At 39.6% G+C, this 140,431-nt stretch overlaps 14 protein-coding genes across 27 annotated transcripts in view; 6 read left to right on the forward strand and 8 right to left on the reverse strand.

Moving 5' to 3' along the window:
- Positions 1-1,105, forward strand: part of LOC103432998 (phosphatidylglycerophosphate phosphatase PTPMT1) — a 3,443-nt gene extending 2,338 nt beyond the window's left edge. Inside the window, exons 4-6 of the mRNA XM_008371215.4 lie at positions 1-72; positions 148-237; positions 502-1,105. The exon at positions 1-72 is cut by the window's left edge and continues 11 nt beyond it. Of these exons, the coding sequence (XP_008369437.2) occupies positions 1-72; positions 148-237; positions 502-891 (552 nt within the window). The 3' untranslated portion in view covers positions 892-1,105. The remainder of the gene's footprint in view (positions 73-147; positions 238-501) is intronic.
- A 693-nt stretch (positions 1,106-1,798) lies between these two features.
- On the reverse strand, positions 1,799-7,149 carry LOC103432996 (uncharacterized). The gene is made up of 12 exons (XM_008371214.4): positions 6,778-7,149; positions 5,582-5,666; positions 5,181-5,232; positions 5,072-5,092; positions 4,929-4,982; positions 4,198-4,248; positions 3,728-3,790; positions 3,034-3,099; positions 2,877-2,915; positions 2,624-2,746; positions 2,418-2,510; positions 1,799-2,338 (listed from the first exon to the last, which is right to left on the reverse strand). Exons 1-12 carry the CDS (start codon positions 6,857-6,859, stop codon positions 2,006-2,008), a joined length of 1,062 nt encoding a protein of 353 aa, XP_008369436.2. The 5' UTR covers positions 6,860-7,149; the 3' UTR covers positions 1,799-2,005.
- A 6,581-nt stretch (positions 7,150-13,730) lies between these two features.
- Positions 13,731-15,740, forward strand: LOC139194967 (uncharacterized). The gene is made up of 2 exons (XM_070820129.1): positions 13,731-13,745; positions 15,351-15,740. The coding sequence occupies exons 1-2, from the start codon at positions 13,731-13,733 to the stop codon at positions 15,738-15,740; spliced, it is 405 nt and encodes a 134-aa protein (XP_070676230.1).
- Positions 15,741-17,607: 1,867 nt separating this feature from the next.
- On the reverse strand, positions 17,608-18,813 carry LOC103427524 (cyclin-dependent kinase F-4-like). Its single transcript, XM_017330159.3, has one exon. It carries the CDS (start codon positions 18,708-18,710, stop codon positions 17,745-17,747), a length of 966 nt encoding a protein of 321 aa, XP_017185648.2. The 5' UTR covers positions 18,711-18,813; the 3' UTR covers positions 17,608-17,744.
- Positions 18,814-31,624: 12,811 nt separating this feature from the next.
- Positions 31,625-32,778, reverse strand: LOC103433000 (cyclin-dependent kinase F-4-like). Its single transcript, XM_029100996.2, has one exon. It carries the CDS (start codon positions 32,562-32,564, stop codon positions 31,626-31,628), a length of 939 nt encoding a protein of 312 aa, XP_028956829.1. The 5' UTR covers positions 32,565-32,778; the 3' UTR covers position 31,625.
- A 443-nt stretch (positions 32,779-33,221) lies between these two features.
- On the forward strand, positions 33,222-40,674 carry LOC103433001 (E3 ubiquitin ligase PARAQUAT TOLERANCE 3). 4 transcript variants are annotated; one of them, XM_008371218.4, is made up of 15 exons: positions 33,222-34,200; positions 34,688-34,784; positions 35,030-35,111; positions 35,216-35,382; positions 35,473-35,546; positions 35,667-35,738; positions 35,841-35,997; positions 36,087-36,235; positions 36,456-36,623; positions 36,705-37,004; positions 37,226-37,267; positions 37,405-37,651; positions 37,908-38,132; positions 38,725-38,800; positions 39,644-40,674. In XM_008371218.4, the coding sequence occupies exons 1-15, from the start codon at positions 34,035-34,037 to the stop codon at positions 40,412-40,414; spliced, it is 2,793 nt and encodes a 930-aa protein (XP_008369440.3). In that variant the 5' UTR covers positions 33,222-34,034; the 3' UTR covers positions 40,415-40,674. The 4 variants fall into 4 exon arrangements, with proteins under 4 accessions (XP_008369440.3, XP_008369442.3, XP_008369441.3 ...); XM_008371220.4 differs by having other exon boundaries at positions 39,647-40,674; XM_008371219.4 differs by having other exon boundaries at positions 38,728-38,800.
- A 942-nt stretch (positions 40,675-41,616) lies between these two features.
- Positions 41,617-43,875, forward strand: LOC103427516 (large ribosomal subunit protein eL15z). The gene is made up of 4 exons (XM_008365572.4): positions 41,617-41,842; positions 42,248-42,414; positions 43,161-43,358; positions 43,464-43,875. Exons 1-4 carry the CDS (start codon positions 41,632-41,634, stop codon positions 43,707-43,709), a joined length of 822 nt encoding a protein of 273 aa, XP_008363794.2. The 5' UTR covers positions 41,617-41,631; the 3' UTR covers positions 43,710-43,875.
- A 537-nt stretch (positions 43,876-44,412) lies between these two features.
- Positions 44,413-45,458, reverse strand: LOC103427515 (3-isopropylmalate dehydratase small subunit 1-like). The gene has a single exon (XM_008365570.4). The coding sequence runs from the start codon at positions 45,376-45,378 to the stop codon at positions 44,617-44,619; it is 762 nt and encodes a 253-aa protein (XP_008363792.1). The 5' UTR covers positions 45,379-45,458; the 3' UTR covers positions 44,413-44,616.
- A 2,171-nt stretch (positions 45,459-47,629) lies between these two features.
- LOC103433046 (DNA mismatch repair protein MSH4) lies at positions 47,630-65,898 on the reverse strand. Of its 6 annotated transcripts, none has more exons than XM_070819944.1 (24): positions 65,630-65,898; positions 64,779-64,982; positions 64,592-64,627; positions 64,385-64,497; positions 64,001-64,046; positions 63,715-63,761; positions 63,422-63,529; positions 63,209-63,284; positions 62,802-62,874; positions 62,557-62,702; positions 62,355-62,440; positions 52,829-52,968; positions 52,564-52,703; positions 52,427-52,477; positions 51,601-51,664; positions 50,644-50,787; positions 50,491-50,558; positions 50,291-50,349; positions 49,789-49,945; positions 49,620-49,672; positions 49,441-49,539; positions 48,489-48,531; positions 48,217-48,339; positions 47,630-47,995 (listed from the first exon to the last, which is right to left on the reverse strand). In XM_070819944.1, exons 1-24 carry the CDS (start codon positions 65,693-65,695, stop codon positions 47,831-47,833), a joined length of 2,307 nt encoding a protein of 768 aa, XP_070676045.1. In that variant the 5' UTR covers positions 65,696-65,898; the 3' UTR covers positions 47,630-47,830. The 6 variants fall into 6 exon arrangements, with proteins under 6 accessions (XP_070676045.1, XP_028956831.1, XP_028956830.1 ...); XM_029100998.2 differs by having other exon boundaries at positions 48,471-48,531; XM_029100997.2 differs by having other exon boundaries at positions 48,417-48,531.
- Positions 65,899-72,460: 6,562 nt separating this feature from the next.
- Positions 72,461-77,485, reverse strand: LOC103433004 (uncharacterized). The gene is made up of 7 exons (XM_008371223.4): positions 77,174-77,485; positions 76,584-76,754; positions 75,707-75,871; positions 75,447-75,611; positions 74,897-75,031; positions 72,934-73,031; positions 72,461-72,798 (listed from the first exon to the last, which is right to left on the reverse strand). Exons 1-7 carry the CDS (start codon positions 77,363-77,365, stop codon positions 72,612-72,614), a joined length of 1,113 nt encoding a protein of 370 aa, XP_008369445.2. The 5' UTR covers positions 77,366-77,485; the 3' UTR covers positions 72,461-72,611.
- A 3,386-nt stretch (positions 77,486-80,871) lies between these two features.
- Positions 80,872-81,977, reverse strand: LOC103433005 (uncharacterized). Of its 2 annotated transcripts, none has more exons than XM_008371224.4 (3): positions 81,489-81,977; positions 81,235-81,383; positions 80,872-81,079 (listed from the first exon to the last, which is right to left on the reverse strand). In XM_008371224.4, exons 1-3 carry the CDS (start codon positions 81,492-81,494, stop codon positions 81,061-81,063), a joined length of 174 nt encoding a protein of 57 aa, XP_008369446.1. In that variant the 5' UTR covers positions 81,495-81,977; the 3' UTR covers positions 80,872-81,060. The 2 variants fall into 2 exon arrangements, with proteins under 2 accessions (XP_008369446.1, XP_008369447.1); XM_008371225.4 differs by having other exon boundaries at positions 81,231-81,383.
- A 9,864-nt stretch (positions 81,978-91,841) lies between these two features.
- On the reverse strand, positions 91,842-96,431 carry LOC103419259 (UMP-CMP kinase 3-like). Of its 2 annotated transcripts, none has more exons than XM_017327815.3 (10): positions 96,235-96,431; positions 95,007-95,068; positions 94,703-94,754; positions 94,146-94,263; positions 93,392-93,548; positions 93,191-93,271; positions 92,957-93,064; positions 92,805-92,876; positions 92,587-92,639; positions 91,842-92,025 (listed from the first exon to the last, which is right to left on the reverse strand). In XM_017327815.3, exons 2-9 carry the CDS (start codon positions 95,034-95,036, stop codon positions 92,631-92,633), a joined length of 627 nt encoding a protein of 208 aa, XP_017183304.2. In that variant the 5' UTR covers positions 95,037-95,068; positions 96,235-96,431; the 3' UTR covers positions 91,842-92,025; positions 92,587-92,630. The 2 variants fall into 2 exon arrangements, with proteins under 2 accessions (XP_017183304.2, XP_028956835.1); XM_029101002.2 differs by having other exon boundaries at positions 95,007-95,085; positions 96,235-96,419.
- A 486-nt stretch (positions 96,432-96,917) lies between these two features.
- Positions 96,918-100,342, forward strand: LOC103433048 (methyltransferase-like protein 2). The gene is made up of 9 exons (XM_029101003.2): positions 96,918-97,287; positions 97,440-97,653; positions 98,137-98,276; positions 98,378-98,411; positions 98,740-98,812; positions 99,232-99,409; positions 99,511-99,600; positions 99,705-99,798; positions 100,038-100,342. The coding sequence occupies exons 1-9, from the start codon at positions 97,012-97,014 to the stop codon at positions 100,175-100,177; spliced, it is 1,239 nt and encodes a 412-aa protein (XP_028956836.2). The 5' UTR covers positions 96,918-97,011; the 3' UTR covers positions 100,178-100,342.
- A 25,430-nt stretch (positions 100,343-125,772) lies between these two features.
- LOC103433049 (uncharacterized) lies at positions 125,773-138,993 on the forward strand. Of its 4 annotated transcripts, none has more exons than XM_070820459.1 (17): positions 125,773-125,936; positions 126,063-126,129; positions 128,076-130,159; positions 130,240-130,761; positions 131,062-131,211; positions 131,711-132,096; positions 132,444-132,853; positions 133,044-133,096; positions 133,178-133,285; positions 133,353-135,094; positions 135,283-135,391; positions 135,609-135,783; positions 136,452-136,519; positions 136,659-136,771; positions 136,874-137,731; positions 138,414-138,510; positions 138,618-138,993. In XM_070820459.1, the coding sequence occupies exons 3-17, from the start codon at positions 128,086-128,088 to the stop codon at positions 138,632-138,634; spliced, it is 6,882 nt and encodes a 2,293-aa protein (XP_070676560.1). In that variant the 5' UTR covers positions 125,773-125,936; positions 126,063-126,129; positions 128,076-128,085; the 3' UTR covers positions 138,635-138,993. The 4 variants fall into 4 exon arrangements, with proteins under 4 accessions (XP_070676560.1, XP_070676562.1, XP_070676561.1 ...); XM_070820461.1 differs by having other exon boundaries at positions 133,368-135,094; XM_070820460.1 differs by having other exon boundaries at positions 125,794-125,936; positions 126,063-126,159.
- The last annotated feature ends 1,438 nt before the right edge of the window (positions 138,994-140,431 follow it).

A 140,431-nucleotide genomic window follows, 5' to 3' on the forward strand; every position in this document is an offset into this window, starting at 1 on the left:
AGTGGATGGACAACTTATGTTCACTGTAAAGCTGGGCGGGGGCGTAGCACAACCATTGTTATCTGTTACCTGGTCAGTACTAGGCTCTGAAATCACAAATAACTCTTTGAGGATTGCCAGCTTTACTGATCTTTTATTTTTATATAGGTCCATCACAAGCAGATGACACCTGAATCTGCTTATGAATACCTGAAGTCGATTCGGCCAAGGGTGCTTTTAGCCTCTGCTCAGTGGCAGGTAACTTGTCCAACTTATATGTGATTTGCACTGGCATTGTGGCTTGATTTTTCTCCGTGCTGTTTGATGCTTTTTTCTTTTGGTTGTCCTGCTTGGAAGTTGGTGCAGTGAGAAAATTGTATTTACATTTCTGTTTACCAATATCAGTATGTGAACAATTTGCCTATAATACTATAATCTAGATTTACACTGACCTGTGGCATGATCTAGTTGTACCCTTGAATTTGACTTATCTTGATCTCCTATTTGATGGTTCGTTTTCAGGCTGTCCAGGAGTACTACTATTTAGTGGTGAAGAAAGCTTTTGTTTACAGCCGCATGCCAGATCTGGTGGTGAAACCGCTGCAATCTACTTCCTCGCACAATCTAGCCGCATTTGATGAAGGCTCTGTGGTAGTAGTAACAGAATCAGATCTTGAAGGATATGATGCGAATTTCCAGTCTGGTGCTGTGGGAAGTGAGATTTGGGCAGACTTAAATGTGGTTTATCGGGTGCGAGTTGCTGGTCAGGCAGCTCTTGCAAGAATCTCATGTATGTGGCTCGGCTGCGGTGCCCACCAGAAGATCACAGGAGAGAATATGGACAGGGAAAGCAGCTGCTCGATGAGCGCTGATCGTCTGGGCAGCATTAGTGTGGATATACAAGTCTACTGAGGAAAGCCAGAGAGTATGCATATAAGTTGTTTGCTAAGCGATCTTCTCTTTTATTTCGTGCACATACAGAAAGTCAAATAATGTATTTCGTGCTCGTACAGAAAATCAAATAATGGTACGTAGGCAGCACTAAACTGTGTTTTTCGCCCCCCTGTAAATTGAGTCTACTTTTATCTTGAATCGGAATGAAAGAAAGTTTAGCATTTTGGTTCAATTACAGAGTGATGCATAAAATTCACTGGAAAGTGATCTCTCTTGTATTCTGCTGCTGTAGATACAGAACATACCATCACTCTCTCCGTATTCAAATAAACAAATTATTTATTTGTTAACCAAATTTAGAATAGTACGTAAAAACGCTTGGAAGAAAGATGAATAAATAACGTAAGAGGTTTGTAACTCGAGTAGCTTAGATGAACATTGTATATGCGGGATACTGAGATATATATTTTAGGGTGAAGTGTCGATTTAGTTCATGAATTATCGTCTCATTGAAAATTAGGTTCCTGAATTATTTTTTTTTCAGTAAAATAAGCTCCTAAATTCATATAAGTTGAGCATTACACTTTAGTGTGTAATACTGTTATTTTCGTGTCTATAATCCCTTAAACATTTCATATGAGTTGCAAATGTAATGTATAATTTACCCTTCAAAATTAACTCAATACACTATTCTTTATGATGAAATTACCAATCTACCCTCCAATGTCTATCACATTCACATGCAAGTAACGTGACTTAAATTGAAGGAAACTCGAATATAGTAACTTCGAATATAATATTAGAAATATAATTGACTGATTTTTATAATTTAATGACTGGTTTTTTTGAAAAAAAAAATAGTTTAAAGACCTAAATTTTACTCAGATGATAATTTATGGATTAAATTGACAGTTCACCCTACTACTTTTTATGCTAAACGCAATTTTATTTACCAAGATACAAGTCCTTGAATAAATCTGGTACAGAATAATATAACCATGTATTGGCAGGGCTTCAGTCACATAGGCGTGGAATAAACTGCAATATTTGTACAAATAAATCATCCCCACCCACAAACCACCAGTTTAACTTTTGATTTAAAAGTTTCAGTTCACCAAGCGATAAAACTTAATCAAGGCTGATGATGCAGTGACTTGTCCTCTGTGAGGCCAAGAAGTTCACTGAAGAAATTCTTGACCGGTAAGGGCCACCTGTACGATGACGATCCTTCCAGTACAACTTCAGTTGTTGCTCTCTCATCAAACTCCCCACTTGCCCTCCTGGTGTGACTGGCTTCCTTGTTTCCAATCGTCCTTGATGCTGAATCTTGCAAGTAGGGCACTACGTGCTTCTTCATGTCGCTGGTGGAGATTCCGAGATGACCTCCTGCAACGCTAATGTACTTGACCCTCCCAGCTTCGTCCAAGGTTCTCAAACCGATCCAGTCCTCAGTATACAGATCGGTCTGCATAAAAGTGAAAGCGTTTAATTCATAAATGCAAATCTTCTAATGCATCAGATCTTTTAACACTAATTGGTATTACCTGCTGTGGACTTAAAATCGATTTGAAGCTGTCATCTTGGTAATATCCAAACCACGAGGTCTCTTTCGGTATCAAAACAGTGTCATGCTCAAACTGCAGAAATACAAAATTAGTATGGAAAGAATACATATGGTTAATTGGCTAATTAATATTCCGAGGAATCTAAAGAAATGTTACCACAAAGACATACATATTTCCCAACTTACCATGATAAGCACCAGGTTCTGTAAGCTACTAAACCTTTCCTTGTAAGTGGAGTTTCTCTCATCAGGGAGTTCGTTGTTAAGCTTCGGAAGAAACTTGCATTTTCCTAAATATTCAGACATTGCCTGGAAACAAATAGTTGATCAGGATGCTTATGCTTACAGCTATCATAAAACTGAGTAAAAACCGTAGGTGAACAATGTGGTAAACAACATCTCATTAGATGTATCGAATGTTTCATTTCCAGCCACTCACATTTGGTAATTTAAGATAACCGCTGGGAGCCAGGTGTTCCTACATTTTCAGAATCACAATCAAGATGGTCAGGCCTCATCGGAAATATACCTAGGAGAGCGAAAGTTGACACCGTAATAGAGACAAGAAGAAAGAACCAGCAGAATGAGATGCATACTTGAATATAGTCTGTGTAGATCTCTGATTTGAGTAGCTTATTCACAATGATGCAGAATATACCAGACTGCAGAGGCACAAAAACAAAGCCCTTTAGCATTATTAACATGTCCCAAATAGGTCACAGAGTATTTCCAACCACGTTTGAAGTGTTCCTCGATAGTTAATACCTTATGACTATTATAATTTGAGACATTATGCTATAAACAATAAAGTTCTTCAAAAATCTCATAAATATATAAATACGCCACGGGAATCAGCAAAGTAGGTAAATGACCAGAATAACAATGCAGTCTTTGTATGGAAGATTTCACTCTTAGATGTATTATTATACAAAATGCTTTCAAAATATTCTCATGTTATGTAATTGAATGAATGACGTAGGAAATGCTGTTTGCTGCAACCATTTACAATAAAGCACTGCCGAAAGTGCTAATCCTCTCCTGCATAAAATCATAAACTTTCCCATATATATCTGGTTCTTTCGGATGAGAAGCGCTCTATTGGGAAGAGGAAACATCAAGCTCATATACCATACTAGGATGGTAATTTTAAGCACTGTGGGATTCTACACTCTGTGAATTCAATTGTTAATATATACATGTACACTCTTCTTCACCAGAAGCTTTTTCAGCAAGACAAAAGCATTTGGATAGGGAGGGATTAAAATTCCATGATGATAGTATGATACTTACACCACAAAGAGGCACAGAAGCAGTACCCGCATGAGGTCCTCCTAAAGAGACAAAGTTCTTGACCTGTAATCAATAATGGCAAAAACAAGGATTTTCGTATTGTCAAATCCGCATCTGTTATGAAATGAAACATCAACCTGTGTAAGAAATGCGCATTGAACCAACGAAACAATGAAAAGGAAGAAAGATCTCTAAACCTAATAAAGCATTCGCCTATAAACCACATCACAGAAAAATGTGACTAAAGATTTCTCTGAGACAAGAAATAATCCTAACAGCTATTATGTCACCAAAATAATATAAAAAAATCTTAGAAGAACTTATAACCTCATTCCTCATGCATTTTCAAAGAGTTGGATACATGTATGATAACTGAAATTCAATTTTAAATTTAATAACAATACATGTAGTCCGTTGAAAAGCAGTAGAGGAAAGATGATATTAGCAGAGTTAGTTAAATTGAATCTTACAGGGGGTCCATCGACACAAAATTCTACCACACCTCGGCCTATCAAATTGCCCTGTCAAATTAAAAAGAAAAAGTTATGAGAAAGAACCGAATGACCAGAGTTACTTGAGCATCAAAACTCAACATTATAAGCATTAATTCATTAATCTATTCATAAGCATTGGGGGATTGAAAAAGAATGTGACATGATGAAAAACTTGTCGCAGATGAAATGACAACGAAAGCTACACAATATAAATAAAATTGCATATCCACAATGAAAACTACCACCATCAGAACAACAAAAGGAAAAAGGAAGAAAAGATGATGCAACAGCAGATCATCCCATATATATCAACAAAGCCACGAGTCAGTAGCTAAACTTGGGAATAAAATGGCATCTAATAAGGACAACATTGAAACATAACGACAGCTACACTGATGGCCAGAACAATGACAAATGTTCTAAAATACAGAGTCATAGAAGCCAAGAATCATTAGGGTGAAGATGGAGAATGATATCACCTATAAGGAGTGCTTTGATTCAAATTCAAAATACATAAAAAAGGACCGGTTAGGTGAATGAGGCAAGAAAACATGTGATGATATGTGCTTACTAAGTGAAATGGTGAGGAAGGATGTCAAGAAGTAATTCCGATCATGGTGACATAATGTGTGGAGTTAAGCTGAGCTGAACAAAAATCTAATTTACTAAATACACGTGAAAACAGAAAGATCCAAGCTTAATAATACCTGGGAGAGACCAACAATGTTATAACCTTGTCTCAGTTCTTCCTTTTCTTTAACCTGTGGTTGTAGTAGGGAACAAAGTCAAAAGTCACAGAAACTTCAAAAGCCAGACCAACAATATACAGTAACAAGGAAAACTTCACCACCTTATCACAAACGATTCTGGTCTGCAAACACGTAGAAAAAAAGTCAGAGTACAAGTGGAATTCATAGAATTATAAATAAAATGACAAGCATTGCTTTTTTAGATTTTACCTGTTCCTCAAGAGGCAAAAACCAGGAATCCCACGTTCCATCACCAATTTCTCTGCAGGAAGGTAAATCCAAGCAATACTATTACACATGGTAAAAGTACACTACACACTACATTGCTCCCCGAAAATTGAAAAAAAAAAAAAAGTGTAAGAAACCAAAGGGCAGACTTCTCAGTTACACATCACCAAGAGTCTTTTAAACAATCAGGTTGTATCTTATCATATTGTTCTATAAACTCAAGAAGGCCACACCATATGTTAAAATAAATCTTAGAATCAGAATTTGATATAAAGTTGTTAAAAGCAATGTGATGAATGAAGTATACGCAATGAGCTCTCAAAGGATAACATATAGGTATGGGAATAAGTAGACAGACTTGAGAAGAAAATAATGGACCATACATGCAATATCCTTCAACACCAGAAAAGTTGCTCAGTTTCTCGGTAAACTGTTTAACTCCTTTGTTAGAGCACTGGTCTCCAATGCCTGTCATGATGAAGCATTAGAATGCAGAAAGAGCATATGAATGCAATAATAAAGAATGGTGAGAGAAGAGATGAATCTTCGTTTCACTGATCAAAGTTAACAAACTCCAGGAAAGAAAGATCAGTCCAATATATAAACGGAAACTAAAAGAAGAACTACAATGGATGATGTTCAAAATCCAACTAAAAACACTTAACTGCTATCAGATTGACCAAATTCAAAGGAAACTAGGCATCGATAGAAATGTCACAAAAAATTTTGAACATACAACACAGAAAACTTGCACAATTCCAAGACTGAATTAATACATTAGATAATGCAGAGTTTATTGAATGTAATTAGCTAATAGTAAGGTTCAAAAAAATGTTTAGTAAAACCAGAGTAAATGCTTCAAAAAAGCACATGGGGTTCATTTTGCCTGTAATTCGAATTAGTCTGCTGCCGTTAGATGAGGCAAGCAATATGGTGATAACTATCCAGCTGCAGTTTTTTTATCTTTTTTGGCTCCATTGTTATTTTGTTTTGTATTTTTCTCAGCGGTTTTTCTTGGTGATTAACTGCAAAAAGAACCTATTTGGTTCATGCTACAGAGAGGAAAAGTTTAAATATCTATCTGCTGAATTATGTTCCTCGGGCGGGTGAACCGAAAATTGTGGTTTAATTCTTTGATCTACAATCTTCATGTAACGGTTTAATTAATTAAAGACAGTTATTTTATATGTATTTTTTTTTTCAACCACACAGAAAATGCAAAAAATAGAACTTTGAGAAAATTTCTTCCAGATTTAGATTAAGGCCATGACTCCATGCATTGCACATGCTGTCATTTGGATATTAGTATCTAATTGAACATCTTCAGGAAAATGGTCATCATCAAGTTCCTATTAGTTCTAAAGACCTTTCTCTGATACAGCAAATTACAGCAACCCACCATATTTAGCATCAATACCATAAATTAATCAACTTTTGTCCAGAAAATAACAATATATCAAAAACCCAGAAAAAAAATTAAGCAAAACACAGATACAGAAACAGATTTATCAAACAAAATATGAATAATTTCTTTGAAAGGAAAATTGACAAGTATGAAACAGAGAGAGCAGGAAATTACCATGGAGGACTATGAAGGGTACGGAAAGTGAAGTTGGGATGGATATCAAAGCCACGATGAAGACGACGACCAACTCCATCATCTTCTCTTCTGGATTGCGGTCTCTAAAAATTCTTTCTTCTTTTTTTTTTTATATAAAAAATTAATAAGATATTTAATATTCGTTTATGGTAATAGTAATGGTGGTAGGTGGTGTGTGATTGGTGGATAAAGAAGCTCTAAACATGGAGGCACAAGTAATTGCGTTGCCTTTTGCTTCGACGGAATTTATTGAGGATATTACTATTAGCTAATTGGTGATTTGCGTCGTCAGACTGTCAGCCCCGAGGAGTGGGAGGTGCAGTTTTTGGAATAAGGATTCGCATCCCCTTTGAGGATTTCGAAATCTTCTAATCACATTTGTTCATCGTATATCGTACAGTTAAAAATTATTGTAAATTTTTTATTTAAAATTAAATATAAACAGTATTTTACGAAAACTGACCGTACGATGAACAAATGTGATTGAAGGATTCAAAAAGCATCCTCGTTACAGTTTTTGTATGTTGCTGTATGGTCTTAGTCATGTCAGCAATTTTTACAAATGCTGTATTATAAAGGAGGAAAATTAAGATTTTATCCCTTGTAGAAGCATCAACTTGCATGAAATTGGTACATCATTATTATAGCGTTTTGGTTCGATAATTTTATATTGTGGGTAAGTTTTTTTCATATGGTACAACATTATTTTTCATTTGGTATACAATTATTGAATCAAAATAGAAACTCGTTCTATATAAGTTGTTCTCCCTTACTAGGGTGCAACTTGACGGATTGGATGCTCAACCCAAACCCTAATATGACCTTTACAATTAAGCCTTTGGTTAGGTTTGAGTTCATCAGGGTTCATTCTACCTCGGGTTTCAGTTAGGCTCCACGTTAATCCTGTAACACCTTATTTGCAAAAAAATTCAAATTTTCAACCAAACAATGGCAATATTTGTTAAAATACATCATCATCACACAAAAATCAAACCATTTCTATTATTTTCACATTGCGAAGTTGACATTAAATTACATGACAATATTAATGTGTCAACTAAAAGAAACATAAGAATAATACCCCACTCCGGAATGTCCACCTAGACATCCAAATCAAGTTGTGTTGGCCGACACTTGGAGGGTGTCGAAACCATAAAGTGAAGTTCATGTAGAAAAGTATGCATAAATTAAAACCTAAAAGTCTAGAATTAATCTAAACTAATATTGTGAGTACGCAAGGAATGAACCCTTATTACACATGTGTCAAAGCATAAATAGTTATGCAGTAACGTAAGGAATTTTTGTACCAAAAGGAGAAACCTCCTACATTAATAGCAGTGGATGACAGCGTTTGTCAAAAATCCTCATCACCACAAGAGTACAGTCACTAAGTCCTAAAGGGCGAAAAATAAAGGTGAATGGGCAGAAAACAAAGTCTTGTAAAACCGTTGTTTTCATAAAAGTTGCAAACCCTAACCGTAAAGCAAGTATAATTTCTAAAACTAGTGCTACTCGTAAGTTATATTGTCCATGTAAGATGTGATTTCGTGATCACTTGGGAATATCAATGTGCCTCTCTCACAGATAAACAATGTGAAAGTAGCAGTTAAGAAGTATACGAGGATAACTAATTCAAGCCAGCAAACCCTGTTAGTCCACGGTGTATATTTTTTCACACAATCAAACTTAGCATGTGTTGGAAAAATTAGGGTCTACTTGCTATATTAAATCACATATAAAATCAAGAAATAATTCATGCAAGTAACCAATGTTAAATGAACATGACATAATAGATTAGAAAAACCTAGAAAATACGGTTGAGTCAAGTGTTGGACACTTTGTCCTTAAAACAAGTTTGCACCCCACTACAGTGCTCATGGTTGATCAGCGCATGTCTCCCAAGATACGACCACGTCCTTGTAATAGTAGCACTCCAAATCACATGGCTCCATGAACCACAATTGTGTTGAAAAGTCTCTCATATGGACTTAATGAGACTTTCTACTATTTAATACATATATGTATGCATGATGAAAAGTAATTAAATGATTATAGGGGGCTTCCTATTTAAAGAATGTGAGATACCTCTTTGGAAAATATGTGACTATTTATGAAGAGTCAAAAGTTGCAACACTTTATTTAAATAGACATATCTTTCTACCAAAAGGCTCTACTTCTAATTTTTCATTCAATTAATAAATTTAATATAATATTATTATTATTAAATTTTCTAACAATCCCCCGCATGCATGGAAATTGACTCAACACTATGCAAATGACAATGCAGACATTAGAGAGAGAATTCAGTAGGAAAAGTACCGCATCGAGATAGGTGGCTTTTGGCTTTGAACCTTCCGTAGTAAATTACTATCGGATTTACTTGGCTAACCAGTGAACGCGATGTCTTGAACTGCTCAGCTGTTTGTGTAAACCAAGATAATAGTAATCACACAATACCTTTCCAGACACTTCGTGGTTGCTCGGTTATGTTCATTTTGACCCTGAACAATTCTTGATTTCTCATGAGTGCTTTTAGAGAACCAAGCCCTTAAAAATAATCTCGCAGGAACGCCCCAATTCCTCACTCAAGATAGGTGACTTCCCATTAAGAGTATTCTACAATACCCTACTTGTTATTTCCAAGTACAAGAATCATTAAAAAGCAAAGCTTATCCTAAATACGCTGCAGATAACACTATTTCATCATAAGACATGGGTAGGAGATTATCTCCGCAGTGCTCCCATTGAATCATCCACAATTCGGTTGTCCCTTTGAACCTAGATCTTGGGATCTCCAGTCAACTAGGTTGGGTTGCCATTATGGCGATTCTTAAGACGTAGGCTTTTAATTCATTCCCCTTCATGATACAACTTACTCTCTAGTCAAACCTTTAATTAATTGGCTCCACTAGGTTGATGAGTATCTCTTATGGTGTGCACTTCCATTTATGAAATTATATTTCATTTGAGAATAGTTGTTCCAACGTAATTCCTCCAAACATGTGTTCAGACTTGATAAGTAATTTACTAACATTTGAGTAAATTCTCCCACATTTAAGGTATTTGCTAAAAGATCTATAACCTTTCAATACCTTAAAACTGCAATTATAAGAGATAATCGTTGTCTCTTTCTAGAAGCAAATTACTTTTACATTCTTTTTAAGTTTATTCCATTTCTCAAAAATAGCCAAGTCACCCCCACAATTCCGTTACATTGTGGTTGCTTTTCTTTGTCGTCAATAATTCATTCATCATACTTAAAAGAAATAGAAAACTTATGTAGATAAATTTCTCTCATCCATCTTCGTAAACCCTTAAGCCTCACTAGCCCTTCTCAGGAGATGCACTTATTGACTACTTATTTGCCCTTAGCCCTAAGAACTTGTCTCCTTAATTAGGCTTCTAATTATCAGACCAAACATGATCTAAAGTTTTTTCCCTTTGAGGGAATACTTCTTTGCCGTCACATATATTTGCAACATTAATATACTCATCAAGCAAACAGAATACTTAATTAAGAACAAACTATTGAGTTATGTTTCTGTTTCTTGAAATTAATTTTGCATCTACACAGTACATGATACATATAATATATATCATTAATTAGGCCACTTTCATTTCTGAAATGATGAATTCATTGCACACAGACCATTTAAGCCATATTAATCCCTTTTAATGGAATAATAACAAGTGATGCATCTGTTCGATTTAAAAACCCCAATAAAATTCACCAATCAATATTGTGGTTTTGGTTTATATCCTTCATGTTGACATACATATTTCTCAGTAAACAAACTTATACAAGTACATTTCACCGAAAAATTCCTATATGCATCCATTGCTAACTGATTTAACTTCACTACTAGATACCACCGCCTGGAAAAGGTACTGCCATATACCAGTTTTGCAATAAGCAGAACACGCAAGTAATAAACAAAAGTACCAGTTTGGTGGGTGACATATCTAAGCAGTTTATAATTAATTCAGACATACAATTACACATATATCCATACTAATGAAAGAGAGTCACGACTTCTGAAACCCGCTAATTCATTTGGAAAGAACCAAATGACCCATATTGAATGATCATGCCTTTTCGTTAAATTCTTATCAGGAATATAATCGTAGTCATGATATATATCACTATAAGTTTTATTCATGTCTGTTGAACACAAATATGCAACGGTAAGGGATGCAACTGAACACCACACTGAGAATATTACATACCAAATTTGGTAATCTCTCTCGTGTCTTTCATGTACCAGTTCTGTACAGTACCCAAGACATCAATCGTGTCCTTTGATCAACGATGTAACCTTTAAAAGGGTTGCATTAGTTTCAAAAGGCACTTCAAGACTTCCAATTGGTCAGTCGAAACTAACCAAGATTCTTTGGATGTCTGTTTAAATCTCCAGACTTAAAAGAAAAGAAAAACTGTGAACTTAAAAAGTCAACAAGTGTGAGTAAGTCTTTCAAGTGTATACATAGAATCCTGCTTTGTAATAAACATGCATACCATAACCATATATTAATCATGCATTTGCTCTCATATAATCATATACTATTCATAATTTCAATGACAAACAAACAACGTACCAAAATGACAAAATCCATGTAATCGAATACCATATTTTCTGTCCGTACGTGATTTTCTCATAAGCGAACTTTATTTGATCAACCTTCGGTAGCAACTAAACCTTAAACTTGTCTTAAGATTGTTGGAAAAATTAGGGTCTACTTGCTATATTAAATCACATATAAAATCAAGAAATAATTCATGCAATTATATATCACAATAATGCATGCACATGAGTAACCAATGTTAAATGAACATGAAATAATGGATTATGAAAACCTAGGAAATATGGTTGAGGCAAGTGGCAAACACTTTGTCCTTAAGACAAGTTTACGTCCCACTACGATGCTCATGGTTGATCGATGCATGTCTCCCAAGATACAACGACCACGTCCTTGCAATAGTAGCACTTCAAATCACAAGGCTCCATGAATCACGATTGTGTTGAAAACTCTCTCATATGGATTCAATGAGACTCTCTAATATTTAATGCACTATATGTATGTATAATGAAAAGTGATTAAATGATTATAGGGGGCTTCCCTTTGGAAGAATCAAAAGTTGTAACACTTCATTTAAGTACACATATCTTTATACCAAAAGGCTCAACTTCTAATTTCCATTCAATTAATAAATTTAATATAATAATAATATTATTAAATTTTGGGTAAATTACATAGTAGCCCCTCAGGTTTGAGCTCTATTGCAATATCATACAACATCTTTAAAACATTTCACTTTCATACCTCAAGTACTATTTTATTTCAATTTCATACAACCGTTAGATTTTCCATCCATGGATGTGTTAAATGCTGACGTGGCTGCCACATATATGACACGTGGCTGCCAAATGTCTGCCACGTGGCAAATAAAATAATTTTTTAATTTTTTTTTAAAAAACCTGAAATTGGAAGAAAAAAAAAAGGTCCGAACTCAGAAGAAGAAGAAAGAGAAAGAGAAGAAGAAGAAGAAAGAGGAGGGAGGAGAAAGAAGAAGAAGAAGAAGAAAAAAAAAAAAAGAAAGGGGTCCGAACCCAGAAGAAGGAGGAAGAAGAAGAAAGAGGAGGAGGAGGAAGAGGAGGAGGAGGAAGAAGAAGAAGAAGAAAAAAAAAAAAAAAAAAAGGTCCAAACCCAGAAAAAGGAGGAAGAAGAAGAAGAGAAGAAGAAAGAGGAGGAGGAGGGAGAAGAAGAAGAAAAAAAAAAAAAGAGGTCCGAACCCAGAAGAAGAAGAAAAAGAAAGAGAAAAAAAAAAAAAAAGGACCGAACCCAGAAGAAGAAGGAGGAAGAAGAAGAAGAGAAGAAGAAAGAGGAGGAGGAGGGAGAAGAAGAAGAAGAAGAAGAAGAAAAAAAAAAGGTCCGAACCCAGAAGAAGAAGAAAGAGAAAGAGAAAAAAAAAAGTGACAAATATGTTTTTTTTTTTTTAAATTAAAAAATTATTTTATTTGCCACGTGGCAGACATTTGGCAGCCACGTGTCATATATGTGGCAGCCACGTCAGCATTTAACAGATCCATGGATGAAAAATCTAACGGTTGTATGAAATTGAAATAAAATAGTACTTGAGGTATGAAAGTGAAATGTTTTAAAGATGTTGTATGAGATTGCAATAGAGCTCAAACATGAGGGGTTACTATGTAATTTACCCTTAAATTTTCCAACAGAATGTAAAACCCTGTGCTTTCTTATTGTTGTAGTTCTCTTTGGATCTTATAGTTTTAGTTATTTGATTTTTTGATATGGATCATTCAATTGTTATATACGATTTGCAGATCCTTCAAGTTGATATTTGTTGGAAAATATTAGTATTTATGTTTATTTTAGTATTTGGGTTTTCTTATAAGTGTATTTTGGGTCTAGCCTGTTAGCATTAGGGTTGGGGTTAGTTTATTATAAATAGAGTGTTTTGTTATTCATTAGAGAATAAGTTAGTCACAATGTAGCCTATTAGGGTTTTGTAGCCGTTTTGTCATTCTCGTTTGTTTAATAATATTCCTATTATTTTGTTAGTCTCGTTCGTTGCGCACTCTGATGTTCAACTTGGTATCAGAGCGAGTTCGATCCTTAGGGTTCAATCCATTCTCGTTGGTAATCAATTTGTTTGTATCAGTTTTGTTTCCGTCATCTTCCGCTATTTGTGTTTTCGTTTTAGATTTGTTAGTTGGTATTGATTGTTTGCAAGAACAAAAAAAAAAGAAAATAGAAAGGATCTTGGAGCTCTCACCCCTGGCCATGTACAAGGCATTTTGGATAGGCAACTTTTAGTCTCTCTTGGAATATCGCCTAACTCCAGTAAAGCTCCTTCTATTGTCCCTGTTCTTTGGCACCCCCACCTTTTTCTTGGGTCAAAGTGAATACCGATGGCCTTGCTAAAGGTAATTCGGGTCCTGCGGCATGTGGCGGGGTTTTTCGAGATTCTGCGGGTTATTTTCTTGGTGGTTTCTCCCTAAGCTTGGGCCATCGTACTTCTTTCTATGCGGAGCTCCATGCTGTCATCCTTGCTGTCGAATTGGCCCACGCGCGGGGCTGGCAAAATTTATGGCTTGAAAGCAACTCTTCTAGTGTAATATCATGTTTTGCTTCTGGATCTTTCTCTCCCCCTTGGTCGCTCCAGACACGCTGGAACAATTGTACTCTCCATTTGCAGAACATGGTTTTTCGTTGCTCTCATATTTTTCGAGAAGGGAATGCTGCTGTTGACAAATTAGCCAATTTAGGACTTCTATCATCTTCACTTGTTTGGCATTCCACTCCCCCAATAGAGATCCTTCCTCATCTGCACTCAGATTTCTTGGGCATGCCAACCTACAGGTTTGTCTCCTCTTCTTGATGTGTGTTCTCCTTTCTTTTCCTAACCTTTTTGGTTTCCCGTTTGTTTTGCAGTTTGTCTTGCAGGTTATTACCTTTTAAGGTTTTTAGAGGGGTTTGGGCTTATGTCCGCCTAGTCTTTTCCTTGTATTTTCTTTTCCAAGAGGGGTACGGTCTATGTCCCCCCCCTCTTTTTCCGGTATTTCCTTTCTCAAAAGGGGTAAGGTGCATGTCCCCCCTTGTATTTCTTTTCTATTGTTCTATGAGGGGTTAGGTTTATGTCCCCCCTGTCTAGGTGTAACTTCTTTTTTCTTATCAATAAATTTCCCTCGTACCGCCGAGGTTCCCCCAAAAAAAAAAAAAAAAAAAAAAAAGAAAGGATCTTGCTGCTGCTGTTTGTTTGCACAGAAGAAAAAAAAAAGAAAACAGAAAGGTTTTGCTGTTTGTTTGCATGAAAGAAAAAAGAAAGAAAAATGGAAAGGAAGGAAAGGATAAAAAAAAAAAAGCAAAAAGAGAAGGAAAAAGAAAAACAATTGTTTGCTGTTAGTTTAAGGTCCACGGGCAACAAGAAAAAAAAAATGGTTGAGTTTGTTTTTAGGTCCACACGAGTTGTTGGCCTGTTTGGGATTATTTTGTAACCGTCATTCGAGTACTTGGAATTGTGACCACCCGAGTGATAGTATTTGTGTTTGTTTGTTTGTTGCTACAATTGAGATATGAAAATCTTGTCCGTTTAGTGACAGGTTCTTTCCATACTCTCAACACTAGCCAGTTTGAACTTGAACCAGTTTGCCAGCTAGAATCAAGTCAAGAATCAAAAATCAAGAATCAAGAACCAGTTCGCCAGTCAAGTCAAGTCAAGTTTGCATGCCTACCAGTTCGCCTAACGGAGCCAGTCCACATCTACTTGTTTGCAAACCCATGTCGTATACCGCCATGAGTTTGACGGGGGGTGTTGGAAAATATTAGTATTTATGTTTATTTTAGTATTTGGGTTTTCTTATAAGTTTATTTTGAGTCTAGCCTGTTAGCATTAGGGTTAGGGTTAGTTTATTATAAATAGAGTGTTTTGTTATTCATTAGAGAATAAGCTAGTCACAATGTAGCCTCTTAGGTTTTGTAGCCGTTTCGACATTCTCATTTATTTAATAATATTTCTATTATTTTGTTAGTCTCGTTCGTTGCGCACTCTGATATTCAACTACATAGCGTTGATTGTGGTGGTTCGGTGCTGCATGAAGCGAGACTACCTAGCTGCAACTGAAATGGACAAGTACATCAACGGCTATTGGGTTGGTATCCACGAATGTTCTGCCCGCGAGAAGATTTGCACCAACAGTGTGGCTCATATCATGAATGACGAGACAACTCAGAAATGCTTGCAGTCAACCAAGAGATTGATGAACCTTTGCCAACGACGCTACCCAGCCATGCCTTCAAAAGCTGTGGAGTTTGACAGCTTGGCTAATGGTAGCGACTTGCAGCATCAGAGGCGAGGGCAGCCAGCCTCTAGCGGAAATGAGGTTTCGGAGGAAAGGCTTCTGATAATGCCAGCTCCATAGAAGAGCTCGTCATGTATATCTGTGTGAATTTTTACAGTGCACAATCAAACTGAAATTTTGTTATGAAGGTAGCTCGCATCTTTTATTCAATCAAAATCGTTACCTGATATTCATCTGGATACAACATCTCGTAGTTATATTTCTTAAAATTAAGATATATTTACAAACATTGTGAATGCATGGAGAGAGACATAGAAAGAACTTCCGTTTTGCACATTTGATGTTGAAAAACGAAAGATCATGGGCTCTTCCCAAAACCAAAAGTGTCTTCAACACCATTGTTCACCTTGCTCTGCCACTCGGCGATCATATCTGCTTGTGCCTGGAAACGAAAATGACAGTAACTTTAGACGCATATGTGGGTTATGCAGATGACTAGGGTAGCGTATTTGCACGTCGCACCAAGAAGAGAAGACAAGAAAACAAAGAATAGAGGGATAGATGTCCACATGCATTAGGTTAAGAAAAGAAAGATGTAACGCCTAGTGCTAATTAGTAAGGTTGCCAAGATTGTCACTACTACTGAGTGCAGAACCAGCCAGCTACCACCAATCACTACCACTCCAGTCAGTGTAATTGGTTGTCTACATTTTTTTTCAAACCTTTTACTCTTTTAAATTTTGCCCCTCCCCGACAGTTCCTGACTTCGCCTGTAAACTAATTCATTTTTTCTGTTACCTCGATCATACCAGGAAGACTTAATAAAATAAAGAAACAAAAACACCTGCGGGGGAAACATAATGGCATAAAAAAATACGACATACATACAACAGAACCCAACTGAAAGTCCCCCTCATTTTCGATTTTTATGATACATATTTGGAAAAACAAGGTACATATTTGGAAAGATTTTTATGATTCATACAGAACTCAGCATTTGCATCCCTGCAGTTTCTCAATTGTTCTCATTACACCTTAACTCCTACATTTTTCGAGTTTTTCCTTCTTCGTATTATGTACTGATCCTTTTAACTTGTTCGCCCCTGAAAGTTTTGGTTTGTTTTGCTTCTCTAGGCTGCAATCGACTTAGAACCGTGTGAATTTGGTCACAATCTTGGTCTGGGCTGATAGTAATTTGAAAGAAATAATTGGAAAGTAAGTGAAGTCGGAAGCTAAAGAGGAATTCTGTGACGAGAGAACTGGGAAGAGGATCACAATTTCAATGTAGCAAAAAGAGATCGGGCAGGCAGATTGCCAAACGCCACATTGTTTGTATGTTGTAATCAATCTGAGGATTAAAGTAATTGGTTGTATGGAGAGAAATTCATTGTTACCTCGTACTAAAGTCTAAAATTGCTAACACCTGTTAATGTTCAAGACAGAAATTAGATGTGACGGATGCGTGATGAGCCAACCATGTAATGCCACATTGAATTTCTGACCTGTTAACGGGAACTTTAGCAAAAATTGAAGCTATACAAATTCGGAAAGTTACTTTTGAAGAAAGTTTCTTCAGTTTTGTTATACTAATTACTAGATGCAGCAAAAATCATAGGCAATAGTTTGATTAACTTGGCGCAGGAAATGATAAAATTGTTGCACAAACATTCGATCTGCAGAGACGTTGCAGCTTAAGTACATTATTACAATGGTAACAGCTTACATTTCTATACAGAAAGAATCAGACCCTCCACATTATCATCTCTAGCCAAAGCACCATATCCAGAATCTGAATGCTGCAGTTGATAAGTTGCGGAGACCGCCAACAGCTCAAGTTCGACTATCTCCACTTGCTTCCTCTAGTAACCGGCATCTTCGGATGTTAAGAGTTTACTAGTTGTCGACGTCTGATTTGGTATATGTTTCGGATAATGAAATTTGAACCAAACAAAACAATGTGACTCATTAAAATGAAATTTGTGTTTATATATTGCAGATTAAAGAGCTTACAAAAATCCTATCATACATTAGTTGTTGTTGGCTTGCTGCCACTCTACTCTGAGCATTCAAATAAACTACAATCGTTAAAACAACATTTGTACGTAGTTTTTGAAAGCTAATGAATCAAAAGCAATTAACTACCAAATCACTCGTGTCACAGCTACACGGAAATAATAGAATTCGACGCAGGCAGGATATTATTTTGTCTCCAAGGGATGGCACGTGGTAGTTGCCAACGAAGAAGGGATGCTTGAGTGCATCAGCAGCAGTAGGCCTCGCTGAAGGGTCCCAAGAACAAAGGGAAGAAATCAGCTTGATGGCTGATTCACTTGCGGTAGGAATCATCGCTGATAGACCAAACCCGTCAGTTTGTGGAAACTGATAGTTCATCTGGCGTGCAAGAAGCAGCCCGTTGCGCCAAGACCCCAAAGTTGGCCTACCAATCACGCTGCAAATCTTGAATATTTGATCAGCATCACTTCGACCAGGAAATAGAGGCTGGAGCGAGAAAAGCTCTGCCATGATAGCACCCATTGCCCACATATCGACCTTAGGACAATAGCGGTCTGACCGAAGCATTACCTCAGGAGCTCGATACCAGAGAGTGGTGACGTAGTCTGTATAAGGAGGAGGTGAATCAATCTCCTTAGCAGAACCTAAATCCCCAATCTTGACAGCACCCTCCTTAACCAACACGTTCTCCGGCTTCATATCTCGGTGAAAATAGCCAGTTTTGTGCATGGAGGCAAGGCCCTGAAACATCTGATAGCAGATGTTTCTAATTTCGTCCTCTGTGAATCCGGTTTGCCTTTTTGTCTCAATAAGATCATTCAAACTGCTCTGCATATACTCAAACACAAAGTAAGCAGAACTGTATTGGGCGATGACTTCCTTCAACTGGACAATGTTGGGATGGTTGAGTTTGGAAAGGGACTGAACTTCTGGTAGGCTAAGACACTGCTGCAACGAACTGCACCTTTGGTTCAGTTTCTTGATTGCAACGAGTTCACCCGTCTGTTTGTGGAGCGCAGCAAACACCGTCCCGTAAGCACCATCACCTAGTTTCTTAATCATCTCGAACTTTTCCATGATCAGTCTCTAGGAAATGATGGAATTATGAGTACTTGAAGAAGTAAACTAAACCCCTCAACGCCAAAGAAATCTTTGACAAAGTTCAGGAAAAAGCACCAGTTTTGACAATCTTGGAGCGTTTTCGGAGAGAGAGAGGCAAGTTTCTAAACTTCTAAATGTGTGGAGGGTTGAAATTTATAGGTTCCTGAATCCTGATTGAATGAGGAAAGGGGGTAACCAACTCACTAGTCTAATTGGATTGGTAGTTGGATTCGTGCAATCCAAGTAAAGTCACAATTGCAAAAGTCTGATTTCTTGATCTTTTTAAAACGTGTTATTGACTTGGGGTCAATTGTCAATAGCTTTTAGTGGTCTGAGATTTCACGAGTTGGCAGTTAAAGTAAAGGCTTATTTTTAGCTACACTCCCCGAACTCCTTGTTAATCTCACTTTGCTCTTTCTATTTCAAAAGTTATCTCTTTACTTCTTGAAACTCAAAGTTTGCTCCATTTTAGCCTCGGAACTCGATTTTGATCCAATTTTGCCCCTTGAAACTTTAAAGTTGTCTATGTAAAACTCAAAATTAGCTCCATATCTATTAGTTTCTTATATGAGTTATTTAGGTGCGCCAGGCTAATCAATTTCTTTTTTATTTTTCTTCCTCTCTTAATTTTTCTTTTAAACTTAATTCATCTCTGATTGTTGAATGTTAACGCATAATAGAGATTTTTTTTTGTCAAAACATAATGGAGATTTATAATCAAATTTACTTCACACATGACATAATCTTATTGGGTATTAGGTTCAACATATGTTTCAGTAGGCGACCTTTAAGTTCCAGGGAAAAGAGAGAGTCCACAAGTCAAAGTGGAATGAATTTTGAGTTTCAGGGAATAAAGTGGTAACTTTTGAGTTACAACGGACAGAGTAAGATCAAAACAAAGTTCTAGGGGCGTAGATGAAAATAAGCCAAATGTGCATTTTTTATTTTATTTTTTTGAAAAAGGATCGATATTTATTAAACCAAATCAAGTACAAACTCAGGATAGTGTGCCAAATTTGTATTTGAACTCCTTAATTTGATGCAATTAACTAAGAAGGTATGAAAATGTGTATTGACATGAAGAAATAGGTAAACAATTCAATCGATAGAAAGTCAGCCAAATACGAATTAGAAAACTTTTGTGAACGTCCAACTTCAATTCCCCCATATAGACGGAGTAAACAAAAGAATTACGAAAGACAAACAAGTAAATCCAGACGTTACCAAAGTAAAAAAATTGGGGCGTTTTGACATAGGCGCCTCGTTTTTTAATTTTTTAGACTAAACATACACTCCTTTTGAAAATTTGATTAAACATTTTCTTAAAATTTTGGTTATTAATTTTAGCTTTTTCACATAAGTTCAGTTTTGTTTAGAATTTTAGTTTTTCACAACTTCTCCTGGGCATTTCATTTTTTTTTCTTTTCTTATTATCCCTATATTTATGCATTTATTATCCATCTCTATGCATTTTTTTATTGTTTGTTATCATTTTTACTTTTTTGTGTGAATATAGTAGAATATTTATAAAAAAATTTGTCAGATTTTATTATTTAGAACATCCAACACATAATAAATATTTGTTTGATTATATAGCTATGTCTAGTTATCTATAATATGGACATATTTAGTTTTATAGTGGATTTGATTTTTTGTATTTCTCGGTACATTTGGAATGTAAATGTACCAAAAGGGTTATCTAATAGAGACATTTGATTTTGTGGTACATTTGGGATTTTTTGTTCATTTGGTCTTTTGGTACATTTGGAATCTAAACATACCAAAAGGGTTACCTGACAATGGGCACATTTGGATTTATGGTACATTTGATTTCTCTGTATATTTGAAATCTAAACGTACCAAAGGGGTTACATAATAATGGGTACATTTGATTTTATGGTACATTTGGTTTCTCGGTACATTTGAAATGTAAACGTACCAACAGTTGATACTTTTGTTTTCAAATGTACCATAAGTGTGAACACGGAAAATTCCTGAAACGAAAGAGACAAGAAACGACGTGCACAAACAAATATTTGTATTTGATGATTTTGGGTTACAATCTCTCTCTATTTTGATCCTCTGATTCGATCTCCGTAAGGTATTGATTTGTGGATGTTTCCTTGATCCAAGGGCCGTCGAGGCTTGATCTTGGATGAACTGTTGGAAGTTTCTTCAAGGGGCCGTGGGCTTGATCTTTGAAGGTGGATTTGAGCGGATCTTCAAAGGGGCTTTTGGGCTTGATCTTTGAAGAACAGTGACGAACGGATCTCCAAGGGCTTTTGGGCTTGATCTTGAAGAACAGTGATGAACGGATCTTCAAGGGCTTTTGGGCTTGATCTTGAAGAACGGTTGGATGTGTGGATTTGTCGACGTTGTTGATCCAAAGGGCCGTTGGGGCTTGATCTTGGATGAACGGATGATGAACGATGGTGTTTTCTTCAAGGGCCATCGGGGCTTGATCTTGAATTGGTGGATGGTTGATCCAAGGGGCCGTTGAGGCTTGATCTTGGAAGAACGATGAACGAAGAACGAAGAAGGCTTTCTTGATTCTTCGGGAACCTGGATGCTTGAGAGCTTCGGAGTTTCAGAGCTTCAGAGCTTCAAGGTGTAATATGAATTGGTTCTTTTTAAATGAATGAATTAGCCTTCTATTTATAGAATTTTCCAAGGCCTAATTTTGAATATAATATCCCAGATGAAATAAGTCGTTTCTGCTAGATGTTGACATGTGTCCTATTTGATGACTTTTCCAACTCATTTCAATTTTCGTTTAGTCACACGCTACGTGTAAAATTTATGTAATACATGAGCGTTGACACTTTTATTTATCGGTCAACATTTATTTACCGAAATTTCGATGTCTACAAATGCCCCCACTTTAAGGCACGTCGTATACATGTGCTTGTCACGTGTAGGAGATGCGTTTTGAAGTCCCTTACTGTAGATGTCGATCCAAGGGCCGTCGAGGCTTGATCTTGAATTGGGCTGGAGATTTCTTCAAGGGCCGTTGAGGCTTGATCTTGAATTGGGCTTGAGATTTCTTCAAGGGCCGTTGAGGCTCGTTCTTGAACTTTCGTTTGAAATTTCTTCAAGGGCCGTCGAGGCTTGATCTTGAAGGTTGAAATTGGACCACAATGAGCTTCATGTGGTAGATGATCTTTGGCTTTGGTAGTGGGTGAATCGGCACGTATTTTGTTGCGCTTGTTGACTTTCCACAGCTTTGATCTTGAACTGGGTTGAAGGATTTTCTGGATTCCTCCAATTGTTGATTTTCCACAGCTTATTCTTGAACTAGGTTTTGATTCAAGGGTGGTAGACACTTAATCTTGAATCGGATTTGTGATTTCTTCCAGGGCCGTCGATGCTTGATTTTGAATTTGGCTGGAAGCTTCTTCAAGGGCCGTCGAGGCTTGATTCTTGAAGGTTGACTCGAACATATTGCAAGCAGGCACAAGGTGAAGGTGACGACTTGTTGCTTTGTTCAATCTTTCTAATTCGCACCTGAGCAGTTTGGTCAGCGGTATGATCTTCAAGATTGATGGGCTCTTGTTCTAGCTGGTGACTTGATCTTTAAGGATTTGATTCAAGGGTGGTGAATCGGCACGTGCAGCCCACAACGCCTAGTAAGTCGACCCAAGAATTTGAGGGTCAAAACGAGTTCACCGTCCTCAGGCAGATGCGGCATCTTCTCGAGTTCTTCATCTCAGACTCTTTCTGCTGAGTTGACTGTGCATGCTGCATTCTTCTCTGCTTGTTTCTTCAGGCAGATGTGGCAGCTTCTCGAGTTCCTCAGTTCGGACTCCTTCTGCTGAGTTGACCGTGCAGACCGCATTCTTCTCTGCTTGTTCCTTCTGCACCTTGTCTCTACATGCTGCAAGGTATCATTTTCACTTGCCTTATCTGTCCTCCAAGCAGATGTGGCAGCTTCTTTAAAAGTACAGCAGCAGTGGAAGGCGAGTACTCGAGAGCAGTGCTAGGTAGGCAATCAGGGAAGGGTTCCAAGCAGTCGGTTCCTTACCCGATTTTGAGTGGAAGTTCCGGCATATTGTTTTCTTTATCCTTGTCTTTGTAGGTAGGAACAATGACAAAGGAAAGGACAGGGAGAGTGCATGATATGAGATACTCTTGCTTTCTACCCTGGTGATATGAGATATTTTTGCTTTGGAGTCATTGGCTTGCAGAGGTACCCCAAGAATAAGGAACACTGAGTGACCTGAGAGGCTTCGTTGGGAAAACATTCTCGGAGATGAAGAAAGGTTCTGTATGTCTGCCTTGCTATGAAGGGTGAAGGTGGACAGTTATAGGAATTTCTTTAGTACCTGTAGAGGTACTATTCTTTTACTCGTGTCGGCAACCAATGCGTGATTGATCAGTATGGCTTCACGTGCTTTCTTCTTTATCAGAAATCTTCGACAAATTGTTCGTAATTTTCGTCAAGCTGAGTGTGCATGTGATAGGTGTTGACGAGGCTGAAAAAGACTGGCGCCTCTTCGATATCTAGGATCGGCGCTTCGACAAATTGCCCGTGATTTCCGCAAAGCTGAGTTTGCGTGTGACGGGTGCTAACGCGTCTGGAAAAGAAAGATGCTTCTCCGATTTCTGAGCTTGCCTCTTCGATTTTTGAATCGGCATTTTCGAACTCTGAGCTCACCTCTTCGATCTCTGAAATCCCGTTGAGTGCTGATTTTTTATAGAGGCACGCAGTTCGTTTCAAAGCACACTTGAATTTTCGCTTGTGAAAACTCCCTTCTTGCACTTCTAAGATCTTGATTTGTCCGATCTCTTCTTCCTTCAACACTTTTGAAAATGTCTGGACCCTCCGACCGTCGTTTTGACTTGAATCTTGGTGAAAAGGCAGTCCCGCCTTCTCCAGACAACATATGGCGCCCATTATTCATATCCCCTACTGGTCCTCTTACCGTTAGGGATTCGGTGGTGAAGATTGATATGACCGCTGCGGTGGTGGCCCGAAACCTTGTCACTCCCAGAGATAACAGACTACTTTCCAAACGGTCTGATGAGTTGGCTGTTAAGGATTCTCTGGCTCTTAGTGTGCAGTGTGCAGGTTCTGTGTCTAATATGGCCCAACGCCTATTTGCTCGAACCCGTCAAGTTGAATCATTGGCGGCGGAAGTGATGAGTCTCAAACAGGAGATTAGAGGGCTCAAGCAGGAGAATAAACAGTTGCATAAGCTCGCACATAGCTATGCGACAAACATGAAGAGGAAGATTGACCAGATGCAAGAATCTGATGGTCAGATTTTACTTGATCATCAGAGGTTTGTGGGTTTGTTCCAGCAGCATTTGCCTTCGTCTTCTGGGGCTGTACCGCGTAATGAAGCTCCAAATGATCAACCTTTGGCTCCTCTTCTTCCTGGAGTTCCGCCGAGTGGTGTGGCTTCAAACAGTCAACCTCCGGCGCCTCTCATTTCTGGAGCTCTGCCGAGTGGTGAGGCGGCACCTGATCGTCCTTGAAGATCCCCTCTTGTAAATTTGATTTTTTTTTTTTTTAAGTATGTATAATGCAAATTTATGTAAAATTTCCAGAAAAAATGAATAAAAACGAACTTTATTTCTCTCGATGCATTTGTTTTTTTTTTTTTTTGCCGTAAACATGCATAAGATTATGCACACACACACATACATACATATTAATTTTTCACATGGACTGATCCACCATTCCAAAACCTTTTCCCTTTTTTTTTGCATGGTGCTAGCCACCAAGGATCCATTTACTTCTATATATATATATATATATATATATATATATATATATATATATATATATACACATATACATATATATATATATATATATTTTTTTTTTTTTCTTTCTTTCTTTTTCTGCACATGGTGCTCTTTCTTTTTCTGCACATGGTGCCAGACGTTTCTTTCTTTCATTTTCTGCACATGGTGCCAGACGCACCATGAAGCCCTTTACTTTTTTACTTATTTATTTATTTTTTATTTTTTTATTTATTTTTATAATTCCTTTTTTTTTTTTAATCATTATTATTTTTTCTTTCATGCTGGATGCACCACATACATATATATATATATACATATATTTTTATATACACACACATATAAACACGCACACAAAGCATCATACCCCTTAAAAAATTCTAATCTATTTTTTCTTTGCCTTCGGTGCTGGCAACCACTTGGAAACTTTTTATTTTTTATTATTATTTTATTATTATTATTATTATTTTTATTATTTTATTTATTTTATTTATTTTATATATATATATATAGGGATAGAGGGCTTGCAGAGAGCATCGACGGAGATGGATGGAGAAAGGGAGCCGGAGGTGTGGAGTTCGTGGCTGATCATCCTTGCTGGGCATAAGGAAAGGTCTTGCAGAGGAGGACGAGGACGAGGACGAGTCGGCGACGTGGCTGCTGCTCGTTGCTGTTTGCTATGCTCGCTGCACGGAAGGATGCCCATTGCCAGGGTGGCTGTCTGCTGCAAGGGAGGCTGTCTCGCTACGCTCCGTTGCACTCTCACCGTCCGCTGCATTAGTCCTGCATTATTCTGCGTTTCTTTCTCTGTTGAAGTCTTTGCCCTTTTCATTTTTGTACACTTTCTAGCTGACTTTCCCGGAAAAGATGAAGGACCCCCATCTGGGTTTCTGGGGCTGTTTCCCTGTTCTGCTACTTTTGTTCGTTTCACTGTACCTACCATCAGTACACTCCCAGTCCGGCGGCGGCGACGACGGAGCGGCCATGGAAGCACTCAGCAAAAGCATCAGCGGGGGCGTCGGGATACAACGCCTCTCCATGAACATGGCGGCTCGTCGTACGACTTCCAGGTTTGCAGGAGCATGGAGAGGATCGTGAAGGCATAGGCGCTGAGGGACAACAGCATGAGCTCCAGCATGTCAAGCAACAGGATGATGAAGATCAACCTGGACAAACGGAATCATGGACGAGCAGCGAGAAGTTTGGGAGAGGTCGCTGGGTATGGTGTGAGGAAGAAGGACGGTGTCGGTCTTCTGAGCAACGAGGTGGGATTCTCGGGTCATCAGCGTAGGCGAGTGGCTCCAGTCCGATAAGATCTGGTCGGGTCGACTTCGGGTCGTGTCGTGCAAGGACCGGTGCGAGATCCGGCTGGAGGATCCGAACTCCAGCGAGCTGTTCGCCGCCTACTTCGTGCTCAAGATCGAGGATGGCACCGGGAAGCACACCTTCATCAGACTAGGATTCGCGGAGCGGAACAAGACTTTCGATTTCAACGTGGCGCTTTCGGACCATGAGAAGTACGTGAAGAAGGAGCACGAGAAGGAGAGCAATGGCGGCGAAACCAGCGACGACTGCCATATCGATATTCATCCCGCTGTCAATCATAGATTGAAAGAAGGTGAGACGATAAGGATAAATGTGAAGCCGAAGCCGCAGCCGACGAGTGGGGCCGGGATGTTGTCCTCATCTGGTATTGGGTTGAAGCGGGGACCGGAGGCGGTTCATTTCCTGCAGGAATGTTATGGAAGAAACGGTGGAGAGTGGGGAAATGGGCGGGACGAGCTGTTGCTTCATAATAATATCATCAACATCCGCCTCATTTACTGTTTTCTGGAAAACAATCAGGAAGAGTTGGGTCAGGACCCGGGGATTCGCGGAGGCACGGCAGTCCAGTGTGACCACGCTGACCGTCGGCCGCGTGTCGATTAAGTCTCGTCTGAGCACGACGTACTGAACCAGGACGTCCATAGTGTTGGACTTTGGGATATCCGAAGTGGCTTCTGAACAAATTTTGAACCAACAACTTTCTCCGATGAAGGTAGCAGTTGTATGATTAGCAACAAGCTTTGGTAACATGGTTTTACCGGTTCCAGGCGGACCATAGAGTAATATACACCACGTGGGGGGATCTATTCCAATCTGGGCCAGGATCGACAATGGCGAAAGCTACAAAATGTTGCAGACGGTGGGTGCGGTGTCGATCGAGAGAAAAACGGGCCTGGGCTGGTGCGTTTTGTTGCACCTGGGCCTAGACATATACACATATATATATTTCCTTTTTTTTTTTTTTTTTTTTTTTTTTTTTGTAAATACATAAAACATGTATCTCTCTTTTTTTTTTTTTTTTTTTTTTTTTGTACAAAGAAATTGTAATAGCATCAAAACTTTTAATAAAATTTCTTATTCTTTATTTTGATGTGACTGAACTCGAATATTGAATGCTCGAGTTGCCTACGTACCCTTCCAAAGAAGAGATCAAGTCGTAACGTAGTTCAAAATGCATACATATTTTTTTTTGGGTATTTTCTTTTTGTGCCGTTTGCAGTTTTAACTCATGCAGGCAAGGAGTGTTGGTGCCGTGTTGCAGTTTTAGCTCGTGCAGGCAAGGAGCGTTGGTGTCGCCTTTTATGCTCGTGCAGACCAGGAGCGTTGGTGTTGCCTTTTATGCTCGTGCAGACCAGGAGCGTTTGGTTCGTGCAGTTTAGGCTCGTGCGAACAAGGAGCATTGTTGGTTCGTCAAGCGATCCGAGAGAGTTGTTCCTCGCAATCTTCATAGCAAGGAGCCTTGACCGCGTGATTGAAGAAGTCTTCGGGTAAAAAGTCGCGCATCGTGATGGCAACAGACGATCTTTGTGTCGTAATTTCATCATCTTCAACACGTTCACGTTGCTTTGAAGGTTGACAAGAGCTGCTTTGCCCCCTTTCCGATTGGCGGACTTGTGGAGGAGACGTATGCTTCTTGTGCAATTTCTTAGGAGTGACTTGAGTCCATCCTTCAATTTTGCTTGTCTTGGACGATGCCCCCAGCGGTTGAGGTGAAAACTTTGAGTCGGAAGAGCCAGAAGTGAAGGTGGTATAGTTTGACTTCGCCACTTCGTCAAGATCTAGCTCGATGATTCCTTTCTGAGCCAGCTTCATGATGAGATCTTTCAGCACGAAACATTTTTCTGTCGGATGACTGATGAAGCGGTGGAATTTACAGTACCTTGGACTGTCGGTGCGATTCATCTCTTCTGGCCGTTTGCACTCAGGCAAACCAATCACCTTCTTGTCCAACAGGTCATCTAGCATGGCAACCACATCAGAGTCGGGGAATGGATAAGTCTTCTCCTCAAGCTCCTTCAAAGTGCGTCTACGCGTCTCTTGATCACGAAAAGCTTCGGTTTGAATCGCCTTGCCTCGTGTGGATATTTTGACGGGAGATGTGTTGACCGTCATCGCTTCCTTGGTGGGTTTCCATGCAACCTTTTCCACCTTTGTCCCAAGAGCTTTGTCGTTCTTGTAGTCGACGATCGGTTCTTTCTTCCCATGATGGGCGATGCTCAACTCCATGTCATGGGCGCGAGTGGCCAATTCCTCGAAGGTCCGCGGTTTAATGCCTTGAAGGATGTATTACAAACCCCATTGCATGCCTTGGATGCACATCTCGATTGAAGAGGTTTCCGAGAGCCTGTCTTTACAGTCGAGGCTTAGAGTGCGCCATCTGTTGATGTAGTCAATGACTGGCTCGTCCTTCCACTGTTTTATGCTCGTTAGCTCTAGCATACTCACAGTGCGGCGGGTGTTATAGAAGCGGTTGAGGAATTCCCTTTCCAATTGCTCCCAGCTGTTGATGGACTCAGGCTCTAGGTCCGTGTACCACTCAAAGGCATTTCCTTTCAGCGAGCGCACAAACTGCTTGGCGAGGTAGTCTCCCTCCGTCCCCGCGTTGTTGCAAGTTTCGACGAAATGTGCAACGTGCTGCTTTGGGTTTCCTTTTCCATCAAACTGCATGAACTTTGGTGGTTGATAACCCCTTGGCATCCTTAGGGCATCAATCTTCTTGGAATAGGGCTTCGAGTAGAACAAGGAGGTATGTGAGCTCCCTTCGTACTGTGCCTTGATGGTGTTGGTGATCATCTCCTGCAGCTGCTGGATAGAAAGAGATCCCATGAGTGCCGCTGCTTGGTCTGGCTCCGGCTTCCCATCGATTTTCTTCACCGGGGGTTCTTCATCTCCGCCAGCTCCTCCCTTTAGTGGATCATCCTCTGGGTCGGGTTTATCGCCGTCCTGCGCCTCCAGTCGGTTGACTAGTGCTGCAATTTGCAAGTCTTTTTCTTCCACAGTTCGGGTTAGCCTTGCGATCGCTTCATTCATTTGAGCCAGCTGCTCATCGATTGAAGTTGCTCCAATGGTCATGACTTGCATGGCTGAACTGTCGCTTGAATCGGCATCGGAGAGCATGGATTCAGAGTATTTCCTTGGGCTTTCCCCCCTTGGTGCCCTTAGTGAGGCTAAGGTGATCAAAGGCTCGTGCCTTGGGTGCTTTTGTTCCCTTGGCAGAGTTGATGCAGAGGTGAAAGAGGCGGCAGAAGTAGCTCTTGCCATGCTTTGAGTCGTGATGCCCAAAGTGACACCAGTTGCGACGAGGACGCTTTTGTTCTTTGCGCCGGTTGCGGAACAGTTTGAGCCTTCCTTGATGCCATTAATTTTGGAAGTGCGCTTGAATTTCTTGAACGGAGAAAGAGATGAGAGGCAGAGATTGTCCCACTGGGCGTGCCAATTTGTGAACACGAAAAATTCCTGAAACGAAAGAGACAAGAAACGACGTGCACAAACAAATATTTGTATTTGATGATTTTGGGTTACAATCTCTCTCTATTTTGATCCTCTGATTCGATCTCCGTAAGGTATTGATTTGTGGATGTTTCCTTGATCCAAGGGCCGTCGAGGCTTGATCTTGGATGAACTGTTGGAAGTTTCTTCAAGGGGTCGTGGGCTTGATCTTTGAAGGTGGATTTGAGCGGATCTTCAAAGGGGCTTTTGGGCTTGATCTTTGAAGAACAGTGACGAACGGATCTCCAAGGGCTTTTGGGCTTGATCTTGAAGAACAGTGATGAACGGATCTTCAAGGGCTTTTGGGCTTGATCTTGAAGAACGGTTGGATGTGTGGATTTGTCGACGTTGTTGATCCAAAGGGCCGTTGGGGCTTGATCTTGGATGAACGGATGATGAACGATGGTGCTTTCTTCAAGGGCCGTCGGGGCTTGATCTTGAATTGGTGGATGGTTGATCCAAGGGGCCGTTGGGGCTTGATCTTGGAAGAACGATGAACGAAGAACGAAGAAGGCTTTCTTGATTCTTCGGGAACCTGGATGCTTGAGAGCTTCGGAGTTTCAAAGCTTCAGAGCTTCAAGGTGTAATATGAATTGGTTCCTTTTAAATGAATGAATTAGCCTTCTATTTATAGAATTTTCCAAGGCTTAATTTTGAATATAATATCCCAGATGAAATAAGTCGTTTCTGCCAGATGTTGACATGTGTCCTATTTGATGACTTTTCCAACTCATTTCAATTTTCGTTTAGTCACACGCTACGTGTAAAATTTATGTAATACATGAGCGTTGACACTTTGATTTATCGGTCAACATTTATTTACCGAAATTTCGATGTCTACAATAAGTTTTAAGTATATTTTTAATATATCTATACGTGAAAAAAATATGTATTGAAGACTTTTATTGAGACATTTTTAATAGAAAGATTTTTTTTTTAAATACTGATAATAAGGAAATGAGGAATTAGTTAATTATTTTTTTTTATTTTATTAAAAAAATGTCATTTAATGCGTAGAAGGGGATTGACGAAATTAAATTCATATATTATAGGCAATTAGTTGCTAAGCTAACTTATGCCTCTATATAAATGCATTTAAATTAAGAAAAATTAATGAAATGATAATTAAATAAATAGAAAATTATTGAGGTGGCAATTGATCAAAGCACCTTAATCAAATCTTTAAAAGGGGTGCATGTTTAATCTAACAACTATAGAAAAAATGTAGGGCATTCTAATTTTCCCAAAAAAATTCTTTCAAAAATAATAATGAATTTTATAGCACAAAACCAAAGAAATATTAGTCCAAGAAACCAAAGAAATTTAATAGCAACTCCAGTGATAAAATTAAGAGACGGTGTTGGAAATGTCACAAGTTCGGCCATTATGCTAATGATTGTATTGTCAAGAAAACAATAAAACAATTAAAAATTTCAGAAGAAGAACCCCTATTTGGATAATACACATTCAGTTAACCGACTGATTCTAATTGTTTTGTTCCGAAGCAAAGATATCCACAGGACGGTTCGTCCTATTTAGATATTCACGACCAAGAAGTACTGGATTCTCTTTCAGATAGGCCCTAAAAGGAGAAGGACGGCTGAAATGCCAACAAGCGTCTCACAAGATAAATTAATCAAAGTTCTAGAATTAAGAAACACAGATTCCAATAAAAATTCCTCTGAACGAATTGAATCGAGAAAGGAGATTTGTGTGATCGTGTTGGAAGAAAGCTTCTGAAGAGCTCCCTGTCTCACTCTCTAGTGCTTTGATTGTTAAGAAAAGAGCTTGAACTTTTTGTACTGTTTGACTATTTTTTTCGCGAGTATTTTTAGTGGCGTTTGATTATCATTCTGTTTAGGGCGTTTGTTTGTTCTTGTACATATTTCTTATTTTGGAAGAAGAAAATATATACCTTGTTGTACATACAAGTTTGTAAACTTATGAGTGCAAGAGATATGAGGGTCCTTTCATGGCATATCAAGAGTTTATCAGTAAAATATGTAATTTTAGAGTGTGGTTTTATCTCTCAAGCTATAGTTTGCCAGGACTTTTCATAGAACAACTTACTAGTCGTCGATGTCTGATTTGTCATTTGTTTCGAACAATGAAATTTGAACCAAATAAAAACAAAGTGACTCAATTGAAGTGAAATTTGTAGGTATATATTGCAGATTATTGAGAGCTTACAAGTATCAGACATACATTACTTCTAGTTGGCTTGCTGCCACTCTACTCAAATAAACTAAACTCTCTAAAATAAAATCTGCAGCTTTTGAAAGCTAATGAATCAAATGCAGTTAAATGCACACATTATTCGTGTCAAATCTAGGCGAAAATAAGAGAATTTGATGCAGGCAGGATATTGCTTTGTCTCAAAGGGATGGCTCGTGGAATCTTGTAGTTGCCAACGAAGAAAGGATGCCGTAGTGCCTCAGCAGCAGTAGGCCTCGCGGAAGGGTCCCAAGAACAAAGGGAAGAAATCAGCTGGATGGCAGATCTGCTTGCAGAAGGAATCATCGCAGATAGACCAACCCCGCCAATTTTTGGAAACTGATAGTTCAAGTTTTGGGCAAGAAGCTGTCCCTCTGGCCATGACTCCCAAGTGGGACTGCCTATAACACTGCAAATCTTGAACATCTGATCATCAGCACTTTCACCGGGAAATAGAGGCCGGAATGAAAACATCTCCGCTATGATGGCACCCATTGCCCACATATCGACCTTAGGACCATACAAGCCTGACCGAAGCAACACCTCAGGAGCACGATACGGACGAGTAGTGACGTAGTCTGTATAGGGAGGAGGTGAATCAATCTCCTTAGCCGAACCCAAATCTGCAATCTTGACCACACGCCCACCATCCTTAACCAACACATTAGCGGGCTTCAAATCACGGTGGAAATAGCCGTTTCTGTGCATATAAGCCAGGCCCTGAAACATCTGAAAGCAGATGCTTCTAACTTCTTCCTCGGTGAATTTGGTTCGCCTTTTCATCATAAGATCAAGCAGACTGCTCTGCATATACTCGAAGACAAGGAATGCAGAATCGTTTTCGAAGATGACATCCTTCAACTGGACAATGTTGGGGTGCCTGAGCTTGGAAAGGGACTGAACTTCCGGTAGGCTTAGGCACTGCTCAAAGGAACTGAATGTCTCCCTCAGATACTTGACTGCAACGACTTCACCCGTCGGTTGGTGCTGCGCCTCAAATACCGTTCCGAAAGAACCACCGCCTAGTTGCTTAGTAATCCAAAACTTGTCCATGATCGGGTCGTAACTCGTAAGGAACCGAACCAACCCTCCAACAGTTAATGTCGGGCTAAACTAAACCCCTCAACGCCAAGGAACTAATTGCGATCTCTGAGGGAAACCCTAGAACGTATGAACAATTGAACACTGAGAACAGAAGACTTGAAAGTTGAGAGCTTTTGAAATAACGAGAGAGAGAGAAGCAAGTTGGTAATTGTGGTTTGAGATTCGGGAAATTATGGAAAGTGTGGAAATTAGGGTTCCAATTTGTAGCTTCTTTCATTCCATTATCTCCCGATTGAACAAGGAAACGCGGCAAGCAAGCTCACGTGGCTTAATTGTATTGGAAATTCGATTCGTGTAACGCAAGCAACCTCACTCTCCCAGTTGCTAGTTGCTAGTTGCTACTTAACTCCACTGCGATAAGGAAAGGGCTTTTTCGTAAATTTGATTTTACTTTGGGCACAAGATAGGATTTTCCAACGGTCAGGATTTTCCAAAACTCCTTTTCACATGGATCAATAGCTGTTAACGGTCCAGATATTATAAAACATGGCCGTGTGAAACCATGGTGTAAAAAATGAAAACGGTTTAAATTTCGTGAACCGTAGATGGGCTGGGCCCACAAGGATTATCCTCAACGGAAAAGGAGAGACAGAATATAACAAAACCCAACCCCCCCTCACAGCTGCTCTCTCTCGCTCTCTCTCTCTCTCTCTCTCTGGTGGCGCTCTGAAATGTCCCAAAAGCAAACCCTAGCAGCCTGGCGGTTCGTCATGATCATCGACCTATAAAACTCGCCCTAGGGCTTGTAAATCGTTGCTGCTTTCACAAATTGCACGGGGATTCTCTCTGACGGATTCTGATTTTCTCGATTTTGGCGTGTCGGAAGCTTTCTCGGAGTTCGTGCGACCCAAACAATCGGTGATTTCGAAGCGACGATCTGGTCAATCAGTCGGCAAATTAATTCCACCGATATCGATTCTTCAACCTAGGGCTTTCTGATTCTCTCAGACTCTTCGTTAAGGATCGGTGAGAACGCTTCGTATCGATAAGCGTAGGCAGAGGGCTTTTTCTGATTTCACGGAGATCTGTTAAATTCGAAGGAGATTGGATCGGCGGCGGACGGAGGGTGGAGAAACCTAATTTAATTACGAGCATCGCCATCTGTTCGACGATCGGTTTCTCAAGGATTCGAATCGAACTGAAAGAGCTGAGATTGGTGCTGTTGACGGCGGCGAAGAAGCTTCGGAAGAGCTGTCAATCTGTCTCTCCCCTTGCGGTGGTTTGGTTGTTCCATCTCAATAGAATAATCGAAGGAAAAAAAGAGCTTGAATTTTTTGTACTGTTTGATTATAGCAGCTTTTTTTCTTGGAGTTGAATATAAGGCCGTATAATTTTTTTGGCCTTCGATTATTTGTTTGTTCTTGTTTGTGGTGTTATACATATTTCATATTTTGGAAGGAAAAAGAAAAAAAATTTACCATGGCGGTGTATTATAAATTTAAGAGTGCAAAAGACTATGATTCTATTCCTATGGACGGCCCGTTCATCGCAGTTGGTATTTTGAAAGAAAAAATATATGAATCCAAGCACTTAGGGCGGGGTACCGATTACGACCTCGTCGTCACCAATGCCCAGACCAATGAAGGTTGGTTCTGATTTAGTTATTATTCCCTTCTGAACATGTTCTAATTAATCACAGATATGAGTCCTCACAGGTGATAGGAGAGTTTTTGTGTGTCAGAGTAGAGTGGTAGGATCGTCGTCTATGGTTTTGGGGATTTCTAAAATTTTGTTTTAGGGTTTTTCTTGATTTAATTAACATTGGGGTCTCTAGTTGCCACAGTGTGCCTTGAAATTCAAGATAGTGATTGTGTATGGTGGTTTACTTTTGCCATTGAAAGAGAATTTTGACCACCACATTTTCTATGTTGAATTGACTCGACCTGAGTGGGGACTTGCTGTGTGAGGTTGAAATCTGGGTTCTTTAGGAATGGTTAATCTGACCAGAGCTTTCTAGGAACTATGGGTTACGTTGTGGGGAATCACATTTTGGTAGCTTTTATCCTTTCTTTCATGGATTAATATCGTTGCAATGTTTTATAGTCTTTATGTTCTGTGTTTTGTAATTTCAGAGTATCTTGATGAAGGGATGTTGATTCCAAAAAATACGTCAGTTTTGATACGCCGCGTACCTGGAAGGCCTCCGATGCCCATTGTTACTGATTCAGAGTACTATCTCAGATCCTTTAACTTCTCGTCTTTAGTTATATTGTCGCAAAATCCATGATCAATTTTGAGTTGTCAGTATTACTTTGTTCTTGTGTTTAATTAATCTGTGACATGGGTAGTCCCTGTTATTGTATCTTTGTTGGCATTAGTGCCATGTACTTCGATAGGGTATTGTGTTTCTTATACCCTTAGGGCAGATCTCAAGGGTTTGTTTAGTTAGGCAATTTTTATTTCTTTTGTTGCAGGCGAAAGGTGGAAGATGAGGTGGAGGACACTGAACCAGAAAGGACTAGCTTTCTGGCAGCTGAATCATCTGCCACGAAATATGTAAGTTTAAATATCCGCTAGTCCTCTTTGGTTTTAAGTGGTGTGGTCGTGCTTTGCTTTGTGCCATACCTTTTGTTGATCTTGTGTTTATTATGGCTTTGCAGCCTGGTGATCCAGATTGGGATGATTATGGGGATGATTTGTATGAAATTCCTGAAGTGCTGGCTGTGCAGACAAGCTATCAGGCTCCGGATGCGCAGCCAACTGATAAAGCTGATGAAGATAGCAAGATTAAGGCTTTGATCGACACTTCAGCCTTGGAATGGCAACAGTATGATGCTTTCAGTTTTATTAGTGCACTGCGATATGACAGTGATAGGTTTCTGGTCACTAATGTTGGATGATCTTTGTGTTTTTGCAGCCAAGGTCCTGACAGCTTTGGTCCTGGTAGAGGTTTTGGCAGGGGTGGAAGAATGATGAATGGACGTGGTATTGGTGAGTCTCTTTAGATTACATTATTTTTGTTTTACGCTACATATCAATGCTCATCGAATCCGTGTCTCTTTCTCTATCAATTTTACATACTGACACTGATATCTATTTTCTTTAATTGAGGTCGCGGAGGAGGGGGTTTTGAGAGGAAAACACCTCCACAGGGATATATTTGTCATAGGTGTAAGGTGCCTGGTATGTTCATTTTCCTTCTCCTTTTTGGAAGATAATGGATGTTTTGTGATAAGTGCTTAGATGAGGAATGTTCTAATATTTGACTTTTGTATGTGTGTCCAGGGCATTATATTCAGCACTGCCCTACGAATGGTGATCCAAATTTTGACATTAAAAGAGTTAAGCCACCCACTGGAATTCCTAAGTCCATGCTGATGGCAAACCCAGATGGCTCATATAAATTGCCAAGTGGTGATAAAGCTGTATTGAGGCCGAATGAGTAAGCTGATTTGATTTTGTATATTTTATAGGCTTAGTTTCCAGTTTTTTCATAAAAGAAACTTACTTTTATATTTGATATGGAAACAGGGCTGCTTTTGAGAAAGAGATTGAAGGTTTACCATCTACACGTTCGGTTGGTGATCTACCGCCTGAGCTACACTGCCCATTGTGCAAAGAAGTGATGAAAGATGCTGTGCTAACGAGCAAGTGTTGCTTTAAAAGCTTTTGTGATAAGTGTAAGTTATGATGTAAATTTAATTGTCTAAATTTTGCAACATCTAAGGGAAGAAATTCAACTTTTTTCTCTCTTGTGATATTTTTGGTTTACCCTCATCTGGGTCATATGACGAGCCCTTTCGACATCTTATTACTTAACTGTGTATCCTGAACTCGTGTACCCGTATTGTCTATCATCTCAACTTTCTTTGTGCTTACACTGGATCATGTGTTAATCAGGTATCCGGAACTACATTATGTCCAGGTCAGTGTGTATCTGTGGGGCTACAAATACACTGGCAGACGATCTACTGCCAAATAAGACGCTCAGAGATACAATCAATCGCATCTTGGAATCTGGTGGTAACAGTAGTGCTGATAATGCTGGGAGTACATTCCATGTTCAAGGTTTGTTTTTCAGTGACGTGCCTTCTATTTCTGTTTAGACTTGAACATTGTTGTTATTACATCATGATTTGTAATATTTAGATATGGAGTCTGCTCGCTGTCCACAACCCAAGATTCCTTCCCCCACTGTATCTGCTGCATCAAAAGGAGAAGAAAAACAGTTACCTTTGAATGAAGAACCTCCAAAGATCCAGGAAACTGAAGATGAGGTAAAGCCTGTTCTTCCCCAGCAGCAGATTTTAGACAGAGTGAGAACTACAAAAGTAGTTGATGCATCTGAAGCCACACATGAGTCAATGAGTGTGAAGGAACCGGCATCACAAGGGAGTGCTCCACTGGTTGAGGAAGAAGTGCAGCAAAGGATGGCTTCTGGGGAGGCAGGTAATGTATTGGTCTGGGTATTATTGTTTCTTGATTCTGTTGGCCTACTATTCTATTTTAGAACTTTTTTCATGGAGCGTATCAAGTTCTGTGTTATCTTTTGTTTTATTTGACATGTATTAGTAGGATAGATGTGTTGAGTAAAATTATTTTTTCCTTGAAAATTGAAAAGAAATTTGTAGTGATCTCTTATTTGGGTTTTGATTGTATATTCGCTGCAGGAAAGAAAAGGAAAAAGAAGAAAATTCGAGTGCCTGCGACTGGTATGCCTTTTCTCTTATTTTGTTTTTGTAAACATAGATGTCTCTGTTCAAGTTCTCTGCAGTAAATTATAAATTTGAATTATATACTCTAATCGTTATGCTTTAATATGTATATAACATGAGTACATACTATGCAGACATGCAATGGAGAAACCCTCAAGATCTTGCAGCTGAAAACTATATGATGCCTATGGGCCCTGCTGCTTATAATCCATACTGGAATGGCATGCAACCTAGCATGGGCATGGAAGGATACATGACACCATATGGTGGTCCGATGCCGTATATGGGTTATGGTCCGATGGACATGCCATTTGGGGGTCTTGGTCCACAGGACCCATTTGGTTCTCAAGGCTATATGATGCCCATGGTTCCGCCTCAGAGGTATGCATTCGACTCATGAATTTCTTAGTAAATGGGTGTGATTTTGGTGGGTTTGTGTTATGAATTCTGTTATTCAAATTAGGTATGCAAGTTAATGTTATTTTCCTTTGAAACATTACACAACCCTGTAGGTTTGTAGGTGGAATCATTGCCCTAAGTGTGTCATTATATGGTTTCAAGTTGCAATTTAGTAATTTTTTTTCCTTCCTTCCGATCCTAAGGCCTTATTTCGTTTTAAATTTTGAACTTCATACAGGGATCTTGCGGACTTTGGTATGGGTATGAATGGCATGAATGGCATGAATGGCATGAATGGAATGAATGGGATGAATGGGATGAATGGCATGAATGGGATGAATGGCATGAATGGCATGCATGGGATGAATGGCATGCATGGACCCCCCATCATGAGCAGAGAAGAATTTGAGGCTCGGAAAGCTGATTTGAGAAGGAAGCGTGAAAATGAAAGACGGGGTCAAGGGTAAGATTGAAATCATTATTTCTTGTTGGATTTGTGATGCATACATTATAACTTACACGTATATTAGATAGATGGCCATACTATGTGAGTTGGTCTACCAAAGTGTTTCGCCTCCTTTGTAGTCATTGTAACTTTTGGACACTATACGTGAGGTCTTAATGGTTTGTGATACCAGTGACTTAATTGAGTTGTGAAATTCCTATTTGGCATGTTGGTTGTTGATAATAAGAGTCGATACACTGATGCAAGCTTAGTCACATGTAACACGTGTTCTTTCTCCATGGACTAGAATAATCGTCTTACTTTTGATCCTAGGAGTTTAGTCTGAGAATCAAAAAAGTATAATGCTTATTTATTTTCCTTGTTGCAAGACAGACATTTGATAGATAAATCCTTCAGAATTGGCGTTACGAGTTAGCTGTTTGTGCTTTTGTCTGGAGTTTTTCTTTTACATACATGGGCATTGCGTCATTATAGTCTAATAACGATATACTAGTTGAGACATCTTATGTCCCCTAAAGCCACAAGTATTTGTTTAGACTATTTTAGCCTGGTTGAATATTAAATTATTTCCATTGTTCATTTTTTACAGCAGGGAGTTGTCCAAAGATGGGGAGTACGGAAGGGAAGTGAGCGGCGGCGATGTTCCTCCAATGAAACCAAAATCTGTACGTCTCTATTGTGCCAAATTCCCTATCTTGTTATCCTTGTTTGGATGCTGCAGCAGCTGCTTATGGTTTTTATCAGCATTTTTGCAAGCCGACACCAAGTTGGCAATAGAAAGCCAACTTGGCCAGATAACGCCTAGAGAGATTGTACTGTTGCTGCAGCAGCTAGGATCAAACAGTCAAGGATATTTTATTAGCCCCGTTTTCCTATCACTTTATTATTCTTCTTTGGTTTTTAGTTTTAAATTTTATGTCATTATATCATTTATTTTCTTCGCGTTGGAGAGAAGATATTCTAGTTTGGCCTTTGTCGCGGTGACTTGAACCGATGGATAAATGGCTAAACTAGGCAGGACTTGAGGTCAATTTTGGGGTATGTTACGGTCAGGGTGAATCCCATTACTAGTACCCAACTTATTCTGAGTAGAAAATTGTTTCTGGAAATTGTTTGGTTGAAAATTCTTGGAAAATAAGTAATGGGATCCCGGACTGGCTTGCTGGAGACTCCAAAAACATCTCTTTAGTCTTTCCCCTCCACCGAAACTTGTTATATTAAAAGGCCCCTTCGTTTTTTGGTTGGGTGAAAATATTTCCACTAGTTTTACTCTTTGAAAACTGAAAAAATTAAACAATCCAATCATCCTAATTTTAATCGTGTAATGGAGTTTGATGGACCTGAAATATTAAAAGAAAAATGTTTGCGAGCACACCGGAACCTGATGAATTAGAAAAATAAAAGGAAAAAATAGTAAATGGGCATGGTTTGGTTTGGTCAATAATTTTCTCATGGTAATTTTTGCTTGCATGAAAAGTTTCTTTTGACTTTTTTTGTTGTTGGTGCAGAAGTCAATGGCCCGATCACCAAGCCCAGATTATGGTAATCATCACCGCAGTCACAGACGCGAGAGGCCGTCTCCAGAACGAAGACCCTCACGTGACCCACGTGACCTGGAGCCACAGCCGCCTCCGCCTCCGCCTCCGCGTCCTCCAAAGAGAAACTCCGACCACCACCACGACAGAGAACGCGAGCGCGATCGAGATCGAGAACGCGAGAGGGACCACGACCACGACCACGAGGATGGTCATCCCCGCCATAAACGCCACCGTTCTGAGTCGTCGTTGGGAAAGCCTTCCGGTCTAACGACAACATCGGCGAAATCTGCCTCCTCTATAGCATCAGCTGCGGCAGAAGCGGCGGCGGATCGGAAGCACAAGGCAAGCGTGTTCTCTCGCATAAGCTTTCCTGAGGGAGAAGTGAGCAAGAAGCGGAAGGCCTCTTCTTCCTCCACTGCTTCTGCCGTCGCTCCTTCTCCGGCGGAGGAGGATAACAGGTCGGCGCATCACCATCACAAGGAGTTGTCGTCCTCCTTGGCGAATGGGTTCTACGAGGAGTACAAGTCGTCGTCTACGGCGGCCAAGGCTGCGAGCAGCGGAACTGGAAGCAGAAAGACTATGGTCAGAGCTGCTTCCATGGAGTATGAGTCGAGCGACGACGATCGACACTTCAAGAGGAAGCCGTCGAGGTACGAGGAGTCGCCGCCGCAGGCAGCGGAGCAGGAAGAGCCCTACAGGCACTCGAGAGGCGGCAAGGATCGGGAACGCAGGCAGAGATAGATAGGTTTCGGGGATGCCCAAATTGGCTTTCTCAGAACGATGTCGCTCCTCCACCTCACTTTATGTTTTGGGCTGGGCCTTTTGAGCTGGCTGGGTGTAGTACAGTATTTGTAAAAGAAGCCCAGTCGGGAGTTGTTGCGGGGGGCCCAATGAATGTTTTTGGTTTTTTTTTGTTAATGCTTGAAATTTCGTATCGCATGTTTTTTGCTTATCTTAAAACCCTAAAACAAATATGAATAAGAATCTCTCTTTCAAGTTCATGATTCCTATTGAGTATTGATATTTCATTTTCTTTTGCGCTTTCTGCATATTTTAATTTTATTTAGCGAGAATGTTTTAATTATTGCCAAATTTTTAATTGATGTGTTTGTTTAACATTCAAAGATAGAGAAATCTAATAATTAGCTTGATCGAACCGTGTCTAGCCCTACCTAAGCTTCTAAGTAACTATAAATGATATCGATTCAAACCATAATGAGATGAAATCTTAGAAATCAAAATCTTACATGCACATTCAATGAGCGCACTTCAACCTTTTATTTATTCAATTGTGAGCTTACAAACCTCATTTGTTTATAATCAGTAACACCAAATCACGGAATAACATTTTGAAGAATAATTTTGGTGGTTCCTCAAACGTTATTGTTTTAAAGAAATAAGGATTGAAATGAATACAACAAATAACCAAAGTAAGATCATCGACCTATAAAACACTTGGATCAAACATTCATTTGAGATAAACCCTTCTATTCGCCCCTTTGTTTTAGCTACATAATTTAATAATGAAAAGGAGAGTATGAAAATCATGACCTTTTTTTTAATTACAATAGCAATACGCATGTAACTAAGATAAGGAAGATACGACTTTAACGCGCCATATACACACTGTCACAAAACGTTCTTTATCATGGAGTTGAATTCATGCTTAATCTTAATGATGTGAGCTATTTAGTTGTTTGTGTGATTTTGTTCACTTTAGTTTTGTCTTTTTAAATGCATTAGTTTGTTACCTTTTTGTGCTCGATGTTTTGGATGTCTTGTTGAAGTCTTAGTTGTGTTGTTTAAATTTATGTTATGGAATTGCTATTTTTATTAACAACAAAAAACAATGGGAATTAGGCCCAGTTTGGATACATCATGGAGGAATGCCCTTGATTAGGGCATTTCATTTGCTCGGCCACATTAAACTAAAATCCCGTTAAAAGCCGAGAAACGCGATGTCGTTTAGAAATCTACGACACGTCATAATTCCGAAAGACATTTTAGGGTTTCTAAGAAACAATGGACGGCCCAGATTCGAAATCCCTGATCCTTTCGAGCACTATATAATGTCCAGTTTTCACCACAAACCCTCACTCTGCGCTTCGAAAACCCTAGCCCCGACTGCCCAACCCTGCGCGTCGCAGCTCATTTCTGAACCGGCCATGGGTACTCCTCTCTCTCTCTCTCTCTCTCTCTCTCTCTCTCTCTCTTTCTCTCTCTCTCTAGATTCATGATTGATTAACTGTACAAAGTTATTGTTAACTCGGTTTGGTTTTTGCTTGATGCTTAGCTGACAAGTTCATCTTTCTCTTGTTAACCTGCATTTTTTTCTAGGAAATAGATCACATTTCCGTGGTTTAATTGGTTTTTTCTTATTTGTTTAAGTTTGATTTTGTACATGATTAATGTTGGGTTTCATGACTTCTGTAAAAAAATTCTATGAAATACACTACATTTCAAGGTTTAAAACCGCTTCTCTGATTGGTTTAATTTTGATTACATGATGGTATTGGGTTAAATGATTTCCATAAAATTCAGCTGTATAACATGTTTTGTTTTGGGGACATTTAGGGGCTTACAAGTACGTATCCGAGATATGGAGGAAGAAGCAGTCTGATGTGATGAGGTTCCTCCAGAGGGTCCGCTGCTGGGAGTATCGCCAGCATCCTTCGATTGTCCGAGTTACAAGACCCACACGCCCTGATAAGGCGCGTCGTTTGGGTTACAAGGCCAAGCAGGTACTGATAATTTCATGAGCCATAAATTAATGATTATGATGGTATGTGATAGGATTACTATCTTATCTGGAACAAGGATCCTCTCCGGATCCTCTTTGTGGGGGATCCGGGGGATCAATCAATCGTGTTCGTTCATCGTGCAGTCAGAAATTATTTAAAGTTTAAATTTTAAAATTGAATATAAATAGTACGTAACGAACCGCATGATATACGATGAACGGACATGATTGATTGATCTTTTGAATCCCCACAAAGAGGATCCGTAGAGGATCCATGTTCTCTTATCTGATGCATATATTTATGGGTCTTTTAGTTTCGGTTTACACCTTTGCTTAATGATTCATGTCAGTGTTTTGGTGAGCATGCATCCTGTCTCTAGTACATTGCTTTGCTTATGTTGTGCATCAGTTAACCTAATCCAGAGTATCCACTTGTTAAGCAGCACTTTGATGCCCAAGCATTGCCTATAAGTGCTTTGTTTTTAATCATCGAATGCTTCCTGAGACTGGCTATACTAAATCAAATAATCAATCTTATACCAAGCGAGTTCTATGTATAGTTCCTGCTTTTGCCTCAATTTGACAGTGAACTATTTTAGTGGTGTCCTGGATTTTTTTTCTTGTGTCTTTTAATTTATAAAAAATTAATTTGTTATCTGTTAGAATGCTCCCATTGTTTGCTGGTCCCCAGTCGTGATTGAAGTAATTTGGTGATTCAGCTGATGGTTCTAGTAAAATTTGTTTCAGGGTTACGTTGTTTACCGTGTCCGTGTGAGGCGTGGTGGGCGCAAGAGGCCTGTTTCCAAGGGTATTGTATATGGAAAGCCCACAAACCAGGGTGTGACACAACTCAAGTTCCAGCGTAGCAAGAGGTCTGTTGCTGAGGAGCGTGCTGGGCGCAAGTTGGGAGGCCTCAGGGTTCTCAACTCATACTGGCTCAATGAGGTATGTGACTGACTTTCAACTTTTGAGTTAGTTGGATTTGGGCTTGGTGTTAGTTTGATTTTCCGAAGTCTTGCTTACAATTTTGTGTGCAATATTTGGATGCAGGATTCGACCTACAAGTACTTTGAGGTCATCATGGTTGATGTTGCTCACAATGCCATCAGGAACGACCCAAGAATCAACTGGCTCTGCAACCCTGTTCACAAGCACAGAGAGCTTCGTGGTCTTACTTCTGCTGGAAAGAAATACAGGGGTCTGCGTGGAAAGGGTCATCTGTACCACAAGAACCGACCTTCTCGCAGGGCAACATGGAAGAGAAATACCACCCTTTCACTCCGTCGTTACCGTTGATTTCAGTCATGTTACCTTATGTTTTGGCGTTATTTCTGCGTACTTTCAGGAAAGACTTATCTGTTATGGATTTGAAATTTTGGCAGTTGAAAACTTCAATCGTGTTTAATTTGAATGATTTACGGTCTTATTTGAAAGTCTTTTGGGACGTATTACCCCTATCTTACTCTTCCTGATTCTCTTGATATGTTTTAGTCATTGTTTTGGTAATGTTTTTACATCCTGTGATATCTATCATGCTTGATTCAGTGAAAGCTTGGTCAAACGAGTTAAAGAAAATTTCTTGTTCGGATTTTCGCCAACTTTACATTACAAGCTTTGATTTCTATTATTTTGTTCTTGAACCCCGAAAGGAGGATGCGAAAACCCAAACATGGTTTGAATATTGGATGAGAGTTATTGTTAAGAATCTATTTCTCTTGTTATTGCAACAGATTCAGATTCATGAGTGCAACTCACATGAGTTGGGTTCACCACTACCATGGCGTCCTGTACAAATAACACAATGATGTCCCAAGTTTTTCATCATAGGTGTTTAGAGGATCAGAAGGACGGTAGTGTTGATGAACCCGTTCCATGTAAATGCTTCGAATTCAAAGGTTGATGCCTTGTATTCTAGATTTATCAACTTATCCAGCAATTAGTGTCAGAACCTTGTTCGTTTCAAACTAAATCTAAATTGCAGGAAGGAGATTTAAGAACCTTTCTTGTTTGGCGGCCATTCGCTAACCATTTTATTTATAAAAACCGAAACTGATAACTGAAAATGAAATGGTTATTAAACCGCTCAGTAACTAAATTCTTAATACAGCAGCCAAGCCAGCATTAAGCTTAATCACCGTACAAAATCACAAAAACAAAACCCAAATTACAAATAATAACCCTAAACCAAAGTCCAACACAGAATCTAAGAAGTCAAAGTCGGAATCATCCCAGCCTCCCTAGCATAAGCAAAGATCCCACCCGCTCTAATAACAGGGCCCGCGTCCCCAATCGGCTTCAACGTGTACTCCTTCCCCGTCGTGTGATTGATCAGTCGGCTCTCGCTCAACTCAATGCTCACCACATCCCCCGTCTTGCACTCCTCGCAAACCCTACCCTCCGATTCCAGCGGGTACACCTCCCCCGTCGCCACCGAGTTCCTGAAAAATATCCGAGCGTACGACTCCGCCACCACCGCCGCCACTCCCGCCGCTCCCAGCGCCACCGGCGCGTGCTCCCGCGACGACCCGCACCCGAAGTTGGCGCCCCCGATTACGATCGAGTACTTGGACTTGGTCTCTCCCGGATCCACGAAGCGCGTGGAGTATGAGGCGGGGAGGCCGCAGAGCGCGTACGACCCGAGCTTCTCGTACTCGGAGGGGTTGGAGGGGACCAGGGTTAGGTACTCGGCGGGGATGATCTGGTCGGTGTCGATGTTGTCACCAACGACGTAGCAGAGGCCGTGGAATGTGGTGGACGGGGTTGTGGAGGCGGCTGCGCGTGTGGAGAAGGTGGCGCGTGAGATTGGGGTTTGGGTTTGGGGGGCGTGGGTTAGGGGTTTGATGGGGGTGGGGGATAGGGTAGGGAATTTGAGAAAGTTAGGGGTAGAGAGCGAGGATCTGTGGGAGGAGGTGGTGGTGGTGAGCCTAGGGTTTGGAGAGAGGGAGAGAGAGGCGGCGCCGGCCATCGTGGGGTTGGAAGTTTGCTCAAAACAGAGGAAGAAGACAAGTAAATGAAGTGGTTTATGCGTGTTCCAACTTTTAAGTAGGGATCGGAATATTTAAGTAGTGAAGGGTGGCTGAACGACACTAAAGATGTTGTCGTCTTATGTGGGGAAAAGGCAAATTTGGAGTTGAACTCCTCACATTTTTTTTTTTTTTTTTTTTAAAATATATCGATATTTTTAGATTAGAGAGAGGAGGTGTTCGGCTAAGTCATACAATGGGCAATCTAATTTGGCATTGAATTCGCCATTCACGATATTCAAACCTAATACCTCTTACTTTCAAGTGAAGAGGAATACTACCAGATCGTAGCACTAAACAACTGAACTCCTCACTCTTTTTGTATTCGCATTCCTATCTTCATGTCTTCTTGTGTATTTCACAAGGCCAAAGAGAAAAAAGTTGGAATATGATCCTTAACTAGGATTTTTTAATGATGGGAGTAATTAATGGTCTTGATTGACAAATTTGATTAGAGGGCTTCAACTTACAACAACAACAACAACAACAAAGCCTTTTCCCACTAAGTGGGGTCGGCTATATGAATCCTAGAACGCCATTGCGCTCGGTTTTGTGTCATGTCCTCCGTTAGAACCAAGTACTCTAAGTCTTTTCTTAGAGTCTCTTCCAAAGTTTTCCTAGGTCTTCCTCTACCCCTTTGGCCCTGAACCTCTGTCCCGTAGTCACATCTTCGAACCGGAGCGTCAGTAGGCCTTCTTTGCACATGTCCAAATCACCGGAACCGATTTTCTCTCATCTTTCCTTCAATTTCGGCCACTCCTACTTTACCTCGAATATCCTCATTTCCAATCTTATCATTTCTTGTGTGCCCACACATCCCACGAAGCATCCTCGTCTCCGCCACACCCATTTTGTGTACGTGTTGATGCTTCACCGCCCAACATTCTGTGCCATACAACATCGCTGGCCTTATTGCCGTCCTATAAAATTTTCCCTTGAGCTTCAGTGGCCTACGACGGTTACACAACCCGCCGGATGCACTCTTACACTTCATCTATCCAACTTCTATTCTATGGTTGAGATCTCTCTAATTCTCCGTTCTCTTGCATGATATATCCTAGGTAGCAAAAACGGTCGCTTTTTGTGATCTTCGCTAGATTGCTCCGATCATTAGTGTGGATAAGTATATAAATGGATATAGATAGGAAAGCAAACACAAGATGTACGTGGTTCACCCAGATTGGCTACGTCCACGGAATAGAGGAGTTCTCATTAATTGTGAAGGGTTTACACAAGTACATAGGTTCAAGCTTTCCTTTAGTGAGTACAGGTGAATGATTTAGTACAAATGACATTAGGAAATATTGTGGGAGAATGATCTCGTAATCACGAAACTTCTAAGTATCGGAATGTGGTATCGTCTTGACTTGCCTTATCTGTCTCACAGGTAGATGTGGCATCTTCTCTGGAAGTACTCTTCCTCCATCCAGGGGTGGTATCTTTAACTGGTGGAGATGCACAAGGTAATGTATCAATTTCACTTGAAGCTTACTTGTAGTTTCAGGCTTGGTCAAGCGCGATACAAACCATGTAGTAGGAGTCCCTCAAGTTGCCGAGCTAGGGGATTTGCTGAAAGAGGTGACAGACAAGGTAAGCAATCAGAGCTCCGGCTGATTGTTCACATTCTCCCTATCTTGCAGGCAGCATGAAGGATAAAGAGAAGAAAAATGAGAAGAGATGATATGGGATACTTTGTTCTGGATTCATTTTCATAAGGATTCGACGTGATCATGGAGTGCCGGTTGTCGACTACCTGACGCCCTCCCCCTCCTCCTTTATCCGGGCTTGGGACCGGCCATGTAAGACATAGGCGGAGTTTAGAGGGCTTCAACTTAACGGATTAAAAATCGTATCATTTAATTATAGAGTGCTAAAAAACTTACTTTTTTTATTCATTGAGAAGCGATTACTATGCACTTATTTTACTATTGATTTCTAGCCCATGAATTGGGAAAATCAAGAAATAAAAATAAATAAAATTGTGCAAAAGGTATTTTCTATTTGTTTTCCAACACCTTTCTACTCTTGTCACGCATATTTAGATTATTCAATCCAAATGGCATAGATGTACCGTGTAATGGGAGAAAACGACTTAGGAAGGATCTGAAAGGCCTGAATTGTTGATCAATTTGTGAGTACATTTGGTAGTCTAACCGTGCTCCAAAATTGCGTATATGTACACAAATCAAAATCTGAGTCATCGAGAACACTTTCTTTGTGGGATATTAGTTGAACCCGCAGCTTACGAGTACAGTGAAAAAAACCTCCAAAGTAACTTACGAGCATATAACAGAAAAGAGGAAGAATATAGCCTCAGCACTTGGCAGGTTCATGGATTTATGAATACAACTTCTTTCGGCACGGTATATTTACAATAATGTGGGTTTCTGCGGACTACAGCATTCCATGAATGTAGCTCTCTTTCAAATTATGTAGTGCTTCCCTGATCGAATCCTCATCCTGGCTCGAGTACTTCAAACATATCAGCCGCTGCACAACGTGGTAAGCCATCTGGACTGGATGGTATTGCAGGCAGTTTACTTCCATCCTCTTCACTTCCTATACATTGATATTTCAAATTTGCTGAGTCAACGGTTCACGATAAGGGGACTTCCGTACAGAAAACTACAAGTTACTCTTTCAACTAATTCAGATCCAGTGAAAAACAAGGCAAAAATCAAGGCAGGATGGCGTTTAAAACCCATATCAATGCCTACTACTTGTCAGCCAAATTTAAGTTGGGATTAACTTTAAGTTCTTGGTACTCAGAAAGAGATTACCTTCTCTGTGATCCTGGATGTGATGTTTCTGGCTGTTTCCATCACGGAGCTTGGTAATCCTGCCACTTCTGCTAATAGAAGGCCGTAGTGTGGAACATGTCTCGGCCCATCCTTCAGTTGAAACTAGGGGAAAAGACAAGACTTTCAGCAAAATAAACTCGCATAAAATGAATCGAATGAAAGAATAATGGAAAAACCACCTTGAACTCTAAACGATTATTTTTAATATCAACGTCAAAGTGAAGTATCTTCACATTTGGGTAGATGGTTACTAGTTCAGATAGGTTCTCCATATGAGTGGCAAATATTGTGTACCTGAGAAAGATTGAGAAGATGCTAAGTTATCTACTGCAAGTAAAATTTGGTCAAAAGGCTTTGCTAAAGCAATCATACAATGAATAGTGACAACAGGTACAAAATAACTAGATAGAACTAAAGAATAATATTTTTGTGTCCAACTTCTTTACGGTTTTAGTAATGGCGAAACTCCAACATATAAGTTTTCTTTTCTTCAATCTCTTATATGCTGCTATAAAGATCCCGGTTAAATGCCTGTCACAGAGAGCACAAAAAGGTCGTACCCAGTGCACAAGGCTCCCGCTTTACGCAGGGTCTGGGAGAGGTGAATGTCGGCTAGCCTTACCCCCATTTATGGAGAGGCTGCTCCCAAGTCTCGAACCCGAGACCTACCGCTCATGGGCGAAGGCACTTGCCATCGCACCAAGTGCGACCTCTTAAAAATTCCAGATTTTTGCAAGACACTAACAAATTTTACATTACGCCTCTGAAGTATTGAAATATATGTTGTAGTATGCCTATTTGTCTAGACTAGTCATATATGTATTCTAGTATATAGATAATTTGAGTTGCTTCTTTTCTGCAGTATCTTACGATTGAGAAGTTCAAAACCATGCGATGGCAAGTGCCTTCGCCCATGAGCGGTAGGTCTCGGGTTCGAGACTTGGGAGCAGCCTCTCTATAAATGGGGGTAAGGCTAGCCGACATTCACCTCTCCCAGACCCTGCGTAAAGCGGGAGCCTTGTGCACTGGGTACGACCTTTTTAGCATGATTGGAAGCATTACGCTTCAATTCATGTGATATGGAAACTCTCTATGTCAATGGTTAAAGGGACACATTCTAACGTTTCTATGTTCAAAACTCATAAGCTTTCATGTTACTAACCAACTGGAATCTTAGTAAATGGTAATTGAAAAAGAGGTTACGCTTTCAGTGATAATAAATGTTCGCAGCAGCTCCAAGCAATTGCAAATCCATCAGAGGAAGATGTGGCCCTCCCAAGTTCATCCATGATAACCAAACTCCTGTGTCCGAAAATAGACCGTATTTACTGATATTGTTTACATATTCAAAAGGCTAAATAATTTTGTAGTGCACTAACTACCTCTGGGAGACATTTTGCATGATAAAAGCTGTTTCTTTCATTTCTGTCATGAACTGTTGCAGGTAACAAGAAGATTCGTTTCTAAATATTCCATATTTAGTAGAGAGAAGCTGCATCGTTAAAACATATCACGACTCCATATTTCTGATACTGAAGTTGGAATATTTACCGTACTAGAGTTCGATTCAAGATTATCTACTGCACCCATCCTTGTAAATATACGATCAACAACCCTTAGAGTTGCAAAGCGAGCAGGTACATAGCAACCCATCTGAGCAAGAATAACTATAAGACACACTTGTTGAAGATAAGTGCTCTTTCCACTCCTGACAGAAATATCCTACAGTTAAACTCGAGCAAATGGTAACCTAATTGATCACATTTAAAAAAAAAAATTCATATATGTATATGTACACTCATCCATCTCAATTTCAGTCCAAACCTTTAAAGCTTATCACATGCATATTCTCACTGTTTGCTGGTAAAAACATGGTTTTCTTCTTCACTATTTAACCTGATCTCTAAAATAATAACTGGATGAAGCCGGCAATTTTTTTCCCTTCTCCAATTGTACTCTAATTTGCCTTTGTTATAATTAGAAGAATTAGTTTATGGTCACAAATAGAGACAATACATAATATTGAATGTAATGCTTGAACAGAATTTCTTACATGTTTGGGCCCATGATGAGCACCATGTTTGATGCCTCTGATAAAAAGATATTGTTGGGCTGCAAGGAAAAAAGACAGATGAAAAAATAGCTCCAGTGGACAGAATTTCAAGCATATCGATGAGGAGAAAGTATAACAAAAGGTTTAGATGTCTAATCTGGTACAAGTAATCGAATTATAGAAAATAAAGAGTTACGTACAACAAAGTCATTGTGTATAGTCTCTAGGATAGGGTGTCTTCCAGCATCAATTGCCAGTGGGCCATTATCTATAAGTAAAAGTGACAGTATCAAGGATATCTTGTATTGAACATCCAAAGTCATGAGTTTTAATGCCAGAGGATAGCAACTTGCCTGTGAATTCAGGTCTAGTATAACGATCAGCAGGCTTTGTGGAAATGGCATGTGCAAATGAATTAACAATCATATCCAAAAGGCATAAGACCTCTGCCAGCAGTGTGAGTGCAGAAACATCCTCTCGTATGGCATCTACTAATTCTGCATTTAATATAGAGACATCAGTAATCTATATTTGCATAAGATATAAGAAGATATAAGCTAGATACCAAAAGGTCAGTACATATGTCTAAACATCATCATTTATCAATTACTCAAGCTTATAGAAGGCATTGAAACCAATAAAACAATAACATAAAAAAGTTCAACAAGATCCATGCTTTTCCTATAACTGCACTAAGCTAGTATTATCAGCAATGCATATACAAGATGTTCAATGGTCCACATAACTGCAGTAAAGACAATATTGAATGTTACCACTTGGACAATCTAAAAAGAACATGCTACATTTCAAATACAAAAAAAAAAAAAAAAAAAAAAAAAAAAAAACGGAAAAAGAAAAATTGTCCTGTCTGAGAAAAACATCATTTACAAGTTGTTTGTGATGAATCAAGTTAGCATTAATAAGCTTCAATTCATGGTTCAATCCCATAAAATGATGCACTGAAATTGTTTCGGAGTCCAATCACAAGAAAATATTCATGTTCTGAGTAGATAAAGCCCATTGACACAGATGGTTTCAGGACCTGATAATTGATATTCACTTGGCCACTAATATTTAACCTTCTCCTTCCCAAATCAAGAAACTTGAACATGATGAAAAGGAATGTTCTCCCATGTGTTGTTCAACTAATAATAAGCACTGCTTCAAAATAATAAGTTACTTGTTTAATTAAGATTCACTCATTTACTGACACTCCATTCTGAAATGTAAACAAAAGCAAACACTTGAAGCTTATGACAGATATAGACTTAAAGAAGCTTATGATACAAAAGATGTATGTTTAGTATAACCTTCTAGGCAAACTTCTGTACGTAAGTAGCATTCTGCAGCTGCAGACTTATTTCTAACGTTTAGCTGTAAATTTCATGCAATGGAGAAACATAAACATAAATTTTAGTATTCATTTAAGTTACAAAGATATTGACACTTGAAAATACCATAGACACACATTGAAAATACCATAGACACACATGCACAATTTATATTGAAACTTGAATTTATTCATCTGAAAAAAAGAAGGCTCAAGTCAAATATATTGCAAAACTCATAAAGAGGTGCAATGTTTCTTTTACTCTTATTTACATTGATGGCCCTGATTTTTGTTAAAAAGAAACGCTTGAGATAAAACACATAAATGTCATAAAAATTTAAGAAATAAAGGCACCGACAGCATCGTACATGATGATTAAACCCATATCTAAGATTTCTGTATGAGTTGGTCTAGTACAAATGATCCCCTTAATTTACACCTCCTAAAATCAAGGTTGTATTTGAAAATGGTCTCTATGAACCTGCTTAACCTAATGTCCTAGTCAAAGTTAAAAATGGGAGTTCAATCCGCTCCACAAATGAAGTTCTTAGGAAACTCAAGCAAAATATATCATTCCAAAGATCATAGATTGAACTTATTATAGTTGCAAAGGCACCATTATAAGTTGTAAGTTATAACCAATCAAGGAAATGCCAACGTTCACAGACAATTAAGGCAGTACAGAGAGAATGGAAGTTGACAGTTATATTTTGAAAGGACAAGATGGCTTGAATAATACAACAATCATTATTTAGAGTGGGTAAATTAAATTTAATTCAATTAAAAGATTGAGCCATAGTACTCACAGAAGCAAGCTCCAAGGTTGAGCAGTGTATATTATTCCCATGTTTCAATACCTATGTCAGAATATCATATAGAACTCAGAAATAAACTAGTAAAGAGATGTTAGTAATTTAGAGAAAGCTTGTCCTAAAGGCTAAACCTGAATGAACTGGCTAGGAAGTTTCCCTTGAATGTCCTTATGTGGCATGCTAAAGTAGAACCCTTGCCTATTGTTAAACGGGAGTTTCAAATTGGGCAACTTGAAATCTTCACGATACTTGTTAGCAAGATTATGTATAGCTGTTGATTCAAGATTGACAAAACATTGGCCTTATTACTTTATCTCAAATATAAGAAAACAAAAGACAAATTGAACATGAAGGGAAATGGACAGAATTTTAATTGCATATGTAAAAAGAAAACACCTTCACTAGTATCACAAAATGATCTCCGTGCAATATCCAAGAGTCCATCGATTCCAGCTTTGACAGCAAAACACTGCTGTGTGCGGGCTACAAATGAAACCCGTGCATGAAGCACATCCTCATCAATAACCTCTCCAATCCTGAAACAAATGAAGCTTCTTGATTTGCCAAACAATGTATATACATCACACAACAAGCAAGAAACTTCAAACATGTACTTTCATGGCAATATGACAACTACTTTAGTACTCGTAGTTGAATTTCTTCCGCTTTATATGACTATCAATTAAATAAAGTTATTTTATGTAGCAATCCATGCAGAATTTATCATCAACTTCATCAGAAGTTAGACCCTAGCACTTGGGTTTGACCATCCCTATCCAATTTAATGGAAATATGATAACTACTTTAGTGCTTGGGGTTGAATCTCTTAGACTGTATAATCCACTTGATCGGGTAAGTTGGACACTAACACCTGAGGTTGAGTGCATGCCTCTGTAACATGCAGTGTTTCGGGTTGTAGGCAAGAGTCGCAAGACCATAGTCATGGTACCGAAATCATATAAAGAGATTAAAGATATATTTGGAATTGGTTGAACCTAAACAAACCTCCCCCATATAAATGAGCATATTAAAACATGTAATTATGCCGTTTCCAGTGGAATATGCCTCTTATGTACGAGGAAAAGGTTAAATCAGACAATAAGAAAAAGATTGTAAAAGGAGGCAATTTGTTTTAATTAGTAACTGTAGTTAAGGATTTTTTTTGGTGAACCGTGAAGGGATCTTTTTATAAGGGTAGAACTGATGTACTTTCATATTGCAAAAAGAGGGGACAAAGGTGAATGTTTTGGAACATAATGGAAATATTTCGGTTGTGGTCATTTCCCAGAGAACTCCGCCTATGTCTTACATGGCCGGTCCCAAGCCCGGATAAAGGAGGAGGGGGAGGGCGTCAGGTAGTCGACAGCCGGCACTCCATGATCACGTCGAATCCTTATGAAAATGAATCCAGAACAAAATCGCGCTAAAGCTAGGGCGTCACCCGTAAGTGGCGCGCTGTGTGGCCTGAGCACAGTGATAAGTGAGCAAGGGTCGCTGTATCTCCATCGGCACCCGGATGCAGTGTTAAATGAGCAAGGGGGCCATAGAAACTTCTTTTCGAACGACTCCACTCAAAGTTGTTTGGGAGCATATGCTCCTATCAACTTTACCCGGGACACACAAAAGAAGTACTTTGATCCTATTAGACGGGGGAGGGTGAAGAAGCTAGGACAGAAGGGTAGAGTTCAAGAGAGCAAAATGCGTTTAGGAACGTGGAATATAGGAACCTTAACGGGAAAATCTATGGAAGTAGTGGAAGTTATGGTGAGGAGAAGGATAAATATTATGTGCCTACAAGAAACTAAGTGGGTTGGTAGTAAGGCAAAGGATCTAGAAAACTCAGGGTTTAAACTTTGGTATTCGGGCACAAATAGAACGAGAAACGGTGTTGGCATCATCGTGGACAAGACCTTGGTACAAGATGTTGTAGATGTCAAGAGGGTAGGAGATAGAATCATGGCAATCAAGATTGTAATAGGACAAGAACTTATCAATGTGATTAGTGCGTACGCACCTCAAGTAGGGTTGGATACGAGTTCGAAGGAGAAATTTTGGGAAGATCTTGGAGACTTGGTGCAAGGAATTGCTCAGACGGAGAAGTTATTTATAGGAGGAGATTTAAATGGACACGTGGGCAGGGAGACAGGCAACTATGGAGGTTTTCATGGTGGCCATGGTTTTGGGGAGAGAAACGAGGATGGGGAAGCTATCTTGGATTTTGCAATGGCATATGATCTCTTCTTAGCCAACACCTTCTTTAAGAAGAGAGAAGAACATGTGATCACCTACAAGAGTGGGTCGTCAAAAACACAAATAGATTTTCTTCTAATGAGGAAAGGGGATCGTATAACTTGTAAGGATTGCAAAGTTATACCAGGAGAGAGCGTGGCTAATCAACATCGCTTGTTGGTGATGGATGTACATATCAAAAGAGTAAGACAAAAGAACAAGACTTGGAAGTGCCCAAGGACTAGATGGTGGAATCTAAAAGAAGAAAAACAAGTCATTTTCAAAGAGAAGGTAATCACCCAATGTGTGTGGGATAGAGAGGGGGAAGCTAGCCAAATGTGGGATTCCATGGCTAGTTGTATCCGAAAAGTAGCAAAAGAGGTATTAGGAGAGTCCAAGGGCTTTGCCCCACACCAAAAGGAATCTTGGTGGTGGAATGAGGAGGTACAAACAAAGGTGAAGGCTAAGAAGGAATGTTGTAAAACCTTATACAAGGAGAGGACTGATGAAAATGGTGAAAGGTATAGAAAAGCGAAGCAAGAGGCGAAGAAAGCTGTCAGAGAAGCTAAGTTAGCGGCTTACGACGATATGTATAAACGACTAGATACCAAAGAAGGAGAGTTGGATATCTATAAACTATCTAGAGCAAGGGAAAAGAAGACAAGGGACCTAAACCAAGTGAGGTGCATCAAGGATGAGGATGGAAAGGTTCTTGCTACAGAGAACGCGGTTAAAGACAGATGGAGAGGTTATTTTCATAATCTTTTCAATGAAGGACATGAAATGAGTGCTTCTTTAGGGGAGTTGAGTAACTCAGAAGAGTGTAGAAACTACTCTTTTTATCGTCGAATCCGGAAGGAAGAAGTGGTTGTAGCTTTGAAGAAGATGAAGCATAAAAAAGCAATAGGCCCAGACGATATACCAATCGAAGTGTGGAAACTTTTGGGAGAGACAGGTATAACATGGCTCACTGACCTTTTCAATAGGATTTTGAAAACGAAGAAGATGCCAAATGAGTGGCGAATGAGCACTTTGGTGCCTATCTACAAGAATAAGGGCGACGTACAAAATTGCATGAACTATAGGGGTATTAAGCTAATGAGTCATACAATGAAGCTCTGGGAGAGAGTCATTGAGCATAGATTGAGGCAAGAGACACGGGTTTCGGACAACCAATTCGGGTTCATGCCAGGGCGCTCAACCATGGAGGCAATCTATCTCTTACGAAGATTGATGGAAAGATATAGAGATGGGAAAAAGGATTTACACATGGTCTTTATAGATTTGGAAAAAGCGTATGATAGGGTCCCAAGAGACATTCTTTGGAGGATTTTAGAGAAGAAAGGAGTACGAGTAGCATATATCCAAGCTATAAAGGATATGTATGAAGGAGCAAAGACTGCCGTAAGAACTCATGAAGGACAAACCGAAAGCTTTCCCATAACTGTAGGATTACATCAAGGCTCATCCTTAAGCCCTTACCTTTTTGCGTTGGTAATGGATGAGTTAACACGACATATTCAAGATGATATTCCTTGGTGTATGCTTTTCGCAGACGATATAGTGTTGATAGATGAAACTCAGGAAGGGGTAAATGCAAAGCTTAACCTTTGGAGAGAAGTGTTGGAATCTAAAGGTCTTCGCCTAAGCCGATCAAAGACAGAATATATGGAGTGCAAGTTCAGTGCAAATGGAGGCCAAAACGAGTTAGGGGTGAGGATCGGAGATCAAGAAATACCAAAGAGCGACCGTTTTCGTTACCTAGGATCTATCTTGCAAAAGAACGGAGAATTAGATGGAGATCTCAACCATAGAATACAAGCTGGATGGATGAAGTGGAAGAGTGCATCCGGCGTGTTGTGTGACCGCCGTATGCCACTGAAGCTCAAGGGAAAATTTTATAGGACGGCAATAAGGCCGGCGATGCTGTATGGCACAGAATGTTGGGCGGTGAAACATCAACACGTACACAAAATGGGTGTAGCGGAGATGAGGATGCTTCGTTGGATGTGTGGGCACACGAGAAAGGATAAGATTAGGAATGAGGATATCCGGGGTAAAGTAGGAGTAGCCGAAATTGAAGGAAAGATGAGAGAAAATCGGTTACGGTGGTTTGGACATGTGCAAAGAAGGCCTACTGACGTTCCGATTAGAAGATGCGACTATGGGACAGAGGTTCAGGGCCGAAGGGGTAGAGGAAGACCTAGGAAAACTTTGGAAGAGACTCTAAGAAAAGACTTAGAGTACTTGGATCTAACGAAGGACATGACACAGGATCGAGCACAATGGCGTTCTAAGATTCATATAGCCGATCCCACTCAGTGACTTGGATTTTCCAAGTCTCCAACCGAGAAGTTTTCCTCACTCGGGAAATTAAGGGAACACTACCCCAACCTACATGCTCCACTCAGAAAGCTTCAACATACAAGCTTTAACAAAAGAAAATTCAAAGAACTTAGCGAAGAAGGCTTTGGTGTATTTAACACAATACGTTGAAATGAAGGAAAGCTTATTTATTGATATCCCCGATAAGCTACAAATATGTACATATACATGAGTCAAAATAAGCATACAAGAGGGAGCCTTCACAAAGGTTGCTTAGGAGAAGTCTCAGCAGTCGGTAGAGCCCCAGAAAGAGAAGGCACCGGAGGGGGATCATTTGGAGCCTCAGTACTGGACAGAACCCTAGAAGGAGGAGGCATCAGAGGTTGATCATTTGGAGCTTCGTTACGCGGTACAGCCCCAGAAGACGAAGGCAATAAATGCCTTTGGAACAAACCCACAAATCTCTGATGATCAAGTAAAACCTGACCATCAGTTTCCTTCATCTGGTCAAGCTTCCTCTTCATGTTTGTAGCATAGTCATGTGCGAGCCGGTGCAACTGTTTATTCTCATGCTTGAGCCCTCTAATCTCCTGTTTGAGACTCATCACTTCAGCCGCCAATGATTCAACTTGGCGGGTTCGAGCAAATAGGCGTTGGGCCATATTAGACACAGAACCTGCACACTGAACACTGAGAGCCAGCGAATCCTTAACAGCTAACTCATCAGACCGTTTGGAAAGTAGTCTATTATCTTTGGGAGTGAGAAGGTTCCTGGCCACCACCGCAGCGGTCATATCATTCTTCATCACGGAATCCCCAACGGTAAGAGGACCAGTAGGGGAGACGAAGGATGGGCGCCATATGTTGTCTGGAGAAGGCGGGGCTGCCTCTTCAACAAGGTTCAAGTCAAAACGACGGTCGGAGGGGCCAGACATTTTCAAAGGTGTTGAAGAGAGAAGAGGTCGGACAAATCAAGATCTTAGAAGTGCAAGAATGAAGCTTCTACTGGTGGAGATTCAAGTGTGCTTTGGAACTTAATGCCAGCCCCTATAAAAATCTGCACTCGACGAAGCTTCAGAAATCGAAGAGGCGCCTGCTCAGAAATCGAAGAGGCGTTTGCTTTCTCAAAAGCTGGGCTGCTTAGAGATCACGAGGGTTGATCTCAGAAATCGAAGAGGCGTTTGCTTTCTCAAAAGTTGGGTTGCTCAAAGACCACGAAGGCCGATCTCAAAAATCGAAGAGGCGCTCGCTTTCTCAAAAGCTGGGCTCCTCAGAGACCACGAGGGCCGATCTCAGAAATCGAAGAGGCACCTACTTTTCCAGCCTTTTCCAGCCTTGTCAGCACCTGTCACACGCACACTCAGTTTTGCGGAAATTATGGGCATTCTGTCAAAGACTTTTGGGGAAGTAGAAAACACATGAATCTTACTGTTCAATCACCCACTTCCCACACGCAACAATAGCTCATGGGTACCACAAATAACTTTGCCAAAGTTGAGCACGTGAAGCTTGCAGCTCCCACTACATCGCTCTGACCAAGAAGGGTAAAAGAATAGCAAAGAAACAGCACTAACAAAGTTTAGACCCATAAATTTTGAAGGTCTAGCTACCATATTATTACCCACAAGGGTAAAGGAACAGTACCACTGCTGGATAATTGGAAAGTCCCTGTGTGTCAACCTCTGTGCTTCGTGGCAAGGTAGACTAGCAAACATGCCCAACCTTTACTCACATTCGAGAAAACACTCCCAATAAGATTGCTTGCTCCAAAATCGAAGAGGCACCGTCCTCCGAATCTCGAGAGCCAGACTCCCAACATGACTACTTTCTTAAAAATCGAAGAGAGGGTAAAGGAACAGTACCATTGCTGGATAATTGGAAAGTCCCTGTGTGTCAACCTCTGTGCTTCGTGGCAAGGTAGACTAGCAAACATGCCCAACCTTTACTCACATTCGAGAAAACACTCCCAACAAGATTGCTTGCTCCAAAATCGAAGAGGCACCGCCCTCCGAATCTCGAGAGCCAGACTCCCAACATGATTACTTTCTCAAAAATCGAAGAGACACTGCTCCCCGAATCTCGAGAGCCAGACCCCCAGCATGATTGCTTTCTCAAAAATCGATGAGGCATCGTTCTCCGAATCAATCGAAGAGGCGCTCGCTTTCTCAAGAGCTGGGCTGCTCAGAGACCACGAGGGCCGATCTCAGAAATCGAAGAGGCACCTACTTTTCTAGCCTTGTCAGCACCTGTCACACGCACACTCAGCTTAGCAGAAATTATGGGCATTCTGTCGAAGACTTCTGGTGAAGTAGAAATCACATGAATCTTACTGTTCAATCACCCACTTCCCACACGCAACAATAGCTCATGGGTACCACAAATAACTTTGCCAAAGTTCTCTGCCAAAGTTGAGCACGTGAAGCTTGCAGCTCCCACTACATCGCTCTGACCAAGAAAGGTAAAAGAATAGCAAAGAAACAGCACTAACAAAAGTTTAGACACATAAATTTTGAAGGTCTAGCTACCACATTATTACCCACAACTGTAAAGGAACAGTACCACTGCTGGATAATTGGAAAGTCCCTGTGTGTCAACCTCTGTGCTTCGTGGCAAGGTAGACTAGCAAACATGCCCAACCTTTACTCACATTCGAGAAAACACTCCCAATAAGATTGCTTGCTCCAAAATCGAAGAGGCACCGTCCTCCGAATCTCGAGAGCCAGACTCCCAACATGACTACTTTCTCAAAATCGAAGAGAGGGTAAAGGAACAGTACCATTGCTGGATAATTGGAAAGTCCCTGTGTGTCAACCTTTGTGCTTCGTGGCAAGGTAGACTAGCAAACATGCCCAACCTTTACTCACATTCGAGACAACACTCCCAACAAGATTGCTTGCTCCAAAATCGAAGAGGCACCGCCCTCCGAATCTCGAGAGCCAGACTCCCAACATGATTACTTCCTCAAAAATCGAAAAGACACTGCTCTCCGAATCTCGAGAGTCATACCCCCAGCATGATTGCTTTCTCAAAAATCGAAGATGCATCGTTCTCCGAATCTCGAGAGCCAGATACCACAGACCACTTTTTCAAAGTGCTCTGACAGAGTTAAAACATGTGAAACTGGCAGCTCCCACTACCGTGCTATGACCAAGCAGGGTAAAGGAATAGCATTACTACTTGTTGTTAGGGAGACTCCTATATATGTCGACCTCCATCCCCAACGGACAGGCAGACCTGCAAAAATGCTCAACCCTTCATCATATCTGAGAGGGCACTCCCAACGAAGCCTTTCGAAATATTCAGCTTTCTTTCCCCCCGATAATACCTCTGCAAACAAGCTATACTAGAGCAAGAATATCTCATATCATCAGGGTTAAAAGCAAGAGTATCCCATATCATGCTTTTTCCCTGTCTTTTCTTGTGGCCTTGTTTTTACCTGCAAGACAAGGAGAAAGAGAGCAATCAGTCAGCACTTGGAATCAAGCTTCCAGCCAGGAACTGACTGCCTGGAACCCCTTACCTGATTACTTACCTGGCATTGCTCTCGAGTACTCATCTTCAACATCTTATGTTTCCAGGGAAGATTCCGCATCTGCTTGAGGAACAGATAGGGCAAGTGCGAAGGATACAAGGAAGCATGTGGAGACAAGCGTAACAGCACACGTGCCGATACATTCATTACTCTGTCAAACGCAAAAGTATCCCATATCAGCAGGGTGGAACGTACTCTAGATTTGATGGACTTGTTTTGACCCTCAAATTCTTCAGTCGGCCTTATACTCTGGAGGAAACCAGAAAACCCTCCAGCTCAGTTCAAGAATAAGCCTGTGGAAAGTTACTTCTTCAAAAGCAAAAGTATCTCATATCATCTCTTTTCATTTTTCTTCTCTTTATCCTTCATGCTGCTGCAAGATGGGGAGAAGGTGAACAATCAGTCGGAGCTTTGATTGCTTACCTTGTCTGTCACCTCTTTCAGCAGACCCCCTAGCTCGGCGACTTGGGGGACTCCTACTACATGGTTTGTATCGCGCTTGACCAAGCCTGAAACTACAAGTAAGCTTCAAGTGAAATTGATACATTACCTTGTGCATCTCCACCAGTTAAAGATACCACCCCTGGATGGAGGAAGAGTACTTCCAGAGAAGATGCCACATCTACCTATGAGACAGATAAGGCAAGTCAAGACGACACCACACTCCGATACTTAGAAGTTTCGTGATTACGAGATCATTCTCCCACGATATTTCCTAATGTCATTTGTACTAAATCATTCACTTGTACTCACTAAATGAGAGCTTGAACCTATGTACTTGTGTAAACCCTTCACAATTAATGAGAACTCTTCTATTCCGTGGACGTAGCCAATCTGGGTGAACCACGTACATCTTGTGTTTGCTTTCCTATCTCTATCCATTTATATACTTATCCACACTAATGACCGGAGCAATCTAGCGAAGATCACAAAAAGCGATCGTTTTCGCTACCTAGGATCTATCTTGCAAGAGAACGGAGAATTAGATGGAGATCTCAACCATAGAATACGAGCTGGATGGAAAGAGTGCATCCGGCGTGTTGTGTGACCGTCATAGGCCACTGAAGCTCAAGGGAAAATTTTATAGGACGGCAATAAGGCTAGCGATGTTGTATGGCACAGAATGTTGGGTGGTGAAGCATCAACACGTACACAAAATGGGTGTAGCGGAGATGAGGATGCTTCGTGGGATGTGTGGGCACACGAGAAAGGATAAGATTGGGAATGAGGATATCCGAGGTAAAGTAGGAGTAGCCGAAATTGTAGGAAATATGAGAGAAAATCGGCTCCGGTGATTTTGAACATGTGCAAAGAAGGCCGACTGACGCTCCGGTTCGAAGATGTGACTACGGGACAGAGGTTCAGGGCCGAAGGGGTAGAGGAAGACCTAGGACAACTTTGGAAGAGACTCTAAGAAAAGACTTAGAGTACTTGGATCTAACGGAGGACATGACACAAAACCGAGCGCAATGGCGTTCTAGGATTCATATAGCCGACCCCACTTAGTGGGAAAAGGCTTTGTTGTTGTTGTTGTTGTTGTTGTTGGTCATTTCCCAGAGGATGCCTGGACTAATTTGGCCACTTAATTTGATCCTATTTGGATATTAGAATTTATTGAACAAAACATATGAAGAAAGTTGAGGCTCCACCATAAAACCAATTGGCAATATGGGAAGTAGCCCAACTTACTTATAAGCCCATGCAAGATCCCTCCTCCCATCAATGTGGGACTCATTCTCAACAACATATTCCAGTGCCAAATTCAAATGAGTTAGGGATGTCAGAGAAACAAATTTACAAATGATCCACCAGGACTATAGAAGCTTGGAAGCAAACCTCTTTCTAATGGCAGCATACTTCTCATTTTCACATACAGACTGGTAAACATTTGCAAGAAGAAAACACTTTGCATCTTTAAGAACCTGAGATTTTACGAAACATTGATACTTTGGATCATGTTTTGAGCACTGTAAAATTTGTCTATGTGTTGGAAAGAAAATAATGCTTGACATCGACATCTGTGTAAAGTGATTTTTACCTTTGAGAGTAAAGGCAAGGCATCTAGAGCAGTCTTCAGAAGAATGATACTTGAAACCAACACTTGGCTTTTTCTAGCACAATCAACACCCACAACTTTGTTTGTAATTTTCTTTGGCTTGAAGCAAAAGTGACAAAGCACCCTATCTGCATGAGCACATACACAACTCCACTCGTTCATGATATGAATAGATAGATTTACTGTATTAAGGCAAAACTTTCCTCTGCTTTCTTCTACCCTCTTACCACTCTCTTTTGGAAATTTACGCAGAACCTGAGCTAGTCCAAAGAACAGCTGTTCGTTGCTCATGAGCTCATCCTAAAATCAAATATTAAGGAGACTTAGGATCGTAAAACTATTGCTGCAAAATACAATATCCATCTCAGGAGCTTCAAGATTCAGAACTTTATATGTATTCTAAGAGGATACAAAGTAGACATTATCATTGTATTCTTGCTTTTTCATGTATAACCATGCCCAAAAAATAAACACAAAGTCTGCCCAACCAACTTTGCAATTCAAATAACATGATATTTTTTCATTCTTCTTAAAAATAGATAGAGAAATAAAGGTTAACAAACTGAAAAGTATCTCAAATGGATAAAATAATACATAGATCCACAAGAGATAGTTGAGAGCAAATAACACTGACCAGGCAATCTAGACGAGCATTTATAGTTTCAATATCTTTTAAAGGCTGCAAAAGATTGGCACGAAGAAGTCTGGACCTGCAGTTATACATTGCTCCACATTAGATTTATATAAACAAGAAATTGGAAAGGAGAGATCTACCACCAGAGAATTGTAGCTATAAAAAAAATATATGAAATCCAGGATAATAATACAGTGAACCAGCCCCTCATACCCTCCAACCGTTTTTGTTGTCTTAAACATGTTTAATAAACTTCTTTTCTTGTTGCTGGTGCCCCAAAGTGTCGAATGAAGTGGCTCAATGATTTCCAAGTTTTGGACACTGTAAACAAATTTCAATTGTAAAAGTCATTACCAAAGAGATTACTAATAAAATATATGTTGACCCATTGTAGATTTATCTGAAATAATTTAGAAAAATGTCCTAATATCACAAAAAATCGTCTGTTTAAAGAATAAAAAGGGAGCTCAGCCCTAGATAAATTCAAAGAAGGGAAGGGAGCGTACCTAGTCGCATCAATATTCATATGAGCAAATGATCCATTAAAAGTGACCTGGAGAAGGGATATGTGCGATGAAGTAAATGTTTAATTCCTCACAAAGACAAAAACAGGGTTGGATGGCAGTGCAGACTGATGGGAGTTCTTAGCCGGAAGAGAAGATAAAAATACAGAAAAATAATGTTATTGATCTACTCTGTGTACAGATAGCTGATGATATTATTGATATACAAATGATAACTTTCTTCTGATATTATTTTACAGGTCATGAAAGAATGTGCATTAACTCGTACCACAAGTGAGTGGTTTGTGACGATGACTCCCTTCTCTGCTTCTATCCTGTTCATCAGGCACTTGATCCATTACCAACAGAAAAGGCAAGGTTAACAGATTCTATAACAATAAAACGTGCACATTGCTAACAAGTTCAACATAAGGCAACTTAAAAGGTACGGAAAAAAAAAACACATTTGACATGACATGATCTTTCTAGTAAATAGAGCTAGAATAGCATCAGGGGAAAAACTGTTAAAATATCTAATGTTCTTTGAATTATTGCTTAAAGAAACTCTTAAACGCCAAAATATGAATATGGTGTAACTGCCTACATCATAATAAAAACAAATGCCTAAACTTTGGAACACCATAACGTTAGAAAGCTCAAGATCTGAAAGTACCACTTAATTGTAGCTGCAGCAGCAGCTAAGCAGAGGTAATACTGCTTGTAATAAGTATCCAATCCTAGTGCTGAAGGTTCCTTGGCTGATAAATTTTTAATCAGTACGGCACCCTGGAACCCAACAATGGCACACTAAGCTGTGAGCTTCAAGAGTAAACACCCATTTTGATGCAAACATTAGAGGATAAGGAATCTCTAACATAACCTTAGTGTCATCGAAGCAACCACGGGCCATTACAACCTGCAGAACAGCACACTTGTTTAGTGGATTAAACAAGTAGTCATAAGTGAGGTAACCTCACAGGCATCCAGTATTCATGTACACCAAAAAACAAGCATGAGAGAGAGAGAGAGAGAGAGAGCTAGCAATGTTAATGATTAAGGAACACAACCTTCTTGACTGTAGCATAAAATCTGTCCACCAACTCTGAAACTCCAACCATACCATCAGGTGCCAGCTTGTTCGGTGAAACAATAATCACCATAGGATCATAGAATTGCAGCAAGGTTTTTGTATTCTGATATGAACTGCTAGTTTCAATATATTGAGAAAGATGCAGAGAAGCTAATCTTAAATCAAAAGCTGCCACTCCAACCTGTCACAACATTTAGTGTCAGCTACGTATCCTGAATTCGTTGATCTCTATGCACCAAAACAATTTTAATACAGCTCTCACATAACCTTCGGGTAATCAGCTGGAAGGGACCATAATCAAAAGTAAGAAAATTCTTTGATTTTAGTTACAATATCGCAAACCAGTAAAAATCAAGAAAATATGTGAGAACAATAGACCATATTTGGTTTAGCAACAGGATTATTTTTCCCTTTTATTTGCAAAAAAATTAGAGTAACGAACTAATTGTAATACAATTTTCCTATACTCTTTAACCTGATTTCACCAGACATCGAAAGACTATTGCATAAGCATATAGCCTAGAAATTGAAAATTTAAGGGCCAATTTTCCCCTAGGTATGAAGGATGTATAACGCAATTCATACACAATTCTAGCAACGTGATAATTCGAACTCATCCGAAAAGGTGGAAAATGCTGTAGAATCCGTTTCGTAACCGAGTAATTCAAAGGAAGCAAACAATTAACACAAGTCCAAATGCTACGTTTTTTGAATTTTGAATCTCCATGCTCTTTCATTTTCCTGCGTTTTCTCGGGAAACAAACAAATCGAAGAAAATGAGCGGGAAATATTGAGAGATGGAAAAGCGACCGAGCGACCGAGCTTCACCTCCTTGGCTCTGTTCTCGATGAGACCGACGACGATGCTCGACCTCTCTCCTCCGTCGTCTTCCATTTCCTTCCTACTCTCTCTCTCTCTCTCTCTCTCTCTCTCTCTCTCTCTCTCTCTCTCTGCTCTCTCCTTTGCTTCAACGAGTTTGTATCGCGCGCCAGCTTCTGTTCCGGCCGAGGGTGCTACTTATATACACGCGACTGTTGCTCGGGTCGCGTGTCGCGTGCGCAGTGAGCGAAGTAAAAAACGACACTCGCTCACAGTTTCTGCGAAGTGTCGTTCACAGGCGTGAGTTGAAATAGTTTTGATCTAAGGAACAGATTTCTGCCAAATTGCAGTGCATTTTTCAAGTTCAGCTTCTCCAAATTATTCCAAAACCACAAATTCACAAAACTCTTTATATATTCTTCATCATACATGTGAAGAATTATCAAGCAACACTCATATGAGCTAATTCCTTATTACCAAACAATCAAATCTTGATCTTTTTGGACACTTTTGGAGTTCGCATCAGAGAATTAATTCTTGTAAAGAGTAACTCGAGAAATCGCAACCCTATTCACTTATTTAATACAAATTTATTATTTTGTACACGTTTTCTTGTTTCATTGGTTTTTAGATTTGGAAAAAGCGTATGATAGGGTCCCAAGAGACATTCTTTGGAGGATTTTAGAGAAGAAAGGAGTACGAGTAGCATATATCCAAGCTATAAAGGATATGTATGAAGGAGCAAAGACTGCCGTAAGAACTCATGAAGGACAAACCGAAAGCTTTCCCATAACTGTAGGATTACATCAAGGCTCATCCTTAAGTCCTTACCTTTTTGCGTTGGTAATGGATGAGTTAACACGACATATTCAAGATGATATTCCTTGGTGTATGCTTTTCGCAGACGATATAGTGTTGATAGATGAAACTCAGGAAGGGGTAAATGCAAAGCTTAACCTTTGGAGAGAAGTGTTGGAATCTAAAGGTCTTCGCCTAAGCCGATCAAAGACAGAATATATGGAGTGCAAGTTCAGTGCAAATGGAGGCCAAAACGAGTTAGGGGTGAGGATCGGAGATCAAGAAATACCAAAGAGCGACCGTTTTCGTTACCTAGGATCTATCTTGCAAAAGAACGGAGAATTAGATGGAGATCTCAACCATAGAATACAAGCTGGATGGATGAAGTGAAAGAGTGCATCCGGCGTGTTGTGTGACCGCCGTATGCCACTGAAGCTCAAGGGAAAATTTTATAGGACGGCAATAAGGCCGGCGATGCTGTATGGCACAGAATGTTGGGCGGTGAAACATCAACACGTACACAAAATGGGTGTAGCGGAGATGAGGATGCTTCGTTGGATGTGTGGGCACACGAGAAAGGATAAGATTAGGAATGAGGATATCCGGGGTAAAGTAGGAGTAGCCGAAATTGAAGGAAAGATGAGAGAAAATCGGTTACGGTGGTTTGGACATGTGCAAAGAAGGCCTACTGACGTTCCGATTAGAAGATGCGACTATGGGACAGAGGTTCAGGGCCGAAGGGGTAGAGGAAGACCTAGGAAAACTTTGGAAGAGACTCTAAGAAAAGACTTAGAGTACTTGGATCTAACGAAGGACATGACACAGGATCGAGCACAATGGCGTTCTAAGATTCATATAGCCGATCCCACTCAGTGACTTGGATTTTCCAAGTCTCCAACCGAGAAGTTTTCCTCACTCGGGAAATTAAGGGAACACTACCCCAACCTACATGCTCCACTCAGAAAGCTTCAACATACAAGCTTTAACAAAAGAAAATTCAAAGAACTTAGCGAAGAAGGCTTTGGTGTATTTAACACAATACGTTGAAATGAAGGAAAGCTTATTTATTGATATCCCCGATAAGCTACAAATATGTACATATACATGAGTCAAAATAAGCACACAAGAGGGAGCCTTCACAAAGGTTGCTTAGGAGAAGTCTCAGCAGTCGGTAGAGCTCCAGAAAGAGAAGGCACCGGAGGGGGATCATTTGGAGCCTCAGTACTGGACAGAACCCTAGAAGGAGGAGGCATCAGAGGTTGATCATTTGGAGCTTCATTACGCGGTACAGCCCCAGAAGACGAAGGCAATAAATGCCTTTGGAACAAACCCACAAATCTCTGATGATCAAGTAAAACCTGACCATCAGTTTCCTTCATCTGGTCAAGCTTCCTCTTCATGTTTGTAGCATAGTCATGTGCGAGCCGGTGCAACTGTTTATTCTCATGCTTGAGCCCTCTAATCTCCTGTTTGAGACTCATCACTTCAGCCGCCAATGATTCAACTTGGCGGGTTCGAGCAAATAGGCGTTGGGCCATATTAGACACAGAACCTGCACACTGAACACTGAGAGCCAGCGAATCCTTAACAGCTAACTCATCAGACCGTTTGGAAAGTAGTCTGTTATCTTTGGGAGTGAGAAGGTTCCTGGCCACCACCGCAGCGGTCATATCATTCTTCATCACGGAATCCCCAACGGTAAGAGGACCAGTAGGGGAGACGAAGGATGGGCGCCATATGTTGTCTGGAGAAGGCGGGGCTGCCTCTTCAACAAGGTTCAAGTCAAAACGACGGTCGGAGGGGCCAGACATTTTTAAAGGTGTTGAAGAGAGAAGAGGTCGGACAAATCAAGATCTTAGAAGTGCAAGAATGAAGCTTCTACTGGTGGAGATTCAAGTGTGCTTTGGAACTTAATGCCAGCCCCTATAAAAATCTGCACTCGACGAAGCTTCAGAAATCGAAAAGGCGCCTGCTCAGAAATCGAAGAGGCGTTTGCTTTCTCAAAAGCTGGGCTGCTTAGAGATCACGAGGGTTGATCTCAGAAATCGAAGAGGCGTTTGCTTTCTCAAAAGTTGGGCTGCTCAAAGACCACGAAGGCCGATCTCAAAAATCGAAGAGGCGCTCGCTTTCTCAAAAGCTGGGCTCCCCAGAGACCACGAGGGCCGATCTCAGAAATCGAAGAGGCACCTACTTTTCCAGCCTTTTCCAGCCTTGTCAGCACCTGTCACACGCACACTCAGTTTTGCGGAAATTATGGGCATTCTGTCAAAGACTTCTGGGGAAGTAGAAAACACATGAATCTTACTGTTCAATCACCCACTTCCCACACGCAACAATAGCTCATGGGTACCACAGATAACTTTGCCAAAGTTCTCTGCCAAAGTTGAGCACGTGAAGCTTGCAGCTCCCACTACATCGCTCTGACCAAGAAGGGTAAAAGAATAGCAAAGAAACAGCACTAACAAAGTTTAGACCCATAAATTTTGAAGGTCTAGCTACCATATTATTACCCACAAGGGTAAAGGAACAGTACAACTGCTGGATAATTGGAAAGTCCCTGTGTGTCAACCTCTGTGCTTCGTGGCAAGGTAGACTAGCAAACATGCCCAACCTTTACTCACATTCGAGAAAACACTCCCAATAAGATTGCTTGCTCCAAAATCGAAGAGGCACCGTCCTCCGAATCTCGAGAGCCAGACTCCCAACATGACTACTTTCTTAAAAATCGAAGAGAGGGTAAAGGAACAGTACCATTGCTGGATAATTGGAAAGTCCCTGTGTGTCAACCTCTGTGCTTCGTGGCAAGGTAGACTAGCAAACATGCCCAACCTTTACTCACATTCGAGAAAACACTCCCAACAAGATTGCTTGCTCCAAAATCGAAGAGGCACCGCCCTCCGAATCTCGAGAGCCAGACTCCCAACATGATTACTTTCTCAAAAATCGAAGAGACACTGCTCCCCGAATCTCGAGAGCCAGACCCCCAGCATGATTGCTTTCTCAAAAATCGATGAGGCATCGTTCTCCGAATCAATCGAAGAGGCGCTCGCTTTCTCAAGAGCTGGGCTGCTCAGAGACCACGAGGGCCGATCTCAGAAATCGAAGAGGCACCTACTTTTCTAGCCTTGTCAGCACCTGTCACACGCACACTCAGCTTTGCAGAAATTATGGGCATTCTGTCGAAGACTTCTGGTGAAGTAGAAAGCACATGAATCTTACTGTTCAATCACCCACTTCCCACACGCAACAATAGCTCATGGGTACCACAAATAACTTTGCCAAAGTTCTCTGCCAAAGTTGAGCACGTGAAGCTTGCAACTCCCACTACATCGCTCTGACCAAGAAAGGTAAAAGAATAGCAAAGAAACAGCACTAACAAAAGTTTAGACACATAAATTTTGAAGGTCTAGCTACCATATTATTACCCACAACTGTAAAGGAACAGTACCACTGCTGGATAATTGGAAAGTCCCTGTGTGTCAACCTCTGTGCTTCGTGGCAAGGTAGACTAGCAAACATGCCCAACCTTTACTCACATTCGAGAAAACACTCCCAATAAGATTGCTTGCTCCAAAATCGAAGAGGCACCGTCCTCCGAATCTCGAGAGCCAGACTCCCAACATGACTACTTTCTCAAAATCGAAGAGAGGGTAAAGGAACAATACCATTGCTGGATAATTGGAAAGTCCCTGTGTGTCAACCTTTGTGCTTCGTGGCAAGGTAGACTAGCAAACATGCCCAACCTTTACTCACATTCGAGACAACACTCCTAACAAGATTGCTTGCTCCAAAATCGAAGAGGCACCGCCCTCCGAATCTCGAGAGCCAGACTCCCAACATGATTACTTCCTCAAAAATCGAAGAGACACTGCTCTCCGAATCTCGAGAGCCAGACCCCCAGCATGATTGCTTTCTCAAAAATCGAAGAGGCATCATTCTCCGAATCTCGAGAGCCAGATACCACAGACCACTTTTTCAAAGTGCTCTGACAGAGTTAAAACATGTGAAACTGGCAGCTCCCACTACCGTGCTATGACCAAGCAGGGTAAAGGAATAGCATTACTACTTGTTGTTAGGGAGACTCCTATATATGTCGACCTCCATCCCCAACGGACAGGCAGACCTGCAAAAATGCTCAACCCTTCATCATATCTGAGAGGGCACTCCCAACGAAGCCTTTCAAAATATTCAGCTTTCTTTCCCCCCGATAATACCTCTGCAAACAAGCTATACTAGAGCAAGAATATCTCATATCATCAGGGTTAAAAGCAAGAGTATCCCATATCATGCTTTTTCCCTGTCTTTTCTTTTGGCCTTGTTTTTACCTGCAAGACAAGGAGAAAGAGAGCAATCAGTCAGCACTTGGAATCAAGCTTCCAGCCAGGAACTGACTGCCTGGAACCCCTTACCTGATTACTTACCTGGCATTGCTCTCGAGTACTCATCTTCAACATCTTATGTTTCCAGGGAAGATTCCGCATCTGCTTGAGGAACAGATAGGGCAAGTGCGAAGGATACAAGGAAGCATGTGGAGACAAGCGTAACAGCACACGTGCCGATACATTCATTAGTTTGTCAAAAGCAAAAGTATCCCATATCAGCAGGGTGGAACGTACTCTAGATTTGATGGACTTGTTTTGACCCTCAAATTCTTCAGTCGGCCTTATACTTTGGAGGAAACCAGAAAACCCTCCAGCTCAGTTCAAGAATAAGCCTGTGGAAAGTTACTTCTTCAAAAGCAAAAGTATCTCATATCATCTCTTCTCATTTTTCTTCTCTTTATCCTTCATGCTGCTGCAAGATGGGGAGAAGGTGAACAATCAGTCGGAGCTCTGATTGCTTACCTTGTCTGTCACCTCTTTCAGCAGACCCCCTAGCTCGGCGACTTGGGGGACTCCTACTACATGGTTTGTATCGCGCTTGACCAAGCCTGAAACTACAAGTAAGCTTCAAGTGAAATTGATACATTACCTTGTGCATCTCCACCAGTTAAAGATACCACCCCTGGATGGAGGAAGAGTACTTCCAGAGAAGATGCCACATCTACCTATGAGACAGATAAGGCAAGTCAAGACGACACCACACTCCGATACTTAGAAGTTTCGTGATTACGAGATCATTCTCCCACAATATTTCCTAATGTCATTTGTACTAAATCATTCACTTGTACTCACTAAATGAGAGCTTGAACCTATGTACTTGTGTAAACCCTTCACAATTAATGAGAACTCTTCTATTCCGTGGACGTAGCCAATCTGGGTGAACCACGTACATCTTGTGTTTGCTTTCCTATCTCTATCCATTTATATACTTATCCACACTAATGACCGGAGCAATCTAGCGAAGATCACAAAAAGCGATCGTTTTCGCTACCTAGGATCTATCTTGCAAGAGAACGGAGAATTAGATGGAGATCTCAACCATAGAATACGAGCTGGATGGAAAGAGTGCATCCGGCGTGTTGTGTGACCGTAGTAGGCCACTGAAGCTCAAGGGAAAATTTTATAGGACGGCAATAAGGCTAGCGATGTTGTATGGCACAGAATGTTGGGTGGTGAAGCATCAACACGTACACAAAATGGGTGTAACGGAGATGAGGATGCTTCGTGGGATGTGTGGGCACACGAGAAAGGATAAGATTGGGAATGAGGATATCCGAGGTAAAGTAGGAGTAGCCGAAATTGTAGGAAATATGAGAGAAAATCGGCTCCGGTGATTTTGAACATGTGCAAAGAAGGCCGACTGACGCTCCGGTTCGAAGATGTGACTACGGGACAGAGGTTCAGGGCCGAAGGGGTAGAGGAAGACCTAGGACAACTTTGGAAGAGACTCTAAGAAAAGACTTAGAGTACTTGGATCTAACGGAGGACATGACACAAAACCGAGCGCAATGGCGTTCTAGGATTCATATAGCCGACCCCACTTAGTGGGAAAAGGCTTTGTTGTTGTTGTTGTTTCTTGTTTCATTGGTTTTCAGGAAAAAAAGATAACTGGCTGAGTTATAAGCATGAGAAAGTGAGTTGCTGGTAAATATAAAGAAAATCAGTAAAGCTGGGTTTATTGTTAATAGGTGAGCAAACATTAGTTTGTACGTACTCAATATTGGGAAGAAGAAATTATAACAGGATTTTCTTACCAACCCACACCAGCAACATGAAGGGTTCAAGACCTATACAGAATCTTTACAATTGCATTAATTCATGACTTCTTCAATCGTCACAAATCGGCCCTTCTCTATTGAAAGCTGTGCTGCAACTCCGATGGCAACTGAAACTAATCCGTCGTGCAAATCTACTGCTGGAGCTTTAGCTTTGGCCCTAATTGCAGATAAGAAGTGCAGGTGTTCCAAATAGCTAGATCCATGATGCAGTCCATCATATCTGAAACACAAATTGGTTTCAAATCAAATTAAAAGGGTACGCATTTCTGAAAACTTCCCCGCATAGACTTGAACAGCGCTGAATGGGGGGTTCAGAACATGTACAGTTGAAACCGGGAGGAGAAAGATAACTTACTTTATTTGATCATTCTCAGCTTTTAAAGTCTGGACACCATTTCTCCCATCGACTCGAGTACCAAAACGTACAATGCTCTCAGGAACAAAGGCCTCCCCCTGTTAAAAATTCGTGAGATGAATCAAAATGAAAGAAAACACCACATGCAAGCATGAACTAAAGACAGCTGCGTACAAGAAAGTCGAGAAATTGAACTAATGATTCTACCATCAAGAGCCAATGGTGGAGTTGTAATTGGTTCGCAAATTAGTGTCAAGATAGGAATCTGGAAGCGGTGATTGGTGGGACAATCGATCAGGAGAAGCAGTGGAACAGTAACAAAGGACTCTAGCAGCGGTGAACGGTCAGCAGGTTCCGTCGACCAGTAGGATGAGGCAAAAGGTTACTGGTTTCGTGCAAGAGTCAGGGCGACTAATCGGACCTAGCTGCCTGACCGGTCAGCCCACATTTACTGTTTCGTTTAAAAGCCCTATTTAGGCTAGTTTTGTCCTATTTGGGCTGGTTTTCTCGTCTCCTGGTTGGATTCCTATGTAACCCTAATTCTTATACTATACCAATACGAACATTGGGAGGACTTTAAGCGTGCGAGTGAAATCAAAACAAGAACTGTGCAAAGAAATTAACATGAAGGATCTTGGGTCCTTGGTATGCATGGAGATAAGGAGGGACAAGAAAGTGGAAAAGTTATGGCTATCACAAGGTATACACTTTTTGCAAAATGCTTGAGTTTAACATGTATTATGCAAAGCCCATGTTTACTTCCCTGGCATCGTTCTTAAGTTAAATGCGGGGATTGTCCTTCTAGCGACAAGGAGAAGGAAATCATGAAAGGCGTTCCATATGCAACTGCAGCAGGGTGTCTCATGTATGCTATGGTGTGTACAAGGCCCAACTTAGCTCAAGTGGTTAGTGTTGTTTCAAGGTACATGGCGAATCCAGAAAAGCTTCATTGGTCTGCAATGAAGAGGATTCAGATATTTGAAAGGCACTAAGAAGTTTGGGATTTTGTTTGAAAGATAACAAGGCAATTCAAGCGCCTCGGGTAATGCAGACTCTGATTATGCGGGAGACTTAGATAAGAGAAGGTCCACCACTGACTATGTCTTTGTTTGTGGTGGAGGTCCGATTAGTTGGAGAGCAGTATTACAATCGGTTACTGTGTTGTCTACTACTGCAGCGGAGTATATGGCATTGGCGGAAGCTTCTAAAGAAACTGTTGGCTTGGTGGGTTAACATGGGACTTCAGGATTAATCAAGGTTCGGTGATGCTGAAGAGTGATAGCCAAAGTATTATATGTTTGGTCAGCAATCAAGTCTTTCATGGGAGGACTAAACACATAGAAGAGAGATATCATCAAATTCGATATTGGTGAAATGTTGGAGTCATTGAAGTAGAGAAGGTCCATACGATGAGAATGCTTCAGATAGCTTAACCAAGCCCGTCACAGCTGAGGAGTTCAAACGTTGTTTGAGCTAGCTCAAATCTTTTTTATGCAAAAGATTGAGGTGGAGCACCTTCCACCCAAGGTGTGTTCAGGCGAAGGATTATTCGCCATGGTAGAGTTCTTGGATGCTTAGTAAGGTTGTTTTCAAGAATATTCAGGTATGTTCTGTCACGACAACGGGACAAGTTGAAATTTCTTGAAGTTTTCCAGAGTTTCTTCAAGAGGTTCGAATATATTCTGGGGCGCAACAGTCATTTCTTAGTTTTGACCCACCAAGGTAGACATTGTTGTGTTTCGGCTCGTCAAAACACAACAGGTGGGATAAAAGACATTGGTGTTATCCCATTCATATCCCACCCACCTCAAATTCAAGTAAAAGAAAATGGTCACTACAAGTAACGAGGCAGCAAAGACCTTAATCTAGTAAAAGATCATATTTTGTAGGTCTGTGTGTCATGATGGGGGAAGAGAGAGAGAGAGAGAGAGAGAGAGAGAGAGAGAGAGAGAGAGAGATTTACCTTTCCTATCTCACCAACAACAGATATTTCTTGCTCATTTTTAGTTCCTTCAGCAAACATACAAAGGTCAAGCATCCCGCGAGAACCATTGTCAAATTCAACGATAACATATGCATTGTCAATTATGTCTGGGACCTAAACAATAAAAGAGACAGTGTGTAAGGAATAATATCGCGAGAAGTGACCCATAGTGTAGAAGAAGGCAAGTGTTTCTGCTTCATAACTTTCATATAGTCCTCTTCTTGGAATATATAAATTTGACAAGCACAGGCATGACAGTGGTCTTTCAGCATGAGACTGGGTTGAAATTCTATACTCTAACTAGTGCTTTATTATTTCCATTGCATACGAAAAGTTTTGTCATTAGTTTTTACTTTTTAGCAATACTGAATGAGTTTTGGATGACTAAAAGCATACTTACTTTGATTTTCCTTGTAAATCTTTTTAAATCTGCAAAGATTCTAACTCTCAAAACAGAAACTAATGGTTGAAATTGTGTTTGGCCTTAAAGTCAGCAACAAATTTCAAATCTCAGTCAAAGTGAAATTACCTTTCCATCGTATATTTCATCTTTGTGGTTAACGTCAATGGCTCCAGAAGCCATGACACGAACTGGGTTGGCACCAGCAAACAGCCTCATCAGATCAAAGAAGTGGCAGCACTTCTCTACCAAAGTCCCCCCAGAGTTAATGTTGAACCGGTTCCAATTGTTGACCTAATACAGGCATGAGTCAATAAGATCAACTACAACAACATAAATAATGAAGCTTTTTAAGAAAGATATAATGGAACTTCGGTTGCAGAACATACCTTAACCAAGAAAGGAAACCGGTGTTCGCGGATTGCCACCATTTTGACCTGTCCAAGACTTCCACCCTTTACTATTTCTATCAGTTTAGCAACAGGTGGCATGTATCTATACTCCAGTCCAACTTGTACCAGCATATCCTGCCTCTTTCTAGCAGAATTCACGACCTATAGTTCCAGATACCCTATATGATTCAGATCAATTGCTTATTTGGAAAAATAAATAAATAACTTCCCCTTCAAAAAAAAGAAAAAGCCAAAGATGTTGAAGAATACAACATGAACGAATGTGCTGTAGAAGGACCACATAAAGATAAAGCTTTAGTAACATATTCTGTGCACCTGTGTGATAAGGCATTAACGTAACATCTGTGTAAATTTACAAATATGTCTGTCTGAGTGTCATTTGTGCTGAATGTATGAAAACAAACAATACGATGTTCATACTTCAAGGGATGTTTGCATCAGGTTGGACACCAACTCACAGCAAAAAACAAAAAAAAACAAAAAAAACAAAAAGCAATCCATTTCTGTATACATTATCTTGAGATGTCTATCCCACTACAGAACTAGAGATCTGCAAGAATGTGGAACGCTAGGAATCCCTGCAAACGTTCTCAGCTGATTTGTGTTGCAATATAACTTTACCACATTCATTCCCTGCACTATAACCCCTTAGTTAACCAAGCCAAACTCTAAAGTTCATTGTACCACAATTTAGTCCAGAAACAAAAAGAAACAAAGACAATACAAAAATATTTTATTTCAACCAATTCAATTTATCAAAGAATATCATTAAAATGATCATGTTCAAAGCGTTATTTGAAATCATGTGATAATGAATTGCAAGCATAATTAACAAAACTTCTGATTGACCGACCTCCTTGCAGTGAGCAACCGTGGTACACAATGGCTTCTCCACTAATACATGATGGGGTTTACGGTGGTTGATGATATCCATCAAAATTTGATAATGGGTCATATTTGGAGTTGACACAACCACCACATCACAGAGCAAGCTGTCCAATAGCTCCCTGTGTCCTGAAAAAACCTTCAAAACACCAAACCTTTATTCTGAGATACTACTTGATCAAATATATCACAACTTTTTTCACAATCCGATACTCTAAACTATTGCGGGAGGGGGATTCGAACTTGGGTGCAAGGGCCACACTGCCGTGGCGGCCAACTGGTCTAACCCACATTTCCTTGCCCATTGGAACTTAAACATTCTAAAACTGTACGTGATTAGCAGTAAGATGAAAAATTATATGCTGGGAAAACATCATTTAAATAGTTAAACTAAAAAATCTTGCATACCCTTAAGTTAAAACATAATTTATACTAAAAAAAACTTGGTCTTGCTCCAAACCAATTATTCATTAATTCATAACTTCCAAACTCCGAAGAAATAAAGCATCACAGAGCTCAATTGCAGTAAAGTTTGTGGAGGTGAGATAAAGCATATACCTTGATGGGCCAATTAAAAGAGTGTGCCAAGTCAAGGGCAAGCTTCTGGGAAGGAAGATGGGGGTCGGCTATGGCGACCACGGCCACGCCTTCGGAGCGAAGGTGGTACAAATTGATGAGGTGCTCTCTGCCCATCATGCCCACCCCTACAATCCCATACTTGACTGTATTCGAAGCTGCCATCACTGACATTTTTGGAGCTTTGCAGCCTCTCACTCACCGGGAGATGGAACACAACATGCTCTGATGAAATGAAAACAAAAAAAAACTCCCGAGTAAATATTGTAGTCCAATAGCATTGCACTTTATTTTTTTCACCTGTAAATGATGATTTAACTTTCATAAATAGAGAGTTGAATACAAATTGGGGTTCATTATGTGACTTAGCCTAACCTCTCGTCCTAAATTTGTTAAATGCATCATTAATATAAATTAAACACATTAATTAATATTTAATTAATGATCTAATTATCAACCATCACTTTGTATGATTTACAGAGAATAGAATTTTCTTCTCTCCTATTATCATTTATCATCATCTTTCCTCCCCTACTCTCATATTTTCTTTTTGTCTTATTGTCTCTATAAAAAATCAATATAAAATGTTGACGTTGCTTAATTGTAACCGTTCAAATAAGAGATGATGAAAAGGGAAAAGAGATGAGAAGAGTAAAGACTCCTATTTCGATTTACAAATTATAGGTTAAATAGATAATATGCTTAACTGACAAACTTCGAGGTAGGCATTGATACTACAAAATAGGTGGATTCGCAATGCCGCATTATAGCACGTGGAATATTAATACCATGTTGCAAATGATCTATCGCACTAATAAAATTTCTCGCAAGACTAAAAATTAGTTGGTTGTATCACCATCTTATTCTCTATTTTTAACGTTACTTTCACTCTGTGTAAATATAAATTAGGCTAGTTGGTCAATTTAATGATACCGTCCTCGATTTCTTTAATAACAAACATCACCTTTTAGTTCCGTAAGAAAAAATTATTTACCAACAAAAGGCTTTTGCTTATGCCCAAAGGACTTCTACTCGTAACCACCTTTCTCAGAATTTTAGAAATGCTTTTACTATAAACATGTCAGTTTAATTGAAAATCCAAGTGTTCTTGGGAGAATAATTGGAAGCCTCCCTAAAGAAGTTGATTTTTTTCCCAAAGGTGCTTCCACCACCCATTAACACTAAGGCTTTTCTTCCAAACGTAAACAACAAACATAACATTCTATTATTGACACGAGACACCATAGTAACTTTGTACTGATAATATAGAAGCTGCTTTCTCCAAAGGAGGAGGATTGTCTGCCCTCCAAGTTCCCATGCCCTCCCATGCCCTTCTGATTGTGTGGTCATGGTTAAACCACGTTAATATTTTATATTATTATTCATTTTTACCTTATTATCTCTATAAAAAAATAATATAAAATATTAACGTGGCTTAACCGTGACCACACAAAACAGGAGGGCATGGAAGGGCACCGAAACTTGGAGGGCAGACAATCCTCCTCCTTCTCGAAAAGGGCCAAATCATCTGTCGAGGGATACACATGTAAATAGAAAATTATTGGGACTTGGGTTCACTGTAGAATGGTTGCTGTGATGACTGGTAGTATGTTGAGATGAATTTGGGGAAGACAAGAGGGGAGCGACCATAATCTTTAGCTAACACCGAGTGAAAGTTTGGGATTAGATAACAACACTAAAGAGGCGTTAAGTCTATGAGAGCAACTCAAATGCGGTTTCGACGCCACGTCAATAATACATTGTTATATCGAGAAAAATATGCGCACAATTAGGGTTTGTTTGGAAGTATTTTTAAATTAGTGAAAGTGCTTTTAGAGAAAATGTTCTTAAGTTCCAAAAACACTTGAAGTGTTTTCTACAAAAAACACCAATTATGTGTTTCTTGCATGAAACTCTTGAAAGTGTTTTTCCTAGACTCACTTGCATTTTTATTAAGAATTGATTTCAAAGACATTGTCACCAAAAACATTTTCACCGAAAACACTTACAATCGTGTTAAAAACACTTCTAAACGAGTCTTATAGTTTCTCACTTAGCCTTGTCCTATGGGTGTAACAAACGGAGCCTTGGGTGCAAATAGAATCCATCTCGGTTATAGAATCGCAGGCAAACCCCTAAACCCCTGCCACCGTTACCTTCCCTGGAGCTCCGAGCTTCTGAGGTTTAGGCCTCCATCTGAATCTAATTTTACAGAGATGAAATTTAGGGTTTCACATGGAATCCCCATGTTCTCGCACTCCTCACACCTCAGGTCCCTCCATAACCAGCGTCGCTGCTTCGGTTCCCTTCTCAAGAAACTCTATAAAACCACTCAAAAAGCTCGCACGGTTCCTTTGGCGGAGGCGGCGGTTGGAAAGGTCAGTGTTTCACTTCCAGCATTTCATTCCTGGCGGAATTAAGTTAACCCTTCCAATCTGTTTTTCCTTTTATGCAAGCAAACAAATAGAATGTAAAGAATTGGGATTTCTTGAATTAGTTGCTCATCGTTGTGCGAGATAATTGGCACTATCGGTTTCGAAGATAAATCAGTTAAAACACCCTGATTGCCAAAATTAGAACTACATAAACAGTAATAGTTGAAAAAATATATCAGACCAATTAAAACTGCATAAACGGGAGCACGTAAAAAAATATCAACACATTGCAATTTGCTACCAAGCCTAATTAAATTGTCAATTCATATTAGCACACGTCTTACAGCAAAAATGAATAAAAACACAACAAAATAGACAACTTCGACATCCATAGTATGCATGCTTTGCACAAGGACCATACTAATTTCTAACTTGTTCAAATAAACACTTCAACCACTTAGACCAAAACCAAGAACATGAAAGCGAATCGAGAACTAGACCAGAATTGCTGAATGCCACTACCACTATGAAAATTTCATCTCAATCAGTCCACCAAAGGATTAAACCGAAACCAAAGAATATTACCACAAGCAAGTGTAGTGCGTAAGCACAGTACCACACTCGCCATCTTTATACTCAACTCAACTAGCAATTCATCCTAAGCTCCTAATCGGGGTCATCTACAAGCAACTGTATATCTCTGTCTCCATGTCTTTTCCTAGTCTCTTTCAAAGTCTAGGAGGTCTTCCTCTACCCATTTCGCCCTGAGCCTTCGTCTCATAGTTACATCCTCTAACTGAAGCATCTGTAGGTCTTCAGTTCACTTGTCCAAACCATCCTAACCAATTTTCCCTCATCTTATCTTCAATTGCGGCCACTCCTATTTTACCTCAAATATCGCCGTTCTTAATTCTACCCTTTCTCGTGTGCCCACTTTACCTCAGTTATCCTCGATCCTCATAAATCACACTACTTAACAAAAAGTCACTTAAAACATTGAGCACTACAAACTGGAATACAATAAGAACCTCCAAAATAATACATACCAGAATACAATTAGAAACTCCAAAAGCATGGCCTGCCTTATACAATCATACACATGGAAAACACATATCCGATTGTAAATTGCATTTCACATACCGGAACAAATTCAGATCTAACTATGCAGCTCAAAACAAAACCATAACCGATAAAGTTTCTATACAACCTTATATGAATGGCTAATTATTCAAAGGAATCACGAACACGGGCAACTATATTATAATTGACAAGCATCAATTCTAGCGGAATAATGAAATCAAGAGGTACAAAAACAGAATCGAATCACATGCATATATCATTGTACAAAATCTAGTTCAAATAACCCATATAACAGATTTGAAGTTTGAATGAATGTACATTTGTAAATGACGGATCCATCAATGCCTCTCAGCTTTTCAACTTCTCAACACGAAAAATCGAATCCGAAATCCTTGTAATTTCAATAGTCTCTCTCTATATCAAAACTTTGCTCCTGAAATACCAACAGATATTCCCAAATCAGATTCGGAAACAATTCTTTAACTTGAACTAAGCAAAAACTTAAGAAACCGGGGCAATTTTATAAATTTGGAAAATTAAGGGGGTTGGGAATGATGAAATCGAAAAATATGAAAAAGGCACACCTACGTCTGTTTGGAGTACGAAGAGGAAGTGGGGACGCGCTTGTTACGGAACATCATGTAACCGACGGGTAAGACTACTCCGATCATCATGATCGCCGCTCCGATTACGTATCTCAGCGGGCTCGGCGGTTCCACCTCTATCAATCTCCTGAACTGCACCGCATACGATTAAACCCCCATTATTCACAATTTTCATAAACAAATAGATACAGATCTGGATCCATAACTATGGAGAGAGACAGAGAGACAGAGAGTTACAGGCATTGTTGGGGCTCTGAAGGTTGAGAGAGCGAGAAGCCGTCCGGAGGTGACGGAGAAGGCGGCGGAGGATCGTTTAGTTTGACGACGAAGGGAGGAAGAGGGTCGCCGTTGAGACCTTGGGTCGGGAATCAATGGCTCATCACAAAGTTGTCAACTCGAGTCGTCACTTCGCAATGTTGTCGTCTTTGCTTTGGGTAGCGTTTGGATTAAACCTTTAGCTAAGTGGGCCAATAACAGCCCAAGTTTGTTATTTCCATGGACAGTCCCGTGGCCATCGAGTCCGGTGACACTTGTCAACGTTTTATTTTATTTTATTTTATTTTGATGCATCAACGTTTTATTTTTAGAGGTCTTAATAAGTACAGATTTTATTTTATTGATGGTCACTTAATACTACAATTTATTGGCATTCATTTTCTTTTGTAAGTGAAAACCTTATCGATAACAAAATAAGAAAACTCTGAACATTTATGACTTCGGATTTTTTATTATGTCTTGGAGTGTTCTATTAACTAGGATATTTCAAGAATCTAATGATCAAGATTTAATGATTAAATTACCACAATGATTTCGCTCTTCATCATTTTGATCCACTGATGTTGTAGTTGTGTATTAATTAAAAGTAACCGTATTTGCGATCAGCTAAGCTAAAAATCATGTGAGAGTGCAAAGTCTCAAGATGCATTGATCAAGAAGCACCTCTAAAATGAAGGGTCTTGCCGCTTAACATCTTTCAAACACACAAAAGAGTTTCACAACGCCCCTAGAACCTCCCAACCCCCACACGCATAGAGACAGAGTTTCATTGTAACCAAGAGAAATACTAAGGAGAGTTTCATTGTAACCAGGAGAAATACTAAGGAGACTCTCCATAAATTATGTGCCACATCATAATTTAATGTTAGTTCTCGTGCCAACATTATAAAGAGAAAATTGTAGCAATAGTCCCTCAACTTTAACCTATTTGGAGCAATGGACCATCAACTAAAAATCTATGACCATTAGTCCCTTAACTCATCAAAATGTAGCTCTAGTCTTTTTTGTCAACTCCATTAAAACTTCTGTCAAATGAATCACGTGCCACACACGTAAGGTTAGAATCAAGGGGGAAATATGGAAACTAAATGAAAAAAATAGTAGAAATGCTCCCTTAACTTTAATCCAATTAGAGAAATGGTACCTTGATTTTAACCAAATTGGAGCATTGGTCCCTGAACTTTAACCCAATTGAAGCGATGGTCCCTCAACTTTAACCCAATTGTAGCAATGGTTGTTCCAACACGACGGAAGTTCTGACGGAGTTGACGAAAATGATTATAGTTGCACGTTTTGAGGAGTTAAGGGACTATTGGTCATGAATTTCTAGTTAAGGGACCATTACTCCAATTTGGTTAAAGTTGAAGGACCATTACTACAATTTCCTTTATTATAAAATATTGTGTCAAAAATATGATGTGGCTGAGTGTTCATGGATAAAAGCCCTCTTTCTTTGATAATTGAATATGCACCTCAGCTTGAGAAATTCTCTCAACCCATATTCAAGTACTTCCGCAGGGAATCTGACCCGGATTATGAAATTACTAGGTTAATGGAAGTTGTTTGGAAATTATACATCTGGAGTTTGTTGTGAGAGAAAAGAATATGTGTGTACGAAATGCGAACCGTAAAGGAGATTGTTGGCCATGGTAGGACAATAAGTGAATGGTTTCTATGACGATATTGGGTGATTGGTAATCGAATTATTGAATTACGTTGGTTATGGTTATGAACCAATTTTATCTGTGGAAATTGCAATTGCGTTGTGTGGCTGAGAAGAATTTGTTGGTTTTGGCACATTTGAGCTTTAATATATTGGACAATGAGCTATGGTGGAACTCAACTATTTGGCTTATGAATGTCTGACACTTTGATGTCTCAACAGAAAGATTAGAAGAAGAAAATAGAAACTAATTGATGCTTAGAAAGATGTTCGGCATCATCCATACGTTTATTTGTTCATACAAATTAAGAACTGTTTTAGGGGTTAAAGAATGGTATTTGCTGTCGACAAAAGTTCACCTTCTTAAATTTTGCTTATTGGAAGTTGTGAATTTTACTTCAAATGCATTAACTTTGACTGTACAAGAATGCAAGTACATATAATTACAAGGATCCCTACTACATAGCTAATTGGTAAAAAGTAAGTAAGTAATCAGCCTATGATATTATCCCTTATCAGCCTTGATTGAAGGCTAATGAGGGAGAGTATCATAAAGGAATCATTGACTTTCTCAACACTCCCCCTCAAGTTAGATAGTGAATATTAAGAACGCCCAACTTACCAAATAGAGAATTAAAGCGTTCATTCCCCAAAGCTTTGGTAAAAATGTCAGCAAGCTGCAACATGGATGGAACAAAACATGTGATGACTTTTCCTTCCATAATTTTTTCCCGGACGAAACGACAATCAATCTTAATATGTCTAGTATGTTCGTGGAATACTGGATTTGTAGTAATGTGAAGAGTAGCTTAACTATCACAAAACAAAGTTGCAACCCCATTGTTGTGAACTTGTAAATCATGAAATAGATTTTGTAGCCAAGCCAACTCGTAACATGTTGTTGCCATGGATAAATGTTTTGCTTCAGTAGAGGACAAAGAGACTGTCTTTTGATGCTTGCTTTTCCATGAAACAAGAGAATCTCCAAGGAAAACATAATAATCAGTGGTTGGGCGACCCAATCTGAGTCACAATATGCTTTCAACTTCAAATTATTTTCCGAAGAAAACATTATACCTTGTCTAGGTGTCCCTTTTAAGTACCTCAATATGTGCAATGCAACCTCATAGTGTGGCTTCTGAGGTATTAGCATGAATCTACTCAACAAGTAAACCTAGTACGTTATATGGCCAGGTAATATTGAGATAAATTAGACGACCAATCAATCTCCTATATTTAGCAGGATCATTGAGAATTTCGCCCTCATTAAGAAGAAATTTGAGATTTTGCTCCATAGGGAAAGTGCTAGGTCGTGATCCCAAAAGACCCACATCATCGAGAATATCCAACAAGTATTTCCTTTGTGAAATAAAAATTTCTTTCTTTGAACGCCCCACTTTAATGCCTAAAAAAGTATTTTAAATTATTGAATCATTTCCTGTAATCAAAATGTCATCAATGTACATAAGAAGTGCAGTAAATGACTTGCCTTTGCATTTAGTGAAAATTGAATAATCTACTATTGATTGAACATAACTAGCAGACCGAATGGCTTACGAAAACTTGAAAAACCATTGTTGGGAGGCTTGCTTTAAACCATAAAGCGATTTATTGAGGCGACATACCAAATTATCCCCATGTCGATAAAGACTAGGAGGTGAGACCATGTATATTTCCTCCATAAGATCACCATGAAGAATGACATTATGAACATCCAACTGATGTAAGGACCAAGAAAAGTCGGCAACAAAAGCAAGAAGGCAGTGGAATGTGACCAATTTGGTAGGTGAAAAAATGTATCATGGTAATAAATACCCTTTAGCTGAGTGTACCCCTTAGCAACCAAATGAGATTTGTAACACTCAATACTGCCATCAAATTGTACTTGACTTTGTAAACCCATTTGCAACCAATGGATGTCTTAACATGGGGCAAAGTAGTAATATTTCTAGTGTTGTTAGCCTCTAGAGCTTGGATTTCGCCATCCATGGCTTGACGCCATTTAGGATCGTTGCACGCCTCTGCGTAAGTGGTTGGCTCCAAAATGGTAAGAGTACTAGCAAGAAAGGCAAAATAGAGTGGCGATAATCCTTGATTTGATAAAAAATTTGAAAGTGAATACATGGTACTCAAAGTGGCAGATGAGGGCATGACAGAAGGCGACGTAAGAGAATGACAAACATAGTTGCTGAGCTTCGCAGGTGGAGCTGTGAGGTGACTAGATCGCCGTAAAGGGACAACAGCGGGAGTAAGAGCAGGCTGTGTGATAGGAGTAAGTTGCTCATTAGATGGTTGCATTATAGCAACATGTTGCTCATTAGGTGGCTTTGTAGAAAGCTGAATATCATCAGGAAGATGATCATTAGGAGCAAAATGTGTCTCAACTATTTGTGGGGCATTATTGGTGTCAGGTGGTGTATATGATGGTGATGAAGGTTCAATGCATGCACTAAACGCATGTGTATGGTGACTGTTGTATGAGTATTTAATTCCTTTTGGACATGGTAAGGAAATACATCCTCGTGGAAAACAACATCTCGAATGTAAAAATATTTTTAGATTGAAGATCATATAATTTGTATGCTTTTCATCCAAAAGGGTACCCAATAAAAATGCACTTTTTGGCTCTAACATCAAATTTATGCTTGGGATTGGTGTTTATGGCATAAGCCAAACAACCAAAGGTATGGAGATGTGTTTAAGAGGGTGAATGGCCAAATAATTTATCATAAGATGTAAGGCCGGACAAGAGAGGTGTAGGGATGTGTTTAATTAGGTAAACCGCAGTAAGAATGCACTCGTCCAAAAACTTAGACGTAAATTTGACTAAAATTATAAAGCTCGAGCTGTTTGAGGGATATGTCTATGTTTGTGTTCCACAACCCCACCTTGTTGTGGTGTGTAAACACATGATCTTTGAAAACCAACCCCTTGAGTACGAAAAAAGTCATGCAAAGAAACAAACTCACCCCCATTATCTGTGTGGATAGTTTTAATTTTAGGATGGAATTGTGTTTTAGCATATGCAAAAAAAAACTTAATCAAATTTTGAGTATTAGACTTATTCCACATCAAATAAACTCATGTACTACGAGAATAATCATCAACAATTGTAAGAAAATAATGAGCCCCAGAGTGAGATGTTAATTTATGAGGCCCCTAAATATCACAATGTATAAGTTCAAAAGCATGCTTAGTATTAATAGAACTTAATCCAAGACATTCAAGTTTGTTTTACCAACATGCAAACTTCACAAGGTTTATTGGAAGAAAGGGAAATTTCTGGAAAAGTCTTAGCTAATAAGTGAAGCTGTAATGTTGAGGAATGACCAAGACGACGATGCCAAATAAATAAGAACACCTTGGACGCTGGAATAGGTGGTAGAGGTAAGCGCTTTTTGGATCCACCAGATAATACAACCCATTACGTTGTTGCCCCTAACCAATCATTGTCCTCGTGACCTCGTCTCCAAGTCCTGTAAGATACAAAAATTGAGATAAAAAGTTATTGAGCAGTGAAATGATCAAGTGAGACGGCTCACTGAAATCAAATTAACCAAGAATGAAGCAATTCTAAAAACATTATGTAGTCAAATTTTGGATCCAAAATGAAAGCTACCAACTAAATTAATAGGGACTTTGGTTCCATCAGGTAAGCTCACTGGAGGCAAGGATGGCTTTAAAGTTGCTTGAGCCAATGGAAGGCTATAAACGTGTATGTTGCACCACTATCTAGTATCCATTCGTCAAACCTACAGCAGTGACTGTGTTGGCTTTTCTTTCCAGGCCTAGTTTCTGGCTTATCATCGATAAAAGTTGTTGGAACTGTTCTTGACTGAGGTTGGGCATCACATCAGTACACCCTGTGGAATGAATATTATTGGCCAATGGACCCCTTCCACCGTTGGAACCGCTACCTTTAGTTTTCTTTTTGCGATCATCATCTCCAGTTTCTAGAAATTTGCCATGAAAACGATGACCCGGCGAATAATCGTGAAGTTTCTAACATGTGTCAGAGGTGTGATGGTCGTGGTCACAGTATGAACAGTGGAGAAGTTTGCGCTCTGTTAATCGTCCCTTGCCATTGTTGCGTGAATATTACATCGCCATGGTTGTGGGTTCAATCAAGGCTTTTTCAGTGGCTATACCTCGTTGTTTCTCCTCCTTATTCAATAGGGAATAGATCTTGCCGATGGATGGAAGGGGCTGCATTGACCTTGAATTGCTTCGTATGACTTATTTGGCCTATGAGAATCTACAGCACCTTTTGTAGTTTTTGCTAGTTCACTGTGGGATTTGGCAGCACCACAAAAACAAGCTTCCACCATTTGACATACATCCATCTCATCCCATAAACTCCTTAATTTGGTGAACTAAACATTGATTGGCTGTTGGTTTTGAGTGTACGTGAAATTTCACGTTGAATTTCGAAAAGTCGAGAAATGTTTTGTTGCAAAAATTTCTCTTTGAGATCATCCCAAACATCCCTAGTGGTCCTCAAATATACAACACTAGATGATATGTCCGATGCGAAGATGTTGACAATCCACATAAGTACCATGTCGTTGCATCGTTGCCAAAGAGCAAGTTCAATGGTCTTCTTCACATTTGGCTTTTCAACAGTACCATCTATGAACCTTAACTTGTTTTTCGCACTGAACGTGTCATCATGGAGCAACACCAAGTGGTATAGTTATCATCCGTAAGGGGTTTAGAAACAATCATCATTCTAGTGTGATCAGAATGATGGATGAAAAAAAGGCTAAACGAATCTTTGGAATTACCTTTAGCACCTGAACTTGTGTCTCCCTTGGTTGAAAAGGAAACGTCCAACTTCTGGGAGGAAGAAAGAGAAAAACGTAGAGGATCAAGAGCCCAGGAGGGGCTCTGATACCATCTTAAATTTAGCTTATTAGAATTTCTGAAATTTACTTCATATGCATTAACCTTGATTGTAAAAGAATACAAGTATAATTATTTATAATTACAAGGATTCCTACTCCATAGCTAATTGGTACAAAGTAAGCAATCAACCCATGATATTCTCCCTTATCAATGTTGATTGAAGGATAACGAGGGAAAATATCATACGGGAATCATTGACTTTCTCAACACACCTACATTATTTTTCCCTTGCTAAGTTTGGGCGGTCAAGAATTAACATGTGAAAACAATGAGTGTAGCAGAGATAAGAATGCTTCATTGGATGTGTGGGGACATGAGAAAGGACAAAATTAAGAATGAGGATATTCGAGGTAAGGAGCATTTTTGCTCACCACTATAAACTATGGTGTATATTCACCATACACTTAATCAATTGACACATGTTCTTTCACTTAACCGTGGTTAATTTTTTTTCAAAATTGAAAAGCTAACATTTAATGTGAAAGTTAACTAAAGCTAGATGAAAGGACACATGTCAATAGATTAGGTCTATGATGAGCATACACCATAGTTATGGTAGTGAGCAAAAATGCTCCCATTCAAGGTAAAGTAGGTGTGACCCCAATTGAAGATAAGTGAGAGAAAATGGTTAAGGTGGTTTGAACATGTGAAATGAAGTCCTATGGATGCTCTAGTTAGAAAATGCGACCATATGACAGAGGCTTAGAGTACAAAGGGTAGTCATTATGGCCTCGGTTAGTTCAAGTTTTAAAAGTCAGTCGTGATTAATTTGTTAGGTCAAATGCTTCCTCAGTTAACTTTCAAGTTTCAACCATTGAAATGGATAAAGAGGTTTCAGGTTTTTCTTTCTTGTTTTTCAGGATTTCTTCATTCGAGTTGCATGGACAAGGAGATCTCGAGGCGAGGCTGCAAATAGACCTAATAAAAAATCATGGAGTCAAATGACATATATGTACATAAGGCCATTTTTACTGGCTGTTTTCTTTTCAAAATGATTCATCCATGCCAAAGTGATGTAAAGAGGTACCAGCAAAGTGATATTTGTGACCAGCACAAACTGCAAAGATTTGAGGTATTCGTTGCCATCGCTCACTGACGACAAAGCATGTCGAGTTGAAGGAAACATGATTGCAGAGAGGTTCAAGAATACTGATATATTTGCAATGTCTTTTGAGCCCAAAAAGAGTGAGGATTACAGGGGCTTGGAATCGTTCTCGATACCATTAAGAATAAAGGCATTATATTTGTGTAGAACCTACATATTCATTGTCATTTTCGTATTCATTTTTCCTCTCTCAGGATTTTTATTTAAAGTGCTTTTAGGAGAGGCTTTCAGAGGCACTTCCAAGTACTTTACTGGGAATAAAGTACTTACAACAAAAGCGCTTACGAGTAAATATGTCATCTATGCAATAAGCACTGCCTAAACAAGCCGCCTTACAAACCACGCAACTTTTAACTAACTTTCTCGCATGAAAAATCTTGGCAAATACCTAGAAATAGGACATTTCGAATATGCACACGCCATGCACAATAATAGGACAGAAATAGGATTTTCCTACACCTTAAAATGACCAAATTGTCCTCCTATACAAATGGGTTATTAAAAAATTACAGCCCTCATTTCTCATTTTGTAGAGAGAGAAACAAAGAGGAGAGAGAGAAAATCGCTCTTGCCCAATTCAACCCATCCATCTTCTTCATCCAAGAGCTCTCTCTCTAATCCACCCATCTTCTTCATCCAAGCTCTCTCTCTCTCTCTCTCTCTCTTTCTCTCTCTCTCTTTCTCCTCTCTCTCTCTACATTTCGAATATGCACAAAGCTCTCTCTCTAACCCACCCATCTTCTTTGATTTTTACCTTTTCATTTGTAGGTTTTGTGAACTACATTTGCTTAATTTTACTTTTTGATTGATAGATTTTTGGAGTTGAAGTGATTGGTTTGGTGTTTCTTGGAGGAGACCCAAATCATTCAATTCAGATTTTTTATTTTTATTTTTATCATTTCTCTGATTTATATGTGGGTTTTCATTTCTTCTATATTCTCCTCCCTCTGCTCCTTCTCTCGATCAAAATTTACAAGCACTAAAATAGGATTTGCTTTGGCTGCAGTTAAATGAAAAAACATATTAAAGGCCAGTTGCCTTTTGGAGAAGAGATAATTTTGAGGAAAAAGAGAAATTAGAGTGGAAAGAAGGAAGAGAGAAGGATATGGACGAAATTGTTTCGTGTACTCGTTCGCTCTCTTCGTATTAAGCTCGCTCATACACTGTATGTACACGACATGCTCATGTTATGCTCACAGATTTGAGCTCAACCGAAAAACCCATAGCTCACAACTCTCTCTTCGAAATCAGAAAAATGACTCTAAACTTTATATGAAGAATCGAAGATTCATTAATTTGAATTTGGTATCAAATTTGATTGGGTTCAAATATTTCAAGGATTTGAAAATTGTGGTTTGATGGGCACGAAAGAACCCAACTGATCAAAGGAAATTGTTTCACGAACTCGTTCGCTTTTTTAGTATTTGCAAGGCTTGTCTCTGAATCAAAGGAAAAAGTAGTAAACTACGTTAATGCGAAAAGTATCAAAGATGTAAATACGCACCATATACACTATATGCATAGCACATGCACATAATATGTACAGTACATGCACATGATATGCACAGAACGAGAGAAACATTAATGGCAATGTAATGGTATAGTGGATACAATTAAAACATAATTGTTACATATATAAGGTTACAGTGACAATTTGAAAAGTCTTGTTACGTATATTAATCACCGCTTAACCGTGCACGTGGAAAACATGATACTCGTCGTTATTTCATGGACATGCATGATGCTTAACGTCCTCTAAGCTTTTTCTTAATTTTGTTTTTCATGGAGGTCTACTAGGTTGTGGTCATCATACTCGCTAAATTCCCGGGCACAACATACGTGCATCATAACTAGTGAACATTCCCACTTCTCATATTAAGATGTAGCCATGCACACCATATGCACACCACATACACATTATGGGAAAATTTTCACAAATCTCTACAATTTGACACTTGAACCAGAAATTGTTCCATCTTAATTTGTAGCACGTCAAAACTTGAAATTTATTCCATAACACATACGCCTCAACATGAAACACAAACTCTAATTTAACTTCTACGTATTAATTCGTCTTACAAACAACTCATTATTCCATAAATCATTGATGAAGGAAATTGGAAATAAACACCCTACTTTATTATGTCTGTTGAAGCTTTAGTTGCTGAAAAAAATGGAACTTTCCGGTCAAAATAGAAAATATGGTACAAAACCCAACTCACTCTTCTCACCTCTCTCTCGCATCTATTTGTTCGAAATCAGAGGTACAAGGTCAACTCATTCTTCCAGCCTCTCTTTAGACTTCCCTCTCTTTGAAATCGAAGATTAGTGATCTAAGCTCAACCCAAAACCCCAGAGCTCCCAGAGCTCTCTAGACATCCCTATGTTCCAAATCAGAGCAATGATGCACTGGGGTAATGATTTTTAGTATTTATATGTGAGTATTTTAGTAATTTCGATTTTGTGCATGATCTGCATGGCTTGTGTATGACTGGTCTGTCTTATTTCTGTCCCAAGAAGCTTTGCAAGCGAATCACTCTTGCAACAATTTTCTGTACTTTTTTTTTTTTTTTATCAATCTTTCACCATTTCGTGTAATTCGAACTATTTTTCCAAGAGTAACCAAAAATGGATCACATCAAACTCGAAATCGGAACATTATTCCAATAATTATTACTATAAATCTTAAATTTAGAATACAATCACAAAGTAAGACTAGAGGTAAACACCTCAATTGCGTAAAATAATACAACCTTGTATAATAAGTAAGCAATAGGAATAAAACCGCCAAAGAATACAATATATGCAGCTAGCAATTGCATCACCTGAAAGAAAGATACCATCGAAAACGAAATGGTTAATATTGGCATTGGGTAATTTGTGCATGTATGTCGGGACGGGGGTGTGGCAGTCGAACGAAACATGGGCTATGGGCATTCGAATATGTTCAATGGCATTGTTTACTTACATTTAACAGTTCAAGAATCCCATTTGCAAAGCAGTTGATTTGGAAAGTCTGTTTTTCGGCCGATGATCACAAACCAAATTTAAACAATGCACATGTAACAAATTTATGACTCTTTGAGAATATCATACTTTGTCAACCCTAAAAGTGACAAAAACAGTTCGGATTCCTGGTCAAAGATGGAAAATCCACCGTCACCAGCATCATTGTTATTGTTTGCCTTTATTCCATCCATATGTCTGTCAATTGGGTTCTCATATTCCATTCTCATTCTATTTCTATTTAGAATTTTTAGTTTCCTGGTCCTAAATGGAAAGCGAAAAAGGAGAACGCGTGCTTAAGTGCAAAATGAAAGCGAAACGAGGTAATATCAAAGTATGTGTAAACTGTTATTCTTGTTGTTCAAGATTATGGTTTCTACCTCAATAGACATAGGATCTGAAATCTTGGTTACAAACGCAGCAATTAATCAGCCTGTAACAGCAAAAAGGGACGTCAATGACACGGAAAATATGCACATATTCAAATGAGGGGGGGGGGGGGGCGGGGAAACAACACGATATTCTTATTAAATGTAGTTAAAGTTTTCATCCACAACAAGATTAAGCATTTAATAAAAGCATGGCTATGGCCATTTACCTTCTCATTTTTCGGTTCAAAAATAGCTTTAACGGACTCATAAACCTCTTCAACAGGCCTTCCAGCATCAATCTGAAAGTGAAAAGAACAATGATTCCAACAAACATGCAAGATTATATTGTTAAAAAAAGTAAAACCAACTGAAGAATTACCTTCCGAACTTTCCCCTTGGAGTTGTAGTACTCTATCACAGGGAGACTAGAATCTTGGAAAACCTTAAACCGCTTCCTTATTGTTTCTATGTTATCATCCTCTCTTCCCTTCATTGGCCCAACAAAAGAAACACAAAACATCACCATAATTAGGTCGGAAACAAAAAAGAGATGAAATCATTATACCAAGACAATATACATATTCCCCTACAAGAAAAAAATCACATTTTTTACCTGGTTCCTACCCAAAAGCCGCCTCTCCATCTCTTCATCAGAACAGTCAAAAAACAAGACAAATGAAGGCTCGATTTTAGTCTGCAAAATCATTAACACGGGTTGCCATTGGCTTCAACAAGTAAATAAACCACTATGAAAACTAGTCAATCACCAAAAACTGTACTTAAGTCATGAGGAAAGGTTATCCAGAGGGCTCACCACAGCCTCAAATGCAGCACGATTTTCCTCATTACGGGGAAACCCATCAATGAGAAACTTGTCGTTACCATTTTCCAGCATTGCTCGTTCAAGAAGTTTAATTGTTACTTCAGAAGGAACAATCTTTCCTTCCTTAATCATGTTCGAAATCATGGTCCTGTCAACCATTAAAAAAAAAGTGTTGTTAAATGAGAAATGTAAAATAATTTTGATGGGCATACAAAGTCGAGAGTAAAGACTAACTTTGCAATCATTTTTCATTGAAAGCGACTTAAAACAAGACACAACAGAAGCAAGCATTCTCAACCGTATCATCAACCTTGCCCCTCAAGTAACGCTACACGACATCTTATGAAAGAGAAACTGTTGGGTGACTGAATCATGGTAACTGGAGATGACTTTTATCATACTCAAGAAGCAGAATGCTACCCTCATCATGTATCCCACTACTATAAAACGCCAAAAGTAGATTACATAACTATTGAAACTTTGGAAAGATAAATACCATGCAAGCAGATCAAAACTAAAAAGTAAACAATAAGATCACCCGGTGATGACACAGAACAGCACACAGGAAATCAACGCTTATGTGTGTGATTTTAAGACTTCAATCTGAATTACACTTGGAGTATCTTCTCAATCCCAAGACAAATACTTTTACAGAAAGAGTTGGTTTTCAGTCAATGCTTCAACCTAAAAGGATTGTAGTTTTGAAAATGAACATTGTACAGATTAAAAGAAAGATATGCCATACCCATTTTCAGAGCCAGATTTGATTTCGGCTCTAAGAAGATCGCCAGCACTGAGATGGGTAAACCCAAAGTGCTGAACAATGTTTGCACATTGAGTACCCTTTCCGCTGCCTGGGCCACCTATAAAATTAAAAGAAACAACTGATAAGAGCATCCATAGGTACCTCACAAGAAAGGAGACTGGCAGCTTTAGTGTAGCTACTGGAATTAAGGAAAAAACAAAAAACTAAACAGAAAATGTACAAATAAAATACAGCAATGACAACAAACGAGAGGAATGTAAACAAACCTAAGGATCATATCAATAATTAGTCTTCCCATGTCATGAGTAAACTGAAATGAAAACTTAGATAGCCTATCTATCATACTTAAACATCATCTCTTTGACATACAGGACTCTTAAATCATGCACATGTTTTCATTAAACTCTTAAGCAAAAAGAAAAGACGGATATTAAAATCATGAGCCAAGATTAGTGGTTCTTATCCCAGGTTGCTAACATCTCAGAAAAACAAGGATGATTAGAATACAACTAGTCCTAGTTCCATAATTTTCTTACCCAAGACAAAAACAACTGTAGGGTTCAGATCAGCTAAGCTTCCATTAGCCTCCTGCAGTAGGATGAATTTCTCAATTTAAACTTAAAGTAGTATGAAATGAAACAACAATTATTATAGGTGCATATATTGAAATCAGAAAAATAGAATAATGTCCTCTGGGAGTCTGGAGAAGACTAAAATAAAAGCATTTCATTTCTCAGTAAATTTAGCAATATCAACTTAAGTGACAAAGTTTCCAGAAGAAACCATGCATAATTTTAGAAACCTCAATAAAAATAAAAATAAAAATAACCCAAGATATACCTTCTTTCCGGCATCAACAACTTCACCCATGAGCACCAACTATTTGTCTCTGAATATCCTATCTGCGCAAACCAGAACACTGCAATTACAAAATTTTAGGTAGAGCAAAAAAACCCATGTTTATGCTTGAATGTGCAAAAATAGTTGATATGCTAATAAACTGTCTTGTACACATGGCACATATATGCATGCATTTATACGTATAAATATATTAATTTTCCACCACAGCGGTCTGAATGGCCAGTGCCTTGTGCATCACAATTGAACCATAAAACTCCCATTATAGTCCAAACTACCCTTCATAAAGTGACTTTTAACAAGTCTTTTAAAAGCAGGGGCCACATATATCAGAATCCAATTTTAGTCCCATTGTTGTAAAGTTTACTTCTTCAAAGTGAAATACGAAAATTCAACAAAAGCATAGATTTGATTAAAGTGATCAGAAAACTTCAAAAAAAAATGTAGAAAATATCTCAGAGATAGGACTTTTCCCATCAATAATTAGAAAATCATTCAATTATTCAAGGATCCAACATAGACAAACAGTGAGATTAATTCGGATGCAAAAAAGCAGGCACGCAAGGAGAAAAAAAAAATTATGTTTCAATTTAATGCTCAAGCTCCACCAATTCTCATTGCAAGTAAAATCAGCATATAAAAAAATTCAAAATTTTACTCTCAATCTTTCCCTCCCTTTTTCCTCCGAGATCAATTTGCCACCAATCAGAACTACGTCGAGATCTAACAAAAATTTACGCAATCAGAGACTAGAAAGGCCGAAATTCAACAAAACAAAAAACGAAATTCATCAAATCATGCAACGTGAATAGATGTCAAAGCATCATGGAGACTCAGATCGAGCACTAAACCGAGTAATGCGAGCTGAAAGCCACATAAACACAGTCAACGATGTCAAATGAATAAACAGAAAAGAAAAATCTCGAGACTTTCCACTCCCTTCCACGAAACCAAACCAAATAGACACGGATCAAAACCGCATCGATCAGATCCACGCAAAAAATTCACAGCCCGATCAAATGCGAGCTCAAAAATCACCAAAAACACAAAATCCAATCGATATTAAACAATCCGACGACGTTTACCAGTCAAATCAAGCATTAACAAACACGATGCGGAGCAAAAGAATTTGATTGCAGAAACGCAGATCAAAACCTAATTCCATTGCATCAAATGCTAATCGAAAGCGCGAATTGAGAGGAAGCCATACCTGTGTGCGAATTTTGGTACGAAGATCTGAGCTGCGCTGCGCTGCGTTCTGGGAGCTGTGGTGGCTCTGGTTTTTCTTAAATAGAGAAGAGAGAGGGAGGGGTGGGGGGCTTTGTTTTGAATGGGAGAAAGGCAAATGACCCTTTGCGCGTTTTCGTCGGTAAGGGTAAAATGGGAATTTCAGAGAGTGGGAAAAAATTTGCGTACGCTCAACGGCTAAAGCCTGCGATTTAAGCTGTGTAGTCAAATTTTAAAGAATTTTAAAAGTGATACATTTAGTGATGTGATATCCATGTATTTCTTTTTACTTCTCATATATTTTTAGAATTTTTAGTCATCAGATTAGATAAATTGAAGAAGATTAACACACAGAAATTAACAAATGATATGTGAGAAGTAAAAAAATATGTGTGGATAGCACACCCCTAGATTTAATAGGATTAAAGAGGATTAAAGACTCATACAAAATTCATATGAATTTTTAAAGAATTTGAATGGATTGTGACGGATTGTGATGGAAGGATTTGAAATCCATAGGTTAGGTTGAATTCTTTTTAGTCTTGATTATATATATTTTTGGCTTTTCTCATAAAATCCACAACTTATTAAATTTCTTTAAAATTTTAATTTTTTTAATACACTTATATTTGGATGAATTTTAAAACCCTCTAAAATCTCTTAATTGACTACGTTATAATTTTAAAATCCTCTCAGAGTTTGACTACACCCCTTAAACATTCTAACAGCCGAACTGAACGCCGAAACCTACACGGCGATAATGGAGGACTCGAAACCAGCCGGCAAGCTATCGACGTTTTTGGACTCCGGCGTGTACCGGTTCGAAGACTCGACCGCCGTTTTCATCGATCCGGTTCGCGTCCTCAACCGCTCCTACACCCGGTTCAGGGTGTCCCCTTCCGCCTACTACTCCCGCTCATTCAAATCCAAAATTCAAGAGCCTAGGGTTTGTTCGAATTCCAGAAAGCGGAAGCGGAAGGAGAAGAAGCCTCAGAATCTCAATGACAGAGAACGCGCCGCCGATCAACGCCACCAGGTAATCGCACTCTCACTGTCTCAATGCCTCTTTGGTTGATTAGAAAATGTTGTAAGGCTTATTGGTTACTGAGAAAATGTTGGAAAGAGTTTTGTGATTTGTGATTGAAATTCAGATGGAGACTCAGTGTTTGTATGGTTTGTTTGTTGCAGGAAGCAAGACCTTTTTTGCTGAAGGCGCATAAATCTCTACTTAGATCAACTGAGCTTTTAGAGGTTGTGAGCAATTTGAGGGATGATTTCGATAATTCAGCTTCGTCTCCCGGCACTACGCAGTCGCTGGTTGAACTCGGGCGGGTCTGGCAGGCGCCGCTGTATGAGATAACTTTAAATTCGCAATCACATGACAATGCAAGCGAAGATGGAGGTCGGTTTTGTTATTCGAAATTTTTTTCCTTTGATTCCTTTTTTTTTTGGATAAAAGTTGAAATGTCGCCTTTTTTTGTTTTATCAAGATTATTATTAGCTGCTTGTCAGCTGGTGCTTGATTGCTTGATAATTGAAATAAATTTTAATGTAATCGTAAATATTATTTAAAGTTTTGCTCGCCAAACCATTCCACTACATAAGAAAAAATTTGAGTTAGATATTGGAAATGCTCGGCTCATATGGATGCTCATCATCTGTCCTTTCTTCTGTTAGCTATCTCAACTCTTCAATTCGAGTTCTAATTGCTATAAAAAAAAGTTATCCAATTGAGTTGTGAGTTTGTTCCAGTGGACTATATAAACATGATGATACTATCGTGTTGCGTGTGGTTTGCATATTTCTGGAATGTGAAATGTCTTTGTATTTTTTCAACAGAGAATTGTATCTACTAATCCCAGTGAACTGTACTCTGTTTTCTCAGGTTCCCCTGTCATGGAATACTGTAAACAACGAGCAGTTCCTGTGTTTAACAACTTAGTCGTTAATGAGACCAGTGAAGATGTGGAGGCTGAACTTTTGGGCAGTCGATATATCTTACCTCCAGAGAGTTCCTTCTACATGGTACACTGACATTAGTGACTTTTTTCTTTTAAACGCACAGATGAACTCCGTAAGGTAGTTTACAATGTTTCTTACATGTTTTGTTTTCTATCATGTGGAAGTCTGATCTGGGGCAGATTCACAATCTAATTCCTGGTAATTCATTCATTTCAAACCCGTATTATCTGCAAAACCTGTTTCTGAATGTGTAAAACAACTTAAGTTCTGTAGGAGTGAATTGCACAAACTAGATGCTTCATACTTAAAGTCTCTTGCTAGGTTTTTTTTTTTTTTTTTTTTTTTTGTATTGTTTTGTACTGTCAATTGGAAGAAATGTGATGTACACTTACTAGCATGATGATGTCTAGAGTTTGCCAATTTCATGAATTTTTGCAAGGCAAAGTATTCGTTTAGGTAGAATCATTTTGCAAGTTCACTCTATAGTTGTTATTGTAGCTTAAATTTTGTACTTTTTGTGCAACAGAGTCTGATTGTGGCTTCAATCTTATTGTTGTTGATCCACCATGGGAAAATGGAAGTGCGCGTCAAAAGCTGAGGTAGGCATTCTACCTTATTATGCTTTCTTGCCTAAAGAACCTGCAAGCCTTTTCTAATAACCTACCCAGGCATCTCCTGTATTTTGAACTTTTTAATGGAATTGAAAGCATACTCACCCTGTAAGAGTGTGCCGCTTACTGTTGTTAAAGAGTAACAAGTGACTTTAAAGGGATGTTAATCCAAGTGACTATTGTAAAATATGTCCTATTGTCTTAATTAACAGATCAACCGATCAACCATGGAAAAAACTCTTAATTTATGTTATTAATTTTGGTAGTTAAGTTTGTTGAAACATTTTGGAGTTGTAGATGAGTGACTGATGCAGATTTGACATGTAGCATGATCTAGCGTTAATATGGGCTACAAGCTGCTAGGAACTTGTCATTGTTTTCACTATGTGGTTGTCATGTTATTATAGGTACTCAACTTTGCCCAACCGATATTTCTTATCCCTTCCCATCAAGCAATTGTGTCACACAAATGGAGCACTTGTTGCTTTATGGGTGACCAACAGGGAGAAGTTGCGTGGCTTTGTCGAGAAGGAACTTTTTCCTGCATGGGGAGTCGAATATGCTGCTACTTTTTTCTGGTTGAAGGTTCTCAGTTTGGGCGTGTGTTTTTGTTTTCATAGTGAATAAACTTGGCTATAGTTTAGTGAATTCACTTTGACAAGGTCCGGTTCTATTGACTGTCGAAGGTCAAAGCAGATGGTTCTTTGATTGGCGATTTGGACCTCTTTCATCACAGGCCATATGAGTGCCTTCTATTAGGCCTTTGTCCAGGGGAGGTTAGTTTTCACCATATGCAACAGCCTGTTCTTTTGCTTATGCCTTATGGTTTAGATTGTAGCATTAGTAATCTTCTTCTGCGTGTGACGTTGATACTTTATAGGCTACGGACGACAATTCAAGATCCAAACCTATACCAGATAATCAAATCATGTTAAGCATACCAGGAGACTACTCAAGGAAGCCCCCGGTAGCAAGTAAGTTTAGTCTTGTAACCGACGCTATACTATAACCCTTTTATTAGTAGCATTTATGTACTCGCTACTTTCCCATTCACTGGAAACCATTAGATTTTGTTCTTGTTGACGCTGATCATTTTATCTTTCTTTAATTTTTTTGTGTGGAAGACCGATCACATGTTTGATACTCAGGCGTCCAGTTGTCAATTAGGCAATACAGTATTTACTGATATACGTTCTCTTGTACCTTTTATTAGGATTTTTACAGGAGTATTCTCCTACACTCCAACGTAATCGGTGTGTTGAACTATTCGCCAGAGAAATGACTGCCGGATGTGTTTCTTGGGGGAATGAACCCCTTCATTTTCAGGAGTCAGGAAATTTTACGAGGGGGTAGCTGCTTGTAATTTGCATCCCATACGCTAAACGACGTTGTGTTGTTTATCTTTGTACCGATTCTTTTATTATCTTTTGCTTTATTGGGAAATTGTATTCTTGTAGAAGTAAATGTTGGCGGGATCAGATTTGGATGAAGGGTGTGCTATCAACATGCCATTTTTTACTTCTCACGTCTTTATTAATTTATGTTCTTTGATTTTTTTCAATTTATTTGATCGGACGGTTAAAAATTAGAAGGGTATATGAGAAATAAAAAGGGGTGTGGATATCACACCACTTAGATGAAATGTACTCTTCTCAAACTAACGTGAAAGGAGAAGAGCAAGAGTTTTCCCCAAATGAGAACTTTTTGAAACAATCATTTGAAACTTCCACAAGCTTTTGCAGCGTTACATCAAATTAACAATTATGCAGATTCTTCACTTCCTTAACAACTAACTATTTTTTTTACTCACTAAATTTCAGATCCAATCCTTTTTCAAAATTCGAGATCTAAATAATTTTTCCATTGTGCTCGGTTCTATCAATCCCTACGAATATTTTAAAAGGTGAAGGTGAAATTCGGGAGAGATTGGAAGGAAACATAGCCTAAAAAGGGTTGATAATCTCTACTAATTAATAAAATCCTCTTTGTCAACCAAAAGAGGATGAAAAGACAAATTAGTCTTCTATTACACAAAAAATATGATGGGCAATAATGTAATTTCACAAGTCCAAATTTTACTTTTTTTTATTGAAGCCTCACCTACAGGTGATGTTAATATTAAAAATAATAAAAATAAATAAATCAAAACCAAAACAAAAACCTCCCACTCCCCCCACATTCTCTCTCCCCCTCTCTCCTTCTCATTTTATCTAAAAAAAATGTGTTCATACATACGAAGTGTGTAGACAAATGCTAGTTTGAATTAATTAAACCTTGGAAGAGATCCCAATGGGAAACGACTAGCTAATAAAAGAAGAAGTTGAAGAGATTTTCCCCTCCATAATTCCATCGTTCCTCTTCCAAACTCCAGTCCTCTTGTTTGCCTCAAAATTATCAATTCTAGCGTGTAGGGTTTTGTCATGTTAGGTGAGTTGTTTACATCATACATGCTAGACCTATAAAGAGGTCGGGTTTATTGGGTTTGAGTTGGGTTCAATCCGACCCATTAAGTTAACGGGTCATCCGAACCCGACCTGTTAAGCTAACGAGTTACCTGAATCCAACTCGTTAAGTTAACGGGTCACCTGTTAACACATGTTAACAATTATTATTATTATTATTATTATTCATAGAGTTTATTTTGTTGTTGTTAAGACTTTACTGAAATTACTAAAATATCCTCAACTAACGGGTGCTAACGGGTTGACCCAAAGTGACTCGTTATTTAACGGGTTGTTGACATGTTCACCCGTTAACGACACGACCCGTTAATCATCCACCCAAATACTAATATTAACGGGTCTGGTCGGATCCAAAATGTCAGATCTAATACATACCATAAAAGGGTATTAAGTGGGTCGGCCCATGTGCGCTTAGGCCATAACTTGTTTGGGCATGGCCCAGCACATTGGACTTGATTTTTGGGCGTCACACGCCCATTTTTAACAAATTATACCATGCTATACCTTATTTAAATGTGTAACGCTCATGTCATGCTCCTACTTAGAGGCGGGTACGGGCCAGGCCGAGCTTAAATTTAGCAGAACTGGACCTACCTGTTGTAAATAGTAATGGGGCGGGTCAAGCCGGGTAATGGGATTTTAGAATTTGGAATCGAACCTAACCCGACTCGTTTGAAACGGGCCGGGTCCACGAGTCCAATATCTTTTTTCTTTGTCGGCCACAAATGATGACACAAATTAATTATAGGATAAATTACATAAAACTATCTTAACTATGAGTCGCACCACACTTTCATACTTCATGTTTTAAATATTTCAATGTCATACCTCAACTTATGAATTCGTCGCAATGTCATACCACCATTAATTATTTTGTTAAATTGGCTGTTAAGTGATGATTTGGCAAATTGAAGGCCCATATATTCGCTGACGTGGTAGTTCACTTATGCCATTAAGAAATTATATATTGTTGATGCACAAAATCAGTGGGAACTTTGGTACAACAGAAAGTGTTAAGTTTGTGACCTTCGCTAGATTGCTCCGGTCACTAGTGTGGATAAGTATGTAATTGGATAGAGACAGGGAAGCAAACACAAGATGTACGTGGTTCACCCAGATTGGCTACGTCCAGGGAGTAGAGGAGTTCTCATTAATTGTAAAGGGTTTACACAAGTACATAGGTTCAAGCTCTCATTTGGTGAGTATTAGTGAATGATTTAGTACAAATGACATTAGGAAATATTGTGAGAGAATGATCTCTATTTATAGAAGAGAGTTTCTAGTTTCATTCTGACATTGACACGTTTCGTGTTGTGATTGGCTTCTGATGTTGACACGTGTCACGCTATGATTGGCTTCTGATGTCGACACGTGTCGCGCTGTGATTGGCCTCCTGGTCGGAGGGAAACTCTTCTGGGTCCTCGACGGTATAACGTTGACCAGTGCTCAGCAGTTTCGGGATTGGTCAAGTATGGTACAAACAGTGCTCCCCTAAGTTCCCGAGTGAGGCAAGCTCCTCGGTTAGGGACTTGCAAGATCCAAGCCATTGAGTAATCACGAAACTTCTAAGTACCGAAGTGTGGTATCATTTTCACTTGCCTTATCTGTCTCATACGTAGATGTGGCATCTTCTCTGGAAGTACTTTTCCTCCATCCAGGGGTGGTATCTTTAACCGATAAAGATACACAAGGTAATGTATCAATTTCACTTGAAGCTTACATGTAGTTTCGAGCTTGGTCAAGTGTGATACAAAACCCTATAGTAGGAGTCCCCAAAGTTGCCGAGCTAGGAGATTTGCCGAAAGAGGTAACAGACAAGGTAAGCAATCAGACTTTCAAGCAAGCAACCTGGACCGGAGGTTCGACTTCGGCTTCCGGTTGATTGTTCTTCTTCTCCTTGTGTCGTAAATAGCAACAAGGATAAGGATAAGCAAATGGAGAAGAGATGATATGAGATATTTTTGCTTTTGAAGAAGTAACTTTCCACATGCTTATTCTTGAACTCGGCTGGAGGGTTTTCTGGTTTCCTCCAGAGTATAAGGCTGACTTAAGAATTTGAGGGTCAAAACAAGTCCATCAAATCAAGAGTGCATTTGACCTTGATGATATGAGATACTTTTGCTGTTGACGAAGTAGTAGATGAATCGGCACGTGTTCTGTTGCGCTTGTCTCCACATGCTTCCTTGTATCCTTCTCACTTGCCCTATTTGTTCCTCAGGCAGATGTGGTATCTTTTCTGGAAGCATAGGATGTTGAAGATGAGTACTCGAGAGCAATGTCAGGTAAGTAGTCAGGCAAGGGGTTCTAGGCAGTCAGTTCCTAACTGAAAGCTTGATTCCAAGTGCTGACTGATTTTTCTCTTTCTCCTTGTCTTGCAGGTAAGAACAAGGGCAAAGGAAAAGATAGGGAAAAAGCATGATATGGGATACTCTTGCTTTTGACCCTTATGATATGAGATACTCTTGCTCTGGTGTGGTTAGTTTGCATAGGTATTATTAGGGGGGAAGAAAGCTGAGTATTTTGAAAGGCTTCGTTGGGAGTGCCCTCTCAGATATGAGCAAGGGTTGAGCATTTTTGCAGTTCTGCCTATCCGTGGAGGATGGAGGTCGACATATATAGGAGTCTCCCTAACAACAAGTAGTAATGCTATTTCTTTACCCTTCTTGGTCGTAGCAATGTAATGGGAGGTACAAGCTTCACGTGTTTTAACTTTGTCAGAGCACTTTGAAAAAGTGGTATGCGGTATCTAGAAAGCTGATGTTGCGTGTGAAGATTGCAGACAAGCTTTATCCAAGGAAATCTGATTCTCGAAGTTCGGAAAGCGATGCCTTTTCGATTTTTGAACAAGCAATCCTGTCGGGGATCTGGCTTTCAAGATTCAGAGAACGGTGTCTCTTCGATTTTTGAGAAAGCAATCCTGTTTTGGAGTCTGGCTCTTGAGATTCGAAGAGCGGTGCCTCTTCGATTTTTTATAAAATAATCCTGTTGGGAGTCTGGCTCTCGAGATTCGGAGGGTGATGCCTCTTCGATTTTTGAGCAAGTAATAATGCTATTCATTTACCCTTCTTAGTCATAGCAATGTAGTGGGAGCTGCAAGCTTCACATGTTTTAACTTTGTAAGAGCGCTTTGAAAAAGTGGTCTGTGGTATCTGGAAAGCTGATGTTGCGTGTGAAGATTGCAGACAAGCTTTATCCAAGGAAATTTGGCTCTCGAAGTTCGAAGAGTTGTGCCTCTTCGGTTTTCGAACAAGCAATCCAGTCAGGGATCTAACTCTCGAGATTCAAAGAACGGTGCCTCTTCAATTTTTGAGCAAGCAATCTTGTTGTGAGTGTTTTCTCGAATGTGAGTAAAGGTTGGGCATTTTTGCCAGTCTGCCTTGCCACGGAGCACGGAGGTTGACACACATTGGAACTTTCTAGTTATCAAGCAGTGGTGTTGGTCCTTTACCCTTGTGGGTAATAGTAGGGTAGCTGGACCTTCAAAAGTTATGTGTTTAAACTTTGTCAGAGATCTTTGGCAAAGTTATATGTGGTACCCGAAGAGCTAATGTTGCGTGTGGAAAGTGGTGCCTCTTCAGAATCCGGAGAGTGGTGCCTCTTCGATTCTTGAACCAACGACCCTGTTGCCCTTTCTTTTATACGGACACCAATTGTGTGCAAGAAGTACATTCAGAGAGTTATTGCTTGTAGGAATTTTCCCCTTACTTCAGAGATTTATTGCACCTCATTTCTCCTTCATCATTTCTGAGAATGTTTAGCCCATCCGACCGTCGTTTTGACTTGAACTTTGGTGAAGAGGCATCTATGCCTTCTCAAGACAACATATGGCGCCCATCCTTCTTATCCCCTACTAGTCCTCTTACCGTTGGGGACTCTGTGATGAAGAATGATATGACAGCTGTGGTGGTGGCTAGGAACCTTTTCACTCCCAAAGATAACAGACTACTTTCCAAACGGTCTGATGAGTTGGCTGTTAAGGATTCTATGGCTCTCAATGTTCAGTGTGCAGGTTCTATGTCTAATATGGCCCAACGCCTATTTGCTCGAACCCGCCAAGTTGAATCATTGACGCCTGAAGTGATAAGTCTCAAACAGGAGATCAGAGGGCTCAAGCATGAGAATAAACAGTTGCACAGGCTCGCACATGACTATGCTACAAACATGAAGAGGAAGCTTGACTAGTTGCAAGAATCTGATGGTCAGATTTTGCTTGATCATCAGAGGTTTGTGGGTTTGTTCCAAAGGCATTTATTGCCTTCGTCTTCTGGGGCTGTACCGCCTAATGAAGCTTCAAATGATCAACCTTCGGTGTCTCCTTCTTCTAGGGTTCTGCCCAGTACTAAGGCTCCAAATGATCACCATCCGGTGCTTCCTCTTTCTGGGGCTCTGCCGACTGTTGAGACTTCTCATGAGCAACCTTTGTGAAGGCTCCCTCTTGTTTGTTTATTTTGATTCATGTATATGTACATATTTGTAACTTATCGGAGTTAATACACCAAGGCCTTCTTCACTAAGTTCTTTGAATTTTTTTCTTTTGTTAAAGCTTGTATGTTGAAGCTTTGAGAGTGAAGCATGTATGTTGAGGTAATGCTCCCTTAATTTCCCGAGTGAGGAAAACTTCTTAGTTAGAGACTTGAAAAATCCAAGTCACTGAGTGGTCGTGAGACTTCTGAGTATCAATGTGCAATAACATATGGTAGGAGCCCCCCAAGTCTCCGGGCGAGGGAGTTAATGAATAAGGCATTTCCTTTCTAAGTGGTAGCCCAAAACTCCTCCTTCATAAATATTTGTTATGAAAGTTGTTAGGCCCAAAGAAGAGGAGGCCTATGCAATTTTTTTTTTCGAATTTTTGAATTTTTGAATTTTCGGAAAAAAAAAAAAAATATATATATATATATATATATATATATATTAAAGCTTTGTAGGTGAAGCTTTAAGGTTGAAGTTTTGTTGGGCACCATGAATTGATTTTGCTTCACACTATCTTGATCAAGATAGTGTGAAGCTTTTGTAAGTGAAGTTTTTGTGTTGAAGCTTTGCAGGTGAAGCTTTTGTGGGTCAAGCGTTTGTGGGTCAAGCTTTTGTGGGTCAAGCTTTTGTGGGTCAAGCTTTTATAGGTCAAGCTTTTGTGGGTGAAGCTTTTATGGGTGAAGCTTTTATAGGTCAAGCTTTTGTGGGTGAAACTTTTATGTTGAAGCTTTTATAGGTGAAGCTTTGGAGTTGAAGCTTTATAGGTGAAGCTTTGGAGTTGAAGCTTTTGAGAATTTGTAGTTGTCCTCCATTGATGAAGCTTTTGTGGGTGAAGCTTTTGTGTTGAAGCTTTTGTGGGTGAAGCTTTTGTGTTGAAGCTTTTGTAGGTGAAGCTTTGGAGTTGAAGCTTTATAGGTGAAACTTTGGAGTCGAAGCTTTATAGGTGAAACTTTGGAGTCGAAGCTTTTGTTGGGTACCATGAATTGATTTTGCTTCACACTATTTTAATCAAGATAGTGTGAAGCTTTTGAGAATTTGTAGTTGTCCTCCATTGATGAAGCTTTTGTTGGTGAAGCTTTTGTGTTGAAGCTTTATAGGTGAAGCTTTAAGGTTGAAGCTTTGTTGGGCACCATGAATTGATTTTGCTTCACTCTATCTTGATCAAGATAGTGTGAAGCTTTTAAGAGTTATGGTTGAACTCTTTTGATGAAGCTCTTGTTGGCACCATAAATTGGTTTTGCTTCACACTGTCTTGATCAAGAGTGTGTGAAGCTTTTGAGAATTGTGGTTGCCCTCCATTGATGAAGCTCTTGTTGGCACCATAAATTGGTTTTGCTTCACACTGTCTTGATCAAGAGTGTGTGAAGCTTTTGATAGTTGTGCTTGTCCTCCATTGATGAAGCTCTTGTTGGCACTATAAATTGGTTTTGCTTCACACTATCTTGATCAAGAGTGTGTGAAGCTTTTGAAAGTTGTCTTGTCCTCCATTGATGAAGCTCTTGTTGGCACCATAAATTGGTTTTGCTTCACATTGTCTTGATCAAAAGTGTGTGAAGCTTTTGAGAATTGTAGTTGCCCTTCATTGATGAAGCTTTTGTTGGCACCATAAATTGGTTTTGCTTCACACTGTCTTGATTAAGAGTGTGAAGCTTTTGAGAATTGTAGTTACCCTTCATTGATGAAGCTTTTGTTGGCACCATAATTGGTTTTGCTTCACGTTGTCTTGATCAAGAATGTGTTAAGCTTTTGAGAGTTGTGGTTGAACTCCTTTGATGAAACTCTTGTTGGCACCATAAATTGGTTTTGCTTGACACTATCTTGATCAAGAGTGTGTGAAGCTTTTGAGAATTGTGGTTGCCCTCCATTGATGAAGCTTTTGTTGGCACCATAAATTGGTTTTGCTTCACACTATCTTGATCAAGAGTGTGAAGCTTTTAAGAATTGTGGTTGCCCTCCATTGATGAAGCTCTTGTTGACACCATAAATTGGTTTTGCTTCACACTGTCTTAATCAAGAGTGTGTGAAGCTTTTGAGAATTATGGTTGCCCTCCATTGATAAAGCTCTTGTTGGCACCATAAATTGGTTTTGCTTCACACTGTTTTAATCAAGAGTGTGTGAAACTTTTGAGAATTGTGGTTGAACTCATTTGATGAAGCTCTTGTTGGCACCATAAGTTGATGAAGCTAATGTGTTCACCTCCTCCTTTTTTTTTTGAGGGGGAGAAGGGTGTTGCAAGTTTGAAATTTGAAAACTCCTTAGCTTGTGTGGAAGTTTGAAGACTTTCCATGTGGGGTTTTCTCATGGTTTGAATTTTGAATTTTGAATTTCTTTGGCCATGTTGAACCCTATAAGAATGAGAAGTTTCCACTCTTTTCATTGTCTTCATTTGCTCATTTTATAGTGATTTTTGGAGATAAAGTGCTCTTATAGTTGAGAAAGATTCCGGCATTGCTTTGCACCATCTTCAGGTTGGTAATCTTCTCCGCTAGATCACATGTTTTCATTCTTGTTGAATTGTTTGAGTGTTCATGTATTTGGTTGAGAACATAATGAACTGATTGAGCTTTTCTCCACGCCCTAGGAAGTTCCTTATGTTTCAATCTTTCATGTGGTGATAGAGTTTGTTTCTGTTTGTTGTAGATGTCAGAGTTTGGAAGTCCTAGTGATGGGGGCTCCTCTAACTCTAACTCTAAGTTTGAGCTTGCAATGTTGGAGTCCTCAGGGCCTTTGTTGGAGTGTTGTACAAAAAATTCGAGATTCGGTGATCCTCGCAATTGCCAAGCCTTAGCCAATATTGGTTCTTCCTTCTTAATGTCAGTGGGTGAGGGGGTTGTTTGTGACGCCATACCCATATTTCGCTCTGAGTTCAGAGCAGACCATTTAGTGCAAAACTTGTTAGATAGCGAAAAGCAGCTTTAGGCCCTAAGGCAGTCATGTAGTATCCCCCGTAGTGTAGGAATGCGTTTGGTGCATCATGAAGAATTGTCCTCTGAACCACCCAAGGGTCATGTTATGTTTTATACCCATATATTATTGATTTTAGGGGTGAAGCTGCCTTTGCACCCGTGGTTGCAACGGATGCTATCTTTCATTGGATATGCGTCTGGGCTACTCTACCCTGGTTTTTGGGATAATCGGGTTTTATGTTATTTGGATGGAATATGGGTTAGGTGAGCCTTCCTTTCATCAATGGCGTTAGTTCTATAAGATGCACCCGGTGAAAGCATGCACTGGGTATGTCGAGTGTGCATGTCGGAATGAGAGAGAGCGTTTTACCTTTGGTAAGAAAAAGGCGTACTGCACTTGGAAAAACCGTTGGTGCTTTCTTTATAATGATTGAGAGTATGCTAAAGGTGTCACGCCTGAGCGACGTGTTCCTACTCACTTCCAGACTGTAGGTTGTAATGTATCCATTATTTGCATTATTTGCTATTTGTTGTGATTTTCTCTTGCTTCTAACATTTTTTTCTTCGTGCAGTGACGCGAAGGACCATCAAGCTGTCTGGACGAGAGCTAGCTGACATAGAGAAGGTGTTGAGGGTGCCCAAAGAGGATAGACATTTGGGCAAGCTACGACCCTTATTTCGAAAGTACGGTTTCCAACCCCTAGCGTCGGAGTGCCAAAGACGAGCAAGTAAGTTGTGTCTTTCATTTCGCCCCCTCTTTCTTTTACAAAGTTGCATTCCTTACTTTGATTTTTCTTGTTCAATGGAGAAAGTGGGCAAGAAAGGGGAGACTAACACTAAGAAAGGGAAAACACCCATGTTAGTTCTCATAGACGACATTTTGTTTCACAAGGGAGCTCGTAAGCATCGGGTGAGGCCAACCCCTAAACCTAAGTTGCAAGAGGAAGTCCTCAAGATTGCTGCCTCAAAGAAGGCTGAAGCTGAGGCCATCAGGTGTGCTGCTACCATAGTTGCAAGGGTGGAGAGACGACTGTTGCCTCCTCTTCCTACCATCAATCTCATATTTCCTCCAACCATGGAGTCTACTGACCAAGAAGGTGGCACTAGCTGTAGCCGTAAGAGAAAGTACAAGGAAAAGGTTGGCGGGATTCATTGGAAGGACTTGAAGGTTGCCATGCAGCCAAGTAGTTTTAGGTATGTCAATAATTGCCTAGCAGGACATCAGTTCATTGTTAATGAGCTTGACGAGCCGCTAGATAAGAAGGAATCAAATCGTGACCGGATGATGAGGCTATCTTCTTATATAAGTGTTACTTTGTCATTTCTTTGCTTTCTCCTCTTTTTCCCGGTAGTGACGATTATCTTGTCATGTAGGTCATGACCGAGTACGATGACAGATTACGAGAAGTCGAGCAGTACAAGGTAAAGTTTAAAGAGAATAAGCAGCTTGTGAATGACGCCAGAAAAATGAGCAAAGCTTTGGCTGATGCCATCCGCCTTAAGGATGAAAACTTTGAGAGTTTGAAGAGGCGGAATGGTGAGAATGTAAGGCTTAAGAAATAATTGGAAGCGACTAAGGAACAGTTGGAGATAACCATCCTTGAGGTTTCCAAGGTTAAAGGGGAGTTGGATAGTGCCTTGGTTGAGGTTTCTAGGCTGAAGATAAGTATCCCAACTGAGAGGGATGCTGCTGTGCATGAGTTCTTAGGTTCCCAGGCTTTTCACGTTGCTTTTAGACCTCATTGCATCCGAGCGGCTAATTTTGAGAAAATGAAATGGATGGCCATCCTTGAGCGTTACGACAATGGAAGCATTATTCGAAAGTACCGTGATGAGATAGATGAGTATCGACAAAAGGGTAAAACCTTCGTCCTCGCAGTTGATCCTAATAGTGATGATGACTCTGATAATTAGGCTAGTATCAGTGAGCAGTCTCAGGAGAGTGAGGATGGTCCTGGATATGCTGAGGAAGGTGGTGATGACGATGGGGTTGAAACGCAGGGTGATATTGTCAGGGGTTCGGCTTCATATGAGGATGACTCGTAGTGCCCTCTTTTTCTGCATGTACTCTGGTTTGTTGTTTGTATGGCTTGTGCCATGTACTCTGGATGTACTAGTTTATTGTTTGTGTGGCATATGCCATGTACTCTGGATGTATTAGTTTGTTGATTGTGTGGCTTGTGCCATGTACTTTGGATGTACTGGTTTGTTGTTTGTGTGGCATGTGCCATGTACTCTAGATGTACTGGTTTGTTGTTTGTGTGGCATGTGCCATGTATTCTGGATGTACTAGTTTGTTGTTAATTACCAAGTATTTGCACTATCATTAATGAATGTCTGGCTATATTTGAGCAAATCCTTTGTTTAGATATAAGCCATAACTTGGATGTACTAGTTCTGTTCAGTACTGTTTGTTTATTTGTATAGTCTTGTTGACATATACTTAGACTTGATTTCCTGTTGGAAGAATTCATGTCGAAGCTTTGAACCCGAGTGTTTCATTGCTAGGAATGTAAGAGGATTAGGACCGAGTTGTCTAAATCACCTCTTTATTGAATTCATGCCAAATAGTCTTCGTTACATAGGATGCCGAACGGCTGAAGCTTAACACTTGTACAATGTGAATTTACTTGTAATAGTACTTCAAGTGATTAGCGTTCCATGGATGGCCAAGGGTCTTGCCATCAGAGCTTCTAAGCTTGTAGGAGCCAGGGCGACTGATGCCAACAACTTCAAACGGTCCATCCCAGTTTAGACTAAGTGTTCCTTCACTCAGGACTCTGTCGCAGAGTAATCTTTTCTTCAATACACAGTCCCCCACTTTGAAAGAACGAGGTTTGACCCTGGAGTCATAGTAGTTAGAGATGCGCTGCTTGTAGGCGACATTTCTCAAGTGAGCCTAGTTTCTGTGTTCCTCGACTAGATCTAAGTTGAGGGTAAGTTGTTTATCATTTTCACTTTGCACGTAGTTCTGGACTCGGAACGTTGCTTGCTCAAGCTCAACTGGGACAACTGTTTATGTACCAAAGGCAAGTGAGAATGGGGTTTCTCCTATTGATGTCTGATACGAAGTGCGGTATGACCAAAGAACTTAGGGTACAAATTCTGGCCAACAACTTTTAACCTTGTCCAAGCTGGTTTTCAAAGTTCGCTTGATTATTTTGTTGATGGCTACAACTTGTCCATTAGATTGGGGATGAGCTGGGGAGGTAAAACATAAGTTGATGTTGAAGTAAGAGCAGAACATCCTGAACTTATTGTTGTCGAACTGTCGCCCGTTGTCAGTGACTATTGCATTGGGAATGCCGAATCTGCAAAAGATGTTCTTCCATATGAAGTCTTCTATTTTTGTCTCAGTAATGGTTGCCAAGGGTTCTACTTCGGCCTACTTTGTGAAGTAGTCAACTGCAATGATTGCATAGCGGACCTTACCCTTCCTGCATGCATTGGGCCGATCAAATCAAGTCCCCATTGGGCAAAGGGCCAATGGCTGATCATGAGAGTGAGTGGCTCGGGAAGGGAGGGAGGAATAGTTGTGTAGCGTTGACACTTATCATATGAGCGGGATATTCTGATGGCATCTTGGTGGAGTGTTAGCCAGTAATATCCTTGGTGAAAAGCCTTGTGTACTAGGGATCGAGATCCAGCAGGATCTTCGCAGACTTCTTCATGTATTTCCCGAATGACAGTTTCCGCCTCTGCGGGCGTAAGACATCTTAGGTACGGTAGGTTAAAACCCTGCTTGTAGAGTTGGTCATTAATGATCAAGTAACGGGTAGCCTTGTATCGAATCTGCTTAGCTTGGACTTTCATTTGGAAGGGTGCCATGAGCAAGGAATCTATAAATCGAGGTAAACCAACTATCTCTTTGTTGTAAGTTGCACACTTCCGCAGCCATAGTGCTTGGTGCTGCCAACAATTCGACCTGAATTTTTCTCCCAATCTTGTCTTCCACCACTGAGGCAAGGCGAGCCAAAGCATCTGCATGACTGTTTACCACTCGAGGAATTTGGGTGATCTAGTAGTGGAAGTGCTAGAGCAGCAATTGTGTTTGTGCCAGATATGCTGCCATGGAGCTATCCTTAGCGTCAAAGTTGTTGGTGACCTGGTTAACCACAAATTGGGATTCACTGAAGATATCAATTCGTTTAACCCCAAGGTGTTTGGCGAAACGTGAGCCTGCTAAGAGGGCTTCATATTCGGCCTTATTGTTCGACGCCTTGAATTTGAAACGAAAAGCATGCTCCATCGCCACTTTGTCAGGGATCGTAAGAACTAGTCCTGCTTCACAACCCTGTTGGTTGGACGAGCCATCAACATATAGACTCCATGTTGGGGCTGTTGGTTCTATTTTCTGACCTTCTGAGGGTAATGAAACCACTTCTTTAGGCGTAAAAACAATGTTAACATGATATGTGAAGTCGGCGATGAAGTCTGCCACTGCTTGGCCCTTCTCAGCTAGCTTTCGTTGGTAGGAGATGTTAAACTCACCCAATGTTATCGCCCATTTGATCATTCGCCTGGAAGTGTCAGGACTTTGGAGTATCTGTAGAAGATGATGATTGGTAAGCACGATGATGGAGTGTGCTTGGAAGTAAGGGTGAAGTTTTCGAGTAGACATGACCAATGCTAGAGCCAATTTCTCAATGTTGGAGTATATTGTCTCCGCATCTTGTAAGGCCTTGCTAGCGTAGTAGACATGCCGTTCGACATTACCATCATTTCGAATGAGAACGGAACTTACTGCTGAAGCCGATATCGACAGATAGATAATGAGAATGTCACCAACCTCAGGTTTGGAGAGCAGATGGGCTTTACTCATGTAGTCTTTGAGGTTCTTGAATTCCTCAGCACATTCATCAGTCCATGTAATGTACTTACTTCCCTTAAGTGCTTTGAAGAAATGAGCACATCTGTCTGTGGCCTTAGAGATGAACCTAGTTAAGGTTGCTACCTTGCCAGTAAGGCTCTGGATGTCTTTTGAAGTTATCGGTTCATTCATGTCAAAGATTGCTTTGATCTTCTTGGGATTAGCCTTAATGCCTCGTTGGCTTATCATGAAACCTAAGAATTTGCCAGAGCCTACGCCGAAGGCATATTTGTTGGGGTTCAACCTCATTCGATACCTCTTCAGAATGGTGAAAGTTTCAGATAGGTTGGTGATATGTTGGTCAGCATGTTTGCTCTTGACTAACATATCATCAAGGTAAACTTCCATGCTCTTCCCAATCTGTTCGGCGAACATTGAATTGACCAGTCTCTGATAAGTCGCTCCTGCATTCTTTAGGCCGAAAGGCATGACTTTATAGCAATATAGTCATCTGTCAGTAGTGAAGGCTGTGTGTTCTTAGTCCGGAGGGTTCATGAGGATTTGGTTGTATCCTGAGTAAGCATCCATGAAGCTCAGAAGTTCACACCTTGCCATAGAGTCTATAAGTCTGTCTATGAGAGGAAGAGGACAACTATCATTCGGGCATCCTTTGTTTAGGTCGGTGTAATCGACACACATTCTCCACAAGACCTTTTGGAGCAGGAGATTTTCCTTGGTCGGATTCTTCTTAACGAGGACAACATTTGCTACCCACGTTGGATAATTGACTTCGTGGATGAAGCCTATGCCTTTGAGTTTTTCAACTTCTGCCTTCATTGCCTCGTACCGTTCAGCATCATAAGATTTTCACTTCTGTCTCACTGGCTTGGTCTTGGGATCAATACTTAAGCGATGACATATGATATCGGGATAGATGCCTGGCATGTCCTCGTATGACCGGGCGAAGACCTTAGTGTTCTCTTGCAAAAAAGAGATCAATGCCAACCGAATGTGTGATGACAAGGTGGTGCCAATCTTCACCATGTGATCAAGATAATCTTTTGAGATAGAGACCTTCTCCAACTCTTCAGCGGGTTGTGCTTGCTGGGTGAAAGAGTCATTTCGAGGATCGTCGGGTTGACTGTTGCCACCGTGAAGATTTAAGTTGGCTTCGTCTGGGCTGGTCTTTATGACTTGTTCATGTATAGAAAGGGTTTCCTTGGGCACATGCAGGTGCTATTACTTGACCGAAGTGTTGTAACATGATCGTGCACTAAGTTGATCTTCTCTGATGTAACCATTGCTATAGGGGGTTGGAAATTTCATCAACAACATATGTGTGGATACCATGGCCTTGAGATCATTGATGCCTGTGCGTCCGAAGATGACATTGTATGCCGTTGGGCAATCAACCAACAGGAAGTTAGTGGTAATAGTAGTTGTGTAAGGGCCTGTACCAATGGTGAAAGGTAAGTGTATGCTCCTCAAAGGTTGCATGATATCACCGGAGAAGCTTATCAGAAGGGAAATCGAGTAATCAAGCAAGTGTTCGGCTAAATCAAGCGATCGAGCAAGTGTTCAGCTACATTAAGTGCCCTAAAAGCTTCAGCAAACATGATATTGACTGAAGCCCCCGTGTATACCAGGATTCGTCGTACTTCAAAGTTGGCTATGTGAGCTTCCACAATCAGTGGGTCGTTGTGAGGGTAGATGATACCTTTTTCTTCCTCAGGGTAGAAATATATTGGATCCCAGTTAAGCTTTTGATGCTTACCTCCCCTGATGTCTTCCACATGAAACACTTGGTGGCCAGACCTTAAAGCTCGTTCGCTATTTTTCATGGCCTTGTTGGAAGATTTGGATATGCGTATGCCACCACTTATGGAATATATCACATTCACCTGGCGTTGGTTACGATTACCCCTTGAAGGGTGAAGGATGAATTGATCAATTTTTCCTTCACGTGTGAAAGTTTCAATATGATCACGAAGGGTGATACACTTCTCGCCGTCATAGCCGTTATGCTCGTGGTAGCAGCAAAATGTGCCCGTGTTTTTCATGGGCTTGTAATCCTGGTGCCTCGACTTTGGCTTCGGTATCAAGTGTGATATGCTGGGGTAAATAGCCACGCATGTGGTGTTCAAAGGTGTGTATGCCTTATACCTCGGGGTAGGGGTTGTCCTAACACGTGTTTGACCCACTATGTTGACTGCGTGGGGTCGGGGATTATCATGGCGATACCCTTGGTTATCGCGGTAGTGTCCCTTACTCCTTTTACTAAAATGAGACTGGTGATGATGGAAATCTTTCTTTTTGCCCTGAGGTTGATATGTCTGTTGACTTGGCAAAGTATTAAGTAAGGCAGGGGGAGGCACCGCTGCAGTTTGGAAGGTCGAGGTCTTCTCATTTGGTTGGATCTGGCTTCCACTCCCTACTTGCTAATAAGGGGTGGTTGTAGGGGGTTTCCTTTGATATGTCATTGCCTCAGTGGATGCATGGTTGTAAGCCCGTGCCATCACCTCAGAGTAAGTCTTCCAAGTGTTAGCATTGATCATGTACTTGAAGAAACAATCACGTAGGCTTGCCGTGAAGGCCTTGAGGGCAGTCTTATCATCTGCCTCAGCGCAGCGAGAATACTCATGGCTGAAACAACCAGCATACTCTCGTAGTGACTCGTCCAGCTTCTGGTGAATAGTGTACAAGTTATTTACAGAATGCAAGCGATCGGTTTTGAAGATGTGTTGAGAGACAAACAGTGTCCTCAGTTCCTCAAATGGGTCTACTGTCTCAGGTGGAAAACGACAATACTAGTTTAGAGCTCCGCCAGAGAGGGTGGAGGGGAAGAGAAGACATCGCTCTTCGTCGGTGTGCATTCGATATGCCATGGTGGACTCAAAGAGGTTAAGGTGTTCAATTGGGTCATTCTTTCCAATATAAAGTTGTAAACCAAGCTTTTGTTTTGTCTTCGCTTGAAGGGGGTGTCAATGATCCTCCTTGTGAGAGGGCCAGGCCTGGGTTGGTTTCAATCAGGTATCTTGCCCTGACGTTCAGCCTTCCACTTGTTTACATCCTCAATGAGCTGTAGGACAAGGGGGTCTTGAGTGAAGTCATGTACCAGTGGGATTTTCTTGCGTAAGTTTCCATCGCCTATTGGAAGTAGGAAAGTTTAAGCAAGGGCGTGTGATTTTTTCTTAGACTCGCCGTACTGACTTCTAGGGCGAGTCTGTCGGAATACCTCAGAGTCCACTGTACCTTTATGTTCCTCTAGAACATGTCGTTCCTTCTTTTGATTGGCAGCTGGCCTGGGTCGTGGAAGGGGACCGAGTCTTTCAGAAACCCGTGGGTCATTGATCTTTGAGCATATGTGGAGGGGATTCTCTCGACGTTGCTTTAGGAAGTTTCGGCAGTCACAATAAATGGCTTTCGATCATTCCAACCCTTCTGCAAGGATGTGTCTTCCTCTACTTCTCCTACTTCTGGTCGAAGCAGCTGGGTTGAGAGAAGTCTCATGTTGATCAATGTTTTGATGATTAGCTTGCTCCTCATCAGGGATACCCATGTCGGAGGAAGGTGACCCTCCGTGTTGGGGGGCACCCAGATGATGGTTGATGTCCACAGGGGCAACAAGCTCACGTGTTTGAGTAGACATAGTTTCGTGGAGCGTCTCAAAGAGCTTCTCATACTGCTCCTGGATGACCTCATTCGTCATTGCTATCTTGTTGTTTTGAGCTTCTAGCTCATTGACTTTAGCTTGAAAAACAACCCTTTTCCTTCCTTATTTCGTTGCTTCGCACTAGGTGCAAAAGAGGTGTCATTCTATGTGTTGTGGCTTTCTTCGTTTCCCATGTTGGAAAGGGATGCCTGGTCAAAAGAGATTGTACGAATGGTGGAAACCAGCTTGACAAAGCTGAAGAGAGTGGGAATAAGTGTCGTTCCCCCACAGACGACGCCAAATGTTGATGCACAAAATCAGTGGGGACTTTGGTACAACAGAAAGTGTTAAGTTTGTGGCATTCGCTAGATTGCTCCGGTCACTAGTATGGATAAGTATGTAAATGGATTGAGACAGGGAAGCAAACACAAGATGTATGTGGTTCACCCAGATTGGCTACGTCCACGGAGTAGAGGAGTTCTCATTAAGTGTGAAGGGTTTACACAAGTACATAGGTTTAAGCTCTCATTTAGTGAGTACTAGTGAATGATTTAGTACAAATGATATTAGGAAATATTGTGAGAGAATGATCTCTATTTATAGAAGAGAGTTTCTAGTTTCATTCTGACATTGACACGTGTTGTGTTGTGATTGGCTTCTGATGTTGACACGTGTCGCGCTATGATTGGCTTCTGATGTCGACACATGTCACACTGTGATTGGCCTCCTGGTTGGAGGGAAACTCTTATGGGTCCTCGACGGTATAACGTTGACCGGTGCTCAGTAGTTTCGGGATTGGTCAAGTATGGTACAAACATATATAAAATAAATCATTACAAAAATAAGTTTTTTGGTCAAAAATTAAATTTTAAAAAAGTGGGCCCACCTCATTTGAATCACCAAATCCACCTTCTACTTCGACCTCTCTCATCCCTCGCCAACGTTATTCTCAATATGAATTTTAATCCTGAAACCAATTCCCATATCTCTCAATCCTCCCTCAACTCGATTTCCAAACACCCACTCATAGATTCCTTCAATCCCAATTCCCGTGCATCAATTCCCAAGTAGATGAATCTGCACTGATGGATCGATCCCAAATTTATAAAGACATTATCCTCCAAACCAGCCTAATCCTCATCGTCGTTGTCTTCCTCTCCATCCATAACATTCCTTAAAAGCTTTTGGCCAACCTCTGTTATAGCTTTGCAACAAACCTTCCGCCTAAGCCAAACGTCATCGGCACCCAGCTTCTCACCCAATCTCGATCTTCTGATTTTTGCTCATCCTCCGCCTCCCTCTCCCAACAGGTCCAAGACAAGGCCGAGAATGCCATCACCCTCTATTCCAAGGACGTCGCCGCCCACATCCTCAAAGCCCTTGCCCTTAACGCTTAGGGATTCAAGACTTTAGCCCTCAATCCCATTGACGTTGCGTTGTCCCCTATTTTCCACAAGAGCCTGACAAAAAATGATTGTGGCAATGAGCTCATCAAGAGGGCGAAGATCAAGTTGTCAATGAACTGGAAAGCTCGAGTTGACTCGGTGATTAAGGACTTGAAATCGAGCTGTGGAGCTGAGTTAGGAGAATGGCGTTTTGTACGTTGGGAGAGTATAAAGATGGCGGAGGAGACCAGGAAGACTCTAGAGTGTGGTTTGAATAGAGGCGTGGGAGAAAATGTGAAGGAAATTTTGTGAAAAACATGTTCATTTGAGCAACATCTATGACATGCAATTAACATTTAAAGGCGGAATCATGCTTGTATGCACTTAAAAACAAAACATTACCCATGAAATTCAAAGCCTAGTAGAAGGGTGAACCAAGACTCAACTTAAAACAAAGTGAGTTGAGAAACTTTATACCTTTGAAGCACCTCTTTGCTTAGTAAAGGTTAATCACCCATGTGAGGGCCTTCTTTCCTTTGTCACCTTACTCCTTGGCTCCATGGATGTGGATGGAGGAACTTTACTTCTTGGCTCCATGCCTTCTTGGATATGGATGGAAGAATTGGTTTCTCCAAAAGTCCCCAAAGTTGGAGACCTTTAAGTTCCGACACCAAGGATGGTTGAGGAAAAAAATGAGTGGCCATGGAAGTGTTAGATGCTAGTAAACTCTCCCATGGTGGCCGGCTATTCTAGAGAGAAAAAAGAGAGAGTTTTTCTCACTTTTCATCCTCTGAAAACCCTAATGAGGATGGAGCAAAGATACCCCTTCTATGCTTTCAACTTTTGTATGCATTTTGGACCAAAAGGCCATTCCTCTCTCTATGGCCGGTTTTCCCAAGCCTTTGGGCTGTTTTGGGCTTTTTGAATTTTGTTTGTTAAGTTGTCATACAACTTAAGCTAATGGGCTTGACGATTCGAAGCCCAATTTGGGCTTTAAGGCCCAAAACTAACTCAAAGTTTAAAACGAACTTATTTTTTTGATTAATTAACATATTAATTAATTCTTGCCATAAACAATTAAACCATTTAATTGTCCTTACTCATCTCCGTCAAATCCTTCAAGCATTACCTTACACGGTGTGTGATCCATTAGGTTCCTTTTAGCGATGCAGTAGGCGATTAGAACTCTTTCAAATCGATTGTGAATTGAAACTTACTTTCAATTCTCCCTTTAGTGATTATACACGTTTAAGGCTTCCACAAACCATGAGTGACACCTAGCAATATGTCATGGTTACCCAAGCTAATCAGAAAATGTGGAGAACCTATTCAGTTTATGATTACAATGCAATACTGTCTTTCTTTAATACAATACTTTTGACCACATTGTTTGGTTTGATGGTTTATTCATGTCTACTATCCAATGTGATTCATTTACTTATATGATTACCTTGAATGTGATTTGGAACGACTTCCTAAATCTCATTCATACTGTGGCCAGAGATTCTTAATCATATCATAGAGTATTCTCCCTCAAACAGTTTGAAGATTAGAGATCCCTTGTTGCGCATTCACTAGCCTCCATGGCTAAGTGACTTAACACCAATTATGTCGTGGACACCCTCGGATTGAGTGACTTTGACATAGTCAAAGATCAAGAACCTAACCACAAGACAACTATGATGCCTCAGGTTAAAAGACTACTTTGCATTATCCCAACCATGAGTTCTCATGTGACATGAGTATGAGAACTCCTTGTTGATCGCGTTCAGTGAACTCATTCTCTATTGAGCACCTACGTACTTGTCTTGGTGTCAGTCACACCAATGACTCGAGACCAATCACTCTCCCTAAGAGAAGACATAGCACGTACTGATCTTAACGGACTGTCAATGCCCAATTGGCAATCCTATGATCAGGAACGTTTAAGATATGTATACGAAAGAGAATGGTCTCATGAATTGACTTCTTAAGATCGCATTCTCCCAATTACATATTCCTTGGACTTATCGTTTAAGCGTATAACATTTATATAAGACGGCTTCAAACAATAATCTTTGCCCTTTAAATTAAACTATATTAGTTTAACATGTGAAATGTCCGTAAAGTATCATCATATGATTGGTTTTAAGGGCACATTTCCAACATAATGGTTTTAAGGTTTGGTTACAGACTAAGAGAGGAGGTCGGCGAGAGCGGAGGGCAAGTCAGAGAAGATGGTGGTTTTAGTTATTTGAAGGGGTGGGGCCTACTTTTTTAATTTAATTTTTGACATAAAATTTTATTATTTTAAGGGGTAAATTACACATAACTACCTCAATTATAAGTCGCACCACAATCTCATACCTCATGTTTTAAACATTGCAATGTCATACCTTAACTTATGAATTTGTTACAATGTTAGACCTCCATTAGTGATTCTGTTAAATTGAACATTAAGTAATGATTAGGCAATTGGAGGGCCCATATATTTGCTGACATGGCAATCAACTTGTGCCATTAGAAAATAAATCATTTAAATAACTAAAATTATATGTCAAAAATTAAATAAAAAGAGTGGGCTCCATTTTCTTTAAATCTCAAAATTCATTGTCTTCTCTGACTGCACTCCACCCTAGCCGGTCTCCCCTCTCACCGTCTTTATGTACGGCAAGCTCGGAGCCAGCTTCTTCTCCCGCATTACTCTCCAAATCTTTGCACTCCGCCATTCTCTCCCACACATCTGTTCAAACGAAACCCTACCTTCAAACCTAAAACCAAACCCTTAATTGAAACCCTTATTCTTTCCCACTCCACTCTTAGATTCAATCCCAAATCCAACACCAATCCCATCCCAAACTCTTCCTCAAACCCCTTTGTGCCACTCTCACCACAAACCCCTAAACCTAAATCCGAAAACCTATATCATTCTTCGATTCTTTGAATCGGTGTTTTCTAGGTATTCGAGGTCAACGGCCGCGACATGAAGTGGGAGTTCAAGGTATCCTAAAAAAACCCGAAGGAAAGCAGGGAAAAAAGAAGAAAATTTTTCAAAAACTTCATGGTGCTCGATGGAGAAAGCTTGAGAATTTGGGTGAATTTGAAGAAATTAAATTATGCAAAGGGTTTTTTTTTTATGGTTAAGGTTTTGTTTAGATGGTTCCGCTCTTTTTTAAATGATAGATTTAGTGTAAGACAGGTCGATATCTGCAGTGGGGTTTTGGGGAGGTTGGAGATTGAGAGGGGAGATCGGCGAGGGCGGAGTGGAGTGTAGTTGGAGAAGACAATGGATTTTGTGATTTAAAGGGAGTGGGGCCCACTCTTTTTTATTTTAAGTCTTGACATAAAAATTTATTTTTTTAAATGATTTTTTTAATGGCACAAGTTGATTGCCACATCAACAAAAATATGGGACATCTATTTGCCAAATCATCACTTAACGACCAATTTAACGGAATCACTAACGAAGGTCTGACATTGCTACAAATTCATAAATTGAAATATGGCGTTGCAATGTTTAAAACATGAGGTATGAGATTGTGGTGCGACTCATAGTTGAGGTAGTTATGTGTAATTTACCTTCTTTTAAATTATATATTTTATAATAAAAAATTAATGCTTGGCACAAATAGACTGCCACGTCAGCAAATATATGGGCCCTCCATGCGCCAAATCATCACTTAACGCCCAATTTGACAGAATCACTAACGGAGCTATGACATTGCAACGAATTCATAAGTTAAGGTATGACATTGCAATGTTTAAAACATAAGGTATGAAATTGTGGTGCGACTCATAGTTGAGGTAGTTTTGTGTAATTTACCTTATAATTATTTTGTCTCATCATTATGTACTTATCTCAATGAACTAGTGTATCAGTATCCTTCTCATTAGCGAGGCAGTGAGGTGATTAGTACTAAAACATAATTTTAATTCTTCCAATCATCGACGATTATATGGTTAGTCATCAAGCGGGGCCACAAGTCATGAGTTACATCTAGCCATGCGTCATGACCACCCAATCCAAAGTAGAATAGTTTGGAACATATTCGGTTGCAATTACAATGCAATTTGATCATTTTTTTAATTAAATACTCTTAATCACATTATTAGGGTATGATTAATTTATGTCAAACCTCTAATACGATTTTTCTTATGTTATATGATTCAATTGAGATGTATAAGGAATGCATTCCTTAATCGCACTTGATACTTTGACCAAAGATTCTAACATCATATGGTAAAATATTCTCCTTCTCTTACTGAAGGCCAGAGAACCCTTGTTGTACACTCTTATGCCCATATGAATAACTCAAGAGCCTCAATGATATATAGAACACACCCAAGATGAGGCAAGGTCATGTTGCATCATCAAATGACTAGTGGCTTATCCATAAAGCAGTCATGTGTCTAATTAGGTAAGAGGATTACTTGCATTATTTCAACTTTTAAAGTTAACTGCTTGACATGTATATAGAACTCCACTCAAGTACTCTTGTTTGATCGCATTTAGTGCCTACACTCTTTATTAACACACTCGACTTGAAATAGTCATCCTCCCAATTGAGTTGACATAGTATGTACCGATGCTTTCGGATTATCGATGTTCATATGATAATCCTATAACTATGAACGATTTAGGATAAGATAAAAAGCTGAAAGAAGATCTCAGCAATCCAACTTCTTTAGATTACTTCTTCCTCTATCCATGGACTCATTGCTTAGACATAAAACAATTGATGAGATAGTCTTAGTTAGTGATCTTGGCCTATGACTAGTCAAAGTTGACTAATTGTTGTGTATTATCCTGAGGCATTTCATCTTATCATTGACTTTTAGGGCATCGTCCAATAGTTTTATCAACTATACAAGTTTTAAAATTTCATTGTTTCCGGGTTTTGGAGTTCATTATTCTCTTCCTTAATGCATATACTTTGTTGGTCCAAAATCCAGAAAAGAATTCACTAAGTTCAATAAAGAGAATCACATTGGATAGTGAACATGAATAAACTATCGACCAACCAATGTAATCAAGAGTATTGATTTAGAGAATGACTATATTGTATTGTAATTTCAATTGAATAGGTTCTTCACATCTTCTAACTATCACACGCTGCTAGGTGTTAATCATAGCATGTGGAAGCCTTGAGGATTAGCAATAACTAATTTTCATTAAAATGAGATTTGAAAGGTAGTTCTAATTTATAATCGATTTGTAAGAGTTCTAATCGCCTATCTACTTGCTAATGAAAACTTAATGAAGCATACACTGTGTAAAGTAGATATTGAATAAATATAATGTAGATGAGTAAGTCAATTAAATAGTTTAACCATTATGGCTAGAATTAATTAAAATGTCATGTAATCAAACAAAAGTTCAAATATGGCTTAAGTTAGTTTTGGGTTTCATGGCTCAAGGGCCTTGAACTATCAAGCCTAACAGGTTAAATGGTTTACCAACTTAAAACTAAAACCCCAAAAGGCCCACTAACCATAGTGAGGCAGCCATATAAAGGGCGAGCTAGGGTTTTCTCTTTACTCACTCAAAGGAAAGGACTATATAAAGGGAGTTATAGCCTAGGCCTCATTAGGGTTTTTGTTTGGAGAAGTTAGAGAAGCATCACTCTCTACAAGGGCAGTCACATAGGGTGGGTGTTGCTAGCAAGGAGAAGCATCACTCCTTGTTGTGGAGACTTAGAGTTCCCATTCTTTTAGGACTTGGAGATCCAATTCAAATCAACTAACAAGATGCAAGGAAAGCAAAGAAACGAAGACCCTTATTTTGGGTGATTAGCCTTTGCAAGGTTCCTCAAAGGTATGAAGAGCAATATTCCATTTTTCTTATTCAATTTTGAATTGAGTTTTGGTTCACCGTCTACTAGGTTTTGAAAGTTGTGGGTAAAAGATTGGATTTTAAGTTCATGTTAATTAGATTTTGCATTCAATCGAATTGTAAGATGCATGTGTCACTTAAATGATCTTCATTTAGACAAATTTTTCCTTCATAGGGGAGTTTAGAGTTTCTTGTTTAGATAAAGGGGATAATGTATCTTTACTTAGCTATAAAGTATATATTTGTCAAATTTTAGAAAGGCTAAATAATCAAAATGGTTCCTGAAATTTGCATAACTCACCACTTTGGTTGCTAACATTTCAAATCGATAAAAGTGGTCCCTGAGATTGTCCACCATCCATCATTTTGGTCATTCCGTTAAAAACTCTGTTAAGTGTATCGAAGCTCTTGGCTGGAAGTTTGGGCCATTTTCAAATCTTCGTAACTCAATTGTTTCTTAACCAAATTCGACCCATAATATATCAAAATGAAGATAGGAAAGTGTAGAATAAGATTATATATATTTGGAAGCCCAATGGATGTCAGAGATGGCCGGAAAATAGCCTCAAAGTTGACTCAATGATAAAATCATTATGACTTGTGTAGACGAGAGATGGGGGAGAGAGAGATGATGGGCGAGAGAGACAGAAGTGAGGTGGGATTGTGAAAACCTACCTACAAAGCTGAATTTTGTTGACGGGTTATATTTTTTTTTTTTCAAACTTGTGTTTTATTAATCCCTCCTTAAAATTATCAAAAAAAAAGTAATAATATTTGAGATTTCCAAAACCCACCGCTTAATCCAACCGACCCTTTTAATCTCTCACCCAAACTTAAATTACAAATTTTTTTATAACAATAGTACATTACACACTACAAAATTAATAAAAATTAAAAATCTCAAAGGGGTAAAACAAATGTAGCATCTAATGTTGAACAACACAATCCAATTTATTTGTTTTCTATGACTTGATACGTTTTAAATTGAACATGCTATTTTTGTATTACAACGTGTTGTGTACGACTCTTTATGAAGTTATAAAAAGTAACTATTGCTTCTTCTATTTTCATGATAATACAGTAGAATATTATCATTAAATATATCTTGAATCTAGAATTTTATCACACAAAGAAGAAAGACAATTATCTGAATAAATATATAGTATAGTACATGGATAAAAGGACAAATTCATTATGTATAAAAGGAGATAATTTTACTTATATAGCCTTTTGTATCAACCAACTCCAGACACGTGTCAAGATCTGTTGAATTTTACAACTCGAATCACCCGCATGTCACACAACGCCCCTCCAAATCCCATCATCACCGTCCAATTAGGATAACCCAATTGTCAAATCAAGTCGTGAGAAGCCACGTGTCAATTCATACTGTCATACCAGTCAGATTTCAGCTAATGTACGAAAATACCCTCGGTTAACCATTTTTCCGTTTTTTTATTTTGAATTTTGCAAATTCGGTCAGCCAACACACACTCTCTCTTTCTCACTCTTTCATCTTCTCTCTCTTCGTGCAAGTCTTTCTCACTCTTCGCCTGTAGCTTCGTTGATTTCGCCGGAACCCTAATTCTATCCGCCGGGAACTCGAAGACTCCGGTATGATGAACTCCGACGGGTTTTCCATTTCGTGTGTTAGGGTTTCAATTTTCCTTGCTGATGCGTCGTTACCAATTGGGTGAGGAGTGTGATTGAGAGACTAACGCTTAGGGTTTTGGCTTGCAGATGACCGTACAATTGGGGAACAGTTGAGAGATCAAAGGGGCTGGATTTCTTCACCGGATGGAGGGAGGTAGCGTCTCTAGACTTCTTACTTCTTCTGGTACTGTTCATTTCCTCTTTTTTGGTTCTGTATACAGCTAGGGTATCTGTGTAAAATTAGGCCAAAGTAGTTCCTTGTTATGCTTCGAAATGGTGAGTTTTAAATAAAAAATTCGTGCTTTTTTTATTCGTTTTTGTATTCGTACTTGGAGCTATTCGGAAATGCTGAAGCTTTAATCTTTGAAATTTCTTTATTAGTTTATCATTAATTGTGTGTAATTTATTTATTACTTTTGTACAATCTTTTAAGGTATTATTCAGCTGATTCTTGCTTTTTGTAAACAAAGCTGGATTTTGCCAAGGAACATGCATGTTTCGGAAATTGAAAACATCTGAATGCATGGTTGTGAGTTTAGTACACATTTTTAAGAATTACCGCAACTGGCTCTTCTTAGTAATCATTAACTGTTCGACGTATGGAAACCTAATCTTGAATGTAGATTTTGTGTTCTGCCATACCTTTACTTTGTATTTACAGGATTTCTCAAGGTCAGTGACCATTGCATATCTTCAGTTGTTCCTTTATTAACTTTTTAGTAATTTTTTTTTGTTAGAAGTAAATAATTCCCTCCTGACTTATAAAATAGTAAGAGAATGTTAACATTTATTATTGTACAATTGAATATTACTTTTTGTGTTTATGGAGGGAGTGACGGATAGATTCTTTATCTTTCCCTCTTACAGATGAGCCATTTAATCTATAATTCTACATGCTCTCCAAAATAGAATCTTGGGAAATCATCACTCAAAATAGTATGCTAGGATTGATGTCTTTGTGGTTTTAACGTGATTTTCTGTATAGATCAGTTACATATGATGTGCATTTATTTTCTGAAGTTTTTGGTTGTAGTTGATGAGATATCCCATTTTATTAAAAGTGCCTTGACCTCCATTTTTATTTTTCTTTTTTTTTTTTAGGTTTATGTATTATACGTTTTTAATTTTATAGGAATTTCTTAAAAAATGCACTTAAGAATCTGGTCAAGTGGAACTTCATTTGGTCTACCAATCAAGGGTTCTTAACATAGTAAGAGTTCCACTGGCTTAAAATTTATTGGCATGGAATTTATATAGCTATTAAAAAGTATATATGTCATGAGTACATTTATACTGGCCTTTTTATATTATAATTTATTAAATTTTTTAGAAAAGCTGATTTTTTAAAAAGTGGAGCATTAGGTAATTGCCCATTACTGAATGTCGAATTTTAATTTTTTTTAAAAGATTATCTTTCTACTACTTTACCCCTATAATATTAAATTGTAGCTTTGATTTATTTAAGCAAGGGTATTTCCTGGTATTATGTAAGCTTTACCCTTTTTTCCTTCTCGCTTTATAAATAACTTTCTATTGTTCTTGTGCTAAGCATGATATGACAATCTTGTTTACTGTACAAAACTTTTATGTTTCATTTTTTTATTGATATCTCACATCATTGTTTGAATTGATTGAGGTTTTTGTTGGTTTTGTGTGGTTGTTGTATGTTTGCATTATCTCTTGTATATCATTTTTGTATAATTCACAAAATAATGTGCATGGTGTTTTTTTTTTTGCTCAATTTTAAAATTTATAAATTGTTGAAATTCAGATTGTGAGTGTCATGGATAGAGTTTGCAAACTGTCTGACTGAATTTTTTAAAAAAATTATGAATTTGAACATAATTGATGATAAATGGTTAATGAGCCACGCTTGCTTTGGGATGATTATCTGTTTGATGAGCAAGGGGATGTAGGGCTTCAGATTCTTTTCCCTGGTAGTGATTACTTAATGATTGTACTTGCTATTTACTTATTCTGCAAGATGGTGGTTGCAAAGCTTGAACATTTGGTCCATATACTTGCACATATTGTTGTCTATCTCGATTTAGCTATTCGTTTTATTTGTACTCTATCCCCCTGATTGCTGTTCTATTTTAGGGATACACCCATGGATTATGATGACAATGATCTTCAAAGCCACAATGTTCATTTAGCTGGTGAAGGGAGTACTAATTGTCCTCCAGTTTTACAGCCATATGCTCTTCCCAAGTTTGATTTTGATGATAGCCTTCAAGGGCATTTGAGGTTTGATAGTTTGGTTGAAACCGAGGTTTTTCTGGGCATAGAGAGTAGCGAACCTAACCACTGGATTGAGGATTTCTCTCGTGGGAGTAGTGGGATAGAGTTTAGTTCCACTGCAGTAGAATCTTGCTCTATATCAAGGCGCAACAATGTTTGGTCTGAGGCGACTTCCTCAGAATCTGTTGAAATGCTATTAAAATCTGTTGGGCAGGAAGAAATTATCCCCTCTGAGACAATTTTTGAGGAATCAGATGCCTGTAAGGAACTGAATTGCTTAACTGAGCAGATGGAGCCTAACCTGGATAATGATCATAAGATTCTTTCTCAAACGGGGAATGTTACAGTTCTACAGCCTACATTACAGCAGGGGGAGACTTCCAAAAACCTTTCTAGCTTAAAGGATGTAGGAGTAGATCAGCTTTGTGCTGATGATTCACAAACCCGTGAAGGTAAATTATTAGTTGATGGAAATTCAAATAACTTGGAACCAAATGATCTTAGTGGAAAGGACACCCCGCATGTAAGTGAAGGGAGTCCTTTTGCTGATGGGAAATGCAAAGGTGTAAATCAGATGGAATTGGAATATGTGGTTGATGAACCTCCAGATAAAAAAGAAGATTCCTCTGCTTCAGGAATGCAAGTTGATTATATGATATCTGTGCAAAATATTAATACAAGTGATGAGTTGAGTAACAAAGATGTCCAAGATAATTTAAAAGATATCACTGAAGAGAATCCAGACGGTCATGTGTTGAGCATAGAGGCTCAACCTGTGAATGAAAAAGTAGTTGAAAAGGCTACCTGTTATTTGGAAAACCCTCATTGTTCATCGTTTGAGGTGGAGTCTGTGGAACGAGGAATTGCTAATCAAGAAAATGTTATTAGTGTGGAGGAACCGTTGGATATGATACTGCAAGAAGATTCTGACTTACATGCCCTGGGTGAATGCAGTGACAGGGAAATCTCTGGAGTTGATGCTGACACCAACAAATGTGAAAATGTGGTCTTGTTTAAAGGCATAGATACTGGTGGTGATCAATCAGAACCAACCACACAGAGCTTATCACCTAGGGCCTATGAAAATAAGACTAGCTGTGCAGTTGAGCCTAGCAACAAAAATGCTGAAATTTCTTCAAGTCTAGATCCTATACTGAAAGGGGATTCTGACTTACATATGCCGGATGGATTCGGTGACAGGGGGTGCTCTGAGGTTCCTGCGGTGACCAACAAATGTGAAGATGCAGTCTTGCTTAAAGATACGGGTACTGGTGGTGATCATTTTAAATTGAACACACATGATGTATCACCAATGGTTAACAGAGGCGATGATAGGTATGCAGTTGAGGTCACCAACAGCAATGCTGGTATTTCTTCAACTCTAGATCCTAAACTGAAGGTGGATTCTCAATGGAGTAGCTCCAAGGAGAATGCATTAGAAAGTGGTTTCCAACCAGATAGTGGGACTTTGGTCAGAACATCCGAGGCTTCGATTGAGGAAAATGATGTCTCTAAGGATGGAAGTAATGAAAATAGGGAAGTTCATTGTAACTTGACTGCAACATCTTCTTCAGCTGAAGTATTTAGTGAAGCATATGTAACTGGATCTTCTAAAAGTCCTCGTGATGCTTTTGGAATTTCTAGAGAGAAATTGAATGCTCACGGACATGTATCACTCTCTATTCTTGAGGAGTCAACTCAAATGTGTGATGATAATAAAGTTTACGGGGAAGGCGATGTTGGTGATGGACCAGATGGTAACCTGGATCTCCCTTCCAGTAAAAAGGATAGGATACAATTGCTCAATGATTCGAATGGTAAAGATTTGAAGTTTGATGGATCTGTTGTTAAGGGATCTGGATCCTCGCCATTGTGTGAAGGTAGCACAGATAAAGAGCTGATTGTTCCAATCCTAACACATGAAACTGATGGTAATGAACCAGGTATGTTATGAAGTTGAAACTTTGAAAGGAAATAAATTCAAATCCATTAAATATACTAACTTGGATTCTTTCTCTTGCAGCGGCCAACCTTTCCCTGGAAAATTCGAATTTGGCTTCTTGTGGCACCACGAATGCTGCTCCCTTGTCTTCAGGAAATGGTGTAGCCAGCGATATTGTTAGCCACTCAGAGGTTCAAGCAGCGCCTTCTTCTGCTGCAGGATCACACTGTGACAAAAAAGAAGAAACTGCCAACGAAATGACTAAAGATGCAAGTTTTTCATGTGTAGTGCCACCTCCTTCTGTAGAAACTGGGCTAGTTTCTGTTTCCGAAGCGGAAAAAGGTGTTTCTGGACAGTCGTTGTGCAAAACAGTTGATCAGTCTCTGCCTGTTACAGACAGTTGCAATAAAGAGTGCCAAAATGAACCACAAAATGCAGTTGTTAATGAAGTTAGCAAGAGAAACACAAATGAGAGGGAAGTTGCTTCAGATCAGTGTGAATCTTCTGCAAAAGAGGGTGGTGGTGCTGAAGCTATTGTCTTTGGAAAACAGGATGGCTCAACCATAAAAGAGAGTTCTGAAAGGGCATCTGCAAATGTAACAGGTGAGAGTTTTACATTCACTGGTCATCATCCTCTTTCCTTTTTACGTATCATCTCTTGCCGCTTTAGGTTATGTCCAGTCAACTTGTCTTCCTGGGGCCTGATCTTTTTTCACAAGTTACGAATGCTATTAGTGTGGCTTGAACCTCAGACTTCCTGGATATAACTGCAATGTCTAACTTACAGGCGTTTCTTCTTTTGCTCTTGTTATTGTTTGTGTTTCATGAAATAAAAGTTTTGTCCTTGCTCCTTTCTCTCCATTTGTGTATTGATGTTTTAGAATGATTTTTGCTATTATGCAGAACCAATTATGGATTCTGACACGCGGACTGGGCCTTCAACATTGGTAGAAGTGTGTGGTGGTACTGCTAAAAATGTAATGAAAGACACTGACACTTCTGAAGTATCTCAGGATAAGACTTCTGCAGAGGCTATTATGCCCAGCATTAATTGTGAGTAATTTAATTTGATTAATCTTGAATGAGTTGTCAAATAACAAAAAAGATAAACCTTAAGTGAATGTAGTGAGCCTTCACATTTTGATTCTTTGTGATACTGTAATGAGGCTATTGCAGATAGAATGGCTTTGAGGCACATTGATAGTTTTAGTCATTTTTCATTCAGTTTCTATTGGTGGCTCCAACTCGTGATTTTTTGGCTTTGAGTGTTTATGGGAAGAGATGCTAATGTTGGATAAGATGTATTAGGTTTTTTTAATTTAAACTTTTTGCAAGTTGAAGACTTTAGTTTTGAGGGTTGGTTTCAAATTGCCTGTTTGGATTAGATAGAAGAGAACATATAAATGAAATGCTAGGGATTTAATAAGAATGTAGCAGGAGTGATATACAACACTGGAAAAATAGTTCTTTTTTACACCCACTGTTGTTACTTACAATTCATTTTGGCTTTTTCTTTCTTTTTCTTTTCTGATTGTTATATTTTGTTTTGCAGGTGACACTTCTATGATTTGTGAAGCTTCTATTTGTTCTGCTTCTTTGCCTGAATCTCATGCTAGGTTTGTTGCGCCAGAAAGTGATTTAAGTTCTGTTGGTCCAAACAAAACTGATTGTGGTCCAACAAAGGTTGTTGAAACAATTGAGCTTTCTGAGACTAAGCATGATTCAGGTGATATCAAGGGGCCGAAAATTCTGAGTGCCCCAATTTTGGACAGTGTTAGGGATGGTGACAATCATTCTCCTAATTCCTGGAATCCAAAAGGAAATGATGCCTCTAAGGATTTGAGAAATGGCACTTCGGATGTGAGTTTATTTACAGATTTGCCGAAAGGGGAAGCTGCCAACAACTTGCAGCCCGTTCCTGCTATTATACCTCCCAGAGTATTATTTATAACCTTATTGTTGTTTATGTTTATACTAAATAATACTTGTGTCTTTGATCATTTTATCTCTTGACATATATATTACTTTTGGGGATAAATATATACGCTTATTTCTGGCCATAAGTATGTACATTTATAGTTATAAATGTGCTCTGATTTCAACATTTCAATATTCCGATTTAGAGTTATTTTGCAGATCTCATGTCTTTGATAGTTTATATTTGTTAATAGATGTATATATTTTAGGGGATTGGGGAATGCTAGCTATAGATATATACATGTATAGTTATTGATATGTCTTTACACCGATTTTTCAATTTTCTGATTTAGAAATACTTTTTGAAGTTAGCAGAGGTGTCTATTCAAAATTCTGGTTCAGGCCAGCTGGATGCAAAAATCTCACAAGTTGCACAGGGTGCTTCCAAGGGTACCCCTGAACGGAAAACAAGGCGAGCATCTAGCAAGGCAACAGGTAAACAGAGTGCTAAGAAGAGAAGTGTGCAAGCAAGAGGGGACAGATCGAGCAGTGTGTCCCAAAACCAATCTGGAATTTTCCAGCTTGTGCCACCTAGTGAGACAAAGGCCTATGGGCATGTGGATGGTTCTGTAAAACCCTTTTCTGTTCTTACTACTTCCACATCTAGTTTGCCAGATCTAAATACTTCTGCTCCACCATCTGTAATATTTCAACAGCCGTTCACTGACTTGCAGCAAGTGCAATTACGCGCTCAGATCTTTGTTTATGGTGCTTTAATGTGAGTCTTGTTGCTTAATGTATATTTCTTGTACCAATGTTCATTTTTGGGGGCTTTTATCATAAATTGGAATTGCATATATTACCAAATGTTGAATGCATTAGTCATTGTCTATTTTACTCAGAAGTTCAGAGAAATTTCATTTCAAGACAGTAAATAAAACATGTGTCTCTTTTAATTTTCTCTGCAGTCAAGGAATAGCACCTGAAGAAGCTTATATGGTGTCAGCATTTGGGGGACATGGTAAGTTAATTTGTTCTCTGTCCTATCGTTTCACTATTGCTACAAATGTTTAGTAACTCTGAAATTATGTTCTTTTGTTAGATGGTGGAGGGGGCATGTGGGAGAATGCCTGGCGGGTGTCCATAGAGAGGCTACACAGCCAAAAGTCTAGTCCGGTTAATCCAGAAACCCCTTTGCAATCACGTTCTGGTACTTTCTATCATTTTAAGCTGTTTGATTCTCTGTTGATTTGATCTAGTGTCTAACTGTACTTCAGACCTGAGGTTTACAGGTTCTAGGGCTCCTGACCAAGTAATTAAACATGGTGCATTCCAGAGTAAAAGTATTCCCTCACCTCTTGGTCGACCCAGCTCGAAGGGCACTCCACCAACGGGTAGCCCAATGATACCTATTTCATCACCGCTTTGGAGTATTTCTACCCCTGTTTGTGAGGGCCTGCAATATAATTATCAGCAGGCACTCAATCCATTGCATCCTTTCCAAACACCACCAATAGGGAACATATTTGGGGGCCATAATGCTACGTGGATTCCTCAGGCCTCCTTTCGGGGTCCCTGGCTTGCTTCTTCACAGTCTTCTGCAGCTCAAGCCAGTAACCTTTTTTCAGCATTTCCTAGTACAGAAGCAGTGCAGTTGACTCCTGTAAAAGAAACATCTCTGCCACAATTGCCTAGTATGAAGCATGTTTCCTCTGGTCCTTCTGCTCAGACTGGGGCCCCAACTAGTACTTTTGCAGGGGCGTCTGCAGTGTTTGACCCCAAAAAGGTGTTAGCATCACAGGGCCAGCATTCTGCTGACCCTAAGCCTAGAAAAAGAAAAAAGACTTCAGCTTCCAAGGATCATGTTCAGGTTACTATGCAAGCTCAATCTCAACCCGAGTCAGCTTTAACACTTGCTGGTAGTAGTAGTCTGTCTACATCTGTTGCCATCTCAACCCCAAGTACCATTGTGTCTAAGACCATGCCAGAGAAATTGATTATGTCTGTGTTTCAGATGCCTTCCACTGGTCACCTCAAAAAAGCAGATCAGGATTTGGAGCAGAGGGCAACTTTATCAGAGGAGACTCTTAGTAAAGTTAAGGAGGCCAGGCAACAGGCAGAAGAAGCTGCTGCTTATGCTGCTGCAGCTGTTAGTCACAGCCAAGAAATTTGGGATCATTCGGATAAGCAAAAAAATTCCAGATTGATATTAGACGTCGAAGCTAAGTTGGCATCTGCTGCTGCAGCTGTAGCTGCCGCGGCTGCTGTTGCGAAGGCAGCAGCTGCAGCTGCCAATGTTGCATCAAATGCTGCATTACAAGCAAAATTGATGGCTGAAGAAGCCTTGGTTTCATATAATGATGGGAATGCAAGCCAAAGTCCTGTGCCCATTTTAAGGGGTGAAGATGGAACAAATAGTTCAACTTCGATCCTTGTTGCAGCTAGGGAGGCTGTTAGAAGGAGAGTTGAAGTTGCATCTGCAGCCTCAAAGCGAGCTGAAAATATGGATGCTATTGTAAAAGCTGCTGAGCTGGCAGCAGAAGCTGTATCACAAGCTGGAATAATTGTTGCTATGGGTGATCCTTTGCCATTGAGTCAGTTAGTAGAAGCTGGTCCAGAGGGTTATTGGAAAGTACCTCAAGTTTCTTCAGGACTGGTTATGAAATCCAGTGGCATGTCAAGAGAACAGTCAAATTTAGTTACTGTTGGAGAAGATGCTGATACTTCTGCTAGGGGTTCTAAAGATAGACAATCAGATAAGCATGAAGCACAGCTGACTGCACATGAGAAGTCACCTATTCTGAGAGAGGTAAATAAGGAATCAATGGATGATCAATTGAGGCGGGGTGTAGGAACCACGGGGTTTGATACAGTCATTGAAAAGGGGTCAATAGGACCAAAAGGCCGCAATGTTTCTGAGATCATATCACACTCTGCTTTGATTACTGTCGAGAATGATTTTGAAAAGGAAGCAGAAGCATCTGAAGAAAGCAGCATCAAGGAGGGTTCTCTAGTAGAGGTATGAAGCTGAGGTGTGATCTGATATGGTTTGGAGTTTTTCTTTTCTCAAAAAAATAGAGATTAGCTTTTTTCCGTTCACTGGACTGTTTACAGCAGTTTATATGTTCATGTGCCCACTTTCTTGTGAAGCTTGGCATTTCTATGTGCTTTATGGCCGTAGCATAAAATTGACTTGTTTTCTTTTAGGTTCTCAAAGATGGGGCTGGATTTGGAGAAGCCTGGTTTACTGCTAAGGTATTGTGTTTGCAGGATGGAAAAGCCTGTGTGTGTTACACTGAGCTTCAGTCAGATGAAGGTATACCACCTCAACATGCCTTGCCTCATGTTGGTGTTACCAGTTTCTTTTAAGTGATAATTTCATGTTGACTGTTTATCATTAGGAGTTTGTTTGGTTGGATGCATTTTGTTAATCATATATTTCATAAATAGAACTCTTCGTTATTAAGATGTTATGCCTATTGCATGTGCATGGTCACTTACTTTACACTTGGTTTCTCATCTACTTGGTTCAGGGAAACTGCAGGAATGGGTGGCACTTGAAGGTGAAGAAGATAAGCCACCAAAGATACGAATTGCCCGCCCTGTTACTGCTTTGGGACACGACGGAACAAGGAAAAGGCGCAGAGCAGCGATGGCAGATTATACTTGGTCTGTTGGAGATAAAGTTGATGCATGGATACAGGAGAGGTAAGCGCAAGTTATAAAATTCAAAACAATTGATTGCTCTTGCAGAGAATCTTGCTAGAGAAATTTTTATATGAAGATTAATATAATTATACTGCCTGCAATTTCCTTTAGCATGCACAAAAAGATTTAGGGCTTGTTTGGAATTGCTTTTAAAATGGCTTAAAGCGCTTTTTGTGAAAATGTTTTTGGAATCAATCTTTAGTGAAAATTCAAGTTAATCATGAAAAGCGCTTGAAGTGCTTCCTAAATAAGCACATAATCGGTGCTTCTTGTAGGAAGTGCTTTTAAAATCTATAAACATTTTCTTGAAATGCGTTTTCAGTCATTTTAAAAGTACTTCCAAATGAGCCCTTATATTTTGTGAGTTGCTCTTTCGATTACTAGACTAATTTTGCTTTGCAACTCTCCTTTATTTGGATATACATTCCCTACATCTTTCTTCACTATCTTAAGCATGCCTAGTCTTGGGTTTCAGAGCAACTTGGTAGAGTTGATATATTAGATATTAGTGCATTTGGTGATTGCAAACTCGCATTCAGTCGTACTATTCTTCTTGCATACCGTGATTTTGATGCTGTTTTTCCATTTTCCACATCTATTTTTTGGACTTTTCATTTGATATTATTCCATTTGCAACACATCACATGTTTATTTACTTATTTTTTCAGCTGGTGGGAAGGAGTTGTCACTGAGAAAAACAAGAAAGATGAAACTATATTAACTGTCCACTTTCCAGGTGTGTATGAATTGTTATTACTGTTATTTTCTTGGGTGGGGTTGCTTTCATTAAGTCACTTCATCTAAATGCTTGCCACTGTACTATTTGAAACTTACTGTTAGTTGATCGGATACTCTACTCTTATGAATTCTTACAGCTCAAGGGGAAAAGTCAGTTGTTAAAGCTTGGCATCTTCGGCCTTCTCTCATTTGGAAGGATGGCAAATGGGTTGAATGGTTTAGTGTGCGAAATGACACCTCCTTCCTTGAGGTACTATGTTTATATAGCTTCATGCTTTAATATCATATGATTGTTGAAAACTTCTCTAGTCAATTTTATTTCTATTTTACTGATGTGCAATTTGATGTTCAGGGTGATATGCCTCAGGAAAAGCGACCCAAATTGGGCAGTCCTGCAGTGGAAGGCAAAGCGAAGGATAGCACATCAAAAGGCATTGATGTTGTTGACTCAGGGAAACCTGTAGACCCAAGGGTACTGAATTTATCTGCAAATGAAAAGGTATTTAATATGGGTACGAATACCAGAACTGAGAATAAGCTTGATGCAACCAGAACAATTCGAACAGGGTTGCAGAAGGAAGGATCAAGGGGGGTTGTTTTTGGTATTCCCAAGCCTGGAAAGAAGAGAAAATTCATGGAAGTTAGCAAACATTATGTGGAAAATGAGAGTAACAAGACTAATGAAACTAGTGATTCGGTGAAATTTCCGAAATACTTGATGCCTCAAGGATCCCGTGGATTGAAAAATACATCTAAAATTGACAAGAGGGAAAAACAAGTGGCAGAATCCAAGCTAAAGGGTCTGAGATCTGGAAAGCTGCAAAGTTTGTCAGGTAAATCTGCCGCACAGAAGGACAACCTCTTAACAGATGCACGCAGTGCCTCTGATGGTTCAAGTGAAATGGACAATACAGGAAAGATCAAAGATTCTGTAAACCGTGCCGAGGGTTTATCCGGAAAGCATACCCTATCACAAACAACACAGGGCCAAATTGAATTTTCTTCACTAGCTCCATCATCTGATTCTTCATTTAAGAAAGTCTCCACTTTAACTGCTAAATCTCGGGCAAACAAAGGAAAACTTGCACCTGCTGGTGGAAGGTTGGGTAAAATTGAGGAGGGCAAAGTGTTTAGCGGAAATCCAGCAAAGTCGACTGCTGAAGTTGTTGAGCCTCGTAGATCAAATCGCAGAATTCAACCTACATCAAGAGTAAGCATTTGGATATATTTTGGTCTCTGTTTTGCATATAGATGCTTATTCGTTTGTTATGATAAACATCGCGGTAAATGGTTTATCAAGTCTTTAGTCTGATTATATCTCAATCTGAGGATGGTTCCCTTGGTTATCTGCTACTTTGATATAAAGTTGGTGATGAGCAGAACTTGTACAGGATGTTTTTGGAAGTTGAATTGCTAATTGAAGTGTAGGTTTGTAAAATCATTAGTAAATTGGAAAAATCATTTCGACAACTATTAAGTTTTATACAAAAACACTAAAGCGGTCAAATTTAATAAAAAAAAAAACCCCATCCATCAACTTGTCAAGCTCTAATTGATTGATTGCTGTGAAATTCTTTTGGTGCCCTTCTCTTGTTACAAAGTAAGCTGGGTTGTTTCCCTTAAGTATTGAGTTTGAAGTGTTTTCGAAAGTGCTATGTTATCAAGGGCTTGCATGTAAAATGCCCCTAAATTTTCTTCCAACATCTTTCTGATTTAAGAAAATTGTAGTTACTTTTATTGTTCATATTATAACATTTTCCTTCACTCGTTGGTATCCATGTACAACATTTATGCTAGCTTTGGTGCTTGTTCACTCGTTGGTATCTATGTGAACATTCTCTTATTTTATATTCAAAACTGTAAATCTGAGATGATCACATTGTTGGCCACAGCTACTAGAAGGACTGCAAAGCTCGTTGATCATCTCAAAGATTCCTTCTGTTTCACATGACAAGGGCCACAGAAGTCAGAACCGGAATGCCTCTAGAGGTTAAATTTTATCCCCCCGGGTTTTTTTTCTTTGCGGATAATTTGCAGCACATATATTCTTGTTTTTGTGAATGTGATTGTGTTTTCTGACCCCTTGATTGTGACAGGGAATAACAATGGTTAGGAGCAGCTCTGCAGATGATGGATTCCAGTCTGGGGATCGTCAATTATTGGATGACCAGGCCAACATGCTCGGGCGTAGTTGTGTATATTTATCATAGAGGAGGATAAGCGTAGAGATGAAAATTCTTGCTTCCTTGATTTCGGTCAGTCATAAAATGTAGTTGGTAGATGTTTATAGCCATTTTAGTTTACAAATTATGGTTTCCGTAGGTGGTCTCTCACCCAGATAGGTTGTATATGGAAAATTATCCATTTAGTTTGGCTTGTAATGCAAGGAAGGATTTCAGATGATTAATCGTATAACCTGTTACTGTTTTGTCCATTTGGATATTTAATATTATGTCATCTCATTCGTCAACATTATGCATAGCATGGGTATAATCTGGTTAAAATATTTATTGTTCCAACCATTCAATGCCACGTAGTATTGAAGAAAAATCTGATTTCTCTGTCGAAGTTTTGATGTTTGAGCTCTATTTTTCTAGTCTAGGTTGAAATTGTTGATGCACAAAATCAGTGAGGACTTTGGTACAATAGAAAGTGGTAAGTTTGTGATCTTCGCTAGATTGCTCCGGTCACTAGTGTAAATAAGTATGTAAATGGATAGGGACAGGGAAGCAAACACAAGATGTACGTGGTTCACCCAGATTGATTACGTCCACGGAGTAGAGGAGTTCTTATTAATTGTGAAGGGTTTACACAAGTACATAGGTTCTAGCTCTCCTTTAGTGAGTACTAGTGAATGATTTAGTACAAATGATATTAAGAAATATTTTGAGAGAATGATCTCTATTTATAGAAGAGAGTTTTTAGTTTCATTCTGATATTGACACGTATCGTGTTGTGATTGACTTCTGATGTTAACACGTGTCGCGCTATGATTGGCTTCTAATGTCGACACGTGTTGCGCTGTGATTGGCCTCCTGGTTGAAGGGAAACTCTTCTAGGTCCTTGACGGTATAACGTTGATCGGTGCTTAGTAGTTTCGGGATTGGTCAAGTATGGTACAAACAGTGCTCTTCTAAGTTCCCGAGTGAGGGAAGCTCCTCGGTTGGGGACTTGCAAGATCCAAGCCATTGAGTAATCACGAAACTTCTAAGTACCAAAGTGTGGTCTGTCTCATATGTAGATGTGGCATCTTCTCTGGAAGTACTTTTCCTCCATCCAGAGGTGGTATCTTTAAGAAGGTGGACAAGGTAATGTATCAATTTCACTTGAAGCTTACTTGTAGTTTCGAGCTTGGTCAAGTGCGATACAAACCCTATAGTAGGAGTCCCCTAAGTCGCCGAGCTAGGAGATTTGCCGAAGGAGGTAATAGACAAGGTAAGCAATCAGACTTCCAAGCAAGTAACCTGGATTGGAGGTTTGACTTCGGCTTCCGGTTGATTGTTCTCATTCTCCTTGTGTCGTAAATAGCACCAAGGATAAGGAGAAGCAAATGGAGATGAGATGATATGAGATACTTTTTCTTTTGAAGAAGTAACTTTCCACATGCTTATTCTTAAACTGGGCTGGAAGGTTTTCTGGTTCCCTCTAGAGTATAAGGCTGACTTAAGAATTTAAGGGTTAAAACCCATCAAATTTAGAGTACGTTCGACCCTGATGGTATGTGATACTTTTGCTGTTGACAAAGTAGTAGATGTATCGGCACGTGTTCTGTTACGCTTGTCTCCACATGATTCCTTGTATCCTTCTCACTTGCCTTATTTGTTCCTCATGCAGATGTGGTATCTTCTCTGGAAGCATAAGATGTTGAAGATGAGTACTCGAGAGCAATGCCAGGTAAGTAATCAGGCAA

Source organism: Malus domestica, chromosome 04 (assembly GCF_042453785.1).
Source record: "Malus domestica chromosome 04, GDT2T_hap1".
NCBI classification, from domain to species: Eukaryota; Viridiplantae; Streptophyta; class Magnoliopsida; order Rosales; family Rosaceae; genus Malus; species Malus domestica.

Bases quoted from the DNA above. Each gene is read 5' to 3' on its own strand.
- LOC103432996 (XM_008371214.4), bottom strand. From the start codon at position 6,859: ATGATGGAGTTGGTCGTCGTCTTCATCGTGGCTTTGATATCCATCCCA. The intron at 5,093-5,180 runs GTAAAATCTAAA...ACGTGTTTGCAG, and splicing joins TTTTGCCTCTTGAGGAACAG to ACCAGAATCGTTTGTGATAA. The intron at 2,339-2,417 runs GTAATACCAATT...ACTTTTATGCAG, and splicing joins CGATTTTAAGTCCACAGCAG to ACCGATCTGTATACTGAGGA.
- LOC103427524 (XM_017330159.3), bottom strand. From the start codon at position 18,710: ATGGAAAAGTTCGAGATGATTAAGAAACTAGGTGATGGTGCTTACGGG.
- LOC103433000 (XM_029100996.2), bottom strand. From the start codon at position 32,564: ATGGACAAGTTTTGGATTACTAAGCAACTAGGCGGTGGTTCTTTCGGA.
- LOC103433001 (XM_008371218.4), top strand. From the start codon at position 34,035: ATGGCGGTGTATTATAAATTTAAGAGTGCAAAAGACTATGATTCTATT. The intron at 35,739-35,840 runs GTATGTTCATTT...ATGTGTGTCCAG, and splicing joins TCATAGGTGTAAGGTGCCTG to GGCATTATATTCAGCACTGC. The intron at 37,652-37,907 runs GTATGCATTCGA...AACTTCATACAG, and splicing joins CCCATGGTTCCGCCTCAGAG to GGATCTTGCGGACTTTGGTA.
- LOC103427516 (XM_008365572.4), top strand. From the start codon at position 41,632: ATGTCGTTTAGAAATCTACGACACGTCATAATTCCGAAAGACATTTTA. The intron at 41,843-42,247 runs GTACTCCTCTCT...GGGGACATTTAG, and splicing joins CATTTCTGAACCGGCCATGG to GGGCTTACAAGTACGTATCC. The intron at 43,359-43,463 runs GTATGTGACTGA...ATTTGGATGCAG, and splicing joins ACTCATACTGGCTCAATGAG to GATTCGACCTACAAGTACTT.
- LOC103427515 (XM_008365570.4), bottom strand. From the start codon at position 45,378: ATGGCCGGCGCCGCCTCTCTCTCCCTCTCTCCAAACCCTAGGCTCACC.
- LOC103433046 (XM_029100997.2), bottom strand. From the start codon at position 65,695: ATGGAAGACGACGGAGGAGAGAGGTCGAGCATCGTCGTCGGTCTCATC. The intron at 63,762-64,000 runs GTACGAGTTAAT...TCCCTTCTCCAG, and splicing joins TCACAAACCACTCACTTGTG to GTCACTTTTAATGGATCATT. The intron at 51,665-52,426 runs GTGAGTACTATG...TGAAATTTACAG, and splicing joins CAACCTTGGAGCTTGCTTCT to CTAAACGTTAGAAATAAGTC.
- LOC103433004 (XM_008371223.4), bottom strand. From the start codon at position 77,365: ATGTCAGTGATGGCAGCTTCGAATACAGTCAAGTATGGGATTGTAGGG. The intron at 76,755-77,173 runs GTATATGCTTTA...GGTGTTTTGAAG, and splicing joins CTTTTAATTGGCCCATCAAG to GTTTTTTCAGGACACAGGGA. The intron at 73,032-74,896 runs GTAAATCTCTCT...AATTTTTAACAG, and splicing joins TTGTTGGTGAGATAGGAAAG to GGGGAGGCCTTTGTTCCTGA.
- LOC103419259 (XM_017327815.3), bottom strand. From the start codon at position 95,036: ATGGGTGAAGTTGTTGATGCCGGAAAGAAG. The intron at 94,755-95,006 runs GTATATCTTGGG...ATCCTACTGCAG, and splicing joins TTGTTGATGCCGGAAAGAAG to GAGGCTAATGGAAGCTTAGC. The intron at 94,264-94,702 runs GTAAGAAAATTA...TTAATTTTATAG, and splicing joins TACAGTTGTTTTTGTCTTGG to GTGGCCCAGGCAGCGGAAAG.
- LOC103433048 (XM_029101003.2), top strand. From the start codon at position 97,012: ATGGAGGACTCGAAACCAGCCGGCAAGCTATCGACGTTTTTGGACTCC. The intron at 97,288-97,439 runs GTAATCGCACTC...TGTTTGTTGCAG, and splicing joins CCGCCGATCAACGCCACCAG to GAAGCAAGACCTTTTTTGCT. The intron at 98,412-98,739 runs GTAATTCATTCA...TTTGTGCAACAG, and splicing joins GATTCACAATCTAATTCCTG to AGTCTGATTGTGGCTTCAAT.
- LOC103433049 (XM_070820459.1), top strand. From the start codon at position 128,086: ATGGATTATGATGACAATGATCTTCAAAGCCACAATGTTCATTTAGCT. The intron at 135,784-136,451 runs GTAAGCGCAAGT...TTATTTTTTCAG, and splicing joins GATGCATGGATACAGGAGAG to CTGGTGGGAAGGAGTTGTCA. The intron at 136,772-136,873 runs GTACTATGTTTA...TTTGATGTTCAG, and splicing joins ATGACACCTCCTTCCTTGAG to GGTGATATGCCTCAGGAAAA.